This window comes from Colossoma macropomum, unplaced genomic scaffold, assembly GCF_904425465.1.
Source record: "Colossoma macropomum unplaced genomic scaffold, Colossoma_macropomum, whole genome shotgun sequence".
NCBI lineage: Eukaryota > Metazoa > Chordata > Actinopteri > Characiformes > Serrasalmidae > Colossoma > Colossoma macropomum.
The window spans coordinates 15,450,277-15,594,455 of NW_023494792.1; the positions used below are offsets into that span (position 1 = coordinate 15,450,277).

The window sequence follows — 144,179 nt, forward strand, 5'->3', positions numbered from 1 at the left end:
CAATGCAGTCAGGCAGGTAATGTTCTTCTGGCATTCGCCAAACCCAGACTCGTCTATCAAATTACCAAATACAGAAGCATGATTTGTGACTCTACAGAATACGTTTCCACTGCTCCAGAGTCCAGTGGTGGTCCACCACTCCATCCGACCCTTGTTATTGTGCTTGTTGTTGTAAGGCTTGCATGTAGGTACTCGGCCATGGAAACCCATGCCATGAAGCTCCCGACACACAGTTTTTGTGCTGATGATAATGGCAGAGAAGGTTTGGAGGTTTGCAGTTATTGACATAGCAGAGCGTTTGTGACTCAGCGACCCTGCTCTGTAATTTTGCATGGTCTGCAACTTTGTGGCTGAGTTGCTGTCATTCCTAAATGCGTCCACTTGTCAATAATACCACTCACAGCTGATCATGAAATATCTAAGAGGAAAGAAATTTCATGAACTGACTTGTCGCAATGGTAGCATCCAAGAATGACCCATTCTTGCACAAATGTTTGTAAAGGCAGACAGCATGGCTAGGTGCTTGATTTTATACTGTGGCAAATGGACTGAATGAAACAATTCAATGATGAAGAGGTGTGTCCCAATAGTTTCTCCATATAGTGTAGATACACAGGACCTTGTACAGCAAATAGTATAAATTGTAAATATTTATATTTATATAGGAAGTGATGGTGTGCATGAGTAGTTATCAAAACACAAGGAGATGTGATAAGGAGGGTTGCTAGTACAGAGCAGAGCCAGTCAGAAACAGAAAGCTGATGTGGAGACTGTGTGACAGAAGTGAACATATTCACCTTGTGAGTATGTCGTTTAAGTCAAGGATATGTTTGGCATTTGTAATCTCATACTTGTGTCCCACACAGGCAGCAGAGAAAGCCATCTCACGTGACAGGCACAGGAGCCAAAGATAGCACACTAAGTTCTCCATGAAAGCAATACTCTCACCAGTCCACCCAACACACAAGTTACACAACTGATTACATGAGTGATCTTCCTTAGTACCTAAAAACTCTGTGACATAACAATATACACATTCTGGTCCTGGAAGGCCATTGTCCAGCCTAGTTTCCCTGTTCTAACACACCTACTAAACCCAGTGACTGACAGATTTTTTGCACCAATGTTTCAAACCAAGAGCAGAAAAATCACCAAAATGTGCTGGATCTCCAGGGACTGGAACTGAATACCCCTGATGGAGGTGATTCCTTTTCAGAAGGCATATTACTGCAGCCTTATATACTCATACTTAAATGCATGAGCTTTCACTTGGCATCATATCAAGTCAAGTCAAGTCAAATTTATTTGTATAGCGCTTTTTACAACTGATGTTGTCACAAAGCAGCTTCACAGAAATCCATTAAGGACAAAGTTTTAACATGAAATGTAAATCCTCCAGCTGAGCAAGCCAGGGGCAACAGTGGCAAGGAAAAACTCCCTCAGAGCTGAGGAAGAAACCTTGGGAGGAACCAAGGCTCACAAGGGGGGACCCATCCTCCTCTGGTCAAACTACCTACAAAATTATTATACTACTAATAGTAATAGTAGTAGTAGTAGTAATAGTTATAGGAGTAATAGGAGTCCACTTCAGTGTAGGGTGGGCAGCTAGTCCAAGGCAGGTGGCGGTAGCTGGGCAAGTGGCGGTGACTGGGGCGTGAACAACTGGTCTGAAGCGGGTAGCAGGAGAGCTCGACAGACAATCATCCATCAGTGTCCGGCCGGACAGGTAGGCAGTCATTTACTCGGAAAAAAGGTAGGGAGATGGAGTTAGTTTAGTTCTGTATGGGTGTATGTATAATAATATGTAAAACATTTCCAGAGTGTGGCTAATGACTGGCAGATCTGACTATAACAGCTTAACTAAAAGGAGAGAACCAAAAGGACACACAGATACGGGAGCACCCTGAAACAATTTGGCATCCCTCCGCTCCACCGTCCACAAACCTGAGTGATCGCGTGCGAGCGGCGGGACAACAGCACCAGTGTCTCAGTTTACTATAATTCCCTGCGTCCATGGACCCCTGGATCTGCTGCCTTTATCTAAGGGGAAACATTAACTACCAAAAGCTAAACTAAACAAGTGAGTTTTCAGCCTAGATTTGAAGATTGCGACTGAGTCTGAGTCCCGAACATTTTCTGGAAGATCATTCCAGAGTTTGGGGGCTTTATAAGAAAAGACTCTTCCCCCAGATGAAACCTTCTGAATTCTGGGAACTATTAAAAAGCCAGCACTCTGTGATCTGAGTAATCGTGGTGGCTCGTAATGGGAAATAAGGTCTTGCAGGTACTCAGGAGTGAGCCCATGTAGGGCTTTATACGTCAATAAAAGAATTTTGTAATCAATACGGAATTTAACAGGCAGCCAATGAAGTGATGATAGAACTGGACTGATATGATCAAATTTTCTAGTTTTAGTGAGAACCCTGGCTGCAGCATTTTGAACTAGTTGAAGTTTACTTAGATTCCTGCTGGTGCATCCTGATAGTAGTGCATTACAATAGTCTAGCCTTGAAGTAATAAAGGCATGTACTAATGTTTCTGCATCGTGCAGCGATAAGGCATTTCTTATTCTGGCGATATTGCGAAGATGTAAAAAAGCTGTCCTAGTGATACTGCCTATGTGTTGATCGAATGATAAATCTGGATCAAGTATGACACCAAGATTTTTTGCTGCTGAACCTGGTATAACTGGGAAGTCAGCGAGATTTAAAGTTAAATCTGATAATTTAGTTCTTGCCACTTTTGGACCCAGAAGGAGAACCTCTGTTTTGTTACTGTTTAGAAGGAGGAAGTTACGTAACATCCAACCTTTCACATTTTTTACACAGTCCTCTATTTTCTTTAACCTGTATTTGTCATCAGGCTTGGCTGATATGTACAATTGCGTCTCGTCTGCGTAACAGTGAAAGTTAATGCCATGGCTACTTATAACTGTGCCTAACGGTAACATGTATAATGTAAATAATAATGGTCCTAAAATAGAGCCTTGCGGAATTCCAAATCTTACTTGTGAATAATTGGAAGATAAGTCATTTACCTTTACGAACTGATAACGTTCCGTTAAGTAAGATTTTAACCATAATAGGGCGGCCCTGTGATTCCAACCATGTTTTCTAACCTTTCTAAGAGAATATTGTGGTCTATCGTATCGAAAGCTGCGCTGAGGTCAAGTAGCACCAACAGGGATATGTAGCCTTGATCAGAGGGAAGAAGAAGATCATTTGTTATCTTAACTAGAGCTGTCTCAGTGCTGTGATGTGGCCTGAATCCAGATTGGAATTTTTCATGTATGTGGTTCTTATGTAGATATGAACTAAGTTGTTGGGCTACAGCTTTTTCTAAGATCTTAGATATAAATGGTAGGTTAGAAATAGGCCTGTAATTAGACAATACACTAGCATCAAGGTTTGGTTTCTTGATCAGAGGTTTAATAACTGCTAGTTTAAAAGCTTTGGGTACATGGACCAGGCTAAGGGACGAGTTTACTATAGTTAAAAGAGGATAAATGATAACTGGTAGCACTTCTCTGAGTAATTTTGAGGGAATTGCATCAAGTGTGCAGGTTGTGCAATTTGCAGAGTAGACAATCTTCTCTAGTTCTAGCTGTGGGAGTGGGTAGAAAGTTTCAAGCCTTTCTTCTGCAGCTATGTTATGTTATGTTTTATATCAGCCACGTCAGATGACAGCCAAGTTGGATTTAATACTGTGGGTTGAATTTGTTGTCTAATATTTTCGATTTTATTATTAAAAAAGTCCATAAAAACTTCACTGGTGAGAGTCGCCGGAATTTGTGGTTCAATACCTGCCTGATTTTTTTGTAATTCTGGAAATCACACTAAACAGTACTCTAGAATTATATTTAATATTCTCGATCAGCGAGGCCAGATATGCTGAGCGAGCTTTGGTGAGAGCATTTCTATACTCTATAAGGCTGTCCTTCCAGGCCAAGTGGAACACTTCCAGCTTGGTTGATCGCCATTTCCACTCTAGTTTCCGTACTGTTTGTTTTAAGGTACGGGTTTTATCATTGTACCACGGGGCGAGCTTTTTCTGTCTTATCCTTTTGAATTTAAGTTTTGTAGAATAGCGAGGGGACGTACATGTATTATGGCTAAGACGTAGCTCATAAGAAATTAGGTAATGGTCCGAGATTACTGAGGTTTGCGGTAGGATATTAAGTCTGAGTGTCAGAACTAAGTCTAAAGTGTGACTACAGTAGTGTGTAGGCCCTGTTACATTTTGGGTAATACCAACAGAGTCTAGGATTGAAGTAAATGCCTTTTTAGTGGGTCATCTGCCTTCTCAAAATGGATATTAAAATCTCCTACAATCATTACTTTATCATTGCACACAGCTAGGTTTGCAGCGAAATCACTAAATTCTTTTAGAAATTCTGAGTAGGGTCCTGGTGGTCTGTAAATGTTAAATAATGAAAATGCGTTCTTTTTTGTTCATATGACAGTTTTGGCCTGACATCCCCTCGGATGAACTGTGGGGGGATAGTTCAGTCCTTCAACATGAAGCAGCAACTAAAGCTGGACATATAATTTGGAAACAACAATGGTTTTGCAAATGGAATAAAAATATGTGTACATACACATTACACTATGTACACCTCTTTGTAGCATACTTTGTTAACCTCCTTTTACTCTGTTCTTCTATGGTCAGGACCCCCCATAGGACCACCACAGAGTGGGGTGGATTATTCTCATCACTGTGGCGACACTGATGTGGTGGCAGTGTGATAGTGTTTTTAAACACCTCAGTGTCACTGCTGGTCTGAGAGTAGCCCACCAACCAAAAATATCCTAAGCTAACAGTGTCCTGTGACCACTGATGAAAGACTAGAGGATGACCAAGACTACACAAATTGTGCAGCAACAGATGAGCTACTGTTTCTGATTTTACATCTACAAGGTGGACGAACAAGATAGGAGTGTCTAATAGAGTGGACAGTGAGAGGACACAATGTTTAAAAACTCCAGCAGCACTGCTGTGTCTGATCCACTCAGACCAGTGCAACACACACTAACACACCACCACCACATCAGTATCACTGCAGTGCTGAGAATGATCCACCACCCAAATAGTGCTCTGTGGTGGTCTTGTGGGGGTCCTGATCATAGAAGGACAGGGTGAAAGGGGGCTAAAAAAGTGTGCAGAAAATCAGATGGACCACAGTCTGTAATTGTAGAACTACAAAGTGCACTTACATGGTAAGTGGAGCTGATAAAATAGACAATCATTGTAGACACAAGGAGGTGCCCTTATTGAAGCAGATAGTCAGTGAATATTTGTTCATATTAAAAATATATGCTCTAAATATCTCCACTTGTTTTTTTTTTACATGCTTTAAAACTGACTGCTGTTGTTTACACTCTGTAAAAATTTCTTGATGAACAGACCAACAGATATTGTCCAGAATGAAGTGGAATAAAATAATTTTACATTAACTTGGACCCCAAAATCACTGAAATCACTGTTGTACCTTTGAGGGTAAATGCACCTGCACAGTACATTTGTTTCTAACAGTGTAGGTCTTTCATAGGCTATAATAGATCTTTTTATAGTCTGCTGATCTTATTTGTGAGCACAGGCAGAAGAACCATCATCAGCAAGTTTCTCCACAAGAAAGCGGTGCACAAATTAGGTTTTAGAGTCTTTATTGAGAAACTGTGATTTACATGCACAGGCAAGTAGATGAGAGTGAAATGAATGGCATTGGCCAAGGCCACTTCAAGCCAAGTCAAATGTAAATGAATGTAAAGGTCAAGGCCACCGAGTAATGGTGGGGTGAATAATCAGAATATCAGAGACCAGGCTGAGAGAAAAATTACTCAAACAGGTCAGCACTGAAGGCTGTGCAGAAGAACAGAGAACACTGTGGGTGTATACTCAGTGCATAGTGACTGTGCATGTACAGTGGACAACATACACTTGTTTGTATGCATAGCATAGACATACAGCCACAACAGAATGTACAGGACAGAATGCCCTACTTTTGAATGCTGTCCACTAGAGGGAGATAGTGTTCTTGCAAGATATAAAAGCTGCCTTGAAATAATTTCTAGAATTAGAAATGTGGAGCCTGGCAAATCATACTCTATCTCTGACAGATTCAGTGAGACAACATTGATCACACAGTGATGAACTACTTCAATATCTGTCCATACAGTTGGTTACAGTCTAACATCCCTGACCATGTGATCACCTCCCTATTAATCACTGAGCAACTCTTTCACATATCATTAAAACCACCCAAAGTGCCCATATGCCTTTTTTGGTTGTTTTTCTGGTTGTTTTTTATTGTGCCATTAACACAGTTTGTGAGTTTGAAGTTAATGGGCACAAACACCAACAAAGCAGGCAAGATAGTACACAAAAGTGTGTTATCATTGGTTGTGCTACTATAACATTTCCGCCAACCCCAACCCTGCGTCTGTTCACGCATGACCCGATGACATCTTGGGGGATTCTGTGCAACATACACTGTGACAGACATCTACTGATGGATGTTCTCCTATTTCTGTCATTCTACCACACTTACCAGACACAAATACATACATGCACCAACCTACACTCACACGCAAAAAAAAAAAAACAACAAAAAAACATTTGGATGAATTAGCTCTGAACCCAGGACACTGCCCTTCTTACACAGCAGAGGAGCTGTAATGTGTCAGGCTGGCCATCTATAGTTTATAAAGGTTGGAGGTTTTAACCTCAGTTTGTAGAGATTAGAGACTGCCAACCATAAAGGCCTGGTTGTGGCACTCAAGAAGTAATGCCAGCCTTTCGCCCAATGACAGCTGGGATAGGCTCCAGCTCCCCCCTGCGACCCAGAAGGATAAGCGGTTTAGATGATGTGTGTGTGTGTGTGTGCGTGTGTGTGTGTGTGTGTGTGTGTGTGACTTAATACCACTAAAACTACATCTCCCAACAGCCTACACTATAAAGCAAGGGTGCATATTTGGTCTGACAAGTGAGGGGACCAATGTCAGGATGCTAGAGCATACATACAGCAATTCAAACATACAACTGTGTAAGCATGTATGCCTATAGTTACACTTACTATATTGATATCTCGCCCTATATATGTCAGTATTAAAACACAAAAACAAATAATATTATTAATGGAAATTATATATATGCTCAGTGTAGAGAATCAGTTTTGTTACCTATTACAAAGCCTTTTTTTCTTTCCATTCATTCTTTTCATTGGTGAAATTCCCCTTTAAGCTGTTATTAACACTCTACATGACTATGGGCTACGATATGTACATGCCTGTATATATACAATGTTTAAAACACAGAGTGTTAATACACACACTCAGATATGTATGGTTTATAGAGCATCAGAGGAACCTTCAAATAAAGCTGTATATTCTGCCTAACTTTGCTTTTATTCTTATGAATCCATTAACAATTATTTCAAAATGACACTGCGCTGCTGCCAAGGCCATTACTGCGTACGGAAAACAATGTCCAGTTGATAAATGACTTTCTCCTCTAGCCCAAATGCCCAGTTTCAAGAAGTCTATATGGAAGACATTCATTCATTCATTCATACATTCACTCATTCACATGATCATTCATCAGAATCATTGTTTAAAAGTTCACACACTGACCTCCAAATATCCATTTGCTGGGTAATATATCATATAGTCCTCTGTAACTGGTCGCTGACGAGGCCTCATAACACTTCTCACCTTGAACGTACCATTCCGCTTTATGAATAGAATATATATATATAAAGAAATTGTAGTAGGCACTCATTTTTTGTAACAGCACCCTGAACACTCGCGGAAGGATACAACATGGTCCCTCTGAGAAGTAGTGCCGGTCAGTAGAGGGATTTATTTTCGGCCGGCGCCTGTTGGAAGGGCACACGTCCTGTCAGCGCTCATCTGTGACGGTAGGTGAGAAACAGCGACTCTGTACACTTACTTTTAGTTTTAGTTAATACATAAAACATGCCGTCACATTTATCATAGTTTTAATGTAAGAATACTTCAAAAATTCTTGCAGTCTTGCAATTTGAGACAGTAATCAGTGGTGCTTTAGTTTAATCCTATTATGGATTTATATTTTCTGCTGTGCATTTCAGTAGACTGTGGAAATTTAACAGGACTGAACATATTAATAACAGCAGTCTAACACTGCTAGATATTAATGGCATGCCTTGGCTGTATGAATGGTGTGTTCCTGTGATTTATACAAGTGACATTTCTGTTTGTTATGCTGCAGAAATCATTCTGAGACTAATCAGAACTTTTCTGATGCATTGAGGTGAAAACCCTTGTCAGCTGGCATTACTGTGTTTAAACGTTTGTTTTTTTCTTTTTCAAAACACTAAAGAACAGTACGTGCCACTCTTGCCTGTGCTGGGATTTGTGTGTATGTGTGTGAAAGAGTGAGTATATGTGCAGTCATGCATTTAAACACACTCCCTGTCTTTGTTTCACCCAGCTTACATAGCACTGCCACCGGCCTGTAGTTACTTCAGTCACAGGTTATTCAGCTTGCTTCACCAGTGTTCAGAACTGCAGCCTAAAAACTGTATAATCAAACTGTATGGAGATATTTCCAGCCCTCTAGATACTTAGGGGTTTCCCACAGCACCGCCTGTTAGCTTCCCAGCATGCTGCTGTCATAGGGCATTACATAACTGCTCATAATGCACCTGTCTTAAAGGATGTTTACTTTTAACATAGATTTTTTTTTGTACATTTTGTATTTTGTTCATTATATAATGTGTTAAATCTATAATCTAAAGTCTAGTTGGTAGCAGTCTGAATTTAGTTTGAGTTCAAGCCAATTTCAGAGCCTTTCATTATTCTAAAGTTGCAAATTTTTTAGACTAGACACAGCTTTGGGATGGAATAGTGTAGGTCGGGTGGTGGTGACTCTCATGAAGATTTTTCACAGACTTGTTATAAACTTTCCTGGATAGGAAGTAAGCCTAGTCCTGGACTGTACTTTACTTTCAAATGGAGAATCTCCATTCAGAATGCTGTCCAGTCCAGGAGTAGGCTTAAGTACTCCTTATACCTTTAATTCAAGCCAAACTTTGTGTGAGTTGTGTTGTCCATCTGTCACTGTATATTCAGTTAACATCTTATCGTACTAACAATATACACCATGTGGTTTGTTGCAGTTTCATGAATTTGACTGGGCCAGACATTGCCTTTGAAAGATCACTTTAGCAAGAAGTTCTTATGAGGACAAATGATTACTAGTGACTTTAATTCACTGTTTGCAGTCTATTTATAAACATATTTTAGTGAAATGTAAATAAAGAAGTTCTACTTGATACTTTTTTATTCAAGAATAAAATGATCCTTGCATTTGGTGTTCATATTTAGGAGTACTGATCACAGTATTACTCTCTCTCTAATCTCCCAGGACTTTTCCAGCAGACACAGCTCCAATCATGTCGAAGTCTAAGGATATGGGCTCTTCCATCATCCACACCCAGCAGCTCCATGCTGCTATGGCTGACACCTTCCTGGAGCACTTGTGCCTGCTGGACATCGACTCCGAGCCCGCAGTGTCCCGCAACACTGGCATCATCTGCACAATTGGTCAGTGGCCATCTGCAACACCCTCACCATCAATTACTGCTATTACCAGTTTCCTTGTGAATGAATTAGTTATTCTCCATTATGCACACTTTCTAATCTTACCACCTTCTGCTTAATATTGTGTACAACATATCATGCTCACGCCAGACACAATGAATTTAAGTTTGAAGTGTTTGCTTTATATCTTTATTTAGGGCCAGCCTCTCGCTCTGTGGAGAAGCTGAAGGAGATGATCAAGTCCGGCATGAACATTGCACGTCTGAACTTCTCTCACGGAACTCACGAGGTTGGTGCTCTCAGGAATGAGTGCAGGCTCCCTGTGTCGTATTACTAAAACAGTTACTTCAAAATTAAAAAGAACTCTTTCCAGCAGCTGTGGCCCTCCTTGTAGAAATTATAGAGATTCTAAGCTTACCTGGTTCTAAGAGAAGCTCAGAATGATTGCAAGCAAAGTCACTTATTCTGTAACTAAAGGCAGTTCTCCAAAGTCTCTCCTCATGTTTCATATTTACTCCAATTCAAATTTATTTATACACTGATTATTTACAATGTAAGTAAAAGTAGCTTTATAGAAATCCTGATCCAAGTCCTCTGTAGTGGAGCCTCTTTTATTGTGACATTTCTCTTCCACCTCTGAAAATGTCAGCAGCTGTAAGTTGATCTGCTTTCTCACCCTCTGATCTCCGAACTCCGTATAGTGACTTTACTCTCCAGAATAGTACGGAGGACTTGGGCGTCATTCCCGACTTTAGTGTAGACTTCTGACCTCTTGCTTTTAAAAGCTGTGACTTTTGCCGTTTTTGCATTTCATCACTGCATCAACTCTGACATCTTTCCTTCATGTGATACATTTGGTATTTCAGTTCGAGGACTCCTAAAGGTCAAGAGCACTCATTATCTCTTAATAGTGAAGTCACAGCCAGTAGCTCCCAGTTCATTTGGTCATAACTTGTTCATACAGAAAGTCAAAACTGACTTCATTTATGTACTTAACATGTGTCTGCTTTGCTGCTCTAAGTCTAAGCAGCAACCACACTGAATTTTATTCATACAGTGACCCATTTACTTCAAATGATGACATATTGATTCCATGTCTAATGCAATGCATCTGATAAAGAAGAAGAACTGGGTATCTTGTCCTGCTGGCTAAGTGTGGCCACAGTCTCCCAAGTTCCTAAAATGGTAGAAAATGATGTTTTATGTTCTAACATAATGTGTAGTGTGTACTATGACCTACTATAAGCTAGGGATGCACCTTAGCCTTTTTTAACCCAAAGCTCACTCTTTGTGGGGTTAATGAACACATGAAACTATTTCCAGTAGTTTTTATTAACCAAACTTGTAACATAAACAACATTATTTGCTCCTAAATGGGCCAAATTGCCATTTAAATGTTTAAATATTATATATAACAAAGGCGAGACATCAAAAGTAAGAGGCAACTGGCTATTTAGCACAATGAGTCATGCATAATGATGCTGTGGTATTTTGGTAAAGGTGCAGTAGCAGCATTCAGATACAGCACAAGTGCACATGCCTGCTGCATGTTATTTATGTTATAAACAACACAGATCTGCCGAAATAAAAATTGACTGATTTTGTGTTTTGAGTACAAATCTGTCAGTTTCGTCTGGTTCCGATTGTGCACCCCTACTCTAACATATAATGTAGCTACATTTCAGAAACAAAAGGGGTTAAATGAGAAGTAGACAGCCAAACTAAATTTGGGAAACAGACAGCTTTTTATACTGAGAACAAATGGCAGTGAAAGCTGATGGAAAGTGATGGGGCCAGTTTAAGTGCTACAGACAGACTGTCAGCCAGACATAACGAATGTAAAATGAGCTTCATCTGTTTCTTGATTTTCTTGAACTCCACTGAATTAATATGAAGCTAATCAAATTGTGCTAGGCATTGATATGGGCTTTGCACCTCATTTGGAAAACAGAGAGTGATGATAAATCTTTGTAGTGTGGGGGTCAGCTGGCCTGCTAATTATAGCACAGGAAAAATTATCTTTACAGACACACTGTGCTGATATATATATATATATATATATACACACACCCAAAGACCTATGTCTCAACTTCAGCTCGGATATTCTAGTCAGGCCATCCCAAGTCACGTTACACACCACTGTACTCATGGTGTCATTCAAATATGTCTTATTTAAAACTCAGACTTGGTCACTGATGTGTATTTATAGACTGACCGGTAAAAGAAGAAGAGAGCACTGGGCAAATGTGCTTAGCGCAAACATGTATGTAGGTCACATGAGGATAAATTGCTTCTCAAAAAACTTATGGCATCTATCTTGACATGCCAAGATGAAGATGCTACATGGGGATTACTTTAGATTACGTAAAACAGCTATAGCTAGGACTGTTTGACCTTCAATATCAACAATACAAAAAATGCCTCACTTTGGATGAGGCCATCATAGGTCACTGTAGTCTTTATTAAGATATTAAAGCACACTGAATACTGTTCCTGAGATGTGGTTAGTCAGTGCTTAGTGTTTAACTTCAGTGAGACAGATCTTCTTCTCTGTTCTTTAGTACCACGCTGAAACCATCAAGAATGTGCGTGAAGCCACCGAGAGCTTTGGACCTGGGAGCCTTGAATACAGACCTGTGGCCGTTGCACTGGACACCAAAGGTCCTGAGATCAGAACCGGGCTCATCAAGGGCGTGAGTGTTTCTTTTAGCCCTCAGCACCCACCACCAGCCATGGCTACCCCTGGTTTCCTGTCAGCTGTTTGGCTTATAATTATAACTGACACATTGTTGCTTTAATTCTACTTCCTACACTGTTCAAAAGTTTGGAATCAGTGTTTTTAACAATATAAAAGCAATCTGGTTTATAGAAAAATGTATAACATGGATTCAGTATGCTGGTCCAATTTTATAGCTTTCAGATAATTAATAGGAAGCTAGCTTTTTTTTAGAGAACCAAGAGTGGATCTTCTGTGGAAACATGAAAAGAACCCTTTATTCTTAAGAGTTGTATATAATAAATAAAAATCTGCAAAATATCGAATAAATTATCTGAAATTAAATTTTTGAGTCTAGTTCATAAGTTTTACATTTACATTGTAAAAGTTATTATTGAGTATAAAAATTGAATAAAAAAGTGTTTAAGGTAATAAAACAATAAATAAATCGATAAAATGATTACAAAATGTGAACGTTAGTGAGTCTTTCAGTCTAGAGATACCTGTAATGGAGGAGTAGATGCAACAACCATATAATATTGACAGTTTTGTTAATGTTTTCAAACATCTATGCAAATTATGTTCTTTCTTTAGAGTGGCACTGAGGAGGTAAAGCTCAACAAGGGTGAGAAAATCAAGCTGACACTGGATGACAACTTCAAGGACAACTGTGATGAGAAAACCCTGTGGTTGGATTACAAGAACATCACCAAGGTGGTTCAGAAGGGCAGCAAGGTCTATATTGATGATGGCCTCATTTCCCTCAAGGTCCTGGACATTGGTAAGCTTCAGTTGCTGGTTCAGTTCTGAGCAAACTAGCAAAAGAGATGCTAACTGATGTACATCTATAACGTTGTCCTTCAGAAAGACCTTGAAAATAGCTCATAGTAATGAGATTTGGAGATTAGATTAGATTGGGTGGACTTTGTTCCTAGCTTTCCAGGATTTTCTCTTTTCCTCTGTGTTTATTTGTGCAAAATCGAATGCATTCCATGGCTTTGCTCCAGGTGACAACTTCCTGAACTGTGAGATTGAGAATGGTGGCATGTTGGGCAGCAAGAAGGGTGTGAACCTGCCTGGCGCTAACATCGACCTGCCCGCCGTCTCAGAGAAGGACATCCAGGACCTGCAGTTCGGTGTGGAGCAGGGAGTAGACATGGTGTTCGCCTCCTTCATCCGCAAGGCTGCTGATGTGCAAGCTGTCAGGAAAGTGCTGGGAGAGAAGGGCAAGGACATCAAGATCATCAGCAAACTGGAGAACCATGAGGGTGTGCGCAGGTGAGTGTTACCTCCTTGGCATTGTTCCTAGAAGAGGGTTTGTTTAATACATTATGTCTGACAAAATAGATAAATCAACAGTGTGAAGAGGCTAGGTTTTCTTTTGATTCTGTTGTTTTAAGTAGGATCTATTTTTCTCCTTGTTGCCCAGATTTGATGAGATTCTGGAGGCTAGCGATGGTATCATGGTTGCCCGTGGAGACATGGGTATCGAGATCCCCACAGAAAAGGTGTTTCTGGCTCAGAAGATGATGATTGGCCGCTGCAACAGGATTGGCAAACCCATCACTTGTGCCACGCAGGTGAAGAAATACAAATGACACACTTTTTAGTAGAAGTGGAAATAGAAGTGTTTGATTTTTGGACATTTTTTAATTGAAATGTTTGCATATTATGTCCTCTGATTGGCAATTCTCCCTACATGGCAGATGTTGGAGAGCATGATTAAGAAACCACGTCCCACCCGTGCTGAGAGCAGCGATGTGGCCAATGCCATACTGGATGGTGCTGACTGCATCATGCTGAGCGGAGAGACTGCCAAGGGAGAGTACCCTGTGGAATCTGTGAGGACACAGCACCAGGTTAGAATGACTGTGCTCTTTTTTGGAAGTCTGACTGCATCTTGATTAATTTACTAATGCTTCTGGCTCCTAGTGTATAAGAACCTATCTAAAGCTTAGCTTTAGTCTGTAGTTATGAGGAAACATGCCTTTTCAGTTCTCCACCTAGGGGCAGATTTACTAAGAGAAGTAGATCAACGGTCTACTGACACTTTGCATTCATGGGGTGGCCAATTTAGCCGCTTGTGTACTTCCGTGCAACTGAACAGCATCATAATTAACATGACCACGGCAATATAAACCCCTGTTTGACTCACATGCTTTTTGTAAGAAAGCCAGTTTCTGAGAGATGGGAGAAAAGGGAAGTTTATTTTGTCATAATTTTGACTAAGTAAGACAAAATAGGGAAATGAAGTAAAAAAACAAACGCGTCATTACTCGTCGAGAAAGTATTGTTGCACATCACTGAGAAAATAAGACATTATTTGTCTGACACACAAAGCCACAGCACGCATCAATAACAAAGTGATGAGTAACTTTAGAAAAGCAGAGCGAAGAGTTTCACTGTGCTTTTAACCATTGTGTAGAAAAGAAAACTATTTCAAGTCATTCAAGTCAAGTCATTATTTGGGCAAAACCTGCTCTTTGATATTATTTTAAAATATGCCTACAGTTTTAGGAAATATCAGTCTTTGGTTTTAGATTGTTTATCGTATTAATGTAATATGGCATTAGTAAGTCTGCCCTCTAGAGTCCCCAAAATTGTCACTATAGTAGCCTGTACAAAAATGAATTAACATAATCTACAGCTAATAAATGTAAACAATGAAATGAACAAGTGCTGTTGCCAGTTTACAGTGTTTACTAACTGCTCATGTTCATAATCCTTTGTTCTATGTGTGTCTACCTTCCTCTTCTTCTTTCTGTCCATGTCTTGTCCCCTTTTTTTTCGTGTGTTTTGATCTCCTCTGTGGAACATGCACTCAGATTGTCCGTTAGGCAGTGGTGGTACTGATCTCGCATGCTTTTGAGGAGCTGCCACAAAACAGGCCCCACCGCTCCGAGTACTTCACTCACAGCCTGGCACGTTGTCAAAGGTTTTTCATCATTTGATACAACTTCAACAAGTTTAAAGCATGAAGAGAAATGTGATGGTTGCATGTTGCATGCTCTTACTGACAGTGGCCTCAAAAAATATTTGGACACCTTATCTAGTTAGCCAGTGGTAAAGTTTCTTTAGGTTACTTTGTTTAACATGTAAACTGCTTAACAAAATTATATTAATTTCAGAGAAAAACACTTTTAGCATAACATCAAACATCAAAGAATTCCAACCAGACTGCACTAAGGGTAAATTCTGGGGCTGTTTTTCTTACAATGGTGTTGGTTAGCTTGTGTTCATTGATGTGATCGTCAACTCAAAGGCATTTTGGATGCTAGCCTACAGAAATCTGCAAAGGAAGTGCTCAACAGATAACTGAACACACCAGAAGCCTTTTGATAAAATTTAAAATGTTGCAAAAAAAAAAAGGCATTTAAAATAAATGCCACTCGGTTTGACACTTGGTTTCCTCACACAATGAACTTAGTACAGTTTAAAGTATGGCTTAAATGTTCAAATACTTTTACAGGGCCACCGTATGTAAAAGGTCTCATATTAGTGAATATCCATCAGTCCATCAAAAAGTACAGCCATGTTGCACACAGAGAAAGCTGCATTTCTTACTTGAGAAGTCGTCCAGATGAAGGCATAAGTTGAGTAACTGTGTGTGTCAGTTATTCATATGTACAGTATTCTCATCTGCCCTTTCTTCCTTGTTCGTGCGTGTGTGTGTTCAGATTGCTCGTGAGGCTGAGGCAGCCATGTTCCACAGGCAGGTTTTTGAGGAGCTGCGCCGCATCACCCATTTGACCCGTGACCCCTGCGAGTCTGTGGCCATTGGAGCTGTGGAAGCCTCCTTCAAGTGCTGTGCCAGCGCCATCATTGTTCTCACCAAATCTGGCAGGTACGATCAGAAGCACAGTGTACTCATCTGCACACACTAACACATACGTACAGTATAAGTATAATTATACACCCTTCAGGTTTAAATACAAAAACTTTTATGCACAATTTATACACAAGCCTGTATTAGTATGTGCACGTATGTACTTCAGCCAGCATAAGTGTATTATATTCTATTAATAAAAAAGATGATTCATGTATAATGTATTTGACTCTCACATATTTTGTCACATATATTGAACATACTCATATATACTCACAAACATACACGCTCAAAGACACACACGCGTCCTCTGTGTTGTTTCATGCCAGGGTGAGATGTGAAATGTGCTCCCTCATGCCAAACTTGACCTTTGCTGGCCTGAACCCTGACATTTTGCAGTCTAATTTAAACTCTTCATTCAGCTGTTGCGGTGCAGCCGGTACAGTCAGTTACAAACAGTATCGCTACTTCATAAAGGACATTCAAATGCACATTTATCTGTATTACACTAGTGAACGACTTACTAACAAAGCAGTAGAAGAGAAAAGCTTCCTGTGAACATTTTCAGAGGTCTCTTAAGGCCTCAAATTAGAACCATGAAACTTGAAAGGATCCTATATGAAAATAGTGCCCTTGTGCTTTTGAGACTGATCACACTTACCAATCATAAAACATATCAAATATTGGCCTCGACCCACAGTTCCAAAATCAGTGCATTCCTAATGAAAATAAAGTAATTTTGTCATCTTTTATTATTTAAGTTTAGCTTTATAGCTGTTTTTTCCCATTATGTCTAAAGGCTTGTCTTCTGTCCCTCTGTTTAGGTCAGCTCATCTGTTGTCTAAATACAGACCTCGTGCCCCCATCTTGGCCGTGACCCGTAATGGACAGACAGCACGTCAGAGCCATCTGTACCGTGGCATTTTCCCCATCTTCTACAACAAGCCAGCCCATGATGTGTGGGCTGAGGACGTGGACTTGCGTGTCAACTTCGCCATGGACATAGGTAAGGACACAGATATAATGAAGGGTTGGTGAAGGGTTGTCATGCTAGAGCTGTAGGAACAGAATGTTTCATCATCAATGGTGATCTACACTCCTCAACTAGACAATTGCAGACACTTCTTTAATTTGGGTGAAATGGTGTAGGTGTAGCCAGGGAATAATTACCTGTTGGCTCTGGAACTTTAGTCCAGCAGAGCTTGGTGATTTTCCTGCTCAAACGTGTTTGTTAGCAGGTCTAGTTTGTGTGTGAGAGCTTGGAAATCAGCAAACTGTACTGAACTCCGTCCTGCCAGGACTGGATTTGGACATCCCTTCTCTAGACAGTACTTGAACTTGTGTTTCTGTATATTTATCTAGAGGCTTTCGGTTAACACTGTTTATATGTTTCAGTGGTCTGGATACTAACCATCTGTTTTCTGTTTTTCAGGCAAAGCCAGGAAGTTCTTCAAAACTGGTGATGTGGTGATTGTTGTCACTGGCTGGCGCCCTGGCTCCGGCTACACCAACACAATGCGTGTTGTTCTGGTGCCTTGAGCTCCACTTTAAAAACTGCACCTCTCTCCCCAACCCCCATTCCCAGTTCTCCCTTTCCATGTAGATACCATTTCCCTCATCAGCCAATGCATATATTTAAGCAACAAAGAAACCCTTTACATTAGCCTAGTTGTCTGGAGTACATCATAACGCCGTTCACACTGTGACCGTTCTCTACACTCCTCTTTAATTCCTTTCCACCTGGTGAGTCATCCCTCCATATCCAGACCCCTCAGAGCACTACAGTAGAAAGTGGGAGTGCAGTCTTCTACACTGGGTTTTGCATCGCACACTTTTTTGGGAAGCTGTGTTGTGGCTGATAGGAAGTTCCATTATCAAAGAGTTATAATAAAGCTCAGGGTGCCAGCTGTTGTATTGTGGGAGACGGTTGGCTGTAAATCAACACAAAGTCCTGTATTGTGTGGGGTATGGTGAGGGATTTTGAGACTTCAGAAAGCACAGGATACTCCCCTGCCCCCAACACACGCACACACACACACACACACACACACATACACTCCTCCCCTCTAGCACTCTCACACTGGTCCTCTACTCACTGACCACTGGTGTACTGAGACTGATAAGATGCATATCTTGTGAAGAAAGTGCTCTGAAGCTGGATTACCATCCATTAAACTGATGATCACCTGAAATGCGAGTTTCTTTCTTGGCCGCAGTTAAACCTAATATTACTCACTAGGATCAGAATCATAAGATGGGAGCATGTGGCAACACAAGACTCAACTTCTTAGCATGAGTGCTCTTTGATAGGCTAATGTAGGACAAAGATTTGATTCCACACCACAGGGTATCACCATCTAGTGGAGCTTTTGGGAAGCACAGTGTTGACATTCATACCAGCCCAATGTCACTGCTTAAATCTCTGCAGATCATTCCTTGTAGCCTGTATGTTGCAGTTCCTCTTTGTCTGCCTATATCAGTATACAAGCTCAAATGAATCACAGGATTGCAGTCATGCCTATATTTCTGTATATTCTATATCTTTGTCGACAGTAAGATGATTTTACTGATTTTAGCAACAAAATACTTTATTTCGGCTATTTGATACTCTGTGCTTTTACCTCCAGTGTGTCATCATGTTCTTCAAGCCAGAGTTTTAAATGCACAGCAAATCCTCAGCACAAGCATTACCAAACAATTCAATTTTAGTAAGTGTCAAATGATGTAAATGAACACTAGATGGCAGTGTGTAATTAAACACCAGCCACAATGCAGCACTTCAGAATTAAGCAATGAACATATTTTGCTTTTTTTTAGCCCAGTCAGATGCTGATATCCTAAACTACACACTGATAATAAGTTTTCAATACGAGAAATGAAAATGGCAGTAAGAGGTCAAGTGTATTTCCAGTTCTTAACTCATGCATGTGTGTGCTCAAGCAGCCAGTTTCAGATGCAGAATGAGTCAGCACTCTGATTTCCCATTAATATTCACATCACTGGGATGTACTAGGAACATTCAAACTTTTCAAACTTCCAGAGGAACCTCCAATAAATCAATGGTAACAGAATTCTCCAGCGCTTCTTCGTGGGCATCAGGCTACGCACTCAAATAAGAGGCAGAAGAGGAGGAGCCGTGTGCAGTGCAAATGCTCAGAGATTTGAAAATCTTGGTCATAAGAAGGGAAATGTTTGATCATGCCATAATTAGCAGAAATAGCAGTGTGCATATTCACAGACTGCATTGTCAGGATGGCAGGGATCAGCTGGTCAATTTGTATGCAAATAGGGTGAGGCTTAGCCTGGCTAGCACTGTACAGCCCTTCTCCCAGGAAGAGCTATTTTAAGAAAGATTCTCAACAAAAATATAGACACTAAGGTAAAAACACATATATATCTCTTCATTTTGAACAACATATTAACCCAGGTGTCACACTGTATGCAGAATTTAGAATCTGTTTTGGTCTACTACCACCTTTTGGGCTATTTTCAACAGTGATCACTCCTTTCACTCCTTTCCCAGACACGTCCAGATAGAACCCCCCTCCTCACTGTATGACTCTGCTCTGGTGATGCTGTGATTTGGAGTGTAGGCTAAACATTCAAGTGTGTCAGTCAGTGAGCTCAGCGGGGGGGATGGAGAGGGAGACAGAAAGAGAGATTGATCCAGAGCTGTGGCCGCTGTGTCTGGGAAGTGGACGATGCTATCTCTATTCCCTATTGGAGCAACATCAGAAGGAGACAGAGGCTCCAGAACATGCCCTAAAGCCTCAATATAAAGGCCCTATAACTGAATGAGTACACTGAATTGGATTCTCAAGGACGTGACCTTCTGACTCGCTGTATGTATGTAAACGCTTAAAGGAACCAATCATGAAAGTCAACACAGGGTTTAAACACATGCATACACTAATATGAAGGAGAAGGAGAGATAGAGAGAGAGTGACAGAGAAACAGAAAGAAACAGACGGAGATAAAAACAGAAAAACAGAGACAGAGAAATAGACATAGAGACATACAGAGAGAAACAGAGAGACAGATACATGTAGACAGAGAAAAAACGGAGAAACATACAGAGAAACAGAAAGAAATACAGAGAGACAGAGATACATACGGAGAGAAAGATAGAGAGACACATACAGAGACAGAGAGAAACAGACAGAGAGAAAGAGATACGGAGAGAGACACATACAGTTAGACAGAGAGACACAGACAGATACAGATACAAAAAGAGGGAGAGAAACAGATACAGAGAGAGATAAACACATACAGAGAGACAGAGAGAGACACAGAAAGAGACATACAGAGTGATGGACAGAGATACAAAAAGACATAGGGAGAAACAGAGAGAGAGAGACACATACAGAGGGAAAAACAGAGATACAGAGAGACACATACAGAGAGAGAGACAGAGTGAAAGAAACAGAGAGTGGGCTAGAGGTGTGAAACAATGAGTGAGTGAGAGAGAGAGAGAGAGAATAAACAACTGACTAAATAATGGGGACATAAAGTTTTAATTCTTACAGTTTCTCAGTTTTTAAACTATCAGTACAGTTAATTCAAATAAACTTTATTTTGCCTCATGTAATCATGTAGATTTATGTAATTCATCTGTATTTTGATAAACATTTATCATGATGTATTATCATTGTCATTATTATGTGTTGTGTGTAAACTGTAGTTGGCCATGAAAAGCCAGAGAGACACAAACATTTAAAAATGAATTCTGATGCACATGGTCTCTTCCATATGACCTTGTTTAAAGCCAGTCTGGAATAAAACTCTGGAATGTTAATAGGGATGAAAAAAAAAGAAAAAAAAACCCTGTGTGGTTACAGCCATTAAAGCTGCTATTATAGCATTAATAATGCTATCCTTTTTTCATGAGAAATAACAGATGCACATAGTTGTATAATCCCAAAAAATATTGCACAAAATAATGCACATACACACAAATACACTCAGTCTTTCTCAAACACACATACAAAGATGCACATATAATAGTCTATGAAGAGCAGTATTTCAGTTAAACTCTGTACTCTCTAGTACTGACAAATAGGCTCTTTGATGCTGGAACAGTTAAACTATAAATATTCAATATTCCACGTCTCCCCTACATTTGCATTTCCCTTGTAGTTCTCTGGATGGAAATATGGGGACTTGAGGTAGTGTAAAAGGTAATCATAGTATGAATACTACAATGGCATGATGATTTTCAGATGCAAAATGCAGAAGAATCATAAACGCATAAAGCAAAAATGACTGCAAGTTCTCAATGATATACATCTTTCTCACAACACTGGTGGAAATAAACAAGATAAATAAATAAGTACATATATGAATATATAAATACATATATGAATACATAAATCATTTAGCAGAAATAGAACCTTATAACATGAATGGACTGTCCTAGACTGAGATTCCTAAAAGTCTGTTAGGCTCAAGATCAACTGCCCTATTAGATATTCAGATGATGTTTATCCCCAGAATGCTTTTGGAAAGATCAGCATTTGCATGGGTGTTTTCATTGTTGTATATGGGATAGTCAAAGGGAAGGACACTTAGAAAATACTACCCCTTCATTTAATACTGTATCAGTTAGACTTTCCATGTCATTGCAAGGTCTAAGTCAAATGTTAAGACTTTGGCTACAAAGGCTTTCTACCTAATTCCCATTATTTTAGATGTACCTGTGAGGGTCAAAATGATATTTTCTTTACAAACAGATCTGAAATATACCGTTCAATTAGCCAAATCAAAACAAAGCATTGTGTAACCAGACAGTATACCATGTCATGCAAAATGTGGAATATGCATGTGTGCATTTTACAAAATGTGCAAGTCATTTCAATGCCAGAAAAAGAATTTTACAACACAAATTTACAGCTGCAGTTCCAAAAACACAAGCTTTGGCATACCAAATGGGCTCATATCACTGTGTCAGTACGTAATCATTTTTATGGACCAATATCTTTTGTTTGCTAGGAAGAAAGCTGTAATGTACAAACCTGTGCATGTACAAAATCAAGCATACAGTTTTATTGCTTAGGTACCGCACGAGTACACATAGAAAGCACATACAAAATGATTGCCATACATTCTTTATCTTATCTCTTTTGTAGTGGAAGTGAGGGGATCGTTCCCTGGTCTTTCAGGCTCTAAGGCAGTTTTGTTAAAAAAAGGAAAGGCCATAGATACTGAGCAGTGCGCCTTGGTCAACAAGGAAGTATGGTTGGGGGCAAGGTCTAGTAGAATAATCAGTCTGTGTCTGATCATTAAGATGATGAGGGTCGGGTGTGTGCAATTGTATGTATTTGTGTGCAACCTGATAAGTGAGATCTGTACTACATGTTCTTTTACAACAATAGATGTCATGATGAATAGCAAGGAGTATATTTGCATCTTTCCCCAGCATATTTCCCTCCTTTGAAAGGGGCATTTTTTATTGGTACAATAACACCCATAATTTTGTTATTACTGTAATGATTTCCTCTTTTTTTTGGAAACTGCTATTTGTTGCATATCCCTACATAATCTCACTGCCAGACATTAGTATTGCAAAAATTGCTAAAAGAACTTGGAAGACACAGTCAATTTGTATACTTGTACAATCAGTCACTCTCATGCACGCTCGTTCAATCATCAGCCAAATATCTATTCCTTCATTTGGCATTATGAGTTGAAAAGTAGTCATTGCACGGTTATAAATGCAGGTAGACAAAGATCCTCTTCTCAGCCATAAAAGTTATTTTTTGTCCATAGATATCACTAGATGATAAAAATAAACGCAGTCTGTACAGTAGACAAGGGTACAGTCTGGTTTCATAAGTTTGATGGGAGTTTGGGGTGTAAGCTTGGCGTCCCTGGACTGGATCTGTCTCTAGACCCAGGGCCTGGTGAGCCACTAGAAGAACCAGTCTGAAGAACTATAGACGCTTTTGAAGTCTGTCTAGATAGGGCCACATGGCCTGGTATTGAACTGTAAGGTTTGGTAACAGGGGTAGGCGAGGGGGTCTTGGAGAAAACTGACGCTGAAACAAGATGGGACTGATCTGGGACATGGGAGACTTGTCTTACCAGTTTGGGTCTCTCAAGAGGTCGTGGAGAAGGGAGTGAAATGGAGATGGTGCTGACGTCCTGAGAGGGGAGATCAACCAGTGACCCACCCCTCTCTCGCGACTGGGAGGGTGGTGGACAGAGGGTCTGAGGGGACAGGAGAGAGCTTTGAGATCCGGAGGTGCTGGAGGGGTTGCTATGAAGGGGCGTCCTCTTCCTTTGCACCAGTGGACTCTGGGATAATGGGCTCCAGGCTGGTGGGGTACTACACGGGGAGGCACTTCCAGACCTGTACTGGGCGAGTGAAGCCAGGGCAGATGGTTCATGGGACAGCTGAGGGAGATAATCAGGCTGGAGACTGCTCTGAGGGTCCTGAGTCTGGGGTTTTGGGGAAGACTGCTCTAAAAGATTCTTTGAGCAAAGTGGAGAGCCGGTAGATGGCGATGGAGTGGCTGTCCTGACTGGCTTGCTTAACTCCTGACTGCGTTTGATTTGAAGAGGATTAGGCTGAGTGGACTGCAGTTGGGTCAATATAGGACTAATGGAGTGGGCTATCAAAGGGGTGAGGGTAGAAGCAGGGGGAATGCCAAAGTGAGCTGCTTCTCCACCTATTGCCCCCTGCTGGAAGAAGCCAGGCAGTGGAGCAGTGATGTTGGAGAAGGAAGCTGGTGGAAACTGAGGTTGGGTGTGGAGCTGAGACACACTAGAGTCTCTAGAAACACAAGCGGTTAGGGGCCTGTGGGATAAGATGGAGGCATCACTGATGCTGGATGTGGTGGTGGTGATTGTGGTTGTGGTAGAAGACGGCAGGGAGCTGGAAGCAGAAGGTGGAAGAGGTGCTGCAGAACTTTTGGCTCTGAGAGAATCCAGAATAGGGGTTTCCACACCAGAGCCAAGCTGAGAACTAGCTCCAGAAGATGTGCCACCCATTGTGGAAGCACCTGAAGCCATAGTTGGCATGGGGAACCTTTTCAGATGACCTGGTGGGTCTTTGAGTGAACTTAGCAAGGGCACAGGAGGTCGGAAGAGGGTGTGGGGCAGATGTGGGTGGCGAGTAAGGGCGATGGCCACTGAGGTGGTGGCAGCAGCAGCTTGGAGAGGAGCCTGGATGAGAGGAGCCCAGATGACTGGGGTGTGTGAGGAAGGAGGTATATGTGGAGCTGGAGGTGGAGTCTGCATTAGGTGGGCACAGTGAGCCATGTCTCTGTCATGCTGCACGATCTGCTGGATGATCTCGTTCTCCTGGTAGTTCAGCACACCTGAGTTGAGATCCCGCTGCACTTTGTGCTGAAGAACAGAGTTTCTTTTTCCTGTAAGGATAAAACAGCAAAAATTACATTATATTATATTATGGCTCTCAAAGTTAATGCATTATTAATGACACAAATGTTTGAATGCCATTAATACATTTTCCTAGTTTGTCCCTTCAAAACTTTCATAGTAGGCCAGGCTGAAGCCCAGCTGCTCATGTTTGTTTGGTTTTTAGGGGTCCAAGCACCACAGGTGCATGGAGCCCTATTGGAATTTATGTTTTATTTTTTCCCAATATGATAAACAAAAGCAAATAATTAGAAATTATGCACTGGAATGTGCAGAAAATGCCATATTTAAATGTGTTCTCTTTAGAGTATGTGTTAATTTATATTCACTTACAAAATCAACAAAACATGGAGTGTTTACATACGACTGAAGCTATAAAAAATGCACTGCTTTGTAACGGAAAGGGCCAAATTTGAGCAAATAAGACAAATGCAATTAATCACAATTAACTACATAAAATAATATGCTATTTTAATCAGCTACAATATATATTGTACATTACACTGAGAACATATAATATTCATATATTTTCTAACTTGGTCCATGGTCTGCTTCAACTGAATATCAACAAAATGTACTGCTGAAAAGCCTAGTGGAGCAGAGTGAGAAATTTATTTCAAAGTGTGTTGACATTACTAAAAAACTAAAAATATTGCTGCTGCTCCTCGGCCTTGACATTTGCTGAAATTTCAACAGAGACGTCTGACATAATCTTTATAGCAGCTTGAAAAAAGTCTTCCACATGATGCTACCTTGAGATTCCATCTTGGCAGTTTCATGACTACAACAGGAAGATTAAAACACAAAAGCACAAACATGTTTGCTCATGCTCTTCAGTTAACTGATGTTTGCCATCTGCTACGAGATGGTGCATTAATATATTTCAGCTGATCACAAGAGAACAGTGCACTTGAAAATGGAGGCACTATTGAGTTGTATGATTCTGAAGGCACATCCTAATAAAACCCTGGTCTTGGATAAAACTGGGGTGAAAAGAAAGGCAATTCTTATCTCTAATCACTGTTTCTGTTTTTATGTGCTCCAAATGGCATTTTCTATTAATGACAGCTCTCACCAATGCGGTCAAGTCGATCGAGAGCTACGGTCTCAAAGGCGCGCCGCATCATGGGGTACTCTTCCAGCACTTCGTTAAAGTGGTCCACAGACAGGGAGTACAAACGGCAGTACGTCTCTGCCCTCACGCTGGCTGTCCTCCTGCCCCGGGTCAGCAAACAGATCTCTGCACAGGATATTAAACATATGAACATCAGCAGGACCATGTGACATGAGGACACACAATAATAATTCAGTGCTTGATTCAGTGAGCAGCAGAGTGATTGAGAGTGTCCAAATGTGTTCACTGAAAGGCCAAAAAGCAAACTCATAGAAGTGGCTTTTTTCCCTTTTTTTCCTTCCTTTTTTTTAGTAAATCCATAACCGGAGCACTAAAATGTCATTTTCAAAGCTTAGAGTTACTAAAGTATGATCCGCTAAGGCAGGTTACAGAAGAAATCACAGAGTAAAGCTCCAAAAAATCACAGAGTAAAGTTGAGGAGGACTTCTAAATGGTGGCGTGGGAGGGAGCGTGGAGGGAAGCCTCAGCTGCACAACACCCGTCAGCTTCAACACTGTAATTGGGGTCCTCAGTTAACCTTTCTTTCCAAAGGGTGCAGCGGGTGACTTCTTCACCATCTGCGGTGCTCGTCCAAAAGACAAAGGCCTGCAGCCGTGCAACTGCAGCGCGCACATGCATGTTAGGAAAATGAGGCGTTTCTTGAAATGAAAAGCTTGCGGTGGTCAGAGCCACAGGTCTGTGATTGATGTTGCTGATTGGTACAAGCTGTATGTTTATGAATAAAAATACAGTAGGGCAATAAATAAGGTGCCTGTGGGCCTTCAGGGCCCTGGAGCAAGATGGAGTGCGGATGTTTGGATAAGATAGGACAGCAGACATGGCCTAAGGGATTACTCTCTCTCTCCATCCGTCACGGCCAGAGTCATAAACAACAAGCAGCCAAGAACCACTCCACACACCCGCTATCACATACATGGAGGGAGGGAGGAGGGACAGAGAGACGGAGACACAGTGAGAGAGAGAGAGAGAGAGAGACAGCGAGAGAGAGAGAGAGAGAGAGAGAGAGAGAGAGAGAGAGAGGTGGGGGAGAAACAGAAAAGGGGGTACATGAAGAGAGAAACAGAGAGAGATAAAGAGGGAAAACGAGAGAGGGAGAGAGGGAGAGAGGGAGAGAAGGAGAGAGGCAGAGAGAGGGGATAAACAAAAAAGGTAGGAGGGGAGAGAGAGAGAGGAAGATGAATAGAGAAGAGGGAAGAGGGAAGAAGAGAGAGTAAAGAGGATAGACAAAGATAGACAGAGAAAGAGGGAGAGGAGTGTACACAGAGAGACAGAGGGGGAAAGAAAGAGGGGAAGGGAGGGAGGGAGAGGGAGTCAATGAGAGCAAGATGGAAGAGAAAGAGATGAGAGAAACAGTGAGTGAGAAAGAGAAGAAAGAGAGAAACAGATAGAGAGACAAAGAGAGAAAGACAGAGAGAGAGGGGAGGAGCAAGGGGAAGAGATAGAGAAAAAAGAGAAAGAGAAGCTGAGAGAGAGAAGAGGGATAGATACAAGAGAGCGAGAAAAAGAGAGAGAAGATAGAGATGCAGAGACACAGGAGAGAAGGAGAGAGGAGACAGAGATATAGAGACACAGAAGAGAGGGACAGAGAGAGGTAAAAGAGAGATAGTGTTAAAGCCTGAGTGAGCTCTGAACTACACCACTATCCAGACTGCTTTCCCTCTCTCTCTCTCTTTCTCTCTGTCTCTCATACATACACACACACACATGCAGGGTTTATGGGGAGAGAGATTATGAGCGGCTTGTTGAACATGTAATGACCTCAAATGAGTCTGGGCAGAAGGAAGGGGTTTTTGCAAAATATGACTTTTTTTCCTTGAATAAATCTGCAGCTCGCTGATAACGGGGTCTACTTAGCTGTGATCCTGAAACCACAGAGGAGACGGTGACAGAGCTTCACACGGCACAGAATGCTAAAAATGAGCCTACGGTACGTTTTCAGAGCAGGTGGGCTACGATTTGCCAGGAAATATTTGTATGAACATCATCCCCTTGAAATAGAGCAGGTTTCTGTATCTGCTACCTTCACCATCTGCAAGGCCTCCGAATTGTCATTTTTACTGCCAAGCACGGCTGCTTTAAAATCCATTCAACGGCTGACATTTAAAATAACTGATGCTTTTCCACACGTACGCTAAAACCTTTGCAGACATTTTAGCTCAGTTTAAAATAATCATAAGTCTGAGCTGTGACGAAAAGCTGCAATGAACAGCCTGATAACAAGTCTCCACATCAGCTATCCATTATCAGCAATTCATTATTTTCCTTTCTCTTCTCTCTTCATCTATTATTTGAATCGTAAGGCTCCCACTGAGCCGTCGTTGCAAGTCCCACTGATCGACAGTTCAGGAAAATTAATTTCATGAATGGCTAACTGATGTTGGGTGAGGAATTTCCCAAGGCTCTTAAAATGCGCTCGTTCGCTGCCTCTGCTCCCCCCCAAGGACTAGCCGATAACACTGCTGGAACACCACAGTACCGGCCTGCGCACTTAAGCTCATTACAACACTGCAGCTAAAAACCACCTAGCTCACTTAAAGAACAGCTCTGCTCAAAACGTTATACATAATGCATAATATGTTGGATCCTACAGTATTTGACTGGAATGCATCATTAAGTGAGCCTGCAGTTCAGACTTCTCTTTGTGACTAGCTGGGTTTTGATGTGTTTGATGCTAATACCCAGGTGTATGTCTATTGGAGTGAATTGAAAAGATGACACATGACTTCATCCACTTCAGATCTAGTGGGCTTAAACTGCTGTAGACAAGGTGTAGGCCAACAACTTCTTCAACACAGTGAGTCATCACATTGTCAGTGCTCCTGTTGAGTACTCTGTAATTGTTGTCCTTTGTTGTTGTTTGTTAGTTTCACTTCTGTGACCTGCTTATTCCAGTGGTTATTGTGAAATCACTTTTGTGACATGCTTAGAACGACTGCGATTTGGTCACCAGTGATGGAATTACACAGTAGAATACAAAATGGAGCATGTTATAGTAAATAACATCACGGCTGTGATTTGGTTGCAGGCACAAGCAGAAGGTGAGCACCACACATCATCACAGCTGTGATAACACAAGATGTGGTGTGTTTTATTGCTTTTATACAACAGTTCTACAAAATAAAGTAAAAAGTACTGAAAAGAAGCCCTGCACATTCAATCAAATGTGCTTTATTATTGGTAATTATTTCCAGCAAAAACAGTATCAGCCTTTTTCTGTACAGATAGAGCCATAAAACCAGTGCAATTTCAGGTTCAGCTCAGTTCAATTTGCCAGATTAACGTGAATGTTGTTTTGCTCCAGACGGTCTGTAGAGCATCTCACAAACCCACCCCTTTTGCTGATTAGTCACTTTATTTCTAGCTAATTCACATTAATTGTTCCACTGCCACAGCTGCCGAGCAAAAAGCTTGTTTAGGGGCAGCGACAGATTTGGAATTTCATGTAGTCCTGCACTCTTTTCCAGAGTCTGATCAAACAGAGTGTGGGTCAAATATTATCTTAGAAATGTTATCTAATGTATCCATTTTCTGTTTTTGAGAAAAAAAGTAAAAAATGTTACGGTTAGCTACAGCATAAAGAGAGTTGTTACTTAGCAACCAGTGCTCAGTGGAATGAAATACAGTTTTTGTGAAAAAGCACTGCTGTTATTTGTGATGGCAGAACTGTAAACTATTATGTAGTTTGTGATCATTTGTGACAACACATTGCATTATTTTAAATTATATTACTTCAAATGAATGTTTTTAATACTGGCCATGACTTCTGCCCAAAAAAGCAGTCGTAATGACCACTGGTGATGCATTCAAGAGTGATGGAAATTCCAGGTGTAAACAGTTACACATCTCACTGTACTCTTGAGATCAGCTCACTGGAGACGGACCAGGTAGGAACAGGCCTTGCAGTAAAGTGACCACTGTTGTTACTTGGCAACCAAAAATCAAGTGATACAAGTATGTAATGTTGGGCAACAAAACACTATTTATCGTTATCATGATTAAATACATCACAATATGTCACAATATGCTTTTCTGAGTATTTTGCGGTTATCATCAGTACTTAAAAACACTTCACCGACTGCATGTTTGATTACAAAGAAAGCATGATTAGTCCTGTTTAATTGGATTTAGTACAGCTCAGTATGTTACTAGTGAAATGCAAATCACTGTTTTCATAGTTTTTGCTGCATTTTTCAAATAGGGTCCTACTTTATCTGTTACAACTGATTAGACGTCAGAAACAATAAATACTGTGACATATTGTGCATCGTAAAATCTTAAAGTATTGCAATATTACTTTTTTGCCATGTCGCCCACCTCTGCAAATATGGTAGTAAAAAAGTGCAGTTATCAGATATAACAACATGTGTAGAGTGCTTTTCAACCAATCAGACTGTCTGGTCTGAACTAATTGTTGTTTATATGTGAGCTTACGCATTTAAGTAAAACGCTGGAAGCCTCTCCTTTAAAGCCACAGCCTAATGCACCTAATCTTCAGGGTCATAGGTTAAAGGATTTGAGCCCCAGTCCCTTATGAACTTTCAATCACAGCTGAGCTCTAACTGCAGTAGCTACTGACCTCCAAAGTAAGATCCATCTGAAATCTTTGTTTCTTTGCTGCCCTTGGTCAGAACTGTTAGCACCCCATGCTGGATGAAATACATCTTCTTGCCCACAGTGCCTTCTCGAATGATGTAGTCTCCCGGCTGGAAGACCTCAAAGCGTAACTTGGTTAGCATGGAGGTCACAAAGTTGGGATCCGCATTGGCGAACAGGGGCATGGTGGCCACCAGCTTTCGACAGTTAAAACTGATGATCTCCTTTAAGAGGAAGGAAAAAGCAGAAAGACATACATTTTGAGTAGACTGCTAGCATCACTGAGGACTAAAGGTTTAAATCTTGGGCCTCACAATTTGCCTAGGAAAAGATTCAAAGCACCATGAAACACCACGATCTGAATCTATTACATTATTTTGGTATGATTCATAGCTTTTTTAATTCTCTGAATATGCACAGTAGTGGAATAAAGACAATAAAAACAATACACTATGGGCTGAAAACCGATATTATTGAACAACTCTGGTACATGAGATCCGCTCTCAGGTTGAGAGTAAAATGGACAGATTTGTCCAGAAGAAGTGTGTCAATGCATCAGTTTGGCAATATTTTGGTTTTCAACCAAATGAACCCAGAGAAACACTGGATGTTATGCAGAATATAGTTATCATTCTAAATTACTAGTAGTATTAGAAGCTCACCTAATTGGTAAATGTATAGTAATCACATTACCATCAGGGAAAATGCAAGCCATAGAGTAAGGCTCTGTGATGCTCACATGTGGTATTTCATAACTGAATTTGGATCAGGCTGACCTTGTTTATCACAATAATTCTGCAGATGATAAATGTTATTGTACATTACTGTCCAAGCTTAAAATACATTTTTATTTTTATTTATTTTTTGACAACAAAATGGGGGAATAATTCATTTAAAAATCCTCATGATCATTTACCGAATGAATAAATACAAAAGTGAAGCAGATGAATTACCACTTTCAGATCGATGCCTCACAATACACTGATGCAATACTTCTGAGGCCACATATGTACAGTGTGTAATGTGTGAAGACCTCACCTCTCTGAGTGGCTCATTCAGCTCCCCAAGAATGCTCTCCTCATCAAACATCTTGCCCTGGTAACGGTGCTCGTAGTAGTCATGGATCCTTTGGCGCATGTCTGCAGGAAGCTTGTGGAAGGACATGTACTGCTCCACCTGTTTGTACTGTAGGCCAAAGAAAATACTAGTCGTGAGACGACATCTGAATAGGCAAAACAGAATCTTAAACTGCACAGAAGGTGCGAGTTCCACAGCTACACTGTTTACTAATAAATCAACATTGACTAATGCTCTAATACCAAAACAGATTGAGGCGTGTAGGAAGTGAGAGACATGTTTATGTGGCTTTCCCATATTGCTCCTGAAATCAGCGACCCAGTCTCTCTCTCTCTCTCTCTCTCTCTCTCTCTGCCTCTTTGACTTCTAGGAAGGGCATATAGTATTGATAGGGTTTGTTTCACCCACTCTCTCCTCTTGCTGTCTCTTTTGTTATTTTATTCATGTCTCTGTGTAAGGCAGAGCGTTTGCAGCCCTGAAACGTTCAGCCCTCCTCCGTACCTCCTCCTCCTCACTCTGCCCTTCTCTCTGCGCCGTTTCTCTCTCTCTCTAACTTACAAACTTCCCACACAGAACAAACACCTTTTTCCCTATTCTCTCTTTCCTGTCCCTTCTCTCCCTCTCATAATAAGCAACCCCCTCCGACCCTACCCCCCCTCAGTTCCCTCCCTCCTCTGAACTCCTGTCCTGACTGTCGACTGCAGCCTGGCTCCACCGTGCCCTTCACCACATGCTAATGCTCCTGCCATATCAGCTGTGACTGTTTCAGCAGCGCTGTATGCAGCCCTGCCGCCTGCCCACATGTACCACCGCCGATTCTCCAAATGGGCCCGCCATTATCATATTCAAGGACAGGAGACAAAGCCGGCAGGGATGACTCCAGACAACAGGAAATAATGTCAGACAATACAGTTGGGCTCCACTGCGGAGAGCAGAGAGTGGGGGGGAGTGGAGCCACATACAAAACTGTCAGGATAAAGTAGGCTAAGCATGAGTCATGGTGTCAGAAAAAAGAGGAAAAAAATATGAGTGTCATTGGAATTTGTCCTTTTCAGGAAATGAATAATGCTGTTGTCAGCAGGTTACTGGTAATCGCATTGCCATCAAAGAAGGATATCCAATCAAAGTGTGAAAAAGCCTGGCTACAGCAGGTAATGAAATAAATGACTAACTTTGCTAAGCATTAGGCCACTGTTGAAGCCTCACTAACCCCTGCAGCTCTCTCTCACTCTCTGCCTCTCTCTTCCTTTCCCTTGAGCCTTCAGTGCTGGAGAAGAGTGAATTCTGCATTCTGACACCAGAATCAAAGTCATCGGTGTGCGAGCACCGTCTCAGAACAAGAACAAGAACATCCTTCTCCTTCTGCAGGAAACGAAACGTAAAGAAAAAGAAGCCAGTGTCACACGATATTGTGCCACGATACTTCACGAAGCGTGCTTAGAGGACAGCACATCAGGCGAGCTGAAGAATCCACAAGGAAACCGCTGCAGCTCCATCAATAAAACCGTCCTGTATCAACAATGCACGTTGCCATAGCAACTGCAGCAGGGCTGAATTGACTCGAGTCTTTTGACACAGCAGAGGTCAAAGCTCTTGTGTCGCCTTCTCATTAAAAATGGCAACAGTTCAATTAACACTCCAAGTGTACTGGGCATGGAAGACAAAACACTGCGCATTGATCACCATGGAGGTCATCAAACAAATGTGACTATAGGAACCAACATAACTTTAGATTTTAGCTGTTTGCTACACATATTGTTTTATATTATATTTCTGCCTGTGAGCAATTAGACAACTTTGACTTTTATGACAAGTATTGTGTCGCAAATTTCACGATACAGTATGCATTGTGGCTTTTGCACCAAGATCATTTTCGATAGTAAAAAAGAATTGCCAGCTTTAATTTTGCTTTATTTTTTGTACAATTGCCAAAACAAGATGTCTGGTGAAAATCAACACAAGTAACACAAACAAGTCATTCTCACAAATAAATGTGAATGTGAGTGTAAATGGTTTCAAATGATAAATGGGAGTTTTTGTCTTACTTTTGTAGTTGTCTCTTTTAGGAATATCATGGAGTAAAAGAACATAAAAGAACAGTGGAAAGCATTTCAGTTTCTGTCACATCAGAAATGTTTTATATATATATTTTTTATTTTATAGCACGAAATCTAACTTTCTTTTCATAGAGCACACTGCCCCAACCCCTGTATAAATGTACATAAAAGGGGAAACTGCTGATAATTTCTGCATAATTCAAAAGTTGAGATGTAAACAGTCATTCAGAGAGGTCTGATGTGAAACAATGTATTGTAGAGAAACTTCAGCTTCTCATTGCTTTTAGTAGCATCACACTCTTCAGGTTCCTATGTTTGGGTTTGCATCATCACCATGAACAATTCTGCTTGAATAAATTTCTCTAGAACAGAGTATTTCACAATAACCCACTCTAAATGGCTTTATTTACATTTCAGCCATTTAATTATGCAGAAATTTTGAAAGAACTGTGAAATTTCCCTTCAAATATGTGTATCCTAACAGCCCCTATAAAACACATGATCAGTAGCTGTTGCTTGTAATATCTTTTGCTTTGTTCGATTGCATTTTCTTTTAAGATGAATATTATAAACTTCTCGTTTCCTTCACTAACCTTCTCTTGGTATTGCCTTCGTGAGGAGTCCAGTGATTGAATGAGGGCAGTGGCATGACCCACAAACATGGCGTAGCAGGTGGCACCTACGATCATGCTGAGGATGGTCAGCCAAACGTCCGTCATGCCTACGGGTGGGTACATGCCATAGCCAATACACAGCATGTGGCTCATGGCCTTAAACAGAGCATAAGAGTACTGCTGACCCCACGTATCATTCTGCAGAGGAGGAGAGAGAGAGAAAGAGAGAGAGAAAAAGTTACAAGAGAGAGCGGGGGAGTAGAAGAGAGTGAGAGGGGGAGGAGAGAAAAATGCACAGATGAAAGAAGAACACAAATAATTTATGCGCACCATTTTAAATGTGAAAGACAGCGAGTGCAGAAACAAATGCAGGATAAATGAGGAATAGATACCATGGAAAACACAACAGAAAGAAAGAAAGAGAGGGATAGAGACACATAGATAGATAAACAGATAGATAGAGAGAGAGGGAGAGAGAGAGAGTTTGTTCTTTGCTGACAGGACTCTAGAAGAGCAGAAAGGGCAGTAAGAAAGTGAAATATCATGTCTTCACTGACAGCAGAAGGAGGCATTACATGTGCTTCAAGTGATTTTGGGACGGATGATCTCCAGAAAGAAAGGGAAGGAAATGTAAGATTTTGCTTTAGGACTGTTTTCAAGCATTTCGGAAATCAAAACTAGAGGTTGTATTTAACACATTGTTGCTGTCATAAGAAAACCTCACATCTCTTTTGTTACACATTTGTTAGTTCAGACCACGTCCTCAACCTGGTTCTAGAATAAGAAGAGATTGTGGGACTGTAGGAAATGAGAGGACACTGAGAACTTGGCTTGAAGTTCTTTGCTGGCTTCTGCTTAATGGTGGACCCCTCTAGACCCCCTCTGATGAACAGAGACAGGACTAAGAGATGTGAGTGAAAGACAGGGAGGAGATGAAGAGATGGTGGGATGCAAAAACATCATAGGGAGCACATACAGTAGATGTGGACATCTGTAGTAAGTAAAATAGGAGAGAGGGGGAGCTTCAGGTAACCCCATTTTGGGAATGCCAGCTGCCCTTTACCTTGTCTACACATTTCAAAACAAATGTACCAAAAACTTTTCTGAGAAGCAAACCATTTTAAAGTTATATTATCAGACATTTTTTTTTCTTTTATACTGTTACACAAGGTTTTCTTATGACAGTGACAATACTGGAATTCACACAGAACTGGGCAAAAGCCATAGAATTTCCAGTCAAAACAGCCGTTAAGTACCATCAAATAACTTAAGCCATTAAGTTATTCATTTTTCTGGAGATATTGCTGAGGAGATTAGATATTAGATAATCCACTTGCATAAGGAAGTGGAAAGTCAGAGGAAAATAAATGAAAAAACTGAAGTTTGAAAAAAAAAGGATTAAAAGAAAATGGGACTCCTAACAACCGAGCAAGACCTGGTAGACCACCAAAACCGCCACCATTAGATAAACAGAAAGCTTTCATCTTTGTGAGAGAGGAGAAAATCAAGCTCCACTCTTACTACAGATCTGAAAAAATCCACAGGTGTTTCTGTCCATCCTTCCACTGTGAGAAGAAAACTCAACACTATGAGTCCGAAAGGATGCGCAGCTGTTAAGAAGACGTAACAGAGAAAAGGAAATAAACAAAAAAGAAGAAAACAAATATGCTGCTAGTGTTCTCAGAACAGTGGACTGACCACCCCAGAGTCGAGACCTTAACATCTCTAAAAGTGTTTGGGATTATTTGGATTGTGAAAAGCAGAAAATGCAACCAACTTCTAAAACTGAACTTTAAAGTTGTCAAAAAATACCGCTAAGAGTGGACACACTAAATACTGAAAACTATATATTTAGCTGTTCCATATAATTTTCTGGTTTTTCTGCTTTTTCCTGATGCAGAAAAATAATAAATATTCATACCTAATGACATTTTGATCAGAAATTAAACACATAAGGGGGTCTCTGTCTCTGTCTTTGCACAGTGCTTTATTTTAGAAATGTGAGTTTAACATGTATGTGGTACCAGGTTTGAGAGTTTGTTTAGCCTGATGTTCCAAAACGCCTGATTTGAAACAAGAGCTAATGACTAAACTCTTTATAACCTGAAACCAGTGAACTAGGAGTAGTGAAACATCAGATTTTGGAAAAACAAGACATTTTTATCCTAAAGTGTAAGTGTCAGTGCAGCACAGTGATAATATAATCTGATGAGGGTCCACGGCTGCTACTTACCACCATTTTGTTTTTAGAAACCCAGCAGTCGGAAGGAAAATCCTGCAGCATGGGCACGAGGAACTGCAGGCAGCCGTCCCAGTGGCACAGCAACAGCATCATGCCAATCAAGTTGACTATACGCACCATAGCGCTGGCCAGGTCGTAGGTCATGTGGAAAATCTAAGGGAACGGAAGAATGGGATAGAGATTGCGATTGTGACGACAGAACCGCAGTATGCTGCGGGTCACATTTAAGGCTTAATCCAAGCTCTGTTCTGGGCCACGCCGCTCTTAAGCTGGTTTAGGCTAGAGAATGCTCGTGGATGTGACGTGTTACATAATGTACTGTATATCTGTTCTGCTAATGTTACTAATGGTCCGTAGGAGATCAGTGACACAGGAAAAAAGATCGGCTAGATACGTGGCGTTTAATACAATCCACGCAGACAGTGATGTATCGCCCTCTCTCCCTCGCATAGATTTCCTTTACTTCATGAGCTTTTGGGCTGATGAGCCTGATTGATCTGGACAATTAAAATGTCAAAGTGCAGGCGTTTAACAATGGTCAAAGCCAGGGATGGGGGCTGGAAAAGTGAGGCTTGGTTTTGTAAAGCTTTTGTTAAAAGCTGTGTTAAGAGCTTAGTTTTTTTTTTTCAAAGCCTTAACTGTACTTAAGAGATTCACTTTTTTCCCAATTCAGCTCTGTTTATGTAGCACATTAAACAACAGTCATTGTCATGAAGCAGCTTTACAAATGCCTGTGTCCAAGGCCTTGTTGTATAAAGGAGCATATATTTGCATTAAAAGACCTTAAGTTCTGTCTAACACATTTTCTTAATTTTTCAGTAAGCTTGTCACATACCTTAAGCGTGCACTTGCTTTAACCCTTTTTCACAATAGCCAGAAAAGACATTTTCTGTCTGCATTTTTTTCTCTTCAGTAACACTGGTGGAATATATTTGTATGATGGAAATCTCTATGATTTACAAAACTGGGAGCAAACTGGGTTTTTGTTTTCATAGCTGAGCAAACAAGTCAACACTTATGACAGTGCTTTAATTGTGTTTAAATGCTATTTTTTGTTATGGCAGTTGTACATGATTGTTTGATATGAAAAATCTGCAATTTCACCCTTCATTGCTCACTAGTAGCTCAACACAGTCATAATGTTTCACACACTGAGAACCTACAGATTATAGACAAAACAGATATAATTTGATTGATTTAATTTCATTAAAAATATCCATGTCGTCTTTCTTTCTGCCAGTCAAATGGCCACTAGGGGGCCTGCCGACAGAGGCTAGTAAACTCTTAAAATAAACTATACAAGTGCCTTCAGTCGGATTTTTCAAAGTATGATCGGATGATGATGATGTTCGCATTGTAAATGAAACAAGTGAAGAGAAAACATTGCACAAATTATAAGTTCTTTAGTCTTTTTTGTTAATATTGCTTAACTGCAATAATTAGCACATAAAAACATAGCCTGAAAACAAGCCATCTCCACACCAGCAATCAAACTATGTATTTAACAGTGACAATGATCAGAGAAATCTGCAGTATAACCTAATGAAAACATTTAAGATAATTTATGCAACATTTTCATTTCAATTCCCTACACTGTCAGAAATAAAGGTTCTGTGCGGGTACATTTTTTGTTCATCAAGGTACAAACAATGTAAATGTTCCTCAAAGGTACAACAGTGGTTTTAAGGTCTGATTGTGTACCTTAAATAAGTTTTACAAGTAATACAATGGATTATGGTACAGGTATGTTCCCTGACTAAAGGTACTGAGATGTACCCTGAGGGTACCACCCCAGTGACAAAAGGGGTACTGCCCCAGTGACCATTTCATACCTTTTTTTCTGAGAGTGTACGTGAAGGAAATCTAACCCTTCAGGAAATAACTAAACTTGTTTTATTTAACCAGGCACAGACTTACAGTGGCAAAGAAAAACACATTGTGAGGAACCAAGACTCTTGGATTGGATCCACTAAATTTTCTTCTTTCTTGTTAGCGTCATTATTATAATAAAAGGTTGAGTTTGTTCTAGCAGTATTCAAACTTGCGTTAGCAGGTAGTAGCAGTACCTACCTCTTCCCACTGATGTATGTATCTGATGAGGCGGGACAGTCGCAGCAGTCTGAGCAGACTGAGGATTTTGGTAAAGCGGACGATCCTCAGAGCTCTGGCCGTCTTGTAGAAGTCTGAGTCGATCCGTGTCTCAACAATAAGGAAGATATAATCCACAGGGATGGAGGAGATGAAGTCCACAGCAAACCAGCTCCGCAGGTACCTCACCTTTATCAGCTGAGGGTCCAGAATAATCTCTGTACTGTCCTCCTTCACAATACCAGTCCGGAAGTTCAGGACCAGGTCCACTAGGAAGAAGGTGTCAGAGACCACGTTAAAGACGATCCAGGCTGGAGTGTGCTCGTCCTTGAAGAAGGTGATGCCCACTGGGATGATGATCAGATTTCCCACCATCAAGAGCAGCATTATCAGGTCCCAGTAGAACCTGGACAAGACAAAGACAGCAACTGTGAAAATGCATCAAAATAAGGCGATGCTTTAAGGGAGCAGGTTTAGAACTCCACTGGGACAAAACGACCCACATTGCCAGACAGAAAATGTTAATTGGTGTTTTCTTTCATATACTATTGTTTTATAAACCATCTTAAAGGATCCAAGTCATGGAGATCTGAAATTTCTTTGCTTTTTTGAAATAAAAGAGTTTGATGTAGTATGTAAACATTCTTAAAGATACAAAGCACATCAAACGCTCCCCATATAGTTTACTGTCTAATGTTTTTTGGTATATATCATGATATTATGTATTTCTTTTTCAAATATAACCATTATGGATGCTTAAGTAAACCTTTTTGGTAGATTAATGCTCTGATTATTTTTGAAGTCAGTTTGACCCCATTCAATGTTTAACATCTCTAAATAAATGATTAGCAATTTTATTTTCCCAATAAACTAAGTACTTGTTGACACATAACCTTGAGTAGCAATTTTAATAATAATCATTTCCTGAAGGCTTAAATTGCTGCAGTCAAATTGACCCCATGGATAAAGATATTAGTGTATTTGAATATAACAGGAGGGTTAACAATGGCGTATTATTCTGGATGTCCCTTGTCCTTTAATAAGAACCATATTTAACAACTGAAGTAAATATAAAATATTTTTATTGGGTGAAAAAGTAAAAACAGAAATTAGCAATATATAGACAGACGTTAATATTGCTTTCTAATGAGATACAGGTGAGTGTATGAAAAGCCCACAGAAGCTTCTCTGAGGCCAGCAGAAACAGTCCTGAACGTTGTTTTGCGTTCGGAAGTCATTTGTCTCTGTCTCTTAGACTCGAGCTTTAATCTACAAGCATCAGATGCTGTTGGAATTTAGTAAATATTACAAGCCCTCCGGTTTGTATCCTGAGACTGCGACATTGCCTGAAGCAGCTGGCTGAGCGAGGGGCGCCACAGGCAGCGTACACAGAAAGCCAGCTAGTCTCCATGCTAGGCTAATGGCTAACAGCTAACCCCAAGAGACTGGCTTTTTACTTCCACTCTCTTTCCTCTCCGTCAACTCATCATCTCGTTACAGTCTGATGTCTGCTCCTTTGACAATAAACTGGACTAACTTACCTCAGGCTGCAACTTACTACACGAGAGGTGAGGAAATCAGCGTGTTTAGTACTGGTTGTATGTTGTGTTATCTGCATTTAACTTGATTTGCATACTGGTATAATGGTAATGACAAAACTAATATCCTTAAAAAGAATTTCAATCTGTATATCGTCCACTACTAATTGAAGCTAAGCTGCAAATACAGCCCATTTTCAACTCAAGTGTTTTTGTGATATTATGGAAATGAATGCATTTACATCTGCCTACAGCAGTTTAGCCCCGCACATTCACGGTTTTTAAACAACGCACAATACAGATCAGCCAATCAGAACAGACGTCATTTACATACATCCGTATAAAAGGCTGCACAGTAACAACAGAAGACTGTTTAATTCAAAGACATAAAGGCAGGATTAAAATCGTCATGTAAAAATGAATTATGATTTTTTTTGGAACATAAACCCACTCAAATGTCATAAGTAGACCCCAGAGGAAGAATAAAACACAAGACAAATGTAGGATATGGGAGTTTTAAAGTGATTTTGGAAGCTCATTACTTACATATAACTGGCCCAAAAGGAGAAAAGTAGGTGAGAAAGTAATGATTAAAATATTACAATCATGTTTAAAAATGCTGAGCATTAACCGGTCTCTAAACCGCTCTAGGAGACCAGACACTGCCTGAAGATGGAAGTTGGCAGCTTGGCCTTGTCATTATTCCGCTATCGTTTGCACTAAATTCTCCCCTCAGTAACTGAATGTACAGGGCATATGTAAATTAAAGACATTTAAGCCGACCAGGAGACCTCAGGCAAGCCTGCCGTTTCATCATTAAAAGATCTGCTGCTGGGTGAAACATTTACAAGAAAGACAGTGTAATTGCTGTTCCCCAGCATTAATTACCTCACTGGCCTTGACAGGCCTCCAAGATTTTAAGCTCTTTGGTTTCCTCAGCTCATGAGTCACACAAAGTGATAAACATCCTGATACTTTGACATTTCATGTCTCTATTTCCCTCCCTTTTGCTCAGTGGCCTCTAATGCACCCTTAGTAGTTAGAAGGTAACCATAACATAGCTTAGAAAAAGAGTGGAGTGCAAATTCATTTTGGTATGTACACAGTGTTGAAGTCCTTAATTACCCTTGCTCACTTCTATCTTGAGAGCACCCGCCGGTTTTCTTTTCGACTCATATGTGTGAATAGTAAATTCTAGTCCAGCGCTCTGCTGTAATTAAGCAGGCATCGATCACACGCAGGGTTAGATATGCTCTATAGACCAGTATGGATTGCAGTGAGAGAAAGCAATGCGCAGCATTTTGAAACAATCCGGTGGGGATTATCAATCCATCCCAATCAAAAATGTAAAAATCCTATTAGAGGTTTAACTCGGATAAATGCTTAATAAAAATGACACCACGCACGCAACCCCTGAAACATTCTACAGGCACCTGCTATTTGCAAGAAAAGGCTAGTGCAAAGAGTGAACGTTCAAAAATATCTGGTCAAATCTGCTTTTCCTCCACAGGGATCTACAAAACTGTAATCACACTGGAAATATTAGTTAACAGTAATGTTCAGCTGGTGCGGGCAATCTTCACATATGCATCCATCAGGACAACCAACTGTTATTTACCATACTTTAAATACTCTAAAGTACTAATGCTAATGCATGCTCTCTGTGCTCCATTAAATAATACCACACCACTTTTTCGACCATTTGGCTCTGCCAGAGCTGCGTTCTTTCCAGCACTGCTTGAATTGAGCTTTGGAGGAGATTACCCAAGAACAAACCATCTATACAAAGTGTCAGTAAAGCTGTCAGCTTATTCTCAGTTTTCAGATTATAAAGGATTTGCCATTGACATTTGCCCTCTGGCAGATGCTACAGTGGTCAGAACAGTCCGTAGAAAGAGAACAAGTGAAACAGTAATTGTGCAGAAACGTTTTACCGGAAAAATTGCACATTAATATGTCATTTTTAGTAAGCATGACCAAACATTCTGCTTTGTGCAAACAGGTGGACAGACAATGAAACTCTCTTTTTCAAGCCAGCGCTTTATGAACAATATCATTCAGTCCTCAAACCTGTAACCTAAAGAGAAATCTATGTTTCTGTATGACCATATGGGGATCAAAGAGAATTATACTTCATGCATTCAGTTATAATATATTCAGTATAATCTAATCACAGTCAATCACACCAATTTTCTTTTGAATAGTTTGTCTTTTTTAACTGCGTATTTATATGTGTAAATATAGTTGTTTGACCATAGCTGCATGTTTTTATTTGACTTTTTATCTCTTTTGTTTTGATATGTCTTTTTGTGCATAGAGCTCCATGAGACCATCTGTGGTCTGCATCATATAACTATCTAAAAATCTCTTCATTATGCTTATATAGACAATACTACACCGACAGTTACCATATACAGCAGTCTACTGTTAACACCACACATCCCAGCTTTTCAATACAAGCTATAAACTTGACAAAGGAGGTACAACCATTTCTTTATGAGAAGCACTACATCATGTCATGAGAAAACCCGCAGGAGAATGAAGTTACTACAGCTATGAGCTTATGGAAAGTGTCACATATCTCGTTACTCTATACTCTGCAGTCACTATAAAAGGAATGATCAAAAATATCCAATCACATTACAGCATGTAAACCTTCTGCAAAGTGATATACTGTCAGTAATCTGAGGACTTCAGCAGCATCACCACATCTCACTATGAAAACTATGCAAACCTGTCACCACGTCTGTCAACTACAATTGACATTAGAATGAATTTCAGTGCCTGACCTTTACAGTCACATAAAACTCAATCAAATAAATGTTAAAACACTGCTGATTCTGCTGATTTGAAAATATATAGAGAAATTTAACACAACCGTAGAAACGTAAGTCTACTACCTGCACTCAGGTCCTCATAAAGTACATGAATAGTGCTGTCGGAGTACGTAAATGTCTCTTTTTAGCAGTCATACTAGTCTTGAATTCAGTGACATCCAGAAGACTTACTGAACTGCTCCAACTATCCAAACTGGAGTATATCTTCACTGTCATGCAAAAACCTTATCTGTGTTTTTTTGTTGTTTTTACTGTTTTGCATTAATCTGTATGATTCCACTGACCACTGATTACTATATGTAATAACAATGATAGCTTTACTGTAAGCTGCTGCTAACCATTAACCACACTTTAAATTGATGTATTAGAAAAGATCATTTTTAATTTGCAGTCTTTTGGTCAGATCTGGAAGAAGAGTGTGACATTAGTAGGTCAAATTTTGAACCTGTTGTTACCGATAACTTTGGTTGTCTTTGTTGTCCTCTAGAAGAACTGCATTTTATTAGAAGAAATTGTCAGTATTGAAATCATATTGTTGCTTGTCTAAAAAAATAATAAACAAAACAACAACAAAAACTCCACTTTTTCCAACTTCATTTGAACACAGTTCAAATATAGTCCTATACACGTTCAGTTCAAACTGTCCTATACATGCTGTCAAATTTCATGAATAATGGACCAATAGAAATGCTCCAAATTACTTGGAATGAAATTTAACACAAACCTGCATTAAAATAAGTTAACTTACATTCTCTTGTAAAGTTACAAATTTGGAGATACATGTTTTCTTTTGGAAAACAATGATATTTAAAACAGTTTTCAGGGCTTCTTTGCTTAATTATTTTCTTTACTTTGCAAAACTGAAAAACACTCGAGGTCATGTGTTATTGCAAACAACATGACAGCTGTGATGATCTTCAGCACTATGACCAAATCGTAGGCATGACATACTCCCTGTTGTGCTCTACTGCTTCCACACAAAAGCTTTCTTCTAACAATCCAGTTAATAAATGGCTACATAAAATCACTGTAGCTGTTTTCAGTGCCATTGTTGTTGTGAATTTGGTCACTCTGATTGGCAGCGATTAAGACATTTCTATTCTCTGTATTATGGTCCAACCTAGATAATGGTTGGCTGATAATATTGGCCAATATTGAGGTCCTACAGATTCATTGGTATCGGCAAAAATCCTGCTAATAAAACACTGATATGTAGAAGTCTGTTTCATACTGTAACTGGGGCTAAACAATTTGGAGAAAATATCAAATTGTGATTTTTTTCTAATAATGTTTCTGCATTTTAAATTGTGATTATTTTTATTATCCATATCTAATATCCTGACCTCTTTTTTGTCCTAGAACACCAGCATATCCATTTTTTCTGGATTGAGGCTGGAATGCCAGACTGCCAGTTAGACGTGGATACATTGTTAACACAGTACAGGAATGCTTGATTGCTTCTCATTGGTCTAACTCATCTACAGACGGCTCATGAGCTCTGTGTCATTGAGTAATTTCCCCTATTTTTAATTTATTAAGGCAGCGTTGTGGATAATGTAGGGTATTATTAAAAATCAATATAAAAAGGATTAATCTTTCAGCCCTAACTGTAATGAAGGAACACCTCTGATGTGAAAAAAAGCATTCACGTCTGAGAATCTTCAATCAGTTTTGCTTATGGATATCATATAGTAACATAAAAAACTTTTGACAAAGATTGATAAAAAAAAGAGGTAATTAACAGACAGACAAAGTATCAGAGAGCTCCGCACCTTGCACTACAACGACTCACGACTGCACTACTACTTTGAGTGACTACTACTTTGCTGACTGGAATATATATAATTTTATATTTTCCTCTGTATCAGTGCAAAGGAATATAAAAAATGATTGTTTATTGGACATTTTATCTCAATATCTGTGGTCACAAAATTTTTTTATTGTCCAGGACCCTGTTGTAAGTAGGCACACTGCACTTTATCGATATGCTAATGATTTTTCAAACTGCATAAATTGTGATTTTTGATTCATACTCATAGTCACTGTCATAACAAAACCTTGTATTTCTGAAAGGGTAACTTTTTATAAGAAGAAAAAAAATCTTCTTAACTTCACTGTAAGTTTAATGCTTGACTTCAATGCAAGTTAAAGTATCAAGATTTCATTTCAATTAATTTTGGACCATTTCTATCATCCATTCACTATGAAAACCTTTAACTCAACCTAAAAGGCAACTGCTCTGGTGCACAACATTAAAACTCGAAAAAACAAACTTACATGATTTTGATATAGCAGCGACAATGTAAAACTAAAGATGCAACCCTAAAATATAGCCCACTGGAGAAGATCCCCTGCTGTTGTAAAGTTTTCAGGAAGGATTCAATTAACAAAATAATAGTAGTATGGGCCAAACAACGGCATTCTGCTGCTACCACACATAGTGATGTAATCTCTCACAATTGTACAGTCTTACAGCCGGACATCTGCATTAAGAATGTCAAATAAGGCTGCCTGAAAAAGAGAAAAAACAAAACTGGTATAAACTCTAGAACATGAACACAGCTCAGGCAAACTAAAGCCTTTGCGATAATCAGCTTTCTATTGTTCATCTGCCAAAAATGCACTCTCATTCTCCATCTCTATTTGTTACTGCTGAGCATTTTATGGGTCCTAATTGTCTTTGCCAATCCCCATTCCAGCACTTCTGATGAGCTCTCTCAGGAAAGTGTGTCATCTCTGGTTGCCAGCACCAGTCGTCATCTCTGTCACCCAGATGTTTAGTGCGCAGCTGGAATCAAACAGCCTGTACATGCAGCCTAAATTTATGTGGCACATACTGCAGCCTCTTTGCCCTGCCAACACTCTATGCCTGCTACAGGTAATGAAATCAGTAAATGGAGGTCTCTGCAAAAGCGCATCTATCCTGCTCAACGTGGTGGAGAGGGAAAGGTCAGAGAGCATGAGAAAGACAGAGAATGGGGACAGGAAATGTAAATCAGTGAAAATGCAGGGCAACTCTACCAACTAAATTCTAAACCTGAAAAGGACAGGCATCTCAATTTTAGAAATGCAATATGAGGATATTTTATTGTTGTCGTAATAAACAGTAGCTTTTCTGAGCATATACTGTCAGTTCTTGCAGAACTCTGCCCAGCTGCATGTCTCATTATAAGGACAGCATAATTAGTCCTGTTTAATTGGATTTAGTGCAGCACAGTATATGAGATGCTGAATAAAAACATTAAACCCAGAGTTTTTGATGCAGGTTTTAAATGTGGGACTACTGTGATACATATCATGTACTGTGAAAATGTCTTTAAAGGGGAATTCAACTGATTTTCCAAAAATTCTGCATAGTTAAATGGTTAAGATGTAAACAAAGCAATTCAGGGTGGTTTGATGTGAAAGGCTCAGTTCTAGAGAAACTTACAGAGTCAGAACTGTTCACAGTGTTGGTGATAGGAACCAGACGTCTGAAGAGTTTTATGTCTCTAAAAGCTCCCCCACAAAAAAGTTACATGAAATGGTCATGAATGCAGTGCCTGATGCCTGAGACATTGTTTTACGATAGTTCTGAGGTAAAGTTTTTGCTCAAAACTTATTTTTAACATCCATTCATAGTGGAGAGGTACATGCGGGGTGTTGTAGGGGAAAACAGTACCCAGAGTTATTTTTTTAGATTTTGCCACTAATTTACCATCATCAACATTACATATAAAACTCAGAAGACACGTGTAGGTTCAGTGGTCATTTTGGATAGTACATAAAATGGCTACAGTGGTGTTGTAGACACTGAGACCCCTGATTCCTATCACCACCACTGTAAAGAAATTTGTCAGCAAGTTTCTCTACAATGATCCACTTAACATCAAACCACTGAATGACTTTGTTTACATCTCAACCATTGAATTATGTAGAAATTTTGTGTATCATGATATTATACTTTTGCCATAATATCCATTTCTACACTGACCTGATACACTGGTTTGGTATCAGAACTGATACTAACCTCATTAAATGTTTTTTTTTAATCAGATATCAGTCAGATGTGACCGATCCGCATTCAATATGGTTTATCACTTATGGTAATTGTAAAATAGTAACAGACTGTTTTTACTGTTTTATATAGTCTTCTCTGTGATACCTTGTCTTCTATCATTTTTTTACATTTATTTATTCTGCTACCACAAAACATAAGCGCCCTAACAGAGCATGGGTATCTGAACTAAATATTGACCTATATTCTGAGATCAGATATTGTAATCAATACTGGAAGTGGAAAAAGTTGGATTGATGCATCCCTACTCGATGTGCATTTGTCTGCACTAACTATCTGAGTAGTAATTTCTTTTCTTGTTCATCAAGTTCTAAACACAACAGTTTGGAAGAAAAGTCCCTATTACACACAGCATTAAGAGCGAAAATTACATGGCAGAAAAATAGCTGATGTTCTCTCAATATTGGTGCATCAATTACACACAGTTTATTAGCGCAGCGTAAATGAAACTCCACTGTTACCGTCAGCATAATCCCGAATCGTGTGCTTAAAGTGATATCCAAACAAACAATGAAGCGATCACCCATAAACAGTGCATTAATAACAGCATCAGAAGTTGTTTGGCCTATTTTAGGCCCTCCATCATAACCGTGCCAAGGCCATGTGGTCCATTTCAATCACCCCGCTGTTACTATTGCCCCTTCTATCCCTCTCTCCTTGTCCACACCAGGAGAGATCCATTAAATAAATTGTGTTGTTATAATCTCCTCTGATGTTGGCTCCTAATAATGCCCGTGGTTATGTTAACCCATTTTGATTACCCCATTTCCAGGCTCCATAACCCATGAGAAGCACTGCTAGCCTGCTAGTCTGTTTGAAGCAATAGAGAATAATAACACATGAGTGTGAATGGAAGAAACAAGAGACTTCCTTGATCTCTGCTGCAATTGAGGCTGATTGATACCTGGTAGTGCTGGGCTTATTCAAAGTGCCTTTTCTCACCAAGCTACCTTCCTTGTCCCATAATAGCCACTCTACTGTCAATAGATCATTTAGAAGATTTTCAAAGCTCCTTCTATATATATATATATATATATATACACACACATTATGTATTCAGGTTCTAAAGGGTTAGAAGAAATGAATGATCGAATTTCGAATGATCGATAAAGCATCCCAACAAATGAATAATCTTATTTATAAGATAAAGACAAAGAACAAGATAAAATAAGGAAAAAACAACACAAAAGACATCAGATGTCAAATCCATTTTGTAGACTTTTGTATTGTGTACAGGTGATACTGTAAAACTTTTAGGAGTGCACAGATGTCCTTAGGCCTATATTTTTAATAAGTTAATACGGCAAAACTTTATAAAACTGAATGGAAGATGTGTTAATGCCCAAGTTTTTAATAAGCTAATTTATAAAGCAAAAATCCCTTAGGACTGAAAGGAAGATGTGTTTAAGCTCATACTTTTAAATGAGCTGATTTATACAACAAAGCCTGATGGAAGAAGCGTTTAGTGTTTTAATTAGCTAAATTAAACCGAACTAATTACTGAACGGTAGATGTTTAAGCCTATGCTTTTTAATTAAATCTAAACAGCAAATCGTCATAGAACAGAATTGCAAGTGTGTTTAGGTCTATGTTTTATTAAACTAGTTAAAACAGATTTGAATGGTAGATGTCTTTAGGCCTATGTTTTTTTAATAAATTGATTTATACAGCAAAACCCCATATAACTGAATGGTAGATGTGTATTTATGTGTCTTTTTAATTAGCTGACGTAATATAGCAAAACTTCATAGAACAGAATGGAAGGTGTGTTTATGCCTATATCTGTAAATTAGCTTATTTGTATAATAAAAGGCCCTTAGAATTGAATGGAAGAATGTTTTGGCCTATATTTTTTATTAGCCGACTTTATATAGCAAACCTTCATATGACATAATGGAAGGTGAGTTTGGGCCTATATTTTGAATTAGCTTATCTGTACAGTAAAAGCCTCTTAGAACTGAATGGTAGAAGTGTTCAGGCCTATGTTTTTTAATTAGCCGACTTTATATAGCAAACCCCCATAGAAAAGAATGGAAGGTGTGTTTAGGCCTATATTTTTAAATTAGCTTCTCTGTACAATAAAAGCTGCTTAGAACTGAATGGAAGATGTATTTAGTCCAATGGTTTAATTAGCTGATTTTATATAGCAAACCCCCTAGAATAGAATGGAAAGTGTGTTTAGATCTATATTTTGAATTAGCTTATTTCTACAGTAAAGCCCATTAAAACTGAAAGGAAGATGTGGAGAACTATATTTTTAAAATAGCATATCTGTACTTTTAAAGCCCCTAAAACTGAATGGTAGATGTCTTTAGGCCTACGCTGTTTAATAAGCTGATTTTATATAGCAGACCTCCATAGAAGAGAATGGAAATTGTGTTTAGGCTTATGTTTTAAATAAGCTTATCTGTGCAGTAAAAGCAACCTAGAACTGAATGGAAGATGTGGATACCTATATTTTTAAATAAAAACCCACATTGATCTGAATGGTAGTCTTTAGGCCTATAGACTTTTGATTAGCTGGTTTAGTATATCATATACCCATCGAACAGAATAGAAAGTGTGTTTTGGACTATATTTTTAAATTAGCTGATCCAGCACAGTAAAAGCCCTTAGACCTGAGTGGAAGATGTACTGCCAACAGAGTGGCCCCTGCTCAGCTCAGCCTACTGGCTCACAGAAAAAGACAGAGAATGACCTGAAGTCACTGTAGGGGTGGATGATCCAGAAGCCGGCCGATTTGACCCTCTCCTGCTCCCTCTCCACGGCCTTCTCGCTGCCGAACATGCGCAGGGAGAACTTGTTGACCCCGGGCTGAAGCATGGCACCCAGTTGCCTGTGCATGAAGCCGGCCTGGTACAGTCTCTCCTCATCCATCTGCTCGCCACTCTCCAACTTCACCAGGCTGGGTGTCCTCTCCCTCTCCCTCTCCTCCACCACCACCTCCTCATCGTCCCTCTCTCTCTTCCTCCTCTCTCTCTCCCTCCTCTCCACCTCCTGCTCCTCCTCGTCCTCCTCCTCAGGGCTGGCCTCCTCCTCAGCTATTAGGCGCCTCTGCTCGGCCGCATCTCCCTCTGGTGTGCTGCTGCTGCCCCTGAACCTCCGGCAGTCTCCGTTGGCCCTGCTGAACGCTCTGCTGCCCACGTCCGTCTCCACCTCGCCTCCTCCACCACCACCTCCACCTCCTCCACCACCTCCGCGTTCACCTCCTGCTCTCTCTCTCTCTCCGCTGCTCCCAGTCGGGGAGGCGGAGGGCAACAGCTGCTTCATCCTCACGCTCTTCCTGCGCGCGTCCTGCTCGCCCTCCTCCTCCGCCGCGTCCCCGTGGCTATACAGGCGCTTGCGCATGGACGAGTGCAGCCGGTCCATGTCGAATGGAACGCAAGGAAACGGAGGCTGAATGGAAAAGAGCAGAGAAAGCGAGAAACAACTTCTTTACGGTCTTTTCAAGCCTCAGATCACACAGGCAGAGGAAGCTGGAGAGCAGCGCGTGCCGTCCATCCCGCCACTGGAAGAGAGGGAGAGAGACAGAGGGAGAGAGAGGGAGAGAGAGAGAGAGGGAGAGCGAGCAAGCAGAACAACGAATAGAGGAGCCACGCGAGCGGGCAGCGTCGAGAGGATGCTGGAGAACGGATGGATGGACGGTTACGGCAAACGACGTGACGACGCGACGCACGAAGAGCAGAAACCTCAGAGCAGACCTGAAAGACGAAACGAAACCAGAGCTCCAAAAATAAACGGGGATCAGGGCGAAGCCAGCCAGCCAGCCAGCCAGCCACACGCAGCACTTAATCCAGCAGCGTCCCGCAGCTTCTGTGGCGAAGTGAATGAGTGAATGGAGAGGAGGGAGACGGAGCGCGCGCGCGGTGGCACAGCAAATAAGCTCGAAGCACCTAAACCAACGCGGGCGGAGGGGAGAGGAGGGGATGGAGGGGGTGGGGGTGGGAGGGAGGGATGTTGCAAAAACGACACGGGCTCGCGTCTGGGCTGTTGATGCTGCTGATGTGTGCAGGGGATGGATATTTTACACAGGAACACACTCCAGCATGGCGATAACATGATGGAGAGCACAGCTAGAGACGCTCATCAGGTGACCCCAGCGCGTTTTTAGGGGAAAAAAGCGCTCGTTCATCTGTGACTGACACGAGCAGTAGTGTCCTTGAATACGATGCGTATTAATTATGCAGTGCGGAGGGTCATGATGTGGTCAGATCATGAGGGAACCACACAATGTGGTGGTGCAGATGGCAGTTGTGGTATGTAACCTATGGATGCTGATGTACACACTTAAAAAAAAGATGGTTCTTTAAGGATTAGTAAAGGCAAGAACCATCAGTTCTCTATATCACCAAAAAAGGTCCATCTACTGTTACAAGACTGGCATCGTAAAAACAGCAGATCCCTTTATGTTGCTAGAGAACCATTTTCAAAAAGGTTCTATATAGAACCATATACAACGCATTCTCCGTCAATCTGAGGAACAATTTCACCATGCAAAGCACCGTTTAGGCATGAAATGGCTCTATATAGAACTCATGAAACATCATTTCTTTTACTAAAGAATCCTTGAGGAACCCTCTTTTTCAAGTGTGTAATGACTAAGAGGATAACCAGTCTATTTAGCACCTCTCATTTTGAGCCCAAAAACTCAAGGTGCTTTACATACAAATGAAATGAATAATAAAATAAAATAAAATAAAATGCAAAGAATAAACACACAGCAAAACACAAAACAATACCACAGTCATAAACAGTAAGAACAACAGAGAAGACAAAAAAATCATTAATGATAACACAAACTCCATAATAAAAGTAAACTCCAAAGTAATATAAAACAAATAATAGAAGAATTGAGGCAAATAGTTTGTTTATTGATTCTGAATAAGCCAGGTGGAAATAGTAAGTCTTCAGTCTATATTTGCAGGTAATTTCCAATTAGAGACAGTGTTTAACATCTAAATATTATGTCTATTGACTGTGGTGTCAGGAAGAGAAGAGAATGACTGAATAAATAAAAATAAGAATTATAAAATGATCCAAATTTTCAATATCAGGATTGTTTTGTTGCCACACAGCAACGATGTTTGGATTTGGTGTAGCTCTGTGTGTGTATAGATCCACCTGAAACAATGTAGTGCAAAACAAGACAAGAGGGGCAGTGCAGGTGGACATTAGAAATATCACACGTCTTACGCAATGCGTCCCATCTCGACTGTGATATTCTGCAATCACAGTGTCTAAACAAGCAAAGACAAAGTTATGGGTTTCATTTCTCTGCTGTAATTAGTGACCTCATACCATTAATGTTGACAAAAGTGGTGGGTTTTAGTAAATGTTGATGTAATGCCTCATAAACAAACTGCTCCCTCTGATCTGGTCATCATTAGTATAAGATTATATAATGCAGTTGTGTTGTGACCTCACATACTGGAAAACAATTTCACAAGTCAGATGTTGAGGTCATGGTATCAAGTGCTTTAACAAGGCTGCTGGGATCTGGATGATAGACACCGAAAGAAGGATGCCAGCGTAATCTGCACTAGAACAGATAAAGCCTCTGGCCTTTAGAGCACAGTGTGCATATGAGTCAGAAGTACCGCCTGTCCAGTAATTCTCCATTCCTGTGCAGAGTGGGAGAAAAATGGCTGTAGGTGTCTTCTTGGAGGATCTTCTTTGCTTTTATGTGTGCAACAGTGTGTGCTGTTGGTGGATGAGAGAAATAATTGTGTATCATGCCTCTACATATAGACTTTCACTTTTCTCTCCTGATGTAAACATGTTTGATGTCATCAAAGTGCTGAAAAGCTGAACTTCATCCAACCAGTCATTAATATTATGCTATTCTGAAACCTCATCAAGTAACCATTAGTACTGGCAGTCTTCATACAAACACAAATCACGTATTTTCATTAAAAGAAGTAATAACATAAACAGCTAAACTGAAAAGATATTTGAATATTAATGATATATTGCAGGCTCTGCAGCTCATTTTGGTGCAACAGCAGTTAAGCCTTTTGAGCATGTTCACTGCTGGCCGGCAACGCCCCCTTCTGGCATGCTGATATAACTGCCAGTGGAGTTTCACTGACTGTGCTACATTATCCAACCATTACACATCTGTCAACACAAACATCTGGGCCTACACTGCACTAAACTAATTCATGATATTGTAAGTGTACATGTGGATTAGCATGTCGCTAAAGCAAAGGCAGGCCTGTGCTATGAGTGTGTTGCGTTCTTGGGTGGACATCTTTCAAGCAGTCAATCAAAACGAGTGAGGGTTGCAAACAACAATAAGAAGAAAAGAACAACACAGACAGTCTGATCACTTTGGAATTTTTAATCCTTAAAAATTATATGGATGTGTTTTATGATCGTCCACTTTTGATTTTTTTTCTCTGCACAGTTGGACCTCTGCACTGGCAGGGAGCTCATGCAGATGGAGTGGTTCAGCGTGTGGCTGGACATCGTCAGGTGTCATTTATGTTTTGAACAGTGCACTTCGCTATTCATGACTAACCTATAATATTAAAGCTTCAAGAAGCAAACAAAAGCCAATAGTAAAAAATGCTTATTCTACTATATATGAACAAATATTGCATAGGATAAAAGCCATGCTGTATAGTATGCATACGTAAAAAGCTGAGTCACAGATAGATAAGGTTTAGAGTTAGAAAATGACATTACTGATCCGTAATTACTTCTGAACACTCAAGTGCATCAGAATGACTAACATTCAGATAACTTAGACATCTCCAGTTACATGATACATACAGAAATAAATTAGTAAATAAATAAAATGTACAACATATGTACAAATGAAACATAGCAGGACATTGAAAAGCCCTTATCTTTTATTGAAGCCTGTAACATAAATAAACGAAAATGACTGAAAAAAAGAAAAATAAAATCATACACCACCTTTACTAAATGGTATGCAGTGACAAGCTAAACTGTACAAAAACTGTCATACCAGAAACATAGTGGTAGATTTGCGTACACTGCAAAGTTTTACTTGAAATATAAATATTATCTACATGAAGTCACTCTGAAATACAAAAACCAAATCCCAGTATCTGTATCAAACAGCAGGTTAATATCTTGCATGCACTACAGGTCTCTATTTGTTGACATGGTAAAGAAAAGTCAGTATGAATAAAAGATAAATAGAAAGCAACACAATCATGCAATAAAATGTTTGTAATATTATACGCCATTAACAATCATGTTTCATTCTCAGCAGACATCCTCTTCACATCACATTCATAAGGCATGCCTTGAGTGGTCGTATGTATTTTGTCTCACCGATACTTCTTTCTTAGTCCTGATATGCTTCCCTAAACAATGAACTCCTTCATGTTACGTTCATATGGTCATGATATGAATGTCTTCATCTGAAAAAACAAACAGAAATGGAAATTGGACAAAACAAATAGAAACACAAAGGGAAGGGGGTAGGATCAGCACTTGTCTCAGTAGCCACTAATTTAAGTACTACCATCAATACTGTTTATCATGTTTATTAATAAGATTCAGAGGTACAGTTTTACTTACTTTAGTAGCAGACAGCTCAGTTTGTATTCCTTTGACGTAGGTTTTTGTCTTTGTGGTTGTTAGTCGAATTCGTTTTCCTGGGAGACAACGTCATAATTACATTCAACAGGTCAAACAAAACCTCAGAGCTATTTTTAGAAGGCAGTGACTGATTGGTAGGTCAAGACTGGCCTTGTCTGAAAGCATTTTGAGAACTCTGAAGGGTATCAATTTTAACAGGCTCACTCAGTGTAAAACAATCACAGTGTTGTATTTCTACAGACAAATGGTATAAACGACAAAATATTTCACAAAAATATGTACAATATATCATATTAAGGTCTGAACAGTAAGTGTAATAAATACACAATAAAGTGGAACTGAGTAGATGTGTTTTTTTAGGTTTAAATTTATGGAAAATACTGCTTTTGCTCATGTGAACTACAAACTCTCTTTTCACTGTGTCATTTGGAGCATTTGAGCTGAATAAAACCAGTTAAACTGTTTGTTACTACAAGTATTTTTAAGGTTGAACTGACCATTTTTGCAGTGTAAGTTTTAGACTGTAATCCTACAAATTACTCCTATAAGTCCCTGCAGCACATCATGCCTGTCTCCCTGAATTACCTGCTGCTACACATTGTTTCTAAATCATAACTCCAATGACACATTGATTCGATACAGCTGACATAGAGGACCATGATTAGTTGGATCAGGTGTGTTAGATTTGTGCTGCATTGCTGGGGTGAGGTACATCTCCAGCAGTAAAGCTCCTGACTGTCTTAACATAACCAGGCCCTTAACGGTAATCAGAAAGGAGACAGATTGGCTGATACTTACATTGGGCCAGCTGGTTCATCATCTTGAGCAGATTGGGAAGTAAAACATTGAGCATGTTAGTTTGGCACCTTTAGCAATCTCAACTCACCTTACATTCAAAGGCAATTACACTATGTTCTGAAGGCACACAACATGGCAGACACATTCTGATGCAGTGCATTCTATCATGCATAACTTCAATCCATGTATCTACAACATGGTTACACAGTGGGCTAGAAGTTAGGAAAACCAAAATGTCATGTTGCTATTAAAAGACAAAACACAAATGCTGGTTTCTGTAGTCATTCAAAAGATGCCATTCAAGGAATGACAGTAATGACAGGGTTGCAGTATCAGTTGCATCATTGATACTGTCATTTTCTCTGGCTCTCTTTCAGAAAATGCACTTTATTGTACTGAAATCAACTGACAATGATAATGAAATTAGAGCTTAGAGTAATTTACAAATTTCATGCTCATGAGAACAGAAATAAAATATCTGGACAATGTAAAGACAAAAAAGACAAATTCTGTATAACATCAGTTTAAACTCAAATTACTAACAAAGAGTGAAGCATTCTATTTCAATCAAAGAAAAAAGGATGAATCCAACATAAATTATTGGATTCAAGCCATGAGAAAGAGAGCATATAATGCAGATCGTCATATGGGTGAATGTAGTGGAAAATGTTTAGACGGACAGCAAATTCAGACTTAAGGATCATGCAGGTTCTCTCACTTACCACCCAGTGTTTAAGGTCATGCAAATCAGGGAGAGAGAGGTGCGTTATAATATCAAATAATGTTAAGATCACCTAATCCAACATCTGAGGAGATTTTAAAGGCTACCACCTTAAGCAACAATTCATTGTTTTATACGAGAAAGGAGATTCTCAGCCACTAGATGGCAGTGTTCAATAGGGCATATATTTACCAAACCCATTACTATTAGCACCCCTGTTTATACTTGTAAAATTTCAGAAAGAGTGATATTAAGTTTATCTACTCCAAAAACAGTATCCAGACACAAGCAAAACTCATTCTAGATTCACATGAACTACAGGTGCTATATGGCCTAGATATGATTTCATAAGAGCTGGTCCTGTATTTATAAAGTTTCTCAGAGTAGGAGTGCTGATTGAGGATCAGAGCCCTCTCTTACTTATTGTGACCTTACTGCCAGGAACAGAACCTTGCCCTACTTCATTGAGACACTTTATTAATACAGGCCCAGTATAGGTGAAAACAAAATACCTTGGGACTAGACCTCAGCAGACATCAATAATTTAATGACCACAAGCTATCCATACACTCTGGAATCATATTTCTCCTGAATATCGGATTATGGCCAGATGACCGAGCTCACATAGGCTGTTCTACTGGACCGTGTGTTTGTGTGTGTGTATGTGTCTTTGTCTTTGTGTGTGTTTGGGCTGGATTTCCTCAGACTGAATTATTAAGTGTGTGAAAATGTCAGTATCAGATAACAGTCAGACTGCTCCAAAGAGCTTGCTCTGAGAGGCTGTAGGGGAAAAACAATGATGTTATAAAGTGACCATCACACGTCTGTGAGATGCATCTCAAGAATGTCACTTGATTAATTAAATGTCAAGGATAAAGCATTCCACTGCAGTACTGTTCAACAGACCACAATTCATTTATTTAATATCCAGTCAAAATGGCCGTTAGATCCAAGTTATTCAATTTTCAGAGCAAACGAAAAAAAAACCAAACATATTTGATAGAAAATTACACAGAAGCCACAATAAATAAATATAAATGTTTCAATATTTATTCTTCCATATTTTTCCATATTTAACTTTACTACACTCCCATTCTTTTCAGGAGACTTTCAGTCTTCCCAATCTGAAAAAGAAGAGACTTTACCCTTTTCTTATGCACATCTGATCTCCTCAGAGCTATTTCCTGAAAAATTAATAACTTGTACTTAATGGCCGTTTTGACTAGAAATTAAATAAATAAAGGGTGGTCTCTACTAGCACTTTTAAAGTACATTTCAGATTCAGTAAAACCTTTATGTTAACCTACCTGTTATTTTTTTTTCTAACCTAAACCCCTATCCACATAAGAGAATCACAAAAATACGGAAAAACTGCCTCATGACTGTAGGCCAGCTTTCAAATAGTAACTCACCGTCAGGCACCTCATCAGGCTTCTTGCGTTTCTCATAGACAACAATGATCAGGACCAAAACAAGGATTTCAGCTAGGACCCCCAACAAGGGCCAGAGGGGGGCCAGGTGGCTCCGGACACGCAGCACTGAGGTCATGGTGGAGTTTCCAACAATGTTGTTGGCATTGCACTCATATTCCCCAGGGTCAGAATTGATGTCCAGATTGATGATGGACAGCTCTGTGTAGTTGTCCTTGTTGCTGATGAAAAAGCGGCCAGAGGAGTTGTCAATTTCCTGCAAGTCGATTTAAATACGGAAAGGGGATTGAAGAATACGAGGGTAAGAGGAGAGCAAGTGTACAGCATTAAGTTTAATTGCTATAATTGAATAGAAGTGAGAATCATGGTCACTGATTCAGGATGAAGCTTTGTGTAATGAAATCAGATGTTCTACAAGCACTCTATGATGTTCTTACCTTCCTCTTAGTTATTCATTTATTTATTTATTTTCACTATTTATTTATCATATTTTTATGTCAAATGTACGTTTGAAATTTGTCAAAACAGGGTCCTTCAATTTTCATAATAAAAGGAAACGCCTGACAGTTTTAGTCGAAAAACATTGTTTGAGTGGACTTTTGATGTGAAATGTGATGGAATAGAGGCACAAAAATTACCTTCTACAGGGTGCAGAACAGCATGAGGTTATTGTCTGAACTATGAATAAGTATTCTAACATATTCACTAATACTACCGCTATTGACCCATTACTTTGACAGCTAGTATTCTGGTTAGACTAGCTTCAGTTAACTGTTTTCACCTGAGAGGGAAGAGGCTGAAGAGTACGTACTCAACTGCAGTGGAAAGCAATGATGTAGACATACACCAATACATTCAAAGGAGTGCAGAGCAGTGTTCCAGGGGAGTAATAAGATGACATGTTTTCTGTTATTTTATCAGGTTTTATCATATGATGTAAATTGCAGCATAGCTGTTAAAGAGTATTGTGTCACTGCAATAACATTGGACAACTTCTTTAGGACAATGTTTCCGAACTCCAACCCTGCCAAACCCCCACCCTGTACTGCGTAGTCTTGTTTTTCCCCTGCTCGGACACACCTGATTCAGCTCAAGAATGGGGTAATAATTAGCTAATGATATCACTCACGGGTGCTGAGAGTCGGAAACACTGCTTCAAGGCACAGTTTTCAGTTCACAGATTTGTTCAGAGAAATCAAACGGCCATGTTAGCTTTAAATTTCTGTAATACCGCAAGGCAAGTAAGTGAAACGTACGAAGGAGGCACCGTTGTCTAATTTGCGCCAGGTCCAGATAGGGTGAGGGTAGCCCACGGACTTGCAGTAAAGGACAGCACGTTCTCCCTCATTCTTATTCTCACTGCGCTTGTGTCCTGTGATGTCTGGAGCAGCTGAAGGAGAAAAGCAAAAGGACATAAAGACATTGTCGACAGCAACACAGCTCTTTTTTCACGAAATCTATTAAGCACCTTTTTTTCTTGCAGAGAATGACACTTTATGTGTCCAAGTGTGAAACAGTGTTACTTATTTTAATATTGCTATCCAGGGTATTTGCATTATGAGCAAACTGCACAGAATAAAGATGATTTGGCTCAAATTATGTGTTATTTTCCTCAGTGTTTTAATTAACCCAACACAATGATTACACATAAAATTATTAACCTCTCAAAGGAAAACATTTGAATGTAAGGCACTTGAAAGATTATAGATATTAAAGATATCTAATAAGACAGCAATCAATTTCCAAAGCTCTTTGCTGCAGAGATAGGAAATGCTGTTTTCTCTCATGAAATAATAGAACAAAGCTTTAAAGGCTTAGGAGGTCTATTAATAACCAGAATCTGAATGTAGATTAGTCTAGCAGCTCAAGACATTCAGCTGAACACAATGAGCCATCAAAAGAGCATGAGACCAGGTTTGTGGGAAACGCATGAAACAGAATATGAAAGAGTAAAATGTTGATGATTTACTGGCATTGTCGGAATTGGGGTCTGCATTTGGTTTGCAACAACGTAAAAAATACAGTACTGCGCCGAACTTAGACCACCCTTCATTTATTTAATTTACAGTCAAACCAGACATCAAGTATAAGTTATTATTTTTTTCAGCACCAGGGTAGAAAAGTAGAAAAGATATTTAACAGATTATTAACAGAATATTCAGAAGCATCAAGCAATAAATACAATATTTTTTTCAGTATTTATTGTGTCCACACTTTGCCTTTATTTCTGCTTCCATTCTTTTTCTGCAGGGGTAATCCAAGACATTTAGTGATGTTGAGGTCTGGACTCTGAGGTGGTCAGTCCATTGTTCTGAGAACACCAGCAGCTTCTTTGTTTGGTATAAAAAAAAAATCCCTTTTTTTGTCTATTTTCGTTTCTCAGTAACAGCTTCTTAACAGCTACACATCCTTTCAGACTTAGTGTTGAGTGGTCTTCTCACAGTGGAAGGATGGACAGAAACACCTGTGGATTTTTCAGATCTGAAGCAAAAGTAGAGCTTGATTTTCTGCATCTCTCAGAGATAAAAGCTTGGTGACAGTGAGAGTTTTGGTGGTCTACCAGGTCTTGCATGGCTGTTAGGGGTTCCATTTTCTCTACATCACATGACCCCCTATTTTTCCCTTACCTTCCTCTTCCTTGTGCAAGTGGATTATGTTATATTTAATCTGCTCAGAAAGATCTTCTGAAAAATGAATAACTTGTACTTAATGGCCATTTTGACTGGAAAATGAATAAATGAAGGGTGATTTGTGACTTTTGCACAGTATTGTGTCCAACAGTTGTATTTTGCTTACATAAGAAGACACCAACTGTTTACATAAGAACCAAAATGAAATAAAACATTTTAAAGAGAAGACATTTTAGGTACAATAAGCACCATTTTACCACCATGGTATACTGCATAGTGGTATACTACAAAAAAATTTGTAATGCCATCCATATGAGGGAGGGATAGAAAGAAAGAGGGTGGGGGTGTAGGAAGTGTAATCCTCAACCCCTCAGACAGGCCACCATCTGGTACTGCAGATCACAGTGTGAAGAGTGGGGAAAGAGAGCCAGGTGAGCAGGTTCTGCTAGAACTCCACACACCTTTATTTGCGGCCTCTCCATTTCTATCTTACTGCTCACACTTTTCATATCTCACCTCTCACACTTCTCATAAGGTCTCTCTTTTAAGAACATGTGCTCTGTTGCATGACAGTAGCTGATGCGAAAGAGGATTTTCACATTTTATACTATTTCATTCTTCTTATCTGCACATTTTACTAAGGCATCATATTCACGAAAGGCTTAAATTTACTCTGCCAATGGCAAAGGATCCAGTAAATGTGGCCTTCCAGCCAAACGGAGCATGCTGTCACACTGATACTGAGCGTCATGTCGTCATGCCCTTTCTCAGATTCCAAGCTTCGCATCTCTGACTCAGCAAGTGCTGCAGAGCAAAATGCAGCCTAGCACCTCAAACACAGCTACACACTGACTCTAATCATTAGTCTTGCAGCATCTGAAGCACAGACAGAGAGAGACAGAGAGAGTACTAAAAGTAGTAAAGGCGCCTGCACAGACATTTTGGCCTCCATCTTATTGCAGAGTTTCATGCCTCTGGAGGAGTATAACTGTGTGATATAAAATCTGTACCAGCACATCACTGTAGTGACACACTGAGACACTGCATAGATAAAAAAAGATTACATCCATGATGAAACTCTATTCCATGAAATACTGGCCACTTTGGGTGCTTCACTCATAGTATCCAACGAGTAATGTATGTCATTTACTATGTCATTCAGATTGTTTTGAATCTTACAATAAAATAAAATAAATAAACAGTGATACTTGCCGTCTGTGTAAAATGTAGTTATCGTTATAAATTATTGAGTAATATTAGAAGCTAGCCCAAATGGTAAATATAAGGGAATTATATTACCATCAGTGAAAACGCAAGCTATAGTGTAAGGTTGTGTTAAGCTCACATGTAGTACTTTGTAACTAAATTTGGATTATCATGATATCGTTTATCAAGATAATTCTTTAATTTAATAATTGTTTACCTAACCTTACATTACTGTCCAGGTTTATCATCCAAGTGGAGTTGTCTGAATGTCTAAATTAAATAGTAATAAAAAAACCTGAGATAGTAACCACTGCATTCAGTATAATTTACTTGAAAAGAATCACCTAAAACTGACTGCTACTCCTAATCCTAGCCATAGATTAGGCGCCAGTTTGAGCTCACCAAATGTAGCCCACCCAGTGTCTGTCAGGAAACGACAAATGTTGCTCATTTACATACGATGACACAGAATGGCCCACCGAAAAATAAACCTTTGCAAATGTGTGAAGGACTGGGAAAGATTTACGTCATTACTAGCGGTGTCAAAGCTAAGGCATTATTAACCCATTAATACAAATTATTAATGCCACTATTTTTTTTTTAAACATCGTTAACACATTTTCCTATTTGATCCTTGGAACCACCTGTAGTTCCAGTCTAAACAGCCTAAGTCCATCAGCTCGCAAACTGTAACTTGGTATTGACCTCATGGCTGTGGTCGTCTTGTTCAAAAACAGCTTTTAAATGCAGAGTTTTATTGATGGCTCTCTTGATTAAAAAGTTATTTCCAGCTACTACCATGGTGAATCTGTTTAGCACCAAAGTATGTGACGTCCGAAGTATCATTTAAATGCTGATGCTGCAATGTTAACAATATTTCACTGTAATGTTTGCACTTTGTCAGAATATTACTGAATTATTGAAAGTAAAAACATTCTCATGAAGCTATAATAAAACGTGCTTGTTTTTAAAAAAACTCTTTAGAGTCAAATTTGGGCAAACAAGACAAATCTGCTTAATCCCAATTAACTACACAAAATAATATGATTAATCATCTGTAATTATTTTATGATATGATTGTTTGACAGGCCTAATTGTTACACACCTGAAAGAATAAACAACATGAGCCTTAGATCTTTTAAGATTTTTTTAAGATCTTTTAAGAGATAAATAAAGAGATAACCTTACATTTCACCTCAATGGTGGCATTAGCTGGAGGTGCCATGTCAAATGTATAGACGCACATGTACTCCCCTGCATCCTCTGCCCTTGGCTTCATGATCCTGTGGGGGGGGGCAGAAAAAAAGGATGCTAACATTTGTCCTTCACTGTCATCTGCAGTTGAGACATGGAGAGGGGTGTGTGATGTTGCTTAGCAACCCCTTGCCATAAAATCTTTAGTGCAGCTTAATAATTCCACTTGTATACCATTGATTACCAATCAGACAGGTGCATATAGGCTTTAATATTATTAATATTAATGAAAGTTGATTGCGCCTTGGCTCCTGATATGCTTCCTGCAAGTCCAGGGGCGCATGTGCCAAATGCTGTGCTGTTTCTTCTTTAGCATGGAGAGAGAAGCATTTGAACTGCTTTAAGATATTAATTTAAAACACATTCACATGTAACTGAATTGCTGAAACTGGGGTTAGCCCAGTTAAGAATCATTCTTAAATAGTCAGGAAAACTATGCTTAACTTTCCTTTTAACTAGATGAATTAGATGATTCGTTCACTCCCTTGGGAAGGGTTTAGGTGGGTAGAGATAATGTATCTTTGCTTATAACTTCACATTACAGATCATTTCTCCACTGGACTATGCCACATGGACCTTCCTAAGCAATGACCTGTATGAAAACATGAGAACCAGTCAGCTGTGTCTGGTCATCTGGGATTGAAAGCTAACATGACTCCTATAATTTTTAAATGGAAAAAGCCCCCCTTAGACATCCATGCCATATGAGAGTTATTAGTGTTTAGGTACTGTTTAACTACACGGCAGCACTACTGCACTTGTTATTTTACATAATCTTAAACAGGCTCAGTGTGATGCAGGAGGCTCTTTTTTGTCTTCTGTTATTTTTGTCAGCTGCCTGAAGCCTTTTCATCCTCCAGTGCAAACTCCCCTTAATGCTTTATTTAGTCCTCCAGACTGTTTCCTAAATAGAAACAAAGACCTGCTATCAGTGCCATGTGCTTTGATTATTTTGTCATGTACGTGTACTAAAGTAAATCTAAATCCTGCTGCGAATGGTGACACCAGAATTCTAGAGAAATAAACAACCAGAGCCTTCTTTAATGAAGGCGGACACAGAGACACTATGAGGTGAATCACTGCTCAGTGGGTTTAATCGTTGGCTTAGCCCACACTAATGTGTTTCCAGTCCTAGCGTCATGATCTGTGAGGCAGAGATCACTAGGACAGGTTAAATGTAAGCAGAACGTGTGCCTGTGTGTATCTGGTCAGTCTGATTCAATTAGGAGTCAGGTCGCAGGATTAACAACATGGGGAGGGACTAAAGGAGGCCATGGATTCGACTCACGCAGATGAGCAGCAATAGATTCTCATGCTGCTTGTGTCAAGTTTAATATTGAAGAAACAGTGTGCCAAATCAAGTCCTGGAGCAATAATGGTCATTATACACTACGTTTTAAATCTTCTGAAAAGTTCTTTTGGAACCCGAAGAGCCTATTATAAAACAGAGTGGCCATATCTTTATTTTGCAAGGTCTAAGAATTGAGTTCATACTGACTAAATTTTGTGCAACAAACTGATTCATGCAGGAATTCATACTGTCAACAGGACAATTACAGTTGCACAAAGCAAACATACTACAGAGATGAAATGTGCTGTCAGAATTTAAAATAAATCTCAATACCTAAACACAAGCACACATGGCCCTTACTTGTACTCAGTAGTCCTCAGGTCAGTCCGCGTGGCCAAGATCTCCTCTCCATTCTTTGTCCAGTAGCTCTCACGGTGGTTGTACTGGGCGGTAGTCAGGTTACACTGCAGCGTGACTTGTGGGAGATAGGTATCCGTGGGTAGGGTGATGTGGTCTGATGCATTGATTGATGGCTCTGAAAACACAGACACTTGATCAATACGAGGCAGGAGACTACGCTACATGGCCTCAACTGCTGAAAACGGAAGTATGTAGCACAAAACTGTCAAGTCAGTGAAGTTCTGCTGTATAAAATGGTTTTATTACAACTATAATGTATAAATGTACTTACTGCAGACATACATGTACTTCCTGCAACAATTATTTACAAGAATGTATGTGTATATTAAATTATTGGCACCAATGCTAAAATTAGGCCGTATATACAGCATATGGAGCATATACAGCACACTGTACTGTACCATATCAAATCATTGTATAGTGACTAGGACGTTCACTTTCAGAAGGATTAGATGTAAAGGTGTACTGGAAGGGACAACTTTTGTTTTAAGTATGGTAGTTTTATAATGTTGAATGTTCTAATAAACTCAAAATGTAAACTTTAACATATTAACATATGGTAAATTTCCAGCCACTCCTTATTTAATCAAAAAATTGATCAAAACAAAACACCACTCTATCATATTGGATTGAATAATGAATTTTGTGAATTATTACGCTCCTAGTAAAAAGTTGTTTGTTATTTATCAGCTTAATCTTGCACAGAAAATTCGAAAGATCTGATGATCTATGATTACTACTGATTTACAGAAATGCAAATGTGTTCTTTTATGTCAGCTGTTCTTCTTCTCAAAAACTCAAAAAATCCAAAATTGTCACACATGCATATATAGTATTTTCGATTTAATTACATGACAAATACAGTTATAGTTATTTACACCCCTATATTTAGCACTTTGTGCTATATTTAGTACTTTGTCACTTTCCCAAGATAACAGCATTGAGTCTCCTCCTCTGGGTGAGGTAAGACAACACATATACAGGGATCCGAGACCTTTCCTCCTCAATAAATAATCTCTTCAGATCCTCCACAATCTTTGGTTGTCTGGAATCTCTTCTTCAGCTCAGCCCACAGCTTTTCTTTGAGGTTTTGGTCAATAGATTGGGAAGGCCATAAGAAAAAGCTTGATTCTGTGGTCAGTAAACCCATTTTTGCCTGATTCTGGAGGCATTCTTTTGATCATTGTCGTGCTGGAGAATCTAATGAACACCAACCTCTCATCTTGAGGCAGGGACAGCTAGATATGTAAAATCACCTGATATTTAAGTCCATGATGCCATTTATACTAACAAGATTAATATGGCCTTAGGAATTAAAACAGCTTTACACCATCTCAGGTTCACCACCACACCTTCTAGTGTTTGTGGCCAAAAAGCCATAAGTTTGGCTTAAATGACTATGAAATCTGGCTGCAACATTACAGTGACTGTAGATTGTAAACTGCAGACACTTATGTTTGTTGGCATAAACGTGGTGTCTAATTTGAAGACTTGGTGACCCCAGCATGCACCCCAGCTGTGCCTCTCTAATCATGCTTCTGACTGTGCATGAACACATTTGGCATAATATATTTGGGATCTCCCTTCAAGTAACTTCATAAGTTGGGCATTTTTAGGTGTTAGGCAATTTTTATAGTCATTGCTTCATTTATTTAAATCAATAACCACTGGTATTACTTCATTTATGTATTCTCTGATCTTTTCCATGTTGATGGATGATGTGGGCGTAAGGTGTATCACAATATATGCATTCCCTGGTGAAAAATAACAGAGCTCCTAAAGACTGAGCTGTGCCATTAATTATGGCATATGTTTTTGAACTATTTTTAAGCCTGTGTCATTGTTCTTTCATTTCCAGTGCAAAATCAAGCAGTTAAACAACAAAGATTTTGTTTTTTGCAAATTTTTACCAAGGACGTCAATAATTCTAGTGTGTATGTGTGTGTGCGTGTCCGTGTGTCTATACAGGTGACCTTTAAAAGAAGGCCGCAAACCTCAAAGCTATCTAAGACCTCAATGTCAATGTGTTTATGTTTCACAATGTCTGGCTTATCTCATTGAATTCAGTCACTGCTAGCAGGTTATGAAAGACTAACAGCACTGTGGTGGTCTTAAAAACACACCAAAATCGATACAACTATAATGGGCTCTGAAGGTTTTCAGGGCGAGTAAGGATGCATTTCTGATGCCATTTTCATTTCAGAACAAATGTCTGTGCACAGCTGAACACACTGAATGAAGCTAGGCTAAAAGCATGACTGAATGATGATGGGAACTCCTTCTAAAGCTTTCCATTATTATAAGAAAGGCGAACTTAGTATCCACTGGGCAACAGCACATTCCCTACTGTGAACAAAACTGAAATGCAGCTGAGCTTGCATATTTTCATTAATTCTCTAAAAAATTATGTAAAAAGTCACTCAAACCTGTGTCTCTTCAACGCGACAATAATGTGAAAATTATATTTTTTTTGGGAAAAAAGTTAAAAATAAAAAAATTACTGCTTTTTATCTATTTTGTCCAACAACTATATAATTATATATCGTCATTGTCTGAAGAAAACCTTCTCTCCCCCAAAAAAGTTTTTAAATAGTGTGATGTAATAAAAAATTACAAGGTTTTGGACACACAGCAACAATATATAACTTCTTAAGTAACTTCTTTCTTACAAAGTTGATCACTTGATACAAATGTTCCAAAGCTAACAGTTATACAGCCTTGTACTGTACCTTAAAATTTAGGAAAAAAGAGAACTCTTTAAAAGGAATAAACACAGGACTGGGAACTATCTGAGATGCTGAGGCTTGCTATTTCAATACGGCTTGCTAGTGAGCTTTTTCACTACAGCAGAACACAAACTAGGCAGGATTTTGCTACATATTCTCAATAAGCTCAAAATCTAGCAGGAAAGGTCACAGATACGATTCTTGGTTTTGAATGTTTCTGTCTCAAGTGGTGTGGGATGCAAGAGGTCTGCTATTCAGCTTGTCTAGGGATATTATCCAGACATTTACTCCATTGAAAGGAGGACACAAGGGCAGGACAGGTGTCTTGGTCTTGGTCAATAACACCAACCGGGCAGTACACTATACTACACAAGGATTCTCAAGCTGGGGGTGCATGGCTTGTGTTACCACTGGAAACACTATACTTAATGGACTCACTCTGCAACACAGTAACAGTTGCCTGGGCTCGTATCCAGGTAGTTGATGGATTCTGGTGAAGATCATTGCGATGTGGGTCGTTACTGGCTCTGCACTCATAAATCCCAGAATCCTCTGTGATGACATGCATGACTGCAAGAACGCTAACAGCATTGGTTCCGTATGCGGTGCTGATGGAGACGCGGCGCTCACGTGCACCATCCCAGAGCTGAAGGAAGCCATCAACCTTGTTTATTTCTGCATACCACCACTGGACCTCAGGGGTGGGGCTTCCAACAACGTCACAGTACAGCTCAAACGTGTCACCGGACAGTTTAGTCTCAGACAGAGGAGACTTCACAAAGCCCGCTGAAGAAGGGCAGGGTAGCATGCAAGAGAAGACGAAAGAATATGCAAGGAAAGGATATAAAAGACAACATAAAGAAATGGAAAAGGGAGGGGAAAAGGCAGTGGTTTCAAAAGAAAAGAAAGAAAAAAATACCGTTTAAAAACTAAAATAAGACAATAAATAAGACAGAGCACAACAGAAAAATGGAAAGACAGTTTTGAAAAAGAAATCAGCCCTTAAAATTCACAAATGAATTCCACAAATGAAGCACAATGACCTTGAACAGTGCTTCTGTATCCACAATGCTTTGATGTTGCATATTTCATTGAGATTTCTCACTATTCTTGTGTGGGTGTGCTCTGAAAGACAAACTCCGTTTCCATAGAAGCATGCTACAGCAACTGAGCAGGTAGGTACCCATGTCATTGGGGGAGGGATGAGAGCCACACAGTCTCCACACACATCTGCCTCCCCCACATTAACTAAATTCAATATACCATACTGAGACTGAGTACTGTTACTGCAGCAAGCATAAATGAGCATTTAACCACCACGGTACAAAAGACAAAGAAGTTCTTAATTCTTATTTTCCATCCGAGAACCAAGTAGCCTTTATTAATGTATTAGTAAAGAGAAACCAGGAAGTTGTCCTTTGGCACGCACTGAGGGACTGTTGTTAACGTTGAATATCCTCAGAGGACATGTATACTGTGGCTTCGAAGAAAACGAAGGCAACAGCTCACCTAAAGTGCTAGATGCATGACAATTTTTTTCCCAATAGAAGTTCCAATAGAAGTTGCAATCCCATTACAGTAGCATTACATTGCAATCCCATTACAGTAAACTGCACTGCAAACCACAACAATTACTTTTCAAAACCAGTGTTGTTCTGTACTGCAGATCCAACGTGCAAAAGCACCCAGGATCAAGAGCCTGTAATTACTACACTACACAGAGATGTTTTTGAATCTGAAGGCACATTTAAAGAAGAACACACAGAATCAATCGTTTAATGAGAGTGTACGTCTTTGATCATAAGGCGTCATTACTTTTAACACTATAAGCCAATCAAAGAACAACACTGTCACACTTCGGTCACTTCTGACATTGTTTAGCTGTTGAATAGAAATCATTTGGCAAGGCATAAACATGGTTTTTCTACCATGTGTAGATACAGTAGTTTATGACAAGTCAAAGCAAAGATGCCTTTAAGAACAAACTAAAATCAGAGGCTTTGTCATAGGCTGACATGTACATCATTGCCAAATTATTGGAATAATTGGAATATTATCAGACAGCTTACTAAGGACAGTCAACACAAAGTATAGGCAGATTTTTTCTTTGCTTTTGTACAATTAGTGACAAAGCTGTAAGCTGTGTTTTTAAATGACCTGCTTTATAAACCTGTCCAGTAATGCGTAATATCTGTTTTCTTAAACACTGAAGGGAAATACAGAACCAAATGAATAATTGCACTTCTAATACTAGGGGTGAGGGGAAAAAAAAATCAAGACAGTGTGACATCTGGATATTTGTAGTTTAAAATAGCATCGATACACAAAGGCCTGGGATTCATTACTAACGTTTTCAACATGCATTAAGCCCACTGTTAAACAAAAAGATTACCAAGATGATCATTTGCAGTCCAAAACACTATATAATTAAATCTCAATGTGTCATGAAGCAATCAGCATTTTACAAGTAAATACCATGACAGCACTGTACCCTGACAACATCATGATGTCATGAGGCCAGTAGCAATTCCTACCCTTTTAAAATGTACCAGAGGGCATAAGAAATCCAACACTATATCTGACCTCTACACCTATATTAATTAAGAAGGTAATTAACAAAACCATCTCTGGGAAATGACTTAAAAGCATATTTGTTCAGTCTATTAAAAACCTGTTTGAAATTTACGAACATAATGTTCTAATTCAGTTCTGAAGTCGTGCTACGCTCTTAAAAATCAAAGGTGCCAAAAAGGGTTCTTTGGAGTAATGAACCAGAACAACCACTTCCTTAGAGACTCTTTCAGTTTAGGTTTCTTTAATCCTTTTATACATGAGATGTGCAAGTGTGAGGAAACTTTTTAAACCTCCACATAATGTAAAGGCACATCCAAGCTAAGAAGCATTCAGGTGCCTTTGTTAATAAAGGGTGTAGGCACATATGAAGAGCTAGTGGACTCAGCTAATGTATATGTGGGCAGGATTTGCATGTTGTAGTAGGCCTAATGCATACACGCCTTAGGAGAAACAGAATGCAGAAACTCTGTTGCCTTCAAGGCAGCAATGAGCCTCGCTCAGAGGCTGAAATGGGTCAGTAGATTTGTGCACACTTGTGTGCGAGAGGATGGAAGAAAGAGTTGCAAGAGATGGTGTCTGGAAAAATCTATTCAAATGCTGCAACCTGATCTCACAGACAAAACTGTAGGATGACTCCATTAGGGTTTTCTTCCTCCTCGAATTTGGTCAACGAAAGCGCTATGTATACTAAGCCACCTTCTTGGCCTAACTTTAACCACTCATGTCAAATGTGCTGCACAGCCTGACTGATGCAGGCTACTGCAGAGCATTCACGGCCATATTCTTGGGGGGGGCCAGTGGAAGTTGCTTTTGCTGATCTGAGATCAGCCTACCAGCATTCTTTCCATGATCAAGGCTAGAACTGGAGTAGGTGGAGCTGCTCCCAGATCTGTGAAATGGGGCGACTCGAGCACATTCCTCAGGTCCACCAAGAAGCCTCGGCTAGGTTCATTTGCTCGGTGAGAACGCGTTCTGTGCCTCAATGTCCTGGTAGACACGGCTGCTCCACTATGAGGACTTGAGCAGGACCACCAGAAGGACATTACCGCCATGCATCCCACTGCTGCATTGCCTCTATAAATAGAAACATGCAGCAGAATGAAGTGGGGCTATTTTCGGTGCTGCAGAGGACAGGAAAACACGCGGTTATCTCGGTCTACCATCATTTTCTCAACGTTTAGTGCAGGGCTTAGTGCATTAACATCAGCCAAAGGCGATAATGTGGGCTTCATCTGAGGCGTAAGACAGCCAAACAGGCATACTGAGGGATATACAGCCTAACCTGTTTGTGGCAGGTAGCTACATGTCGTAAAAAGCTCGTTTAAATCTTAATTTACCGTTAGTTTGAATTAATGATGTGACAGTTGGTCGGTAGGTGAGTATAACCGCTGTACTGAGCAAGAAAAAACAAGAATGTTAATTACGGTAGCTAAACCCCCTCCTTTAGCCACCTTCTCTCGTCTTTACTCGGCGCCGTTAGCAGGTGTTACACCTCAGAGGAAAGCCGTTTGAGTTTAAACCTGTTTAAACTGAGCTCAAACCACCGCAGGCTCCACACACAGGGAGCCGAATGAACGAATGTGATAAGCCCGGCAACGGCAGCAGCAGCGGGCTGATTTCACACCTTACCGTTCTGTGCAGACACCGAGTGCAGCACCAGCACTCCCAGCAGCACCAGCAGCAGCACTGGATTTCCTGGACTCGACATTTTCTCCCCTTCTCTCTCTCTGTCGGCAGGTAACGCTGAGCCGCCTCTCTCTCTCTCCTCCTCCTCCTCTCTCTCTCTCTCTCCTTCTCTCTCTTTCTGAGGGAGAAGGCGGGCGCCGGGCGGGTTCCTCTGCTCTTCTGAGCTAAAGCACTAAAGTACTAAACGCCTCGTCTGGCTGGTGCTGCAGCGGGTCTCGAGGAGAAGCTGAGCGACAGCGCGCGCTGAGCGGGATCAGCTGACCACCGGTACATATACACACACACAGACAGAGTCGGTGTGGAAGCGATAGGGGCAGTGGAGGAGGCGATGGAAGTGAAGTGATCTTCACTAAATCCCGCGATACTTTCTTGTTCTGGACTGGATGCGTCCTTCGAGCTCTGCCAGGGAAATAAATTAGTAATGTTTAAAAGCCACAACTTACCCGTTCTAACCCTCATACTAAACACGTTCAGGGAAATGAAATTAAATCTCTCTCTCACATACACACACACACACACACACACACGCACACACACACACGCACACATACATACATAATGTATTTGTGTGTGTGTGTGTGTGTGAGTGAGTGAGTGAGTGAGTGAGTGTGAGTGTACTTATACGTGTGTATACTCCTGTGGGAAAAATAGCAAAACATTAAGTTTTTAATATTCTTAACAACAAATCATTAAACAAAGAGACAAGGTAACGTAATATGGAATATTTTTCCTTTTGATTTCTTTAAATGTTGAAGTCTTGTGAATAAACCTGCAGACAGATTTTTACACTCAGCACATACAAACGTATTGGGACACACCTCCTAATTACTGAGTTCAGAGTTTTCAGCCACATCCATTGCTACTCAGTTAGCAACTTTGTCTGACTCACTTGTGGGCCAGATCCTTGGTTTGTTCTGGGCCGGTATACAGCTGGTTCCTCAGCCCAGATCTGGCCCACACGCTGTAAAAGGAGTAGCACTAAAGGATATGGCTCAAATCTGGTCCCAATCTACCCCAACTACATTGTTGGTTCGCAAAATTCATGCCAGAATTGTCCCACAAATGTAGACACGAGGCAAAACAGTATGAAGCTATCCAGGATCTGGCCCTATTCTGGCCCATATACCTAACATTTACCCAGTAGTCAACCAACACTCACATAGAAAAGTCATAATCGGCCCAAAACTGTCTGCTATCTGGGTGACAGGTGAATAAAATTAAGCACATAGCCTTGCAGTCTCGATAGACAAACACTGGCAGTAGAATTGGTCATACTGATGAGCTCAGTAACTTTAAATATGGCACTGTCATAGGATGCCACCTTTGCCACACGTCAGTTTGTGAAATTTCTGTCCTGCTAGATCTGCCCCTGTCAACGGTAAATGCTTTTATTGTGAAATTGAAACATCTAGGAACAACAACAGCTCAGCTACAAAGTAGCAGACTATGCAAACTCACAGAGCGGGGCTGTCGAGTGCTGAAGTGCACAGTGCATATCCTCTGTTAATTCACTCACTAAAGAGTTCCAGATTTCCTCTGGAAGCAAAGAACTATACATTATATCCTATACTGCCCCTCTCCCCCTTGTCTAAGAGTTGCGACCACACTGCTTACCACTCCCAGACTGCATTCAAGCAAGGAGAGCTCAAGGACTTCTTTCTTAAAAGTTTATGCTGCCACCTGTTGAACAGTGAGCAGAACCTGCAGATGGACAAAATGTGCAATGAACAGGGACACAATTAAGCAGTTATGATTGTTGCAAATAACCTAAATTTATTCGGATCCATATCAGCATTTTAAATCACGCTGTAAACCGGATTGAAATTGTGGTGGATTTTTTTCTTCTAGAGTTTTCGGGGTAATGGCATGTTAGGCTGCAATGATGCATACAGTAAATGGGTCTGGTCTGTCTAGTACTTAGTTTGCTTTCTTCATAACAGATTGTGTGCAGAGATCACCCAAATGCGGATCCTGACTGCCAGTAATTTGGATGGACATTTAGAGCCAGCCTTCATATGGAGGAAAAGCCAACACACCTACATTTAATATCCCAGCAAAAAAGCACAAGTCTTTAAGTAGTCCACAATATAACGCCTTAGTAAGTTTTATGTTTTTTCCTGTCTCCTTTGTGACTTTCAGATTTTTTTCAGTATGTCGGCACATGATGACCAGTCCTAAAAAGGGGTCAAGCATTTGCATGTTCATGAGTTAGACGTACAGAGTAAAAAGCCAGAATTAAAAAACATTCACCCGTGGCTGTGATAAAAAAAGCACGTAAAAGTTACAACGGTGTTACTCTTCTCTTCATCTTTTGCTAATTGAAATAGCATGAAATAATTTACATATAAAAAGGCTGTTTATTGATATCCAGTAGTCTACTAAGCGGAGTCATAGACACTGTCACTAGTGATACACCTTCAGTTAGTAGCACTTAAAAGTATAGTATAGATACTATACTATAGATAGTATACTTAAAAGTATAGAAAATACCAGATTCTTTACTCTTAGGTCACTTAATGTCCTTACACTTAATAATATCATAGTATGATAATGAGGGGAAATAAAACAGGTCCATTTGTTTCTATGCTGTTCTCTTATGAAGCAGCAAACTTTGTTTTTTCAGCTGCGCTGCAGCACTTGTGCCAAGAATCTAGCTCTGTACACTGGGGAATTTCATCTTCCCCAGAGCCATTTTCTCCCATCCAGACGGCACACGAACCACACTTGGTTTTTTACCATAGAGGGGCTTGTAAAGAGAGTGGAAACCTCACCGTCTTTCTTCAGAACTGCTACACTCTGAAAAATAAAGGCACTAATTGGAACCATTTTTTTTAATAACCACTTTTGGTTCCCTGAAGAACATTTAATGGGTAGCTGTTCAGTTTTTGGTTCCACAGAGAACTCTTGGTGGTTCTTTACAAAACTATTTCAAAAGGGTTCTTTGAAGAAGCTGTCCTTAAAAGCTGATCCTTAAAAGATTTCCCAGTTTCAGATGGCTCTTCAATAAGTTAAAACCCAAATGTAAAGGACGAAACACAGGAATAAACAAAGCCCAAATTCCAACAATGTATTTTACTTTAAAACTCATAGGCATAAAAAGAAATCAAGTTCAAATGTTAGCTACCTAGCTACTGTAGTAGTTACCATCACAATGTTATTAGCTGGCTTGGCAGCTAACTAGCCAGGTAACAGTAATATTTCTAGCATTGATTTGTAATTTAGTTAGAGCTGGTTAGCTCCAGATATTTACTTTTCTAAGACAATTAAGAATCTGCATGGTGCTAGCAATTTATAATAGGTCATGATGATCATGTTTGTAAAGATGAATGACAGTCTATAAAACTTTATGGGGTTTTTATCACACAAGCTTCACTAACAGTCTTTGTAAGCAGGAATGATACAATCAGTGCAACTTGTGCACATCAGGTGAAGTATGAAGATAACAGGATGAATGAAACTACAGTGGGCCGAAGGACGATCTCAGTGTATTTCAGATAAGAATTACTGAAAGAGGAAGAGAGAGATTTTAGACCTGTACACGCAAGCCATGAACAATTTAAGCAGCTTTATTTTGTGTGGGACAGTGATAGAGTTTCATGAATTCTAAAAAAAGGGATTAGGTGTACAATAGGCCTGAACAAACTTGTAAGCGAAAGGTGGGGTACTTATCTGTGCAACACAAAATCCTGAACACGGTGTCCTTTAAAAAGTTGGCATGAATGAGTGCGTTCAAGTATTGGGAAAGAAATTCAATATGCATTATATATTTATTAGTTCTACCCACTGTTTCCTCTAAGAAAAAAAGTAGTGCCACATTAAACTTCATGTACACTCTCAGAAAAAAAGGTATGAAACTGTCACTGGGGTGGTACCCTCAAGGGTACATCTCAGTACCTTTAGTCAGGGAACATAACAGTACCATAATCCATTGAAATGACATTTTTTTTAAGTTGTATTGACTCCACACACCCCGTCTCGTCTCTAGGCTTTTTATTTTATTGCTCTGTTTTACAACATTAGGTTATGAAAATATATAAATACATACTTTTCAACTGGTAAAAATGATTTAAGGTCCACATTTGGACCTTAACCCCACTGTTGTACCTTTGAGAGTGTATTTACATTGCCTGTATCTTAATGAACGAGAAATGTACCTGCACAGTACCTTTATTTCTACCAGTGTATTTACACACTTTATAGCATATTTACAGTCTTATGAGTGAGAAAACTATCCAAGTATCATTCTAAGTCAGTACTACTTATTTCAAAGCTTGTGTCTTGCTGTGTAATGTTGGCTGGATGTCAAACATGGCTCAAACATTTGTGGTTTTCAATGACTTTATTAGTAATCAACATCTAATTCCCCACTCCAGCCTCAGAAAAACAGGAAAGAGACATCTCAATGTGTAATTGCATGCACCACAGTCACCACTTTATGCTGTTCTCAATGCATTTTCAATGAATGACAGAGTGAAGACCGTTAAAGCTGAGGTAGCCCACTCCTCTCACTATGATTCAAAGAGAATCAAGGTGTACAATTCCTATTGTCTTTTATATTATCCAGCACAGCAGGTTCAGAGCTGAACGTTTGTCCAGATGAGAGAATCGTACCAAGAACATCACCTATGGTGAGATGACCTGTCTTCCGGGCTTGAATGAGCAATAGTTATAAGCTCTTTAATGAAGTTATAGGTAAACGTCTTATCATTTTGCTTAACTACAAAGAGGAATAAGCAGCAGAAACAAATCTCAAAATGTTCTGACCACTGATTCCTTGGACAGCATAAGCAGCCTGTACCATGCTATTCACAAAAACATTCAGCCTTTGGACTAGAGGATTGTATTTTCTTGAGCAATGTCTCAGTGTCTTCACTGAAGCTTGATCCCCACCTAATACAAAATACATGCATGTCTGATGTATAAATAATAATCATACCCCACTTTGTAGAATCTATAGCACCATCAAACTATTCACTATGTAGGTGATTGACACAGTTCTAGCCAAGATACAGTTATTATAGATACTAATACACTGTATGTCCAAAAGTGTGTAGACACATGCTCCTCCTGCATTTCTTCTGAAGTCAAGAATGTTAATATTGAGTTTGTCCCCTCTTTACTGCAGTAACAGTCTCTACTCTTCTGAAGGCTTTACACTAGATGTTGGAACATTGCTGTGAGGATTTGATTGCTTTCAGCCAAAAGAGCATTAGTGAGATCAGCTACTGATGTTGGATGATTTGTTCAGGATCACCATGCCACTCCAACTCATCCCAAAGGTTTTCGATGGTGCTCCATCTCCCCAGGGAATGCACAACCATAGAGATTAAACAAGCTGTACGTGCACTGTACCTGCTGGACCTGCCTGTGTCAGCAATTAGTGCACCTTAAAGTAGCTAAATTCACTAAACAGAAGGGGTGTCTGGATACTTTTGGACATACAGTTCACATGTGTAGTTTACCACAGTATTGCACTTTCTGTTCTCTATTTTAAGCATTTAAAGAAAAACATGAATGTACGATGCATGAATGTACGATTACTTGCTCATTCAGCTCAATGAGGTACAATAATGTGAAAAGTTACATGATACACTGCAAAAACTGTATCTTAACAAGAGAATTAATGTGTAAATATACAATATTCCACATTTTGATGTGGTTGTATGAATATAATAAGATTATTCAACTTATTTCTAGATGTTTTTTACTCATTTAAAGTAATTTTGCTGAGTAAAATTATCTCACTATATCGGCAGATAATTTTGCTTGTTTCAAGCAAATTTCTTGAAACAAGCAAAATTATCTGCCAATATAGGGAGATAATTTTACTTTATAAACACACAGAAATGTCTAGAAATAAGTTAAATAATATTATTATAAGCTTACAGCAATTTCATCATGAAGAATATTAAATATATCCACATACATTTAAGATCACTTCACTTGCCTAGATATCATTTTTTTCAGTGTAGGCTAATAAGGACTTATTAGGCTAATTTCACACCTAAAATTAAGAAAATGGAAAAGAAAACTTTTGTATACTTCGGAAATGGCTAAGATAACTGAATAATGTGTATACAGGATCATTGTTTCAAAAATAAAAGATCTTGTTTACAAAAGAAAAGCAGAAAATCAAATATTACTCCCGTTTGATTTTCTTTTGAAACATTAATCTACAACAGAGAAACCTCAACAAGAAAAAAGTTAGCAAAAAAATAATGAACACGGCTCCCAGCAGTGTGAATATAACATCCACAGAGTGGTAGGCCATCCAGGACATCCTGAAGGACTGTGTGCGCAAGTGAGGAGCGCCTCCATGCCTCATAACATACTCAATCCAGAAGACTGCTTGATCCAGAGGTTTCATGGGCTGGTCTCGATGCAACCTAGACAGTCTCTGCATGTTCTCTCTGTAAGATGGATTATACAGCACCTCCTTCAGTGCCTGCAAAAACACAGTTCTGTCTAACTTGGAAAAATCCACAATTACAGCTGTTCCCTTTTTCCACATCCTGGAGAGATTATCAGGCTGATCAAAAGCTAAAGGTAGGCCTAGAAGGGGCACCCCATGGTAAATAGCTTCCTGAACACCATTGGTCCCTCCATGGGCTACAAACACCTTAGTCTTGGGATGTCCAAGAAGGTCGTTCTGTGGCATCCATTTCACAAGCAACGTGTTGTTGCCAAGGGTAGCAGGCTGAGGTCCAGTGTACCTCCAAATGACTTTTTGAGGCAGTTGGGCAAAGGCGGCCGCTATCTCTTCAGCCACATCACTTAACAACTGTCCGAAAATGGTTCCTAAAGACATGACAATGACGCCATGTTCCCCTGAGCTCTGGACAAATTCTTCTAGGTCACTAGGAAGTGGTTTAGAGGGTTTGCATTGGAAGCCTCCCATGTAGACCACGTTTGGCATTGTAGGTCGTGGAAACTCAAATGTGAAGTCATTTCTCATGAGCCAGATGTCTGCATCCTGAAAGAGGGAGAAGTAATCAAGATCAGGCCCAAAGTACTTCTGACAGAAGGCTTTGTAAGGTTGGCCAAAGTATTTTGACTGCTGATAGAGAGTCACAGCATATGTCAGCACATTCTTGATTCTCTGGATAAAAGTCATCTTGTCTGTTAGCTGTGCTCCAGGAACGGGAATATAAGATAGAGGGGAGGGGGCGATGTCAAAGTGACCCTCTCCATGGATAGTCCAACGGACATTGAAAACAAGTGGGAGGCTAAGACGGTGTGCCAGTAGCACGCCACCTCCAAAAGCAGGGTCAGTCAAAACCAGATCGTATTTAGCATCCTGAAAAGAGTTCATCAGGGCCTCATTTTCAAACATCAGACCCGTCATATTGCAGATCTCTTCATGGTACTCAGAGATCTTCTGCAGGACCTCTTCTCCAAGCATGATTTCGTTCCAAAAGTATCTTCCTTCTTTTTGAATTTGCAACAAACGTACTGCAAAGTTGCTGAAGAAATGATCAGTAAAATTGCTCATTTCAAAAGTGATGGAAGTGTAGTAGGGAGACTCCTCTTTGATATGCAGGCTATTTGACCCTCTGAGTACAGTTATATTGTGGCCTTTTGAATGTAGCTCTGCAATGAGAACTTCCATATTAATCCAATGGCTTCCATCAACTGGGAATACCAAAATGTTACCACAGTAAGCCCCATATGGGATGGATAAGAGGCACAACAGGGTGAGAAGTCCTGAGTGATGCATCTTCTTTCAACCTTCAATAAGATAGAATAAAAGAACTTGTTATAGGTAATGATTTAAAAAAAAGTAAACAATTTAACATACAACCGCTTTTCTAAAAAAGTTGGGACGCTGTGCAAAATGTAAATAAAAACAAAATGCAATGATGTGCAAGTCATTTAAACCCTATAATTAATTGAAAATAGTACAAAGACAACTTATCAAATTTTTAACAAATTAATGTCAAAAATATATATACCCATTTTGAATTTGATGCCAACAACACGTTCCAAAAAAGTTGGGACGGGGGCAACAGGCTGGTAAAGTTGTGTAATGCTAAAAAACACACCTAAATAGTACTCTAAGATGATTATTATGTCTAAAAACACCACAGTCAGCAAATGGTGAACAAAAAGTGTCCAAAAGCTTTTCTGTATCCAGGCAAAATCTGAAGTGTGCAAGCACAGGACACTGCGCAGGGCTGTAATTCCAGAAGTATGCAGGGACTTAGCAGAAGTATTAGCAGCTGTTCTCAATGACAGATCATGTGCCATTAATACTTATGTTATAATTAACTTATGTTAAAATCCATTGTAAAATTATGACGATGTGTACTGTAATAAGTGATTGTGCTCAGTAAAACCTGCCGATTTCTGTTGTTTTTATAAGCTATCTTGGTATGTGCAATAAAATAATAATTGAAACTTATAATAGTTGCACTGAAGTAAATTTCTGTAGCTTGCAGGATGTTCATCCTCTAAAATACTAGGTTTTGGTGTCAGAGGGGTGACTGGCTGTGAAACTTGGAAAAGAGTCACAGTGTCTTAAATTTTGTAGTAAATCAGCAGGAGGATAGCTTGGACTAGCGCTGAGCAAAGTGTGTGAAAGAGTAGCATGAGAAAGAGTAGAGAAAAAGTAGAGAAAGAGCAGGGAATTACAGACGAATCGTAATAAAGCACAATCACAGTGTATGTAGCAGCTGCACATGTAATAAATTTAGGGCCAGTTTCCCAGACCCAGATTAAGGCTAATCCTAGACTCAAAGAATTTCCAATGGTGATTCAACATTGGCACTTCACTTTAGTCCAAGACTAGACCTAATCCCTGTCTGGGAAACCAGCCCTTAGTCTCTGTGAACAGAGGAAGAGAGACTGTTATATTTATATAGAGATTTTAGTTTTATTTAAAACTTTGATATAGAGACATTGTTACAGAGAGTCTGTATCAGTAAGACTCCAAACTGTTGAAGCTTTGTTTAGGAGCTACTATACGTATTAGATACATATAAGATATATATTAGATAAATATTAGATACATCAACTAGATTTATAATGATTTCACTTGCAAATATATTGTTTTTTTGCAGTACATGCTTATTGGGAGCCATAACGTTGAAAATTGCCTTCACGTGGTTCTGTTTGATAAAGACACTCTAATGGAATAGATGAACAAATACTTCATTAAAAAGCACTGAGTAAACCAAAAAAAGAGGGAAAAAACATTTATTAAAACCAACAACAATTGAAATAGGTTTGGACTTTTTTAACCATCTACTGCATCCATTATGAGAGCAGTTTTAAAAAATATATATGTTTGATTCTCTTTTCTTTCTTGTTGAGGCAACATTGTGTGACAATGGGCAGACATGATAGGGAGCTGTGTTCTCTGTTTCTGTTACTGATGTTTAATATTTATGCATGAGAATTCTGCACACTAGTATATAAAATATCTCAGGGTTGATCATTCTCCCTCTCAAGCTCCTACTAGCTTTGTCAAAGAATGTCATGGCATAGGCTTGTATATAAATGAAGTTTATTAACATCATCTAAATTCTGACCAACAAACAAAGGTAGTTATTTTAAGTAGGACACATCTAGACCATGTTAGGCTGCACTAAACACAAAACTTGAAATGAGATGTAGATAAACAGTATCTAATGCATTTACAACTGTAGAATAGTACATCATTCATGTTTTATTTTCTTTCTAAATAAAACATGATGCCAAAAATATCTGCTCACATAAACAGTAATAAACAGAATAATGATCATGGCTCCCAGCAGTGTGAGTATAACATCCACAGAGTGGTAGACCACCCACGACATCCTGAAAGACTGTGTGCGCAAGTGAGGAGCGCCTCCATGCCTCATAACATACTCAATCCAGAAGACTGCTCGATCCAGAGGTTTCATGGGCTGGTCTCGATGCAACCTAGACAGTCTCTGTATGTTCTCTCTGTAAGATGGATTATACAGCACCTCCTTCAGTGCCTGCAAAAACACAGTTCTGTCCAAAGTGGCAATGTCCACAAGTTTTGCAGCTCCCTTTTTCCACATCCTGGAGAGATTATCAGGCTGATCGAAAAGCAGAGGTAGGCCTAGAAGGGGCACCCCATGGTAAATAGCCTCCTGAACACCATTGGTCCCTCCATGCGCTACAAACACCCTAGTCTTGGGATGACCAAGGAAGTCATTCTGTGGCATCCAGTCCACAAGCAACGTGTTGTTGCCAAGGGTAGCAGGTCGAGGTCCAGTGTACCTCCAAATGACTTTTTGAGGCAGTTGGGCAAAGGCGGCCGCTATCTCTTCAGTGATATCTTGTGGAAGTTGACTGATGATAGTCCCTAAAGACATGATGATGACACCATGCTCACCAGAACTTAGAACAAACTTTTCTAGATTATCAGGAAGTGGTTTAGAAGGTTTGCATTGGAAGCCACCCATGTAGACCACGTTTGGCATTGTGGGTCTTGGAAACTCGAAAGTGAAGTCATTTCTCATGAGCCAGATGTCTGCATCCTGAAAGAGGGAGAAGTAATCAAGATCAGGCCCAAAGTACTTCTGACAGAAGGCTTTGTAGTGAGGACCTGTGATCACTGCCGCCTGGAAGAGGGTAAAAATATAACACAAAACATTCTGAACCCTTTGAGAGAATGTCATTTTATCTGTTAGCTCTGCTCCAGGGACAGGTACGTAAGAGAGAGGAGAGGGTGCTATTGCAAAGTGGCCTTCTCCATGGACCGTCCACCGAACATTGAAAATCAGAGGAATATTAAAGCGGTATGCTAAAATTGCACCACCTCCAACAGCAGGATCTGCTAGGATTACATCATACTTGGCATCCTGGATTGATTTCATCATGCCTTCATCCTCAAATATTTTTGTCATTATCTTTATCATATCTTCATGCAGGTCACTGAATTTGTAGATGATTTCTAACTCAAGAAGAAACTGAGTCCAAAAAGAGCTCCCCTCTCTCCGGATCTCCAACATCCGTCCGACAAATGAACTAAAGAATTTCTCATCAAACCCGCCTTCATTTGGAATAGTGATTGAAGTGTAGTAGGGAGACTCCTCCTTAATATACCAGCTGTTAGAAGCTCGTATCACAGTCAGATCATGGCCTCTTGAGTGGAGTTTCTCAATGATGACTTTCATATTTACCCAGTGGCTTCCATCCAGAGGAAACACCAATACCTTTCCCCCTTGTACTCCTGACAATGCAAATAAGAGTGCCCATAATGTGACTAGTACTGATTGAGGCATCTTCATTCACAGCACTGTGAAGAGAAAATAACTCTGTTTTATGATTACATTATACAATTTAATGAAATACTTCAGACATTATGAATTAATGACCTTCCTCTCTAAAAACATGCTGAATTTTCTCTAACATGTGGCCATGAACTGTTATGATTTGACTAAATAGTCAAGTAGGCGAAATGCAGAACCTGGAGCCTACAGTTGTCTGCAAAAGTCTGGGCACCCCTGGTCAAATTGCATGCTTTCTTGATGATTCTGTAAGTAAAAGTAAGTTAACACATCCTCTGCAGGAAACAAACTTAAATATGGCATTTTTCTGTAAATTTTACCGCACAATTTCTATTTATTTGCCGAGTTCAACATATTGGAAAAAATAAAACACACACATACACACACATTGTCCATATGGGTCCTGACCACTGAAGAACAGGGTAAAAGGGGGCTAACAAAGTATGCAGATAAACAGATGGACTACAGTCTGTAATTGTAGAACTACAAAGTGCACCTATATAGTAAGTGCAGCTGATAAAATGGACAATGAGCGTAGAAACAAGGAGGAGCGAATCAAACCCAGGCAAAAATAAAACATAAAACATAAAATGTGTAATAACTTTTGCAAAGGCCACATTGTATGTTTTGTTTTTTTTTTTCTTATGTCTTAAATTCAGCAAATAAATAGTAACTGTGTGTTAAAATGTGCAGCTGGGTGTTCTCTGTAGAGGATGTGTTAACTTATTTACATTTATTTAGGTTATTTACACTTATTTAAACATCATTTGACCAGGGCACCCAAACTTTTGCATTCGACTGCAGATAAGGCCATTCAACAATTAACACTATCATTTTTAACAGTCAGTCTGTTCGATGCGAAAATTATTTTGGCAGAGTGCACTTTTTTGTAAATAATGAGGACAAAAATTAATTGAACCTTTACACAGTAATTACTTCTTACCCACTGCTATAATGCTCTACAACGAGTCTCCTTACTGCAGAGATGGTACTGATCTCCTGCTATCTGAACTGTGATGAACCACATCACTGTATCTCCTCTCCGATTAATACACACTGTGCAATATATCATAACTACTACTGTAATGACACTTTCAACACGCACTTTACACTGTAATATTGAAGCAACTCCGAGTTAGTTATGTCTATACTCATTGTGCTTTTAGTTTACCTCATACCACTTAGTGCCTGCTATCATGTAAATACAACAAATCTGTCTCATATGCCATGTAAATATGCAAATAGGTATACTTTTATTTTATTTCTCTTGTACTTTAACTTATGTCTAGGTTTATTTCTATGTTTTATTTTCTGCATAGAAAATAAAACATAGAAAGATCATAAATGTGCTACTGGTAGTGAAATTATATGTGTTGCTACCGAAACACTGCAATTTCCCTTTGGGATCAATAAAGTTCTTTCTTTCTTTCTTTTCTTTTTTCCTTTCTTTTCTTTTTCTTTCTTTCTTTTTCCTTTCTTTCTTTCTTTCTTTCTTTCTAGCTGTCTAGCTATCTAGCTAAAACAGTAATTAATTAATGCTTTTAGAAAACATCCTGTCAAAGCACTTTAGCACTAAGAAAGATTTTATGAATGAGTAAGAAAAACATCTTACCTCTCATCTACACAGGTAATCCTCAAAAGATTTATGTGACGTGCTGGTACATGTGCGTGTATGAGATTTTGTTATGTCAAAGTAGTGCAAAAAGTACATCTGGAAAAGATTTTGGGATTATATAATTTGGTAGGAATGCCAAAAAAGTTGAGCACAATGAGTCAGTCAGTCCTAAAAGGCAAGTATTTCATAAATGTAATAATTAAAAATAGTCAATGATATTTATTTGTTGGATCTTGCATTGATGTCCGTTTTCATGCAATTCTTTGGACACTTAGCAATTTCCTATTTTATTTAGCCAAACACCGTTTAATTAATTGCTATAACTATAATAATATGATATATCCTTCAGAGTTTAAGGGTTTCTTATCCAACAAATAACTCATAGTCAAGTTCAAAATGGGGTTGGTGAAGTTAAGCCTGTGGCCTGTCAAAATTAAGTAATAAAATGTGCCGAGACCCTAAAGCTAGAGTTTCTGGAAACGTGGATTAGAAACTGGATTACTGTGTTGAAACCGTGGAAGACTTTACATAACTTGCAGAAGAGACACAATTTAGCATATATACAAGTAATTATACTTACCTAACTTTAGCAAATTCCACTGGCCGTCCAGAATTTCAGCCTCAAGTGTCAGGAGAGAAAGTCTTCCGTGGACTGGATGCAGTCTGCAAACAGCCGTGTAATCAGTGCATGTAGGTGAAGAGTCCTTCTGAATGTATGAGCAGAGTGAGGTCAGGGGGTTCTTTGAACTGGGTCCACTACATAGCTCTACTTGCAGAATGTCCAAAGGTCAATTTCTGAAGTACCTGTATACATATTCTGACACGTACATGCGTTAAAAGCTTTACAACTATTCAGGTAATGCTGAAAAGACCGCAAGTGCCAACATGTATTTACTTGTAAAAGAGCATGTCTACCTTTTCATTACAAACAGCCAACCACTTTTATCAATATCTGACAAGGCTGCCATTAAAAGTACAGCACATACGTCCTTTAAAACAAGTAAACTTTGATCATAAATGTGCTACTGGTAGCAGCAATAGGACTGACCTACCTGGCCTCTGGTGTTGTCTGAGTCAGACTTTCAAAAATAGTGAGGTAGAATTACTCCTCAGCTCTCTCACCCACTTTCAGCCACATGCCAGGGAGGTTATGAAAGGAAATGCTCTCAGGGATATTGTGTAACACAATATATGAATGGAGGGAAACCAAATCTGGGATTGAAGTTGTTCTACAGGATGTAGAACAATTGCCTTCTGTGCACAGCGTGTCCAATAACATGTCTCTGAATTCTTTTAAAGCACATAAAGATCCAGTATGGACCACAGACCACTGCTTATTTTTATTTATTATTTATTATATAAATTATTATTCAATGACAAGTTAGCCAACATCATAGTGATGACAAATTAACAGAGACAGATTTTTTGACTTAGCAAACTGCAAAAAAACACCTGGCCATTATGTTCCTGCCTTTCTGAGGACACTATGAAAGCTCTTGCTTTGTTTTGTTGGGATTAATTGGCAGGCTAGTTCATAGCTACTCCTAAACATGAAAAACAAGACTAAATCTAGAGTACAAGCCAATCCCAGCGCTGGAGGCAGAGTTAACCCCTCTCCTGACTGACTGCACCATCTGGAACAGAACTCTACAGTGTAAGTTTAATTAGGTAATCCACATATGTATAGTGTGAGATACCATGAGAGATATGTACAGTGAGGTATGTACTCTGAGAAATACAGTGACATGTACATCAAGAAATATGTACAGCGTGGGATACAGTGAGATAGAGATATGTAGTAGTACAATGAGAAATGTACAGTGAGAAACAGTGATGTACACAGTGTGAGAGTGTGTGTGTGTGTGTGTGTGATAGAGAGATTTCTGAGTCAAGCTCTTGTGGTAACTGTAAATACAGAGAGGAAAAGATATATACCCTTTTCTAAGTAAACATCTCAACATTTTGTTTCATAGTTTTTCTTTGATTTTGCTTTTCTTAGTCAAATTTAACAGTTGTTGCCAAGCAGGCATTTTTTGATTCTGAAAAAAAAATAGACATCAAGTTCGTGCTTCTTTTTCCCAGCAGTACCTGCTATAATTTATAAGAGTAAACATGGCAACATGCAGAGAAGACTACGATACATTACGAGACTAAATGAAACATTAAATGTAATGTTTTAAACTGGTCTAATCAAAGCAGAGGCCTGATCTCCAATAAACTACTGTAGAAGAACCTGCAGAAAACATTGCTGACAAAATCTACATGGAGAACAGGCCAAACATTTCTCCACAGTGGTACTGTGGTATTTCTTCTCAGAAGTGAAGAACGGAGACACTGCCTAACAGCTAGTGCCTGGTGTAGAAATGCACACAGTCCGCCCTCTTGTGGCAGACAAGAGATACAGGCAGGATGTGCTAGTAACTTTATTTACAAACGGTTAAACATACTTGACACCCTTCCAGAGTCCCCATGTACATATATACACATACACATACACACACACACACACACACACACACACCTATTAGATGTACGTACTTCCGCATGCATGCACGCACACACACGCGCACACAATTTTAAGGGGTTAAAGTTTCTTTTAGAGGTCATTCTAAAAACTTCAGTGATGCTTCAAAAAAAACAAACATTACAAATAGCCCTCGTAAAATTAATTTATTCATAAACTTGATGCAAGTTTACAAATTTTACTGTACATGGTCAAAATTCTCTTGCAATGGGAAAAACAACCTGAAAGCATGCCTAGAGTACGTATGATAACTAGTCCACCATGAGATGGCACCAGAAAAGAACACCGTGATCGGTCAATCTGAGGTCGGTCTTCCAAAGGAAAAAAAGAACAAGAGAAAGCCATCGCTGTCCAGTCATACGTGGTAGCACAATGGAGAATATGTTACCGACAGCAGTCCAGTTGGACAACAAACCAGCTTTATTAACTTTAAGAGGTGCAGGTGTGTCGAATTCCCAGATGAACTAAAAACCAAAGCAAGTAGGTCTGAAAATAGAGCAGCATCAATGTCAGAGATAACAGTACTCAGCTGTGCTGCTCTTAGAGAACATGAGTCAGAGAAGTGCTGGAAAGGAATGACAAGATCCTCTTTACAGCGCAAACAACCAACATACGCTTGAAAGCAATCCAACACACAATGCTTAACATTTCTATATGGAAACTTACATCTAGGTGATGGACTTATAGATTTGCAAGCCAGTGTTAGGATATGGCTTTCCGGTAATCATGATTGGCTCAGAGTCTGGACACAACTCCCACCCTTTGCAGTGATCTAGGAGGCACACTCTTAAAATTTTGTGCAAAAAGAGCCAAACGATCAAGAAAGATTTCTTACATCCAGGGCCATTTCTTAAGACTGTGTATTACATACATATCACCAAGCCATCAGACATGTTGAACTTCATGGGAATGAGAGAAGAACAGATGTCTATACTGAAGACCTGATTGCTGACGCTGTCTCACTCCACTTTAAATGAACCTGTACTAGGACCTGAAAACGTACTGAAGAGTGTGCTAAACTCTTCATTTAAAAACAAACACAGCACTGACAGAGAGAGCGCCATATTTCTTCATTAGTGTGGGCTGACAGATAATGCATGGGGATAAAATGTGGCAATGCAATGGTTTTCTGTCCTGAGTTACCACTTCGAATTGTGAGATGCCCTCAAAAAAGACTAGCTTGTTTGCAGTCAGCACTGAAAGTACAAGGATTTTATGGTGTGCAAAGAAACACTGATCCAACCAGTTGCAGCACACAGCACGACACGAGTTTTACCCACTGTAACAATGTCAGTCTAACAGACTTCTTGGAAGCTTCTTGGAAGATATTAAAAAAGTTAAAGTAGCAGTACTAAAAAAAAAAAAGAAATATTCCTCCTTGTCAATGTTCATTTTACCTTAAGCGTCTACGCTAGCTAATGGATCCTGAATGTGATTTTCTCTCACTCAACCGAAAAATACTAATATGGAATCATTAATTTGCTGATAACTTAAGGTTCACTGGTGAATCTGTATCAGCGGCTATTAAATGAAGTACAAGTGAATGTCCACCATTAAAATGAGTAAAGGAAGAATAATAATATCTTGACACCTTCAGAAACATGAGTACATGGTTCAAAACCCCTGAATAAATACAGTTTTCGGTGCTCGCCCCCCCCATCTCCATTTTGCACAAGTTTAAAACATCCAATTAAACACAGAGGTCTTAAACCCTCAGCTGAAAACTCTATGACTGACTGAGTACTGTGGCACAACCCAAGGCTGAAAATAAAAACCTACTTCACATAAACGGCACAATAAAGATGACTTGCACCTCAAATCCATTTACAAGTTTACAAGCAGACCTCTGTCCAACTACAGAACAATGACACATTCTCTTCTTTAGCCCGTTCCAATCAAGGCCTGCGTTTGACCGTTATTGGCCAAATTAGCCACAGGCTACAAAGCAAGACAGGAAAGCGAGTGGTATTCATCCACAGTTAATATTTGTGAACTGAATCTAGACACAGCCGCCACACACTCTCCCTTATCTTGACTTTAATCATTAGAATTAGGGCTGCTTGAGAAGCATGAGCATATAACTCTGGCAAATAATGATTCTTTAACAATATCGGCATTATATGTACCAGTACATGTTAACATAGAATGCAGAAGGTAAAGAAGAGATCAGTGCCAGCAGATACAAGAGAAGTGGCACATCTTCATATTGTCTCTTATTGCATCCATTCCTGTTTGAATTTCAGTAACTTCTGCCAAAAGTCTGGAGTCATGGTCATAAGAACATCCATTAAAGGCAGAAAAAGGGGATAAAAAAAATCCAGAAACTTCTTTTTATCTCCATTCAGGTATTAATCCGACAGAGCCGTACCTGTCGCTCCAGACAGTAAAACCAGACTGAGTCTGGTGGCATCTAAAATCATTCTGTGCAAGACCCCCATTAGTACCACGGCTCTGTGTCTCTCACACATCCCTCTTTTTCCCTGCAGCGAACTGGAGAAAATAAGAAATGAGAGCAGGAGAGAGTGATTACAAGAGAGACAGCAAGTAATGGGGAAAGACAGAAACAGAGAGAGGTCAAGTGCACACACACATGCCCACATACACACACACACACACACACACACACACACACACACGCACGCACACAACTTCCACAGAGACCAGTGGGACCTCACACTCCAGGTGAAGAGAAAGATTTGAGGGGAATAATATTACAAAAATAAAAAAGCAAATGGTTGATCAGAAATCCCATATTCCCAGTGTGCAGGAACAACGGCCACCTTCTTAACCATCTTCTTTAGGGGGTGTGTACCAGCCTGTAGGGCAAAAAAACAGGGATACAAAATCACCTTTTAATAATGGGATGAGGTGAGTGTCAATCCATATCCAAAACAAATAGAGGAAAGAGTCCTTTGTGAAGGTGTGGACATGTTCTTTACCATTCTTTTCGTGGATCTGGACCAAAGACTTGTATGACTGTTGTGCTCTGGCAAGATTATACTGGTTCTATCAAAGAAAAAAAAAATATCAGCGTTGCAGCACAAAATCATGTTAGATTTAAGCGTTCAAGAAAGGACAAAGACACTTGGTACAAACCTTATTAGCTCCAAACTGTACTCTAGCTTTCCCTTTAACTAGAGTGGCATTGATCTGCATGATGACAGACTCTATGGAATAGGCACTGCTCCAGCCCTGAGGGTGCATCGAAGATGGTGTGTTTAAGATTTACAGGTTGTACTTTACAATAAGTCTACCCTTACAAAGGTTTTATGGTTAAAAAGTAGCTTATACATGGCTATTAATTAGGTCATGAACACCTTAAATCATTAATAAACAGTTCATGATTAAAAAGCAAAAAAGAGCAAGTGTCCCGTTATATCTAATAAATATGATTATCTGAATAAGCTGACCACCAACCATTAGCCAAATAACAGATCACCGGTGCCCTTTTCAATTATGTGTAGCTGTTTAGTAAGAACCATTAATAAACCACTCTCAAGCAATTCATAAACTCTTTTACAAAGGTGGTCTTATTTTAAAGGGCTAATGATTTTTATATGTCATAATAGGAGATGTGATCTGAAGACAAATTACCAGTAAAATTCTCACCTGTTTTGTTAGTAGCTCCATACACAGGGCTCCTCCTCCAAGAACATATCTAGAAGAAACATACACAGTTAGACTAAAAAGAAAAAGGTGATCCATGAAATATGTTACCTAAAATCTGCCCCTTGAAAACCACTCAGAAGACATTTTTAACCAAACATGTCCCTGCAGTTAAAAAAATCCATGCAGCATAGCATTGCCATTTCTGGCATCACTGATTTTTTTCCCCTCTATGAACTGAACATTATCAGCTCCCTTTATACACTTTAGGCAGACAGCTCTAGGTGCTAAATATGATTTATGATTATTAAGGCAAAACACTGTGAAGTGCAAGTATTTTCTACTCCCCTGAAAAGATGTTTTAAAGGTTCTTTGGCAAAAGTAATGAAAAGAAGCAAAGTGACCAAAATAATAAGAGTCCAAGCAACAAATTTAGGAAAGAATTCATACGACTCCAAACACATTAGCAAGAAAACATTCCTGTACTGACCCTCCAGAAAGAACAGGAGACACTACCCGTACAAAGGGAGGATCAAAAGGAAAGTTATCCTGCAAAGGAAAAAAAGAAGATGCAAATTCCTTAGCTGTTTTACATGAGCGAAAAAGACAAAATGATTTAGAGGGGGTGAAAAAAAAAAAAAAAAAAACAACTCACTTTATAAGAGAAATTGAGAAGAATGTAGTCCACCCCTTCTTTCTCCTTCAAAACCTGTAAGTCACTATGCAGTGGACTATCTGGATCTACCCTGTAACACAACCAGAGACATAAAGTTTATTATTATTATTATTTTTTTAACAGTTTAGTGAACGCTTTAGCATTCAAGCTGTCAAATCAGACCACTAAGTAAACAAAGAAAGACTGTACTTACGTCCTCAACTTCACATGCCACTCATATAGACTGTCATTTACTAGCTCCACTGAATAGATACCTAAAAAAAAAATAAAAAAACAAAAACACAGTGTCACTGATGCAGTATTCTTGTGAAGCGCTAAAAACTACTTGAGTGCTAAAAATGAAGAATTGAGTGGGTCAGAAACCAGATCCATGAAGTGCTTCACTACTTTGCATTCTGCATAAAGGAAACCGTAAGTATTCAAAAATCTTAAATCAACCTCCCACCCAAACACATTTAACATGCATCAGGAGCCTCTTGTCAAACTTATGTGAACACAAAAAGGACACATAAATCATATCATATGCTCTGCCAACAACACTTCCCTCACCTCTTCTGTGGAGGCACAACAGTTTGGGGTTTTCACCACAACATAATTTACCAAGACTTCCAAGACCATTTGATAATGAGGCCACTAGAGTTGTCCTTGAACAATATCAAAACACATAGACAAAAAAGGAAAGCATACCTAATTTGATAGTTATGTTGCATAGCCATAGAGCAGCGGTGTCCAATGTTATCTGCAAAGGGCTGGTGTGGCTGCAGATTTTCATTCCACACATGCAGGAGCACACTTTCTACTTTTTTAATCAGTTGGTTTCCTGCATCGCTGGAATGAAAACTTGCAGCCACAACAGCCCTTTGCAGATTAGACTGGACTTCAAGTAATTCATACAGACATCAAAAGTACATGCACACTGACCTGTCTTATAACTCTGTGACCTATAGATCTCCCTGAGTTCCTTCATGAGACGGTCTGAGGCTTGAACAGAGCCTGAGACTGCACCCTAAAGAACAAGAAACACAGACCTTTGAGGAAAAGTACTTCTAAAACAACCAAACACCTTGATTTTAGCAGAACAATGCAGTGACCCAGCTGATAAATATATTTTGCAGCAGTATGCCTTCTACATCAAAATCAAGCACTGTTATAAAAATGTATGTCCTGTGCAAATTCTTTTTTTTAACATTTCCACTGACTAAAAAGTGGTTCTGCAGTAGCACAGATATTTGTGTGGGTTTATACTGAACCAGAATCAAATTTATTGCATAAGTACACTCTAGTTCAACTTACTTAAGTAAAAAACATTTCTCAGGACTGTACCTTGTAATCATAACAGATACAGAATACGGAAATAAAGTGAATTCCAATCGTAATAGCCTGAGTGAACGAATGAAATAAATAAATAAACAAATAATTCAAAGACATGTTTGGTTAACGGTGCAGGGGACAAACAAACAAAAAAGATCCCATAGTAGTACAAAAATTACCTTACCAAATTGACACTTACGTTCAAGTGGTCCTGCCTCTGGTTCTTGCGAATTTTCTCCAAGATGGCAAGGTTTTCCTTCTCTATCCCATCATCCTCTGATTTCTTGCCATCTACAGGTTCCTCCTCTTTCATCTCATAGTGGTCTAGATCTTCAATGTCCTGCTAACACAGAGAGACCAAGAAATGTGTTAAAAAAAACAGTCATATAGAGCATTCACAGGACCAAATACAAAGGACAAGTGGTCAAAAATGTAAAATACTTGAAAAACAATAAAAACCTCTGCCATTTCTTCCTCCTCCTCTTCTTCAGATGTTACTTCATCTGTTGTTACATGCTAGGAGCAACAGCAAAAAAAGAAAGAATGAAAATGCAATAAAAATGTGGCTTTCCAGAACCTAACACACAGACAAAAAACAAAAAAAGAAGAGTAAATTAGTGCCTAGGTTTATCTGGCCAACCTTTCTGTCATGAGTGATGGGTCCAGCAGGAAGAGGCTGGTCCAGCATCTCCACATCAGGGTGCTGGGGCAGGTTATAGAGTCGACACAGATCGCAGATTAACCTTTTCAGCTGCTGGAGGAGCTGAGGGAGAAAAACGAATACACCATTTCTACTACTAATCCTCCAAATACTAAATGTTTCTACTGTCAGCTGGCAACTATCACAGACAGAATCAAGAGCAGATCAAGAGGGACGAACCCATGAGGTCACAGTGTGGGTAGTGACACCCAAAGGACACACAACAACCCTACAATGAGAAGGAAACCTGTCTCAAATGCTTACTTACCAATGTACTGCCTTTGCGGACATCCTCCAGCCGCTCTAAAACTTCAGTCAGACTTGGATCATCTGATTCCACAAACCATATAGGTGGAGTTGAAGGATAAGACTCCTATAAGCAAGACGAGTTGTGGAAAATTAGAACAAAAAGGGGCTGAAGTAGAACAGTCTGTGCCCTCCGCAGTGGTTAAAATGAAAGAAGTAGAGCTTGAAGCCAGGTAAGCTGCATTTCAGAACAGGCTGTTTAGTACAGACTAGAGAGGTAATGACGTGTTTGCTCTTCCTGCTAAGTGAACACCCACCAAACCCCACTGCTCCCCTCCCTACATTGTTTTCCCACTTCACTGCGAACTGCAAACCATAAGTAGGACGATCATGTTTAGAAACATCCACAGTTAATAGTCAACACAGCAGTCCACAAATCAATAGTTATGGTATCCTTCTCAACAACCGGACTATTTTTAATAGATCCAAAACTGTCCATGTAAATTCTACCATCATTAGTTAATCACGAATCACTGATGTTATACACATTATGTGAAATATATTTTAAAATCTAGACACCTTACTTTAGTGTTTCTTTAGGGTGCAAGTTAATTAGCAAGTGTAACTTTCTACAAACTGTAGCTACGTTACGCTCACCAACAGTACACCGATGCGCAAACCTGGCTAGCTAGCTAGCTAACAGTGTAACAACTCCGCGACTGAGCAGTTCATGTGTTTTGCACTACTAACAACCAGCCCAAGAACACTGTTAGCCGCCTGTGAGCAAGAAATTGTCTTAGTCACTAGATCACGCACCAAATGTAACAACTTCACGTCACTGGTGTTAACTAACATTAAGCTACCTAATTAACGTTAGCTTAGCTAGCTAGCAGGCAGAACTTAGCTAGCACTGTTAAACAGGCTGACAGGCCACAGTGAAACCGATCTCTCCTTTTTTATCTGCGATTTTGGTTTTATGTTACTTGTTGTACATTTTAAATGGGGAATTCAGAAGTCAGAACATTCTAGCTCAAATATGAAATCACAGTTGTCCTATATGAGTGTGTAGCTAGGTTAGACAGTTTGCTTACTGCTTTATTAACGTTAATTCTTCGTAAAAAACCAAAACGTAGACTGGAAAACAGACGTCAGTCATCTAGTTAACTAGCTCGCTGAGCGCGGTTAGCTGGCTCGCTAACGTGTCACATTCCAGCACAGATTAACCACAACATTACCAAAGACTACCAAACGCCGGTCAGCCTGCTACACGTCCACCATTAGCCTTAGCTAGCTGACCACCAGCTGGCCAGGTACAGCACTCACTCACACTGTTTGGCTGCGACAACTTATTGTGTTGTTTGCTACAGCCAAAACCTACGTTAAGGCTATGATGTTATGTTACTGCTGCGTTAATAATCATAACAAAGGAAGCGATACCGCGCATTCGGAAACAAGCCTGTGGCTTTGCACACTTTATGGGTGAAGGTATGAAAGTTAGCCAACAAACTAAGCTAGCTAACCAGTGGCGATCAACTAAGCTTCGTGGTAACTCAGCTAGCGTTAGCTAACTACTTGTGAGAACTTGTTTAACTTAGCTAAATTAGCGCAATGGCTGTGATTAGTATGCCAATTTTGAGGATAACATGAATGTATACGTCAAGCTAGTGATCTCTTTTTCATCTGGACTGGCCTACAGACTTCTTATCAACACGACAACAAACAGTGTACGTGACATTATTATTTCGACGCTTGTTTTAGCATGCCAGCTAGCTAACTGCTGCTCGATTGCTGAGCAGCTAGCTTAGCTAAGCTAACGTTACGTCTTCCTACGTCTCCCCTTACCGTAATGTTGCAGTGAATGATCAGTAGCTTTTCCCCAGTCACATTGAATTGGCAGCTAAGTTCATCAGGTTTCCAGTCGATAATTCTGAAACGTTCGTGGTTTGGGTCAAAAATTGACTCCAAGAACTTTAATTCGGCCTTCAGCCCCGAAACCGACATCTTCCACTCATCTCCAGCCAGGCCGCGGGGGGAGGGGGCAGCTGCTAACCTAGCTGGCTGGCTAACGACTGCGACCGCGCAGTTCAGTGCCTGTATGTTTTTACAGCGCCGGCCGGGACTGGGTAACAAAAGATGGGGTGGAGAGAGAGCGAGAGAGGAGCGAGGAGGAGAGCGAGCGAGCGAGGGAGGGAGGGAGGGAGGGAGGGAGGGGGGGGCAGGAATAAGCGCAGACTTCTTCTTCTGTTGGGTGGTCGGATGGTACTGAGTACAGTCGAGCTCTGTAAACTGTGAGGGAGACCACTGAGAGTCTGACTGCCCCTCTCCCTTTGTGGAGGTTTACTGAAATGACGTACTGTAACTGCACTAGAGATGACACGGATCCCATACCGGGTATCAGCAAACCAGGCTGGATCTGATATCAAAGGAGAAAAAAAGAATGAATGTGATTCAATCCTGTAACAAATCTGTCCTGAAAGAGCACTCAGTCACACTGTGTGATGTTCTGGTGCGTATTTCCTCCTGTGGGGCAGTAGAGTGATTGAGAAGTTTCAGTATGATGGTCTACTTCTGAGTGATCATCTTAGGTGAAGTACTTTAGTTAAAAACAGGTCGTTAGTAGTTTAGTAGTTTTTAGAGAGAAAAAAAGAGATCACATCAGCTTATACTTAAAGCTTCTGTATCAGTTGGGAATGGAACGGTGGTGTCATGTCAACTCTAAACTGTTTAGTGTATGTTGCTCCAGCTTGCCAACTGATTCAAAGCAGGGGGACAACATGCAGGCCCGAATGCGTTCCCTCTTTTCCTTAGGTAAAGCTCACTGCCTGCCCAGTTTGCAAATCAGCAGTTGTCACCCACTGAATACATACAAGCTGCAATTTTGTGGTTGCAGGTCTGGATATGATTATCATTTGTATTAAGCAATTTATGAATGGAAACACAAATTATTAATTGTATGTGTGTGTTTTCTGTTATCACATTTTTTTGGAGGAGACTTTCTTTCCCTCATTATTTCCTGATTTGTGGTGTAGATATAGAGAACTGGATGGCTTTCACTTTTGGTCTTGCTATGAGTGAATATGTTAAAAATGGTCATAGATCTGTATATAAAGAGTTTCATTCCAAAATGCTGTATATCCATGTGAGAGGATATAACACATTTTTGAAAAGAATAACAGCTGGTTTAAAATGGAAAACACATTTTTATTTTTCTAATAAAGGTGGTATTAATCATAATATAGCACTGACATTTCTTGCATGTGTAAAGCTCACACTCCACAACTGTTATCATGAAATAAAATTCTTAAAAGAGGTCTATAATGCATTTTGGAACAACACCATTCATATGTAGTGTGTATAATTACTGGAAGTGTGTAGACTAGTCTGAACCCATACTCAAGTAAAAGTGTTTGACTTAACGTAAAAGTACCTTTCCTGAAGTAGCAGACCAAAAACTACTTAAGCACTGAGCCACAAGAAAAGAAATAAACATGCAAACAATGAATAAGTAACTAAATTTTAAAGACTAAAACTGGTACAGTTCTCAAAAATATACTCAAGTAAAAGTATTATGATTTGAAAAAGTTCAAATCCATCAAAAGCGTACTTGAGTACATGCAACTGAGTAAATGTAAGTAGTTACAGCCCATTTCTGATGTTTCCCACCACATTTGCAAATAAAACAATGCTGTTTTGGTATTCTGGGAAGTGCATAAGGAAGCACGCTAGAGGGCACTGCTATCTTGAGGCTGAGACAAGGAAGAATTGTCTAATTTGTGGTATAGACATGTCTTCAGGTTGCAAAAGGATTTAGTGTGACAGTGTCCCTGAGAGTGCTGTCTTCCTCATCAGAGGTCTCCTCAGCTGAGCAGCAGGCAGCAGTGCTCTGTACTAGGCTGCACATGGAGACTGGACTGAAGATGAAGTTAATTCTGTTCTTGCTTCTTATCATCCTCCAGGTTGAGCCCCTAAACAGCACAGTCAAGCAGATCCAGCAGTGTGGAGTTCACTGTTCTAAGGTATGTTTATACCACTGTGTGGGCAGTAAATTAGGCTGAACAAGTTTGTGGAGACCTCATAGTGTTGTGTAGGACATTAACCATTCACTAAACTATTCAGGTTTTTAATATTATTTTTTTAGATTATTAGATTTAGATTTTTAGATTATTTTTAAGATTATTTTATGATTGTAATAATTAGTCCATTAAAGATCAAATTAGCATTTCATACTTGATGCAATAGCCATTTCTTTATATTGAAAGAAAAAGTGTTTATTTTATTAATAATAATAACAAAACATGTAACCACCAAAATAGACTATATTTGTGTTTTTTATGCTCTCTGTTATTTATCATGGGTCAGTCTTGGTGGTATTGTGGTATTTCTTGAATGGGGCTTTAAGCTTCATTCACTTTTTTAAACTAGTGAGTACTGTCATTGGTATTTAGGGTCAGTGCCAGGTCTGTGCCTGTTTCATAGTGAAAAGTAAATTGAAAGACATATCTTGATCACATGACAGAATGTTGTGCAATGAATCTTGTTCAGCTTATTTAAGTTGAGGTCATTAGAAGTGCATGGTTGTATTTCAAACTGTAAACAGTTGAAGTGAAGACAGAGTTGACTTTGAAGTATCCAGACAGAAAGCATAACAGTAGTCATTTGACAGTAGTTTAGAGTTATTTTCCGTTTTGCACAACCAGGAACTACAGTCTCCACATAATCAAATGTGGGAAACCCCTGTCATTATCCTACCGTAGATTACATTTCCTTCTGACAAATTAATTATCAACACTCTGGGCTACGTGTTGATTCAGTGAAATGCTCTATGTGGCCGAATTCTGCTAGTATTTGTAGCTTTTAATGTTAAATCTCCTTTTCATTTTTTTCTAACAGGGGCTACACTGTAAATCCAGGCATCACTGTGAGTAGATGAGTCTTACGCTATCAATTGTCTTTATTTTTTTTTTTTGAAGATATACATATCCCACTCAGACATCCCCTTTCCCCACACCACATACTACACACATAGTAAACAATATATTAATAGAATTCTCTTTCATTTAATTACATTTATGTATCAAAATTTATGTTAATTGAATTTTACCTGAGCATTGTCTAATGTCTCTTTATCCCTCAGAATGAAACAGACTGTTTTTATTACTGTGCTTTATATGTTAAAACTTATATTCAATTTTAGTGGCTTGAAACCTACAAGAAACTAAATTGCAACTCATTTAAAACGCAGAGTTGCAACCATCTCAACTTTGTGAAACAACTTCAATGAAACAGCCAATGAAAATTCATATAACACATCACGTGATCACGTTAAACAACATACTTTCAAGCCATTCATTTCACCGGATCAATGATAAAAAATAATAATACAGAAACAGGTTTATTGGGCAGTTGGAGAGGAGAATCCCCCTCCTGACTGACTCAAGGGTGGTAGTTTTCAATTTTGTCCATTTCCAGAGCCGTGACAACAAACAGGAGCTTCTCAAAGCTAACGTTTCTGTAACTAGCTGCGTTAACTAGCTAGCTAACGCTAACAGCTGTTTAAATGGCTGCTTGTGCCACCAATTACTTTTTTAGCCTGCTTTTATCTTCATTAATGTAGCTATTTACTTTCTTGTCTTTTGATGGCCCCTAATTTTATACAGAGCACATTTTTTTTTAGATCCAAAGGATGAAAATGATAACAGAAGGGAGACTGAGACCCACTCTGAGATGAACTGTTTGTGCTTTTGGAACAGGATGAGCTAGTCATCAAGTCTGTAACCTCAATGGCTCATTTTTAAAGACGTAACACGCGCACAACAGATACAAAAACGCAAATATATTGTGAAGTAGATAGATAAAAAATGACAGATATATTTAGAAAAAATGTCAGTGAAAGCTGGAAAAATATGAAGATGATAAAAATGCCAGAAAATGCTAAAAGATGATAAAACTTATATTAACGTAAATTATATCTTGTAGATGACTTTAGTGAGAACTATGGTGAATCACAAATATGAGCTGCTAATTTGGCTATCTAGTGGAATATTGGCATGTGAAGCATGTAACCTTGTTATTGAATTGCATTATCTAACTGTCTGGTTGTATGGTAATTATGTTGGAGGCAACTTTAGAGAGGAGAAATTGTGTAGCCAAATTCCCAATCTTCAAAATAAAAGGTTGCTTTTTTGTTGTGTGCCTGTTTGGCCATTAATACATCACTAAATATTGTGCCAAAAGTGAAAATACTCAGGGAACAGAAAGGTAAGTGAACAGAAAGGTAATTCACATTCAGTGTTGTCTGACATGCCAAACAAAACTATTCACAGGGTAAACAGAAAGTTTCATCACGTGAAGCCAGCCTAAGACTGATGCATGTAAATGAGCTCTGTTCCTGATATGCTGCCCTGTATTGTACCTCATTCAAAAAGCAGTCCAGGCTAAAACAGTCCCTAATACCTTCAGCATTAATGAGCAGAGCTAAATTTCTGTAGGAAATTCTGAATTGGTGTTTGACTGGTATGTGAATGCATTAATTTTGTGACAACACAAACACAATGAATTCAAAGTAGGTCATTTTTGCAGCATAGTTTCTATAAATGGAATGAGGAGTGAATGGTGTGTTTAGAAAGTTTACTAAGTTTTACCTGTTCAATGTCCATGATATAGGCCCTTTAATACAACTTGTACAATATTCTGTTTCTATCTCCAGTGTCACTGTCTCGCTGCAAAAATCAGCAAGACCTGAACAATGCCACTACCATTGATGATGTCAATCTGTCTGTTGTTATGAAATGTGAAGAAGAAAAATGTTCACTCAACCTCAACATTGTCATAATGATGACACTTTACGGTATGTTTGAAACAGTATTCGTAAGAGCTGCACTCATTTGTACACATTTAAGTATATAGTATCAAGTATATAGTGCTTTCTGTAGTTGAAAGGACATACAAGAATAAATGCTGATAAAAATAAATATAAATTCTAAAAGTAACTTACAGTGAATTAAAAAAGATGAAAGCACTTAAAAACATGAAAAATGAAGAAGTGAAAAAGAAAAAAGTGCTGCGTGGGGTCATGAAAAATATATTCCTTGGGCCTGGATGATGCAGATTCAAAGAACGAGTTTCACACCAGGGATTGCAAAAGTAAAATATCCGTGTTCATTTCCAAAATTATAAACAATAACTCCCAGAGCAAAAATAATCCCAGATGCTCCATCTTTTGAGGAGGTATAAATAGCCTTTATTAACACATAGCAAACTGAAAAGAAAGTTCCGGCACACTGTGGCCTGTGCAGGTCTTCATCTTGGTACACATTTTGTCACAGTGGCTTCTCATACTTCTTCAAAGATGGAGTGCCTGAGGGCTATTGTTAGTATTTTTTAGGATGCACATTGATAATTTTACATTTACACCTCTATGTACGAAACATTTGCTTTGCACTTAAAAACATTTTCTCAATACTGTGGAGAGGAAAATTTGTATAGCAAAATGGTCAATCTTAAAAATACAAGTTTTTTTGTGCGCGCTTGTGTGGCCAACTCTGAGAATATTAAGTGAGCCATCACTGGATAATCTGTAGCAAGTGATTGAATAGATTAAATAGTTTGAGCAACGTTGCAACTATGAGGATGTTTTTGAACAAGCACATGGCAAGAACTGTTGTAAAATATTTTTACAACAGCATTAATTTGAGCATTGTTTCTAGGCTTGTATAAAGAACCCACATTGATAGTTCTTGTCACCAGTGACGGGGCAGAAGTTAATATTTATTTTTCTTTCTGGCATGTGAATGTGGTTGCTGAGGGAATCTTCCAGCAGCTTCTCAATAAGAGGTAGCGTTTGCTCAAAGAGGAAGTAGATCTAGCACATCTTTTTCCAATCAATATTGGTCATCATTAGTAGCACAATATATTTTAACACATAAATCATGCTGACAGGCCACAGCACTGCAGAGTTTGAACATTTTCCCACATTAAACACAACCAGTTCAACTTATCTGCTAATTAGCAATAAGTTTGTGAGTTGCACAGCTGCAGAGCTGTGGCCTGGGAGGAACCCAGTTTGACACCCCTGCTCTTCAACATGGTTCTTATCATATACAACCATAAAGAGGTGGACATTTATTCTTCCTGATGTTTGAAAACATTTGTATGTGTTTTTTTTTTAAGTAAATGCAACTTTATGATGTTCAGATGGTGTCCGTGGTGTTGTAATGTGTGTGCACTCTGCTGGGATGTTGGAACGCTGCCAGATTGTAACCTTTCCTCACAAGGCCAGAAAACATGTCGCTGAGAAAAAGGTACAGATTTCCTTTTATCTGAACATCAAATGCACCAGCATTCCTGTAAAAATAATTTGAGTTTGCTCAACTAACCAAAATACCAAAAAATATTGCCATTTAGATCAGTTTTATGTTTTTTTACTTCATTTGAACAAAGCAGCTGTCCTTTACTTTTTGTGAACATTTCACAATGAATGGATCAAAGTAAATTGGTTTTGTCAATTGCTTTTTCAGGGTCCTTTTTGTAATTCAGCTACTGCAACAGAAATTGATTTCGACAACAATGACTTGACTCATCTCAGTTGCTTTAAGCTTTATTAGTTTATAGGTCTATGTTTACATATTTCTCAAATTTCAAATAAAGTATAGACTATTAAGAGGCAATCTTTTAAACTCAGTAAACTGAATTAAAACTGTTGTGTATTGTATCTCTTAGGTTGAGGTTCAGTATGACTGTTTTTCAGTCAGGCCCGAACAAGATGTGTTTGTGACTCTGAAAACTGCCCCAAATTTCTGCAATAATGTTTGGACACAAAAATACTCCATTCCAGGTATGTTGGTTGATGTAATTTTCTGGGGGGTTGTGTTTGTGATCTGACATGATATTCAGTGCAGATATATAAAACAGAAACTTGCCATTAAATGTGTTGTATTTTCTTTCTTGTGTCAGAATGTGCTCATGAAGACTTCAGGAGAAAAGTTACGGAGTGCATCAGTGAGTTCCTCTCAGCCATGGTGCTTATGTACAGTAGCATATTAATGAGAGCTATTAATCATTTTACCTACTGTATTAGGGACATGCAGTATAACGTACTCAATTCTTATTCAAATTATTTTTAATTTGAATAAGTAATGTGGCCTAAAATTATACCAATTATATGAACTACAGAAATACAGCACCATGCAAAAGCACATTATTCAACACTGTTTATTTTGGCAGTTAGTGTGCTTTGTATTTTTAATGTATCTTAGGAATGAATTGAAATAAACATAAATACAGTAGTTGATGTAAGCTAGTTTGAAGAACAAACATTGGTTCCAAATTTCTTCCCAAAGCCCCCAGCCATTGCATAGATTTCTTAAATTCCACCAGCAGTGCACCAGATTTAACATAATGACATATTGATTGAGCCACGCTAGGTATTGGGTGATGCTGCTATGATTAAAAGGTTTGGAAATAAACCCTTGGTTATTGTATTAATATTATTTGTATTTATTGCAATATTACTGTTTTTCTGAGCAAATACATGCTTATTGACTAGATAAAAAGATTTTAAGTCTAATTGTCTCAGGTGCTATAACTTTTGTACAGTTCAGTACAACTAATGTCATGTCTTAATATATGCTATTGTAGCTGGAGAGCTGACGTACACAGTGGACGCTGCCAGGAGAGAAATTACAGTGATGGTGCTGGAGGCCCCTAAGGACACAGACTACAACCTTAGACTCTGTCTCAAAGGCCATACTTGCATAGGAACAGGACCACACAGACTGGTGAGGACTATTCACTCTTAAATGTTATGTCTTGTACAACATTGCTTATATGAGTTTCCTTTTTTTAATGCAAAGGAGAAAATGTAGCACGTAGAACCTCTGAACACTATTTACCGATGCGTGTGATGTCATCATTACAAGGAAGAATTCAGACATTTACTAAAAATAGAAAATGACTTCTTGCTTCTAATTAGTATAAGAGGCACACTAGCTTTGAGCCCAGCATCACTACTATTTCACACTGGCTGTGAGCCAGACTTTCTCACAAGCACATTAACTTACAAACCTGTGGTTTTGCATGTGTGCGTGTGTGTGTGTGTGTGTCTTTCTGTTTCCTGCAGATCAAAAGACAAGATCTGAATAGAAATGAGTCATTTCTGTACTCCAAGGCTCTTCCTTGTTTGTGCATTGAGGTACCATTCCTGACTTGTCTTAACACATCAAGCATATCTTTGTCCCGACACGTTGTGTCACACTGATTTGTTACAGGGCTGGCCTGCATCTGCAAATGCACACAGAACTCAAGTTTGTCCATTTAAAAATAGTAAGTGTACTTACTACTAGTAGTAAGGGAGTTTTTACAACCTTTTACTTGTCTGGATACTATTTTATTTTAAAACATTCAAATTGTGCCCTGCTTATTTTCATTCATAAGAAATGTATATGCCCTTTTCCCTCTTTCAGACATGCAGGAGTTGTGGTCAGGGGTGACCTATGACCACTACACACAGGCTCTGTCTTGGAAACCCATGTGTCCTGTCAAGGCAGTCATCTCGCTGTGTCATGCTGTTGGACCAAAGATGTGCCTTGACATTGGAAACATGTCTCTGTCTTCTGAAAGGAACAACGTAAGCTCATTCTTATTCTACAACTTTTTACTATTTATTTAACTAATTTGTTTGTCTGAGACATTGGTCTTTAATAAGCATTAAAGCCAGAGCAGTACATTAGGTATAGATAGCCCAAAAAACTCATTCTCATCAGTTGTTCCTTTGCCCAGACATGAAAAAAGGCAAACTTATCGTATGAATGAATGCCGGTGAATGATCTGCTTTCTAAATGTTGGTTGCTAGGGGGTACTTGTTGTAAATATTGCATGTTTTGACTTCAGGTGATATTTACAACAGTGGATCCACACCCACTGCTTTGCATGAAGGTAATTTTTGCAGATTGGTTCTGTTTTGCATGATGTTCTCTTTTTTTATCGCAAAGCAAACTAAATGTGATGACATCATAGATATGAAATGACTTTGCTGAGCTCGCATAACAAGGGCAACCTATTATCTTGTTGAGTGATGCAAATGTGCGCTGTTTCAGTTCACCACTGAGGCAGACTTTTGGATAGAGTGCCCATTCAGTTCTGAACGTTTCCCAGGTAATTTCACTTATTGCTACACTAAATAATAGCATGCATGTTAAATTATTGACCTTTTGACTGAACAATTTGCACTACTTATATGGTGTCTGTCCATATTTGTCTAGTGTGGGACCTGAAAGTGGCTTCTAAAGCTGATCAGCACTGGGTTGAGATAACGTCATGGGTTCCAGCCAGGTTTTCAGTGGGTCTGTGCAAGATATCCAGCTCCACTACTTGCGAACCAGCTGAAGAAAACCCATTTTTAATAGTCTCTGTGGTATGAAATTATCAACAGTTTTATTCACATAGTTACATGCCTTTAGGAACACCATAGTTAATATACGAGATATTTTGAATGCCTTTTTGAAAGTGTTGTATTTGGATGGGGTCCCATGGGAGAGCTCCTTTTAAGTACAGTGCCATATTGTACTCAGAAAAGACATCATTCATGCGCTAACTTAAGTAATGACAAGAGAAAACAAAAAGTCTTTTGGAATGAAGGCCTCACAGATTCCTTAGTACAGAAAGGGGGGAGGGGTATTTGTTTTTGAAGGTGCCTTGATATGCCACAATTTCTTTTTGAAGGACAAAACAAAGCCTGCAGTTGTCAACTTGTCGACGAGTATGTGCAACTCAAGTATTTGTGTTCAGGTATGGCATTCAGAGCATGTAAAAGGAAATAAGGGAGAAAGTATGTCATTAGCTCTTTTCCTAATTCTCCACATGCATGTACGTGACTGACAGAGGCATTTTCGCAGTGTGAATGTGAATAAAGGTCTGTTGTAATAGACTGATATGCAGCATGCATATATTTTTTTTTTTTAAGGTGAGGAGAATAGATGTACTGTTGGCCATACAGGAACAGCGATGCAACCTCCAGTGCTGTGAGTAGGCTACATTGAGTGTGTGCACATGCTTAAACAGGGATCCTGCTTGACCATGTCAGTACTAGCTCAAGTCTCAAGTTTATGTCAGTTCTAGTTCAAGCCAAGTATGAGGAGTCTTACAATTACATTAGATGTTGACGCCGTTGCGTATACCAGCTGTTCTAACTCTTTACTATTATTATTTACAATGTTATAAACAGGACATAACTTGTGGGGGCCCTAAGTGACATCCTATTTGGATGGGCCCTAGACACAACCCACCCATCCAAATCACATTTTTTTGTGTGCAGGAATAGAACAAGAATTAATATTTAATTTCGATAAAGAAACAATGCAAGAAAATCTCTCGTCTTACAACTCTTTCTGACTGATAATATTAAATAAACTTTTACAAATGTATACTTGGGGCCCCCTGGTGGCCCTAAAAGTGACTGCTTATACTACTTACAGCAGGCATGTCAAACTGGGAAACTTCTGGGCCAGAGTGCTGCAGAGATTAGTGTTTACCCTCATCTAACACTCTGAATTCAGTTTATGAAGGCTTTGAGTATTATCTGATGAGTTGAATCAGGTGTGTTTAATGAGGTAGTGTGTAGAAGTCTGCAGTGTTTTGGCTCACAAGGACTAGAGCCTGACACATGTGACTTATAGCATAGGTTTTACAATTTCAATACTTTATCAAAAAAACAAGCATTCAGAATGGCGTATTAAAATTCAAAACTGCATAAATTACATACCTCTCATCTCTTACTTACTTAATCTGTGATCAGCTTTTTATTGATCAAATAAAACAAATGTGAAACTTTGAAACAGTAACTTTAAAGAGTAAAGTTAAAGTTTAAAGATAACGCTTAGTATAGATTTTGCACATATTGTAATTGTGCTTTTATGACATATTGATGTTGATGTTTCAGTTTGCAGTGTTCAAAATAGAGACATGCTGTATAAGAATTTACAGATTTTATAAGAAGGATTTCACGTTTCTGTATTGTTTATAGCTCACTCACACTGTTTTAAAAGATCACTATTAGGCAAAGGACATGCTGCTTTACTATCTCTGGAATAAAGTTTCTATTTTTCTGAGTTGAACAAATCTGTGTAGTATATTATTAGATCTCTGTCAAATCAAGACATGTTAAACACAAATGCCAGAAATCATATAAAATTTTGACCTGAGAACTGAAAATTGTATTGAACTTGGAAATATGTGTATGGTAATATGCAGTAAATATGTGTAATGTTGCGCTCCTGATAACGAGCATGGCAGGATCATGATACAATACAATCTTTCTCAATGCAGCTGACCAGCGGTTTGATCAGTGGAGTTACAGTGAGACTCTTGAGAAATACGCACTGCCACTCATTGTCTGTGTGATAGCATTGATGATGGCTGCTTTGGTCGGGAATGTGACATTGAAAGGTAAAATAAATTGATTTCTGTGTTGTTACTGAGCGTCACAAGCAGATTCATGGTGTTTCAGTATGTTGAATGATCATTAAACTATTATTTTATAAACTAGTGAATCAATAACTAGTTTCTCAAGTCATCCAAGTGGTCAGAGTGCTCCACATAGAGCAGGGTGTTAGACTCCAGTCCTGTCAGGTCACAATACTTTAGATTCTACCTTATTTAATACAACTAATTCAACTCATCAGCTACAACAGCCTTCATAAGTTAAATTCATAGTTTTAGAAGGGAGAAAAAATGAATCTCTGCAGACCTGTGACCCCCCAGGACCTGAGTCTGACACCTCTGCTTGCCATATAAAGCACTATTGATGGTAAAAATGAAATCAGATATGCGAAACTGACCCATGGAAAAGTAGAGCAACAAGAATGGGAGCATTTATATGAAATGACATGATATAGTTTTTATTGTATTAGTTTGTTGGTAGACTGGTGGAATTTTAGAATGGCACAGTAGTTGCCCTGTAATCTAATCATATGCCGTGCAGATTTAATTTGATGCAGGCTGCGGCTTTAGCAAAATGTTATTTGTCACTGGTGTTTGTGTTCTTTAGTCTGTGGTTGGGGGCAAAGAAAGCAGAAACCAGGCAAAATCCCTACATGCAGGGCTGCAGCAGGTAAGAAAAATGGCCTTTAATTTATTCTGATTTTTAAGATTGGTAGAGGAAAGGAAACAGTAGAGAGGGAAATATTTTTAGAATCTTTAATGTGAACATGTGCCACCTAAGCCTTTCTTCCTTCCTGTGTCAGAAACAGAGACCCTGATCCACACAGTGAGCGAGGACATGGATACAGGGCTGCGTGTGGCCTAAGGCTATGGGTGATCATTGTTTGGCTGCAATACGAGACTGTAAGTGGAGCCGCCAACAGAAGTAGTTTTGGCGCCTTGATCATCTTGGTCTGAATTTCGCAGGTTATATGTTTTTCACAGTTATGCTTTTAAATGTACATTACTCACAAATGTGTTTCTGAATATGATTACATATTCTGTACATGGTTTTATGTGGTATGTCTATACCAGCTTTTTTATTTTTGGTCATTGGGTGTAAAAGCTGATTGTCTCTCTGTCTCTCTCTTTCTTGCTCATTCTCTCTCTCTCTCATTAGTAATAGATTACAATTGTTAGTTCATGTCAAGTCAAGTGGTCTTTATTGTCATTCCTCAGTGTAACTTGTGTACATTGGAATGAAATGTTGTTCTTCAGGCCCCATGGTGAAACACATAACAACATCACATTACACAGAACTACATAAAGTGCAGATGCACACACATATATATACACACACATACAGTGCCTTGCAGAAGTATTCAACCCCCTTAATCATCTGGATTGCAAATGACACTTCAATGTTTTGTTCTATTATATTTTATTTTAAAAGACTTACTCTGAAAATTAAGTAACTTCAAGTTGTATCAGTTTTATTAGAAACCTATTCTGTGACAAAAATTATTAACTGAAAAATGGTGTTTGCATAAGTATTTTACCCCTGTGCTGTGAAAGCTCCTAGTTCACACAAGTACCCTTGGTCAGACTGTGAATCTCAAGGAAAGCTGTAAAAAATGAAGACTAAAGAGCATTTTAAGGAAATTAGAGATAGTTATGAACATGCACAAAAAAAAAATAAAAAGGCTACAAAATAAAATCCAAGTGTTTGGATATCCTAGTGAGTGCTTTTGGATCAATTGTGTGGAAATGCAAGCTGCATCATACCACCTGTCAAAACTCAGCATCAGAGCAAGAAGGCGACTAGAGAGTCCAACAATTACTTCGAAGAAGCTACAGAGTTTAGTGGCTGATGCTGGAGTGAAGGTGCAGCAGTCAACAATATCAAGAGCTCTGCATACAACTGACCTGTATGGGGGGGTGGCTAGAGAGAAGCCATTACTGAAGAAAAACAACATAGCATATGTATACTTAGACGCGAGATAAGATTTTGTGGTCAGATGAGACAAAAAGGTGAAAGTTCTACAATGTCCAAGTCAAAGTACAGATCTCAGTCTAATCAAGAATTTGTGGTCAAAATCTGTGGTCAAAATCTCTCCCAGTGTGCAAAGCTGGAAGAAACTCAGAATTAAAGATGTTATTCCAGCAGAAGGTGGTTCTACCAAGTACTAACCTGAAGGGGTTGAATACTTCTCCAAGCAGCATTTTTTATTTTTAGATCTGCTGACAAATAATGAATTTTGACTCAAAAATTTACTTTGAGAACATTGGTTTTGAATAAAAATACTGTCTGGAACAATTTGCGTGTCATTTGTAATCCAGATAAATCTGACTTTTAAGGGGGTTGGATACTTCTGCAATGCTGTATATAGATGAGCATCAAACTAGTGCAAACATTGTCATCTATAAACTGTACAGAAAGATTGAAGTTGTTAAAACCAGAACTGTTTATAGGCTCATATAATGTAGACTACTGTTTGACATTATTGAACTTGTACATTAAATGGCTCTTTTTCTATCTGCATGTGCAGCAGGTGTAATAAACTGTGTTCTCACCATCTCTTTGCTCCACTTCCACAAACTGCTGCAGTGCACATACTGCAGAGGGCAGTGTTTTACAGTTTACTTTGTACCTGCTGTAAGAACTGATCCTCTACTGTCTGTAGTGTATGAGTAAGAGTGTATTAGTGTCAGAGTGTGTCCCTTGTAATCACTACAACTAGATCACAAATGGGTGGTCGCAAGAACTGGGTCAGAAATGGTCAACTAACAGACATTATAGGTTGTGAGAGCTGGAGTATTTATTCACTACTCCATGAACTATCCTGTGTATGTTCTGTAAAAAATTGACTTATCCATGCTCCGCCCATAAATGTTCTATTGTAACAACTGTTCCCAGGTTGAAAACACCTGACAAGATGTTGCCAAAAAATCCCTTTCAACATAATGAGAAACTGGGAATTTTTTTTGCTAAATTACCTGTGTGAAAGGTCACTCTGTTAGGATAGATTGGGTGTACTTTTTGGTCGTATAATCAGGCTAACATTATCATGGTGGGAAATTTCTTTGTAATTTTCAACCTAACTAATTACAACATTATATATATATATATATATATATATATATATATATATACAAAATGTTGTAACTAGTTAGGTTGAAAATTACAAAGAAATTTCCCACCATGATAATAACTTGCATTTTCCATATTTATATGTGAAGTAAAAAGCACATGTTCACGAGTAAACATATTACATATTTTCATGTGATCTCAAGTACATCTGTTATATGTTTTGCATGATTACATCTGATAACATGTAGAAATCTTTTTCAACGTTACACCATAAATTACACGTGAAAAGTGTAAATGGATGAATCCAGATGTGAGAAAATCATAAATGAAAAATCAAAATTTGCTTTAATGTGTAAAGTCAACAAGTAGAAAAAGTGTGAAAAATAACATGTTAAGTGTCTAAAAAAACAGCTGGTTATTGACAAGATGAAGTCATGTGATTTTTATGTAAAGGAAATTAGTTACAACAGCAGTCTAGCTCGTTAGTATAGCATTAAAAACTGGAAGCTTAATGTTATGTAGCAAATCTAAACCCCCACCTGACAGGAAGGGGCCAATTGACTGACAGTGCACACCAGCCAATCTCAGACCATTGTTTTTGTGTAGGCGCAGATGATTGTCAAAGCAGTGCTATACTGTTGTTGGAGCTGAGTGCTTCCTTCTCGCTCAGTCCCAACTGTGGAGGTCTGTGGCATCTCTGCATGAAATGTATGTACTTTCACAGCTCTTGAGTGGCGCAACTGTCCTGTCATCAGGAGGTCATGAGTTCAAATCCCAGTCCAAAAGAGGGAATCATTCAGCCCACATCCTCTCAGGCAGGGAACACTGTGTGAGAGGGAGCCCTAACCTGTGGGTGGAAATTAGCAATGACCAAATTTAGGCATTTAGGGATATGGGGAAACTGAGTAAAGTGTAAACAATTTTAGCTTATGAGGAGGCAACCACAGTCATTGTTTTTTTGAATAAGCTCATCTTAAATTGTAGTTTTTACCTAACTGAGATAAGCACAAAAAATAATATTAAATAATAATAAATGTGTTAGGAGAACTTTTAACTAAACTAAGAAGTTTCAGTTAGGGGACTCAAGTACTTTCAAGTTGATACAACTGAAAAAAGTTGTCTTTTTAATTTTAAGTTGATCTGACTTTTAATTTTTTAGAGTGTACAACAAAAACAGACCTGCATAGAACAAAGTGGTGTATGTGACGGTCAGCAAACAAGCAAGATGTCTTGTTTATATGCTACTAACTGCTTTAAACAAAAGTTTTAGACATGCCATCGCTTTTTTATTAAATCCAGTGCCTACATGTTATTCTGCAAGGCTCATTTTTGTCACAGTGTACTAGTATTCAACCTGATGTTGAAAAAGCTTATTAAATGCGGTTCATGGAAATGCACACTGTAGCGCACAATCAAAGAGTAACTTACATTTCAACAATTGTGGCCTTCATAGTGTAAAGGCCTGTCCCAGAGGGGTGCTAAGCCCTGTGGTCCCCCCCTATATACAAAGGTATTACAAGGATAATGCAGCTTATTGAAAAATTAATTCAATGAACAAATTCATATCGTCTCTGAATGTTTACACTCTTGTTTGTTAGGCAACTGTAAACAAACCCATCCACTCTGATTGGCGCTAGCCTCTATCTTAAGTAGTTCTAGGTAAGAGCCTGCTGGCAACAGTTGCTTCCAAATAATGCAGCTGTGAATGGAGCATGGACAGGTCAGTTGTCAATGTGTTGCCAACTATAATTGTAATATTAACAGTTTCCAGCGAATTACTGAACTTAGCTGCCTCTGCTAAACATCTCAGCTCGCATTAGTGTAGCATACATTAATGAATTCCAGAGTGTGCAGTACAGGGTTGGGGTTTGAGGAGGGTTTGATTGAAAAAAGCTCTGCACTTTGCTGATGAAAACATTCCTAAAGGATGGAATAAAGCCTACACAATGGAACCCAACCAGAAATGCTGGGCAGATGCAAAAGGCAGTGAGGTGAGTGAGTGCAGACATGTTTTATGCATGTTCAAAGTTCCATTCTGCTTAGAGTGGTAAAGAGAAGGTGTATATAACATTATATAACCTGGCTAGAGGTGCTGACACGTCAACATTTTTTGCAAACATTTGTTCTAACTGTAAGTTCGCAGAGTACGATAGAAGGTTCATTAGGTTCATGAAGCATAGCCAACAGTGTGTGTGTGTGTAGGTGTGTGAGAGAGAGGGCTAGCACAATGTTTTGGGGAGTGGTAAACACTGTGAAAGTGAGCCATGAGAAAGTAATTGCCCCAGTGATCTCATTGTCTTCAGGGCTCAGCTGTGAGGGAGACTTTCTCTTCTGATAGTTTCCATCAGAGGTCAGTAGAACAGCTTTAAATTATACTCAGGAAAAAGTGTTGTTGTTTCAGTGAAGTAATCTCTGCGTTCAGGGCCGCTCCCTATTAGTGAAATGTTGCACCATGTAGTATACATTCTTTTTGTGATGCTGTTTAAATACTTATCAATAAATCTTGCAGATGTTCTATGGTTGTTCCCCAGTCAGTGTACTAACAAACACTGTATTGCAGTGGTCACCGACCCTGGTCCTAGAGATCTACCTTCCCGCAGAGTGTGGTTTCAACCTCAATCTTAACTTCCTCAGAAGTCCTTAATTGCCTGGATCAGATACATTAATGTTAGGTTGGGGGTAGAAGTAAAGTAGAAGTAAAAGTAAGCTAGCAAAAACAACTTGAGTAGGACTAGAAAAGTATTAGTCCAAAAACCCAAGAGCTGCAGGGGAACTTCCTAGCATATCCAGCATATATAAGCATAGTAACTGAAGTCTGTTAGGGGTAATTCATCCTTTTTTGGTCTGAAACAAAATGAAACAAAACCTGGACTGTTTGCTTAAATTAAACTTTAAACAAACAGTCCAGGTGCTGAAACAACAGAACAGAATTAAATAAAACCCTAAATATTAACAGTGCAATGATTATAATACAGTATTGAGGGGGAAAAAAGGAAAATGATTGTTGGAAACAGTGTGTTGAACTTTAGAAACTGTGTTGCCTTAGAGTGTGATTTGCCATCTTTTGTGGAAACCGCTGTCAATGATAAAACATAATAAAGGACAGACTTCATGCTGAAATAACTGGGCTTTCTCTGAAGTTGCTAATAAATTGTAGGGGTAGCAATTTGTTGGGCTTATTTTGTTTTCAAACATCAAACTTAACCATAACCTTGGTACTGAAAATCGTATCAAACCTGAAAATATGTGTATCGTTACAGCCCTACTTAAAAGGAATTAGGAACTGAACTATTAATTTCAATTTAATTCAACTAGGAACCAGCAAAAGTGGAACTGAGGAGGAAATAGACTCCTTTCATCACACATATACTCAAGTGGAAGTAAAAGTATCTTCATTTGAAAATACTCAGAGAAGTACAAATACACCAAACACGTAAATGTAACTTGTTGTTAGCCTCCTTTCTATGCGTCTGCTCTTACCTCCCTACATACACTCTACTGCCTTTCCTGTGCCTCCTTCACAGTGGGCAGTGGAGTGTCCTGTGATTTGATACAATTTAACCCAAGCAAAGAATATACTTTCTAACCATAATAGTGCCTTCTGTGGAGGTCAACTGGCACTAGCTGCCCCTTCTGAAATGAGTAACATATACGAGCTGCAGACACATTGACCGCACAACTGGTGGCAAAGTGCACCACTGATTTTCCCATCTGCTGCTAGAGTGTGCTTTAACCTCCAGGGTGGACAGGCCAGAGGTCAGTTAAGTTGATGTGTGAAAGGACATATTCATTCATGGTCAGCGGAACATTGGCATCTCAGTTGCTGAATCCCATTCAAAGGTCTTGCCATTAAAAAATAACTGTCCTGGACCTCTTCTGACACATTTGAAAATAATAGTTATGATTCTGGTTCTTTTTAGGGTACAACTTTTTCATTCCTAAAAAGAGAAAAATAGTAACAAAAAAAACAGAATAAAGACAGATTTGATGATATACAAGTAGTGAATACTTGATAAAAATCGAATAAATATATGTGATTACATTAAAGGGGAATTCTACCATTTTTTTAAAATTTCTGAATAATTCAGTCTATTAGATGTAAACAAAGTCATTCAGAATGTCTTAATATGAAATGCTCCTTTCCAGAGAAACACACTGATTCTTTACATTTTCTTTACATTGGCGCTGATAGGATTCAAAGGCTGAGAAGCCTACAGTGCATGTAGAACCATTTTATTTACTACCCAGAACCACCAATGGTAAATAATGGTGAAATAGTGGCCTGACAAAATAAGTTTTCTTTTCTTTTCCAGTTTCTCTAGAACAGAGCATTTCATAACAAAACACTCTGAATGACTTTGTTTGCATCTTAATCATGTATACATAATTTAATTATGCAGAAACCTTTGAAAAAATGGTAGAATTCCCCTTTAGCATCTCTACATATATCTTATAAGAACTTCTGGGAAATCTATTTCATTTTAAACTGAACGCAGAAACTAAAGTGGACATAGACATGAGTCTTAATAATGGGACAACTTTTTTTTCTAAAAATGTGTGCACAAATAAATAAATCTGAAAGAGTAAATCAGATTCATCTGAATCCAGTCAGTGCTGTTCATGACATTAAACAGATTGTTAATAGCATTAGCAAAGTCATCATACAGTACCTTGCTTAACACTCACTATGATCAGATTTCATCAAATTAACTATTTGCCTACTGCTCAATCTGTGACATAACCTCCAACAATCTTATCTACCCCCCCCCCAATCCAGTACATGTACGCTATATACAAACCCACACTTCCATTTCATAACAGTTTCAGAACAGTGCAGTAAAATGTGTTGTGACACATGTTTGTCAGTGCATGTGATTTACCCACCGGAAATAATTGTTCTAAGAAATGGTGTCTCCAAAATGAATTTCCTAGAAAGTGAGTCAGTACTCCCAGTAGAGCCTGCAGTTGCTAATGGATGGTGGTCCCTAGGGGGTTGAGAGTGATGCTTCAAATCACTAAGCATCATACTGGAAGTGTTGAGATAATTGGCTTCTGCTTTGGCTAATAATTAATAATGTACCTTCACAGAAAAGTTCATGTCCATGCAGAAACAGCAATTACCAAGTGCATTTTATTCAGATAGAAGGCATTAACATTTAAAACAATTGAGAGAGCAACATTATTATGTCTTCATAAAGTATTGTATTCCAATCTTATTTCTACCTCAATTGCCAAATATTTAGAACACAGCATAAGCTTGCACTGCCCCCCTCCTTAAACAGTCCTGCATAAACAGATGAGTAAATGATAGCAGTGATGAATGAGCCATTTGGAAATAGATGTATAGCACAGACTCCACCCCCAACACCCCACCCACCCCCACCCCCGCCCCAATATTCAAACTCACTTTTCAGATATTCATGATTCCTTCTCATCATTGTCTGGTTGTTCAAATTGGGGAGGGGCCAGTGTCTCATTTCTAAACAAAGAGGACAATAGAGTAGACACCTGTTAGCAGCCGCTGGCAAAGAAAGGAGAAAGGAGAAACTTACCACCTAAACAGCAGTCATGCTTCTGCTTCAAGGAGGCGTTCTTATCTTAGTGGCTTTCAGCACTGTACAGACTATGTTGATTACACAATATAAAGTGTATTTGTAGCAAATCTGATTCGTCTTTGCTTCCCTATGTCTGTGATTGGGTTATACTTCTGGTCTGTCAAAGTTGAATGGGTTTATTGGAGAGGATGAGGGGACACGCCCATGTCTAGTGACCCCTTCGCTCCTTTTGCGGGAGGAGGCTGTAGGCTCCCTTGGGACTGTTCAGTGAGAGGCCTCACCAGATGGTCTCTGGTGTAGTGCCCTCCCCAACCCTACCCCCAACACCCAATCATGTCCCAACCACCCAAAAACATCCTCCTCATCTCCGCTCAGTTAAACTTCTCTGAATAAGCTTGAACACAAACCACGGTTTGGCCACTGTATCTGTGTTTCAGACTCCATACTCCTTGCTTCATACCAAGAGTGCTCCAAACAACTGCCAGTTACATGGAAAATTATGCAAATCCTGATATAGATAGGCAGCAAAAAGGGTAAAAAGAGATGAAATCTACCGAGCAATGAATAACACTGTATGCTCGTGTACACAAATATATGCAGTTTATTTACTTATTGTACCAGGGCAAAGGCAACCTGATGGGATAAGTAGTGAAGAACAGGGGGATCGAGCAACCGCACTCACTCTTACAGCTTAATTATCTCACTACAGAGGACAGTGAGGTCTCCAGATACTCTACCACCTAACACATAAACGCACACATACAGGATGTTTAAAGGTAGGATCAGCAATTTTAAGCCAGAACACTTTTTGCAATATTTAGCTAAATTCTCCTTACATTTTAGGCAGGTGCTAATAAAATACATGCTCAGAAGAGGAAACTCCAGTCTCTGTGGCTGCACCATGCTCTTTGGGGAGAAAAACAATTTATGTGGACCATTAACAACCACTCAATAAATCTGCAGAAAGAGATGTCACATTACAGCCAGCTATATTTTAGCTTTAGTGTTAAGTATCTACCTACAAACCTGACTTGTGATAATACAGCTGGTTAGTTTTTGAAGAAATAGCAGGGGAAATAATATCGATATTGCTAATCCTGCCACTACCTACAATATCTTCAGTATACTTAAAATGATGAAAGACCTAAACAAAATCGAACTACCACAGAGTACCCTGTTCCCTTTCGAAGAATTTTCAGAGCCTGATGAAATGAGTTTAAGTACAAATCACATGTCTTCTTCCATCTTCAGTTGTTGCGTACACCAAGCTGCAGCAGCCACATATGTAGAGGGCTTATTTGTAGAGGGCTCCATTGTGTACACTGCCTTTTTATATGGCGGGGTTTATATACATGTTGCTGCTCCAGAGCAAATCCAAAATAAATGGGTTCCTATGGGGAGTTTGTGCAAAATCATGGTTTGTAAATGTTTAATTATTTTTGTTTAGAAGTGCAGGAATTTTCTGAACAACAAGAAAATTTCAACAAGAATAACATTCAAAATTTCAACACTGCTGTTATATTTTTGATCACTTTTAAACTCCAGTTACAGGACTTTATAATGGGCCTCATGTACATGAGTCAGTAAGTGCAAACAGCTACACTCAGCCAATGAGCTGATCAGCTGTCCAACCAGTCAGCACTTAGCATTAATGCTTACCAATCAGCACTCGGTAGCAGTAATGTTAACCAGTCAGCGATGAGTAGCAGTAATGTTAACAAATCTGCTACTCATATGCTCAGTAGCAGTAATGCCAACCAGTCAGCACTAAGTAGCAGTAATGCCAACCAATCAGCACTCTGCAGCAGTAATGCCATTCAATCAGCACTCAGTAGCAGTAATGCCAACCAGTCAGCACTTAGCATTAATACTAACCAATCAGCACTCGGTAGCAGTAATGTTAACCAGTCAGCACTAAGTAGCAGTAATGCCAACCAATCAGCACTCTGCAGCAGTAATGCCAACCAATCAGCACTCTGCAGCAGTAATGCCAACCAGTCAGCACTAAGTAGCAGTAATGCCAACCAATCAGCACTCTGCAGTAGTAATGCCAACCAATCAGCACTCTGCAGCAGTTCAGTAGCAGTATTGCCAACCAATCAGCACTCAGTAGCAATAATATTAACAAATCAGCACTCAGTAGCAGTAATACCATTCAATCAGCACTCAGTAGCAGTAAAGCCAACCAGTCAGCACTCTGCAGTAATAATGTTAACAAATCAGCACTCAGTAGCAATAATGTTAACAAATCAGCACTCAGTAGCAATAATGTTAACAAATCAGCACTCAGTAGTAGTAATGCCAACCAGTCAGCACTCTGCAGTAATAATGTTAACAAATCAGCACTCAGTAGCAATAATGTTAACAAATCAGCACTCAGTAGCAATAATATTAACAAATCAGCACTCAGTAGCAGTAATACCATTCAATCAGCACTCAGTAGCAGTAAAGCCAACCAGTCAGCACTCTGCAGTAATAATGTTAACAAATCAGCACTCTGCAGTAATAATGTTAACAAATCAGCACTCGGTAGCAATAATGTTAACAAATCAGCACTCAGTAGCAATAATGTTAACAAATCAGCACTCAGTAGTAGTAATGCCAACCAGTCAGCACTCTGCAGCAGTAATGCCAACCAATGAGCACTCAGTTGCAGTAATGCCAACCAATCAGCACTCTGTAGCAGTAATGCTAGCGTCCCATATATGTAAATACCTGTACATATGCAGGTCTGAGGAGACATATAATAATTATTATATACAGAATATTATAGAATGATATTTGTAAAAATGAACATTTATACAGCTGTGCAAATAAGCATTATGTTACAGAAGGAGTTCTGTTGTAAAACAAGGGTGGTTTGTTGGTTTCAGCAGAGCTGCCACTGCTGGTTTTACACATTTCAGTCTAAACTATGTGGCTGATGTATCTAAGATAGTTGATGTAGTTGGCCATGAAAGTGTCTATGAACTATGTAATCTAGCTTAAGCTTTATTGACATAGCTAAAACTACCTGGATATGGTATCCTACCTGAAGCTGAGAAAATAGACTCTGATCATCAAGGGACTGAGTGCAGCAAGGAGGGGGATGCATGGAGGATGTCTGGATCCTAGAAGCATGTTTTGGTGTTTTAGCTGCATCATATTTTTATTTCTAGTATAATGACAGATGCCTTGAAGGAGTGAGGTTGATCTAGAACACAGATTACATGCATAAAAACCTGTTTGGACTACTCAGACACACCTCTTCATATTAAACTGCATGAAATAAAAAAAACAGAAGAACTTCTCCAGAAAGGTGTGGTGTCTTTTTCTTGAGAACCCCGTTTTCCTGAGTATCTACTGTATTTCTATTTTTTCCAGAACTGGGGAAACTGATAACATGGGAAAATATTGTACATCATGAAGAATTCTACTACATGGTGCCAAGAGTAAATGTTTACTTCAGACAGCAAAGAAGAAGTTAATGTCAAAGCAAACAGATTTTTTCTGTTCCCTGGTGTGCTGAACTTTCACACATCTATTTCCAATTCTCTAAATGTATGACACACTCTCTCCCTCTCTCTGTGTCTCTGTGTCTGTATCTTTGTATGACGCTACATAAACCAAGTAATAGGAGAGGGGAAGTGTAGCATGCATGGAAGCAGGATTTGGAAAGCTACTTGTCATGGATTACAACTACAGATGAAAAATGACTTTAGTTTCTAATGGTCACTACAATTACAATTGTGAGAATAATGCATAATGCCAGAGCACACATAACGTTTTTGAACAAAAGATTAAAACAACTAAGGATAGAGATGGAAAAAGTTTGTGTACTTCTGGGATAAAGACTTCTTGAAAACAGAGCACTTCAAGTCAAGTGCTCCAGTGGGTTTAGGTGTGGATTTATCCTGCTCTATCATATACAAATACGTGGTTCATCTCATTCTATCATAGGAAAATGACTGAACAATAGGGGTCCTCATGGGAGGTGAACACAGAGGAAATCACTGTTATATCAAAATAAATCTGTTCGGTGGACTCACAAGACAAAAGTTGACTTTTCGAACACTAAAACCTCATCCCAGCTGTGAAGCATGCAGGTGGGAGTGCAAAGGTTTGGAGCTATTTTACTGCATCAGGGCCTAAACAGCTTACAGGCATTAAGGGGCCAACAAACTCTAAGTTACACCACATGGCCAAAAGTATGTGGACACCTGACCATCAGACCTATATGAGCTTGTTGGACGTCCCATTTCAAACCGTGGTTATTAATATAGAGTTACCTCCTCCCTTGCTGCTATAACTGCCTCCACGCTTTTAGGAAGGCTTTACACAAAATTTTGGAGTATGTCTGTGGGAATTTACACCCATTCAGTCAGTCTAAAAGGGCTTGGCTCAGGCTTGTGTGCAGCTGCTCAGGCATGGAAACCCATTTCATGAAGCTCACAACACACAGTTCTTGTACTGATGTTGAACTCTGTAAGTGATACAACAGAGAATATGCATTTTTTACGCTCTACACACTTCAGCAGTCAGCAGCCCTGCTGCCTGAGTCTGTGTGGTCTACTGCTGTGTGGATGAGCTGTTGTTGCTTCTAGGTGCTTCCATTTCACAATATTAGCACTTACAGTTGACTCAGGTAGGTCTAGCAGGGCAGAAATTTCATGAACTGGCTGGCAAAGGTGGTATCCTATGACAATAGTGTGTTTGAAGTCAGTGAGCTCTTCAGTATGACCTGTTCTACTGCCAATGTTTGTCTATGGAGATTGCATTTGCTTGATTCTATACATCTGTTACCAGTGGGTGTCATTTGGAGGCGTGTCCAGATACTTTTGGCCACATAGTGTACAATCAGGAAATTCTACAGCAAAATTTCAGATTGTCTTTGATCTAAAACTAAAACAAGTAATGCAGCATGGCAATGATCCAGAAGACAGAAGAAAATCAATAATGGACTGTCTGAAACAGAAGATATTCTGTATTTTAGAGCGGTCAAGTCAGAGTACTCAGTCTCATGCTGTGGCGTAATCAGAAGCAGTCCATTCCAGCAAGACATCTTAAAGATATGCATGAACCAAGACTGATTTGTATAGAGAAACAGACCAAAATAGCTGCTAAGTTCTGCAGAGGACTGATCAGCAACTTCAGAAAACATTTGCTTGAAGCTGCTGTCAAGAAAGGAGGTTCCATTAGTAACTAAATATAAGGCTTCACAAACCTTTCTTCATCAGTGATCTCATTTGATCCGTATGACTTTGTTATGATTGGTGGATGAAGATCAGACCACATTTGGCAGAAATCCAGATAATTCCAAAACTTTTTTTCTCGTTAGTGTATCATGTTTTAATATGGATTTGAAAAAAGATGCTTTTGTCTGCTTGGTACGCTGCTGCCAAACAGGGTCATCGTCATCAGACCAGATGTGAAATACAACATGTCGAGATGAGAAGAAGGCGCTGTCTCCTTGACGACGTCCACACATAAGACAGTAAACAAAAACATATGCACTTTCAATCACATGTATGTGCCATGAGCTCATTCAGTCATCTCTGTAGTGCTATTGTATCCCCGTCTTTTTCCCATGGGAACAGCATTTTGAAGGAGATTATATTACTTCTGTTTGATGATGTTTCAGGTGAACTATAACTATAGTCTCTCTTTCTCCTCAGACACTTTGTCCCAGAAGTTAATAATACACCTATCCAGTGTGAACTGGGTGCCAATGCAGTCTGCAATGTGATATCCAGTTTTCAGTTCATCAAACTAGGACTTCACTGAAATAAGGTTGAAGGAATATACCAGTGTTTTTAATACGTAGCATGTAGTTGCTCTCTGAAAAACAATAGATGCGACAAATAGAGATGAGGTTAAAAAAGGATTTCATTAACCTCAAACCGTAAGCTTATAAATTCCTATTCAATCTTCATCTTCTGTGACTAAATATCTTTTTTATAAAGTGTCTGCAGATGGCCTCCACTCTATTAGCACACAGGCTCTGAGCCAGCACTGCAGCCCAGCTGTTCCTGACTCACTGCTGTCTGCCTTTCAGGGAAATTTTACCCCTTACATTGCCTCCCAAGATGTGTTTGGACAGACTGAATCTGTGTGTAGATGTCTTAGGAGGCCTGCCTAGTGTCCAGTGCCTGTGATAAGTCACATCTGCAGCATCTGGCAGCGGGTGGGCAGCCTTATCATGCTGACTCCCTACATGGTCAGCTGGTGCTGCTGACCACAAGGCTCCATGTGCTGCTTGTGCTTTAGGCAGAGCGAGGGGAAACATGCCCTTTTTTAGGGTTGAAGAGGGCTGTACACGTGGCCTCAGACATGGGCTAAATGTCACAGAAGCTGCTGGGAAGAGTTGGCTCGTCTAAGAGAGCGTACAGGTCTGGTGACTAAGCGTGCTGGAACGTTAGACAGGATAAAAGAGGATTGGAAAAGAGAAAGGAGAGCAGAGAAGCTTGCTGCCTTGACATGCTCATTTTTGGCTGTGAGGATATTTTAACATTCTTCAGCTATTGCTGAAACTTGTACAGTGTATATACACTCACTGACTGCTTTATTAGCTACCTTTTATCTACACTCATTGTCCACTTACACACACTGACCACTTTATTAGCTACCTTTTATCTACACGTATTGTTCACTTATACACTCACTGACAGCTTTATTTGCTGCCTTTTATCTACACTCATTGTCCACTTCATCAAGTCCACTTACCATATATGTGCACTGTGAAGTTTTGCAATTCCAGATAGTGGTCCATCTGTTTCACTGCATAATCTGTTAGCCCACTTTTACCCTGTTCATCTGTGGTCAGGACCCCACAGGACCACCACAGAGATGGTATTATATGGGTGGTGAATCATTCTCAGCACTGCAGTGACACTGACTGGAGTTTTTAAACAGCTTAATGTCACTGCTGGACTGAGAATAATCTACCAACAAAAACATTCAGCCAACAGCGTCCTGTGTCCAGAAACTGACCACTACTGACTAACACCAACTCTGCAGCAACAGAGGAGCTGTAATCTCTAACTTTAGACTATCTCTTTAGACTAGTGACTATGGTTTTTGCACCACTGAACTCTCAGATGTACAGCTGTGTTTGTAATATGGGGTTTATGCACTACAACTTTACCTTAATATCCCTCTCTATGTAGCTGATTGTAGTGGAGCTACTGTTCTTGCTGACATAGTCTGACCACATCCTGCATTGGCATACTCACATCATCTGAGCAACATTTGCTCTTCTGTTTTTCCTTACATATTACACTAATGAACAGTCATTGAACGTGTGCTTTTGGCCACAGTTTCCATCCCTTTGACTGATGTCTTCCCCATAGACCTAAATGACATGGTATAATTTGTCAGGAGTATAACTAGGACATCTGGGGCCCAAAAGAATATTGTTCTGGGCCCCCTTAGCACTGTCGTATGTAAACGTTTGAACACTTCCAGGCAAACTGTGTGTTTTGTTGATTTTCTAATTGAAAATAAGTTTTCACCATTTTCTGCAAATGCACAATATCTATTTCTTCATAAAAATAAAGTTGAAAATGCACCATAACCTTTGCTCAGGCCTCATTTTATGTTTTATTTCTTCCCCAACATGTTAAATTCAGCAAATAAACAGTAACTGTGCATTAAAAGGTGCAGTAGTGTGTTTTCTGTAGAGGATGTGTTAACTTGTTTTCACATAGAAAATCATCAAAACATGTAATTTGACCAGGGGTGGCCAAACTTTTTCTTAGAACTGTATAAACAGTAGTACTGTGCAAAAGTCTTAGGCCACTTAAGAAACAACATTACACAAAGCCATGTGTTTGGGCAGGTAATTAGGTTAATTTCAGTTTAAGGTTTATTTATACAGCAGCTTTACAGAAAATCCAGGTCTAAGCACCAAAAGAGCAAGCCAAGAGTGGCAAGAAAAAACTCTTTAAGAGCAAGATAACAATGAAAAACCAATAATAAAACAAGAGCGAATTAAAGAATAAAGATTTGACAATGGATATGCAGTAACGAATATGGAATGAAGAAAAGAAATGAACCTGTCATTGGAGAGAAGTTTATTTGTGAAGTTTTTATTTGCTCAGAAAAACCCTGAGTGTCTCTCAGAGAGTTAGCTTGATTAGTTGCCCATATCTGCAGCCCTCCTCGAGAATGCCCAGTAAGATAAATCAGATGTGCTGGTGGAGGAAGTGAACAGATCCATGCAATGGCTGGGCTCCACTAAGGAAAAGAGGAGCCAAGTGTGCATTCTGACATCCAGCTCATAAGATATTGATAACGTTTTGGAAACTAAAAAGTTTGGTTTTCTAGTTTGGTCTTGTTGATCTCTTTTCTCAAGCACGCCTGATTCATCTCATCAGTATGATTAATAGCTTTGGTAGGTATGTTGGAGCAGAGAAAAGGCTCTGGACACCGGCCATCCACTGACTTTGACTTTTGAATAAAATCCTTTTGCTTTGATTATACTTTGATCTTATACTTTAAGTATGTTTTTAAAAATTTGAATAAATAATTGAACATTCAATTTTGTCACTACCAATTCAATAATAATGCCTTCAAAACATTAGCAAATGTTTCAGTAGTGACTGTTTCAGTAGTGACCATTTTTGCTAAATTTGAGCAGAACTAAAAACTGCTAGCTAGCACATGACCAGCAAACACACTGACTAGCAAACACAGTTTTGCACAGTTGTAGGCATGTAAAATCATAACATTTTTAATTAAATTACAAAAAAGTTTACTTATTTGCAGAAAATATGTATTTCAGTAGTGACCATTCTTTTTTTTTTAGATCTGGGGACACATTTACATCAGAACAATAGAATCTAACTGCTCACTATATGGCCATGAGGGGCAGGGATACAGTCTTAATTCCTGCTCTTAGATGCTGGGGCATGGCTAAAATAAAGAAAACATCGAACAGTATTTTTCATTAAAAAATTAAACTTATGATAAGTCTAAACACACACACACACACACACACACACACACACACACATACATATTCAGTATGGTTCAGTAATTAAAAAAGAGGTAGATGATATTTCTTTTTATGTAAAAGTTGTGCTCTTCTTGCACGTTGTGTGACACTGTGAACATAATTATACATTTTTAGATATTTAGATGTGAAGCACCTCAGAGACCTGGCACATATATCACACAGGTGCTGATTTCAACATGAATCTTTATGTCATCCTAAGATTTGATTTAAAAGAATGTTTTCTACCCTACAGGGAAACCACCAGCAATGCCTCCAATATTTGTATGAAAGAGGCATTCCTCTCAGCAGTAATGTGGGAAGAGCTCGGGCCATCCATCAGGAATTCCAGCTGAGCACTGCCAGCTGTTGCCATGGAGACCCTGGCAAGTGTGCTAGTGCATGTCCTCTTTTTTTTAAGTGAGTTCTGAGGAGGCAGTGCCTCCAGAGAGCCAATCGGTGTCTAACTCTGTGAGTTAATGTTCCTTAAAAACTCCTGAATTAATCAGGTTGCACAACACTTTCTCAGACTACTTAGTGGACCACAGTATGTCCACTAAGGCACCACATCACCAGCAAAAGGAAAGCCACCTTTTCCAGTCATCAGTGATAGAATATTGTAGCACTGTGGGTCGCTGAGGGTTGAGTGATGGCATAAATGAAGAAAAAGAGCTCTGAGAACAAGTTAACGTGCATAGGCAGACATCAATAGAGCCACAGACATGCACAGATAATGTCAGAGGATCCGAGTAAAGCCCCTCTCCCCCACTGTGTGTCTGTTTTGAAGTCAGAGAACACTGTGTACTGGAATGGTATACTGGCATTAGAACAGACAGGCTGCTGTCATTGATGTAGTGTGACATTCACAGCATTTAAATCTAGAAGCAGGCTGCAGTTTTATCACTCTAGTGAAGATTAAACACAGTAAACGTGTCCTATTATTCAATAACTCTGCAATTTATGTTGAAATCCAGCCAAACAAACAACATCAAACAATAGAAACCATCCTTCTTGAATGCCACCACAATCCTTTTACCATTTCAACAAAAGCAGTTCACTCAGCACATGATTAACAGGTTCCATGTTCACTCAGCAGACAATACGTCCTCAATGGAAATTGTTTTCTACATCAACAAATAAAATCTCCTTTGTGCACAATCATTCATGCATGTTGTTTTTTTTTTTGGTGAAATCTATGCTGAGGAACCCATTGTGGCCCTCAGTTCTGCTTTCTGTAATCACATCTGGGCCACTGGAGGCTCAGGCCTGTCAGTCATCTCCTTTACATTTACAACTGTCATGCTGCTTGTCAATCAAATGTCAGGTAGCTTTTATCAGGCTCCATGTCTCGCTTTAGTTGTTCATAGGCATGAACATGAGCTCAGGGTTAGATGACGCAACAGTATTTTTTTATTTAAACACAACAGAAGAAGATGCCAATAACTGTAATTTGCTTTAATTTTATTCTTTCTCAGATTATGCACAGCTAGATAGCATCATATTGTTGTATGGATGTGTTGAAGTTTCAGTACAGGGCGCAGTGAAATCTGCCTGTATATCTGGTTACGCTCTTGAAAAAATAAAGGGCTGTTTGGAGTGATGCTATAGAAGTGATGCCATAAAGAATCTTTCAGTGTATGGTTCATTAAAGTTCTTGAATGATCTACAGCACTCCCTGTGATCAAAGCACAGTCGAGATGTTATTTGTGGTAACACACTGCCTCCCATGTTCTATTGCTTAATTTTTTTCCAATCATGTAAAAGCATTTTTGAATGCCAATTTCTCAAAAGAGCTTTTTCATAATAATTTGAGATTTCTGGATGGTGTAAATTCTAACAGGCTAATTCAGGAGATGAGGGCGAAAAATATTTCAGCTATGGTGAATATGGAGTGTACACCAGTTAAAGAGTTAACTGTTCTACACTCCACATTCTCCATAACTGAAATATATTTTGCCCTCATTGCCTGAATGCCAGAATAAATGCAATAAAATGTGAATGTACACTAGCTAACATACCATAGAGAATCCCAAAGGGTCTCTAGCATTACTGTCAATTAGCATTTGCTAGTAGTGGTAATTGGATAACAAAAGGCTATTTACAAAGTAAATGGTATATGTTGATTTTATGCTTAATATTGGTGTAAACAAAATGAAAAGAAAAACACTCTTTAAACTCTTTGCTGCTGAGCAGTTGACAATGACACATTTAATAGATCTAAAATATTTTATTAATTAAACAGTTAAAATATACAATTTATGTAATGAAAAGTGATTTAGTTGTCAACAGACAGGTTTGGATGGCCTCTTGACCAAAAAAAACCAAAACAAAACAACAACAAAAAAAAACGTGAGAGGTAAAACCACATTATGCCATTATTAAATGACACATTTGAGACTATCCCTGTGTTTGAATCTGAAGTACATTAAATTAATTTGATAGACTCAATAATAGAGATTTGTCATCTCTCTTTAAGATTGCCAAACAAGGTCTGCTTGACATGTATACTAATGCCAGCTGGTTCTTCTAAAAGCTTGAGACTCTCATTGTGGTTATGAGCAACTGGTTGTCCTCTGGGGAGCCATTTACCAGCTGCATATGAATCACTGTTTGTTTCTCTGCCAACCACGCCCTGTGTGAATATGATATGTTAGAAAGAATTGACTGATATTCCTTGATGTATTTTGAGGCTAGATTCAAGCTGCATCCAGAAGAGCCCATATTTCTGGAGTAGGCTTCACTAGGCCTATGTTACACTGCAGTGTTAATGTCTTTAGTTACCTTTGATTATGTGTGTTGGGCAGATAGCATGGAGGTGAAGACAGTGAAGTTCAGTAAGTATTGAGAGAACATAACAGAATAGTTGCACACCAGGGTTTGATGAATTAGCTGATAGCACTGAAATTCTGCCAGAGCTGCAGTGCTGCTTCACAAATCAAGTTGTCAGGTTCAGTGCGTTTTCTACTGTATGGGATGGAAAATAATCCCACACACACAATGGTGCACATATGCAATCTTGAAAATTCCATATTAAAATGAACATTTGTCAGAGTCACCATTCACTGAACATATGGATACAAAGGGGCTTTAAAACACAATAGGAAAGTTCGTTTTTCCTCCAAGACAGATAAACAAGCCAACACTAATCTGTCATGACCAGTGTGTGCCTGTGGTTTTGTAAATTTTCAGGACACATATGTCCTACTTTTATATATATATATATATATATATATATATATATATATATATATATAACAGAAAAAAACTCCCTCTTGACTCCTCACCTGTTTACTTACCAGTCTAGAAGAAATGTTGCAGGTTCAGCATCAAACATCATCTCTTTGCTTTGCTTTGTTTTGCTTGCTCATAGAATGGGATGCTCTAGAGCAGCTACACATGAGCCTAAGGTCACCATGCCTAATGCCAAGACTCAGCTAAAGGGGTATAAAGCCCTCCAGCATCGGGCTGTACAACAGTGGAACTCCATTCTCTGGACTGATGCAGCTCCATCCAAGACCTTTGAGATGAGCTTAGAGTGTCATTTGCAATCCGGAACTCATCACACATCAGTAGCTCACCTTGCTAATGCTCCTGTGTCTGAATGCAACCAAATCCTCACAGCAACATCAACATCTAAAGCCTTCCCAGAAGTGTAAAGGCTGTTACTGCGGCAAAAGGGGGACAAACTCCCTCTTAAATAGGAATTCTGTTGATTTTTTAAAAATTCTGCATAATTAAATGTTTACGATGTGAACAAAGTAATTCAGAGTGGTGTGATGTGAAATGTACTGTTCTAGAGAAATCGAGTCAGAATTGATCACAGCGATGGCCACCAGATGTGTGAAGCATTTAAGCTGCTTCACAAAAAAGTTAAAGTCAAAATTACACAACACTGTTGTGAATATGTTTCCTGACCCCTGGGACTTATTTCACAATTTGAGAAAAAAGTTTTGGCCTAAAACATATATTTTTTTTTAAATCCATTCACATCGGAGAGGTACCACATCTCTTGTAAGGCAAAATAGTGCCCATAAATTGCCATTATCAACATAACATATAAAAGAAGAAGTCATTATAAATATCGCTGTTGTCGCAAGAAAACCTCATATCTCTAAAATGATAACTTTACCGGAGAAGGAAAAAACCTACATTACTTTTAATGTAACTCAATGGAACCAGACTGTTTTCCAAGTCCTTTTAGGTAATTTCTTTTAGTCCATTCATCATGAAATTCACACACAATATAAAGGGTAACAGGTATTTTAAAATTGTCAAAAACTGAAAAACGTCAAAAATGGAGACACAAGGTTTTCTTCCAACAAGAGCAATATTAAACAAAATGGTTATATTCATAGGTTTAGCCCTACATGACTGAGCCTTCCCTCCATTGAAAAACAGACTACATCGCTCTTCTTGACTGCTCTCTGAATGGTGATTAAAAAGTGCAAAATGGAGAACAAGCTGTCTCTAATGGTCAGTTTAGAGATCACATTTTGCGTATAATGTTGGAGAACTCCTTCTTTCATTTTATGACGGGTAGATCATTTATGAGGAACATGTCATGTTTATTATTTAAACATTCAGCAGTACCAAATGACATCCATAACCTATAGCTAGCTAGCTAACTGCTGGACCATGTTTCTGAAACTGAAGTCACATTAGCTCCCTTTATCAATCAGGATGGTCATATTTGCAGATATGGTGGAGAAATTTCCTGTGTCACTCATTGTGCACCACACCTGTAAAATACAATAGTGGGGAACTCCTGTGAGTCTTGATGTTAGGAAAGTGGCTGATGTATTGCCGCCGCTATGGTGCTCAGTTATCTATGACTCTCATAAATGAAGCTGATCGCTAGGATCCAGCAACAGGTGGCTAATGCAAGTAGAAAGCAGCATCTGGCTTCAACGATATTAACGATATACGTTAACATATTTAGAAAAGCTCAAATAACCTTCTAGCTGGGAGTTTTGTCTGGGACCCTGAGCAGTAGGAGATCAGTCACTGTATGAGATGGAGAGCAAGGCGAAGAGCTGATGTATACATATGGACATGTCCGATTGGTAGATCTGGCAGATCTGACGTCACATGCGCCAAATCTAGCCCCGCCCAATCCAAACTAAACACAAGAAAACTTCAGAAAAAGTAATTTCGAAAATCTCTCAACAGAACAGCATTCTTTCTCGGCTTACTGTAAAATCATCACAAGAACAATATACAATTATATAAAATCAATAAAATGAGTAGACAGGGGCTGTAAACTTTGTTTTTGCTGACTATCTAGGCTATATTGATTTGCAATGTATACAGTACACAATAAAAAGTGCAGACAGAATCATGGGTGCAGCTCCTCTTTTGTCCAGCAGGGGACCTGTGTCTGTCTCCTCGTTGCTGCGTTCAGAGCGTGTCTGGTGTGGAGGGAAGGCGTGTCTGAAAGGGTCAGGGAGTTCGTTTGGTAATGGGGAATGCAGCTCCTGCAGCACCGCCCAGACGCTCCGTTAACTCACTCCACAGCACACATACACACACTGTCTGCTCCTCCACAGAGCCTGAAGGACAGCGGAAAAAGAGAGACAGGATTTCATTATTAAACCAAAACTTCAGGCTGTAATGTGTCACCAATTTAAAACATGTCACTTTAGATGGAAAGGGCTAATTTGGTGATTTTTTCCCCCCTGATTGATTAGTCCTGTATTACAAAAAATATCATTATAGCCAAAATATGGACAGGAAAAATCCCACACCCACCTTTACATGAATAGTGTTGCTGAATGCGTTAACCCAACACGAACCAAGCAATGGCACTAACATACGAAGCCTGCTTATTATAGCAGTCATTTGAGGTGTATCTGCTGCCAACTGTGGAGCGTGTGAGAGTGAGAGTGTAGTAGAGAGCGTGACTGCATCTGAAAAGCGTGTGGAGGGAGGAGGCAGCCGGAGCGAGTGTGTTCCTTTAAGACGGAGTGCTGCAGTACGGCACTCAGGTTAACTGAGGACATGCTGGCACTGGATCAGCGCGAGATGAGAGAGGGAAGTGAGAGACGACGAGAGAGAGAGAGAGAGAGAGAGAGAGAATGTTGCACCCCCTCATTTTAAGACACTCCAGTAAAACCACATAAATGCTGAGAGAGGAGGAGGAAAGTGAAGACTGGGATTCTCCATTAGTCAGCTGCTTCACACACCAAACACACTCCAGCTGCACATCTAACACAGCTTATTATAAACCCTTCACAAAGCGAGCTGCTCAGAACTGCTGTTACAGTGACACTGATACTTAGTCTGCTGTAGAAGTCCTCATCGTCATCATCATCATCATCATCGTCATCTTGTTCTGCTTCTTCAGTCTTCTCTTATTTCTTCTTCTTCATCAAAGACGTGTTCTTCATCATGAACGTCTTGTTCATCAATGTTCTTAATCATCAGCAGTCTTCATCATAACGTTTTTCTTCTTTTTCTTCTTCTCATTCTTCTTCATTGTCATCAAAGTCTTCCTCGTCTTCTTTTTCTACTTCAGTCTTCTCTTTGTTCTTCAGTCTTCATTCTTCTTCTTCTTCATAATTAGTCTTCATTCTTCTTCGTCTTCTCCCTCTTCTTCTCATTCTTCATTGTCATCAAAGTCTTACTCATCTTTTTCTCTTTGTTCTTCTTCATCATTAGTCTTTTTTCTTCTTGTTTTTCTTCTTTTCTTTTTCAACATCATTGTAGTCTTCTTTTTCTTCTTCTTTTATTCATGTTCTCCTTCATTGCCTCCGACACTCTGGCATGCTTTTATTTAGGCTTTACTCTCAGAGAGCTGGCAGTGCGCTGTGCTCCTGAGTGTGGAGTCATTCAGTGACATTCAGCCCTGTCATCTCCACATATCACAGCCTGTACACTGTGACTCTTCTTCTCCTGTGATAGATATGAACACATGAATATTACTTGTATTGGCCAGTCTGTCATTCAAATAAGACATTTATTTTATAATTTTATTTAATATATAGTGATATTCGATGACACAGCACCCTTTTCATACTGCTAAGTAACTACTTCGTCCAAAGTTTGGAGAAGCATCAAGCAAACAAAAGTGACAGTATATAACATAGTGAGACATCTCGGCTATTCTCACTCACTACACTACACCGTAGTAAATGTTTGATATACTACAGGAGTAAATAAACCAGCTCCTCATTCTCAAACAGCATAGTGTGATAAATGTCATTGCAGTCTATTTTTAAATATTTTCCAAAACTGTGCTGATCAAAAATATAGCCCCCATTCAGGAATTTTAAATACCTGTGTTCATCAGGAATTCTGCTAATATCCTTCACAATATATGAGCTTTTCTTTGTAATTTAATCTGGTTTACAAAACAAACAAAGAACAAGACAAGCAAGAAACTGTGCACAAAAGAGAAATAATTTAGGCTGTTGTTCATTGTCTCTTCTCATCAAATGTGTTTTAACTCTGTGAATGCCCTTTGTCTGGTATCATATTTCCTCTGTGAAGCAAACCATTAATTTGAAGTTCATGCTTTGTGAATATTTGCATGGGAACTACATTGTTAAAACCTTTTGTTTAATGCTGGATGTGCTTTGCTGTCCTTGTTATTCCATGTTGTTCAGATGAAGGATGGGGGAAGTGAAATCCTGATCCTGTTATTCCACTCTGGCATGCCCCCTGTGTGTGCCATGGCTCTGGATTCCTCAGGCATTATGTCATGGTGTTAACATGAATAACAGGGATTGGCCAGTGTTGCTCCCAACAGCGTTTTGGGTTTTGTAGCGCATACCAACTGATTCCAAGCACTGCTATCAAACCAAAAAGAAATTACAAAGGTCAGATAGAGAAAATAGACTGAGCTTTGTTTTCTCTATAATGCAAGTTATTTAGTCCACTAGTTTTCCTACCTGAACACCTCTAACACATACGCGCACAAACACACAGAGATCTCTTCCCTTAACATTGACCAAGTCCAAGTCACTTTAATGTATGATAATATAAATGAGATTTAAATCAATGTAATTCGACAATATCTGTTAGTCCTTTCATTGTGAAATGTGTAAATGATGTAAAGGTCAGTGGTTATTTTCAACTAAAAATAATAAAAACAAAAAGCAATAGAAACAGTGTAGTATAGTATAGTAGCAAGAGTATAGTACTGTACTGTACTGTACAGTACAAACATTTTAGATGTGTTAAAGAATTATAATTAAAAAGTAATTTAGCTGGGCATAAAGCATGTATATGTTCAGAAAAACACTTCTATTAGAACAGACACAAAGAACCTTTGTACAGTAAGTAGTGATTTTATGTATGTAGGTGTTTTTATTTAACCATTTCCAAACCTCTCCTCATAGCAGCCCAGTATGATTTTTAGTTATCATCCACCACCAAGTTTGGCTAATCAGTACTTCATTAAATTAAATGTATGCTGATGATGGAATTTAAAGCAGCACTACAGAAGTTTTTTTTGTTTTTTTTTTTGTTGAAAGAAGTAGCTTTACTGAGTCAGGAGAAAAAAATCAACACATTAAAATATGGTGTGTGTATAGTGTTTTCATAAGAGCTTCGTATTAACTAAATATGCAGAAACTCAAAAGATGGTCTGACGATGTTTGGGTCTCAAATTCAAAGTTAACTTAATACTGATGAAGATATGATGATGATAGTAGATAATTCACTTACATCCTCGGAAGACAGGTCCCTCACCAAGTTTTGACAGAGTTCTCATTCAGTGCTCTTCATCCACTTGTTTGGGTCCAAAGCACAACCCATGTTACATGTTGCATGCAGTTAAACAATTACACCATAAAGTTCTCCACTTTACATAGTGCAGCTTTATCAAATTTATATGATGGTGCTGCATCCGACTAGGAAAAATCTGTATTCTGTCCTTATTGTGTGTAACTTAACACAACTTGACAGATAGCTAAACAGCTGGGATTGAATAAAGAGCCGGACCAAAGGCGTGTGTGTCTTCAGTGTTTACTTTATCCAGATTCCCAAATCTTTTTTGTGAAACTGCAAACAAACATTACATATCTTCAGTTTTGGAAGACATCAGTATGCTTACAAAATAGGCCACTGAGATATTTGTAAAGAAACATGCTTTGTATCCACACAGTATGTGATATAGAAAGACATCTAACATTACTAACAGCATTTACTACTAACAGCTCAAGAAAATGTATATAATATTCTACTCATCAGTATCTTAAAACATAATGCACAAAGTTTTACTCACAAACAGTGATGTCTAAGGCACAAAACGTGAGGATGGACAGAGATGAAGTTACACCTGCTTCATCACACAAACAGCTCAAATCCAAGATGGCTGCACTGCACTGACCTCTAACCCTCATCATGTGACTTAACTAGCAAATCAGAATTAAGGAACACTTTTGCCTAACCTTAGCAGTGCGATATATTTACCGTAAAATAGAATAGTCAATGTATAAAAGAACAGTCACGACACTCCCCGTCTGGTATTGTAAAATACCACTATACACTGTCAATCATTATTCTCCTGTCTACGATGGTGACATGAGATAAATGACTTGGGAAATTGGTCTGAGGAAAGTCTTTGCAGTTCCACCCTTAGTGACTCTCAGCTCCACCTTCCTGACTTTCCCGTCACTGCCAGGATAAACCTTTGTCACACAAGCCATAGGCCATTCTTTCCTTTTAACTTGCATGTCAACATGCAGTTCATCAGAACTAAGTCTCCCTCTTTGACATTGGACCTTTCAGTCTGCCATTTTCTGCAGCTTTGTAGAGTCCTTATGTATTCGTGCCTCCAGCGCTCCCAGAAAATATTTGCAAGATGTTGTACTTACTTCCATTTTTGCCGGAAGAGGTCCTTGGTGTCCAATGTTCCTGGCACAGGAAGAAGAGGGCCGACCTTTTGTGTTAGCAACATGGCTGGGGTCAAGAGAGCAGGTGAATCAGGATCACTAGAAATGGGAGCCAAAGGTCTTGCATTCACTATTGCAGAGACCTCTGCCATAAATGTAGACAACACTTCGTGAGTGAGCCGTAACTGGAGAGTATACAAGAGCATAGAGTCCAGTATGCGTCGACAGATGCCAATCATCCTCTCCGAAGCCCCACCCATATGGGAGGCATGGGGAGGATTGAAAATCCAGTGACAACCTTCTTCGCTAAGGTAGGTTTTTATACTTGTTTCTTCCAGGACCATGAGCAGTTCTTTACAAGCACCCACAAAATTGGAGTCACAATCAGAGCGTATTTGTCTTACAGGGCCTCTAAGGGCAAAGAAGCGTCGAAGTACGTTAATAAAGCTAGATGTGTCCATGGATTCAATCAGCTCAATATGGACAGCATGGACACACAGACATGTGAAGATGACTGCTCATCGTTTGTTACTTGCATGGCCTCCCTGAGGGCGCTGCGAGATGACTGTCCAGGGTCCAAACACATCTAGCCCAATGTAGGTAAAAGGAGGATCTGTTTTGAGGTGGTCTTCAGGGAGATCATCCATTTTTTGTTCTATGGTTTTGCCTCTGAGCCTCTGACACTGAACACACTGGTGGATGACTCTATTAACGCACCTTTTTGCACCAACGATCCAAAATCCTGCACTTCTTATGGCTCCTTCTACAAAAAGACGGCCTTGGTGCTTGGTCCGCTCATGAAAGTGGTTCACAAGTAGAGAAGCGATGTGGCTTTTGCCAGGGATGATGATTGGATGTTTCTCTTCAAAGTGTACCTGAGCATTATTCAGTCTTCCTCCAATCCTCAGAAGACCTTCATTATCAATGATTGGATTTAATTTCCTCAAAGTATTGCTCTTGGAAATTTCTTTTCCTGCCTTCAAAAGTGCTAACTTGCCTGAATAGACTTCTTGCTGTACAGATCCAAAGATAGCAATTTTTGCTTGAGACAGTTCTTCAGTTCTTCTGCGAGGCCTTGAACAAATAATGCCACCCACTGCAGGTGCTCTGCTCTGCATTGGATTTTTGAGAGTGAATGACATGGATAAGACAGGCAATGGCACACAAGAGGGACTTCCAGCTGGAAAAGTGTTGGAAGCGGTGAGATCCAAGTTTGTCATGAGTGATATGGACTGCTACACTGGTGCAGTTTGACTGGATTTCAAAGTCAGAGTCTGGGTTGATGAGCTCGTAAGATTTCTCTTCAGTGGAGAACCCATCAGGATCAGAGAGAAAGGTAGGTCCAGATAGCCAGACAGAGATATGAAAAGCTGAAGCAGTTACAGAATGCGTAGCAACACCTGCGGGATTCAAACTTGAAGGTATGTAATGCCACTGTTCTGGCCTGGTAGACCTTCGGATTCTTTGCACTCTATTACTGACATAGATGTAGAAGCGTCTTGTTTGGTTGCAGATGTATCCTAGAACCACCTTGCTGTCGGTGTACAACTCAATCGAGTCTGGTTTGACATCTACTCTGCAATAAGCTCTGCCAGTTCAGCAGCTAAAACAGCAGCCCCTAGCTCCAAACAGGGAATTGTATGTGCAGAGGTAGGTGCCAGTTTTGCCTTCCAAAGAATGAACCCAGTCTTGCATGCTCCACTGGCATGTCACCTTCAGATAAGCCACCGCTGCAATCGCCACAGGGGGCGCATCTGAGAACACATGGATCTCTTTTCTTTGGGCCTTGGAGAGTGAAAGGTTCACATAAGTTCTAGGCACTTCCAAATGTGTCAGATGCTGTAATGAGCTCTTCCATGCTTCCCACTCAGCCTTTTTCTCTAATGGTCGTGGAGCGTCCCAATCCACAGACTCAGAAGTTAGTTGGCGCAGCAGAAACTTTCCCTGAATTGTAACTGTGGCCAAAACTCCACTACGTGTGAAGGGCTTTTCATCTGTAGTAATACAGAATACAAAGGCATCACATGAGCTGCATGACGGAGTCCATAGATTGCTACAGCAGGTGAAGGACTATTACCGAACAAGTGGACTGTCATTCTGTACTCAGCTACCTCTTTTGTCATGTCGTTCTCTCTGAACCACAGAAATCGTAAACAATTGCGATGGTCTTGTCTCACTACAAAACTGTGGAACATTTGTTCAATATCGGCAGTTATAGCAACTGCCTCCTGACGGAAGCGTAGCAAGACCCCCAACAAGGTGTTGTTCAAATCAGGACCTGACAGGAGTAGCTGGTTTAAGGACACACCTTTGTCCTGTGCGTTTGAGTCAAAAACGACTCTGATTTGGCCTGGTTTATGAGTATGGTAAACACCAAAAAGAGGCAGATACCAGACGACTTCTCCATCTTTGAGAGCTGGTGCCAACTCTGCATGACCAAGGTCCAAGATTCTCTGTATAAAGCCCACAAAATGTTCTTTCATCTGTGGTTTCTTTTCTTCTCCAGTGTCTTACAAAGTGAACGCAACCATTTCATGGCTAGATCTCTGTTGTTATGAAGATGCGGAATGGAAGTGGTGCCACCCAACTATTAGATTTATCAATGAACATTTCCTTGTCCATAATTTCCTTGAACAGTCTGTCCTCAATGGATGGTGCAATCTTTTCATCATCTTTTGTCTTTTCAAACACTGTGCTTCCTAACATGCTTTTTGTTGCATTTGAAGTGACATGAGCAGTAAGGCTGGAAGGAGATGTTTGCTGCACCTTAACACTGAGCTTCTCTTTGACATGAATGAGGTTAGGGCATGGAAAGCACATACTCAGACATCCATTTGACAGGATCTTAGTATGAAACGTGTTCACAACAGCTGGTCTGTGTGCAGAACCCAGGCAGACATCCCCAACTATAACCCAGCCCAGGTCTAGTCGCTGGGCATAAGCTAAGTTACTGGGACCATTGAGCTGCTCCCTAACCTTGTGTAACTGAAGAGTGTCTCTTCCAAGAAGTAGAAGTATCTGGGCATGAGGGTCTATGCTAGGAATCTCATGTGCTATGGGTTTCAAGTGTTCAAAGTGCCATGCAGCTTCAGGAGTTGGAATTTCAGAACGATCATCAGGCATGTGATCACATTCAATAAGTGTAGGTAGTGACACACTTACTACGCCATCTAGGACTCAATCTGGAATCCAACTGCTCTTCTCCCTGAAGTTTCAGAAGTACCAGCACAGGTACGTAGTGTGTAAGGAGTGTTGGTGCCTTCAATGTTAAACACATCAAAAAAACACAGACTTGGCTAAAGATCTTTTACTTTTGGCGTACATCTTCACCGTGATCTTTGGGCAGTTCTGAGGGTATACATTAACCAGGCAGATTTTAGAGCATGATTTGGGGCTTGGACCGGTACCACAGACTTCTGTATATTTTGACGTGACATCCACAGACTGGACTCTTTCCTCCTCCCCTCCATGCTTTGGCAAGGCTTCCTGGTTCCACAGAGCTGGTCCTGGGTGAAGGGCTAAAATGTGTTTCTCACTGTTGCATTTGCTGCACTTGATAGGATCTTTACAGTCCTTTGCAATGTGAGTTGTGGAGGAACAGCACCTGTAGCAGACTCCTTGTTCCTTGAGATAGCTTTCTCTCCTCTAGTGGTTTTGCTCGGAAACCTCTACAACGTCTCAAAGGGTGAGCCTTTTTATGCAGTGGGCACTGTTTCTCAACATCGGTCAGCTTTTTAGTAGATGTGCTTGTTACAGACACGTCATCCATTTGTGCCATCTCTGTTTTATGAGTGGCGATAGAAAACTGACAAAAGACAAGGCCCTGCAAAGTCATGTCTGACCTTGTTTGTAATGCACCAGAAGAAAGGTTGGATCACTTGGATCAATTTCTTGAATCAGCTTCGCAACAGACAAATTTTGTGAAGACGGAAAATGGGGGGATTGTGACTCTATGTAGTCTATGAGACCCATAAGCAATACATTTTTCCTGCAGATTGTGAGGTAACTTTTCAACAATTGGATTAACACCTCTTGATGTGTCCAAGTATGAAAGTCCCATCAAGTAGCCTTCCGATTTTGCAGACTCCAGCTCAATCAATGAATCTCCAAGCTCTCTAAGCTTTAGGGGATCTTTGTTGTTGAGTTTAGGGAAGCTTACTATTTTGTCAAGAGGGGCCTTTTCAACAACTTCAGGAGATCCATAGGTCTCTTCTAATCTCTCCCAAGCCTTCTTGAGTCCAATATCAGGATACCTGATGTGCACAGCTCGGATTCTCTTCACGTACTCAGCTGACTGACGCCCAAGCCACTTCATCCAAAGATCTAATTCCTCACTTGAAGAGAGGTTCAGTCCTGCCTTGGCATTCAAGAATGAAGTCTTCCAAGCCCAATAATTTTCTGGGCGATTGTCGAACCTGAGGAGCCCAGAACTTAACAGCTTGCGACAGACAAGGAATTTGGCAATGTCACTTACGGAGGTGTCTCCACGTGAGGGAGGATGTGTTTGAGAAGCTGTATAAGCTTGTGCAGAAGGATGATGATCTGTGGGATCATGTTTTCAAGTTTGCTGATATTTTTCCTTTTTCACATCTTTGGGCTTTGATGTAACATAGTGATCTGACCTTTCACCATAAAAGGAGAGACTGGGCAAACATGGTTCAGAGCCTTCCTGGACTTGATAAGCCTCACCTTCCTGTTTGACACAACTTTGGTGAGGAAGGGGTGAAGGTGGTAGAAGCTGGTGTACTTGGGTTTGAAAATGCTGTTCTATGTAATTGTTGGTGTGCTCTTTTGAATCTACTGCAGGTAAACTGCTTGAAATGTTCTTCTGACTTACATCAAAGGTGAGCTCTGCAGCCTCTTCAAATACTCTTGCTTCAGCCAGAGCAGCAGCGGCTTCTTTTTCTTGTTCTAAAGCCATCAAGGAGCTCTCCATACGAACCTTTTCTAGTCTAACAGCAGTTTCTTTGTCAATGAAACTGGCTAGTGCACGTGCTGCCTCTGCTCTTGCTCGAGCTTGAGCAGCAGCCATACTAGCCGCTGATCTTTTTGATGCCAAAGATGAACTAGAGGTGACTGACCTCGTCTCATTAGTTTGCTGTGCCTCTGTTTTGTTCGCTCCCTCCATAACTATCAATTTCTACAAGCATACAAGGTTGATGTAGGGGAGAACAACCGGCATAGCTGAAGGCTTCACCACTGTTCCTGTGTTAGGTGCCCACTGTGCAGTGTTTTTTCATTATTCTGTCCTTATTGCGTGTAACTTAACACAACTTGACAGATAGCTAAACAGCTGGGATTGAATAAAGAGCTGGACCAAAGGCGTTTCAGTGTCTTCAGTGTTTACTTTATCCAGATTCCCAAATCTTTTTTGTGAAACTGCAAACAAACATTACATATCTTCAGTTTCGGAAGACATCAGTATGCTTACAAAATAGACCACTGAGATATTTGTAAAGCAACATGCTTTGTATCCTCACAGTATGTGATATAGAAAGACATCTAACATTACTAACAGCTCAAGAAAATGTATATAATATTCTACTCATCAGTATCTTAAAACATAATGCACAAAGTTTTACTCACAAACAGTGATGTCTAAGGCACAAAACATGAGGATGGACAGGGATGAAGTTACACCTGCTTCATCACACAAACAGCTTGAATCCAAGATGGCTGCACTGCACTGACCTCTAACCCTCATCATGTGACTTAACTAGCAAATTAGAATTAAGGAACACTTTTGCCTAACCTTAGCAGCGCCATCTAGAGGCCGTAAAATAGAATAGTCAGTGTATAAAAGAACAGTCACAACAATCTGGAATCTAGCTCATAAGATATCTTCAATTAGTACTATATTTTTAAATTAAAAATATTGTGTTATTCTTTATGTGTTTGTTTTTGTTTGCATTTATTCTAAGCAAAAACACTTATTGCCAAGATAAATTGTTGTAAATAATGTGCAATAAGACCATTGCACTTGTATGCGTGTGTGTTTGTGTGTGTGTGTGAATCTATATGTATATGTACATGCATGTCAGCAAGTCTGTCCTGATATTATAGTAGCGTTGCGGTGCAAAAACTCCTCGTTACAAAGACGAATATGATCAGATAAGTCATCCTTCACCATATTCTTTAAAATGTGAATGACTACATGTGTGGCATACACCATGAGAATGGTACTGGCCTGAATGCTTGACCCCTACAGTGAGGGTGTACAGTGGTTCTGTTATGCTGTGGAGGGCATTTTACTGGCATGGTTTGGGTCTACTTGTTCACTTGGAACACATTGACAGGGAACGAGGAGGCACTGAATAGTTTTATTAGCATGAAAAAGATTTAAATCATTTGCTATGGCCTTTGCAGTCATGAGATCCCAACCTAATTGAATCTATGAGAGATTTTGTGCCTACATTTTAGACAATGCTCTGCACCAGCATCATCAAAACACCAACCGAGGGAATATCCTTTGGAAGAACAGTGTTTCATCCCTCCAGTATGGTTCCAGAGACTTTCAGAATCTGTGCCAAAGTGCATGGAAACTCTTCTGGTGTAATATATATTACAGAGATGATATATTTACCAAAGAAGCTAGTATGTCACTTCCCATGGGCCACATTGCTGAGGCTGGGAGGTGACTGAGTTCTTTGTGCAACTGAGCTCGCTAAAATCATTGGCTTAATATGATAAAGCTTCACAAGCTGTCCTGCTACAGATCTGTAAAACTGATCCACTTTCAAAAGGCGTGAAGGAGGCGACTGCTGCTTGAGTTCTCTATCAGCCTCTCTTCTCATCTTTCCTCTGTGGAGCAGATCAAACAGACACTGACTGCAGCATCTTAATGCTACATTTGTTTAAGGCAAACACATTTCCTATTACCCCAGAGAACTCCTTTAAATAAAGCTTTTTTGTGAAAGAAGACAAGGCATTGCTAGCAAGAACAGTTTGCACATTGTTTAGCAGAGTACTTGTGAACAACACACAGCTTGTCCAAGGCTGCTCACAGCTCAGAAGAAGTTGATGGATGAGGGTTTTGTTTCTAAACTTGACAGGATCTGTCGGGTTTAAATCGCCTCTTGTTGCTTGGTGGAACTTGCCAGACTTGCTGGCTCCAAAGAGGTGGCTTTGCGCCTGGCTCCCTCTATACCTTTAGGACTTAAGAAAAAACACTGCATGAAGTGGAAATTTAAAAATGTACCCCGACACCCACCATGTAAGAAGTGAAGTCATTGCTGCTGCCTCAGAGCAACCTTTGTTTGGATTGCATCTGGAAAGGGGAAAGCATTTCTGGAAACTTGCCTGAACCCTGTTACTGCTCCACTTATGGGAACCAGCAGATCTCACCATAAAATCCCTTACATTCTCATTTAGTTTACATAACATTTATATGGATGGTGATTCTGCCACCCTGCGTGTTTATATAACAAGACTCAACATGACCAAAATCATAAATTTAGTAACATGCACTCTTAGTACAAGTTGGTAAAGGAGCATCAACCATCTACATGCAAATTAGGGACAAATTATATTTTTATGAGTCTAGTTGCTTATGATCCTCATTCTCTCCCCAAGTGTCCCAGTCTTACTCCACCACTCCCTCCTCCCTCTTTCTCTCAGTCTTCTTTTATTCATTCCTCTCGCACTCACTGTGGTTGCTTGGCTGGGTGAGAAAATCTCTGAGCTGTTTGTTGAGGGGCCCTCTGTGCTCAGGAACAAAAGGCCTCCTCTCTCAGGGAGGCAGAATGCTGAGCTTCCGGCATGAGATCATTGTGTTGGAGTGCAGACGAAGGGATGTCATTGGGGGCATGAACTACAGATTTTGCTGGTGGTCTGGGATAGCAGGAAGTAGAGTAGAACAGTAGTGTATACATTTGTTTGTGCATGGCATGTGTATATTGTGTGTGGAAGGCTGGCTCGGGGTTGTTGTGTGCCACAGCTACACCCCCTTTCAGTGAGACCTAAATAACAGGCCACTGTTCTCAGAAAATGGGCTGCTCTTCATAAAGGGTTTGATTAGGCAACCTCTTAAAGACACAGGATGGTTACTGCCTCCTCAGAGATCTTCTGGATATTCATCAGTGAACCAACTTTTTGACATAGGTGTCGTAATAAAACCTTATATCTCTGAAATGGTAACTTGATTGAAGAAGGATCAAGCCAGCTTTTGCTCTACACTTTTTTCACCATGCTGCAGTTTTTGAACTAGAACAATAAAGCTATAATCATGAAACTGGATCGTAAAAAAATGGTGTGCTTGTGCTTTTGGGATCGATCACACATACCATTTTCTTACATCATTCATTCGAACGCTATTTTTTCTCCATAGTGAATGAAAGGCGAAATGTTGAGAAAATTCAAATCTTCCACAAATTATGTCACAAAGGACGTCTCTCACACTGCCCCTCATAGACATTACGTAAAGACTCACACACATACTAGCACACACATATACACTGCAAAAATGGTAGCTTAATAAGAGAAATGATCTTAAATCTAGTCTACATATTTCTCACTTTGAGGTTGTTGTATGAATACACACACACACACACACACACACACACACACACACACATCATCTAAACCACTTATCCTTCTGGGTTGTGGTGGGGTGCTGGAGCCTATCCCAGCTGTCATTGAGCGGAAGGCAGGATACATCCTTGACAGGTCTATTGTATGAATATTATAAGATTATTCAACTTATCTCTAGATGTTGTCTACTTGTTTAAAGTAATTTTATTGAGAAGAATTATCTCACAATATTGGCAGATAATTTTGCTTGCACATTTCTTAAAATAAGCAAAATTATCTGTTAATGTAGTGAGATAATTTTACTCAATAAAAATACTCAAAACACAAATAACATGACAAAATGATTACAGCACTTGCCAAGATATTATTTTTTGCAATGCACACACACACCTTAGCAACCACCTGGGATACCATAGCAATGGTCTAGCAACACCAAAGCAACCATGTGGGATTCCACACCAATGGCTTTGTCAAGCCAACTTAAAGTTCTTTCACAAACTTTCCGCTCTTAGTTCTAATTCTACAATATTAAGATCAGCTGGTGCTTTGTGTTGTTGAAGTTGAAGGTGATCACCATGTACAAAATTTTCACAGATCTCTCAACAGAAATCTCCCAACAGCATTCTTTCTCTCCCAGTTCATTGTCAATACATCACAAAATCTAGTGATAACAGTCAGAAGAAAATCATGAAAATGTATAGAGAGGGGCTTTAAGACGATGATGTGTTATTGTGTCTTGTATTGTTATTTACTGTATCATTACAGCAATTGTTTACAGTGTATGCTGAATGTACATGGTTGTGTAACTGCAATACTCAGTATAGCAGATGTAAGCCTGGCATACAGGCTCGAATGCCTGAAACTGGTGTCATTGGATCTCTGCTCTTGTCTCAGGGATACAGATGAATGAATGGGAGTGCAGACGGGTGAGGGAGTTTAGGGCAGTCTATCACTGTCACTTGCTGCCTGGTGGTGCCAGGCTGAGTCAGACAAATCCATTCTCTTTCTCTCTTTCTCTCTCTCTCTCTCTCTCTGCACACTCAGAGCTACTGAAGATCTGGCACAAAGATCACCACTGCTCCACTGTCTTTTCAGTGTACAGTACTGCATAACAAAGGAGCAGAGCTTTAGAGTCATATTGGACTAATTAACAAAACTAGTGAGTTTGATTCTTATTTCCTACTGTAAGAGACTTCGGTCTGTCTGGTCAGTCTATAAAAGACATAGCTTGTATGCATTTTCTACTCATTTTTTTAATTGATTATGTAATAGATGTCAACCCAATATCAAATACGTACATTTGGAGTGATGTCATAATCTTTATCCCACTTATTCTTAAAGCATATTACCCACAGCTTTAAATATTTCAGTATGTATCATGAAACTGCCATGTAAGGTATGTGAAGTGAGGAATTAAAGGCTGGGCTCACAAACAAGCCTTTACACTCAAAAAAAAAGAAAATATTTTTGTCAGAATATTATGAGATTATTTAACTTATTTCTAGGCATTCTTACTTCTATAAAGTGAACTTATCAAGTGTAACTATTTTACTGCAAGAGCTGTAACTGTACTAATAATTTTATGTCCTTCAAACATTGTTTCTTGAAAAGTTATCATTTTACCCAGATTTTACATAAAGTAAAAATAAAGGTTAATATATTGTATTAAATTATAATAAAATAAAATAAATAAAGGTTAATATATTGTATTAAATTATTACAACTCTGACATAATGATCAATTCAGGGTATGTTGCCTACATTTAAATACATTTAAGATGGTTTCACTTTTGCCAAGATATCTTTATTGTAG

General features: G+C 39.3%; 7 protein-coding genes across 13 annotated transcripts; 2 read left to right on the forward strand and 5 right to left on the reverse strand.

Moving 5' to 3' along the window:
• Positions 1-7,805: 7,805 nt before the first annotated feature.
• On the forward strand, positions 7,806-18,315 carry pkmb (pyruvate kinase M1/2b). Of its 2 annotated transcripts, none has more exons than XM_036576189.1 (11): positions 7,806-7,915; positions 9,406-9,584; positions 9,779-9,870; positions 12,143-12,274; positions 12,892-13,078; positions 13,305-13,575; positions 13,727-13,877; positions 14,004-14,156; positions 15,975-16,141; positions 16,948-17,129; positions 17,556-18,315. In XM_036576189.1, exons 2-11 carry the CDS (start codon positions 9,434-9,436, stop codon positions 17,660-17,662), a joined length of 1,593 nt encoding a protein of 530 aa, XP_036432082.1. In that variant the 5' UTR covers positions 7,806-7,915; positions 9,406-9,433; the 3' UTR covers positions 17,663-18,315. The 2 variants fall into 2 exon arrangements, with proteins under 2 accessions (XP_036432082.1, XP_036432083.1); XM_036576190.1 differs by having other exon boundaries at positions 7,894-7,919.
• A 4,532-nt stretch (positions 18,316-22,847) lies between these two features.
• Positions 22,848-50,109, reverse strand: hcn4l (hyperpolarization activated cyclic nucleotide-gated potassium channel 4l). Its single transcript, XM_036575469.1, has 8 exons — positions 49,439-50,109; positions 38,291-38,714; positions 36,212-36,373; positions 33,958-34,176; positions 31,269-31,415; positions 30,214-30,454; positions 25,578-25,742; positions 22,848-24,492 (listed from the first exon to the last, which is right to left on the reverse strand). Exons 1-8 carry the CDS (start codon positions 50,107-50,109, stop codon positions 22,949-22,951), a joined length of 3,573 nt encoding a protein of 1,190 aa, XP_036431362.1. The 3' UTR covers positions 22,848-22,948.
• A 2,955-nt stretch (positions 50,110-53,064) lies between these two features.
• On the reverse strand, positions 53,065-71,331 carry nptna (neuroplastin a). Of its 2 annotated transcripts, XM_036576192.1 has the most exons (9): positions 70,995-71,331; positions 67,230-67,577; positions 64,006-64,180; positions 62,289-62,383; positions 58,521-58,654; positions 57,247-57,520; positions 55,114-55,135; positions 54,295-54,371; positions 53,065-54,134 (listed from the first exon to the last, which is right to left on the reverse strand). In XM_036576192.1, exons 1-8 carry the CDS (start codon positions 71,071-71,073, stop codon positions 54,311-54,313), a joined length of 1,188 nt encoding a protein of 395 aa, XP_036432085.1. In that variant the 5' UTR covers positions 71,074-71,331; the 3' UTR covers positions 53,065-54,134; positions 54,295-54,310. The 2 variants fall into 2 exon arrangements, with proteins under 2 accessions (XP_036432085.1, XP_036432086.1); XM_036576193.1 differs by lacking the exon at positions 67,230-67,577.
• A 5,519-nt stretch (positions 71,332-76,850) lies between these two features.
• LOC118811755 (UDP-glucuronosyltransferase 2B1-like) lies at positions 76,851-84,601 on the reverse strand. Its single transcript, XM_036576197.1, has 2 exons — positions 84,490-84,601; positions 76,851-78,779 (listed from the first exon to the last, which is right to left on the reverse strand). The coding sequence occupies exon 2, from the start codon at positions 78,766-78,768 to the stop codon at positions 77,191-77,193; it is 1,578 nt and encodes a 525-aa protein (XP_036432090.1). The 5' UTR covers positions 78,769-78,779; positions 84,490-84,601; the 3' UTR covers positions 76,851-77,190.
• On the reverse strand, positions 79,899-84,572 carry ugt5a1 (UDP glucuronosyltransferase 5 family, polypeptide A1). Of its 2 annotated transcripts, XM_036576196.1 has the most exons (3): positions 84,490-84,572; positions 83,907-84,005; positions 79,899-82,302 (listed from the first exon to the last, which is right to left on the reverse strand). In XM_036576196.1, exon 3 carries the CDS (start codon positions 82,292-82,294, stop codon positions 80,708-80,710), a length of 1,587 nt encoding a protein of 528 aa, XP_036432089.1. In that variant the 5' UTR covers positions 82,295-82,302; positions 83,907-84,005; positions 84,490-84,572; the 3' UTR covers positions 79,899-80,707. The 2 variants fall into 2 exon arrangements, with proteins under 2 accessions (XP_036432089.1, XP_036432088.1); XM_036576195.1 differs by lacking the exon at positions 83,907-84,005 and having other exon boundaries at positions 79,903-82,302.
• A 1,716-nt stretch (positions 84,602-86,317) lies between the features above and the next one.
• ube2q2 (ubiquitin-conjugating enzyme E2Q family member 2) lies at positions 86,318-95,086 on the reverse strand. 4 transcript variants are annotated; one of them, XM_036576201.1, is made up of 13 exons: positions 94,815-95,086; positions 92,995-93,099; positions 92,667-92,789; positions 92,486-92,542; positions 92,226-92,366; positions 91,637-91,721; positions 90,909-90,969; positions 90,695-90,785; positions 90,530-90,588; positions 90,043-90,091; positions 89,530-89,625; positions 89,373-89,439; positions 86,318-89,249 (listed from the first exon to the last, which is right to left on the reverse strand). In XM_036576201.1, exons 1-13 carry the CDS (start codon positions 94,971-94,973, stop codon positions 89,218-89,220), a joined length of 1,125 nt encoding a protein of 374 aa, XP_036432094.1. In that variant the 5' UTR covers positions 94,974-95,086; the 3' UTR covers positions 86,318-89,217. The 4 variants fall into 4 exon arrangements, with proteins under 4 accessions (XP_036432094.1, XP_036432092.1, XP_036432093.1 ...); XM_036576199.1 differs by having other exon boundaries at positions 92,211-92,366; XM_036576200.1 differs by having other exon boundaries at positions 92,226-92,369.
• A 1,724-nt stretch (positions 95,087-96,810) lies between these two features.
• On the forward strand, positions 96,811-108,933 carry il17rel (interleukin 17 receptor E-like). Its single transcript, XM_036576194.1, has 18 exons — positions 96,811-96,988; positions 97,863-97,890; positions 99,679-99,819; positions 101,166-101,272; positions 101,691-101,805; positions 101,925-101,969; positions 102,609-102,748; positions 103,090-103,161; positions 103,238-103,292; positions 103,433-103,596; positions 103,860-103,904; positions 104,066-104,123; positions 104,231-104,382; positions 104,691-104,756; positions 104,932-104,989; positions 106,293-106,412; positions 107,014-107,076; positions 107,210-108,933. Exons 1-18 carry the CDS (start codon positions 96,872-96,874, stop codon positions 107,269-107,271), a joined length of 1,608 nt encoding a protein of 535 aa, XP_036432087.1. The 5' UTR covers positions 96,811-96,871; the 3' UTR covers positions 107,272-108,933.
• Positions 108,934-144,179: the final 35,246 nt, after the last annotated feature.

What these genes read in the sequence shown, in the direction of transcription:
- ugt5a1 (XM_036576196.1), bottom strand. Translation starts at nt 82,294, where the DNA reads ATGAAGATGCCTCAATCAGTACTAGTCACATTATGGGCACTCTTATTT.
- hcn4l (XM_036575469.1), bottom strand. Translation starts at nt 50,109, where the DNA reads ATGGACCGGCTGCACTCGTCCATGCGCAAGCGCCTGTATAGCCACGGG. An exon ending in TTTCTAAAAACAAAATGGTG is followed by an intron (nt 34,177 to 36,211) that starts GTAAGTAGCAGC and finishes CCTCCTCTGCAG; the next exon opens with AATGATACGTGGGGTCAGCA. An exon ending in CGATCGACTTGACCGCATTG is followed by an intron (nt 24,493 to 25,577) that starts GTGAGAGCTGTC and finishes TTATCCTTACAG; the next exon opens with GAAAAAGAAACTCTGTTCTT.
- LOC118811755 (XM_036576197.1), bottom strand. Translation starts at nt 78,768, where the DNA reads ATGCATCACTCAGGACTTCTCACCCTGTTGTGCCTCTTATCCATCCCA.
- ube2q2 (XM_036576198.1), bottom strand. Translation starts at nt 94,973, where the DNA reads ATGTCGGTTTCGGGGCTGAAGGCCGAATTAAAGTTCTTGGAGTCAATT. An exon ending in GTCACAGAGTTATAAGACAG is followed by an intron (nt 90,970 to 91,636) that starts GTCAGTGTGCAT and finishes TTTTTTTTTTAG; the next exon opens with GTATCTATTCAGTGGAGCTA. An exon ending in TACAGTTTGGAGCTAATAAG is followed by an intron (nt 89,440 to 89,529) that starts GTTTGTACCAAG and finishes TTTCTTTGATAG; the next exon opens with AACCAGTATAATCTTGCCAG.
- pkmb (XM_036576189.1), top strand. Translation starts at nt 9,434, where the DNA reads ATGTCGAAGTCTAAGGATATGGGCTCTTCCATCATCCACACCCAGCAG. An exon ending in CTGTGAGGACACAGCACCAG is followed by an intron (nt 14,157 to 15,974) that starts GTTAGAATGACT and finishes GTGTGTGTTCAG; the next exon opens with ATTGCTCGTGAGGCTGAGGC. An exon ending in CAACTTCGCCATGGACATAG is followed by an intron (nt 17,130 to 17,555) that starts GTAAGGACACAG and finishes TCTGTTTTTCAG; the next exon opens with GCAAAGCCAGGAAGTTCTTC.
- nptna (XM_036576192.1), bottom strand. Translation starts at nt 71,073, where the DNA reads ATGTCGAGTCCAGGAAATCCAGTGCTGCTGCTGGTGCTGCTGGGAGTG. An exon ending in TAGACAACGGTGCCTCCTTC is followed by an intron (nt 57,521 to 58,520) that starts GTACGTTTCACT and finishes ATCGACTTGCAG; the next exon opens with GAAATTGACAACTCCTCTGG. An exon ending in GCCTGATGAGGTGCCTGACG is followed by an intron (nt 55,136 to 57,246) that starts GTGAGTTACTAT and finishes AATCTGCTCAAG; the next exon opens with ATGATGAACCAGCTGGCCCA.
- il17rel (XM_036576194.1), top strand. Translation starts at nt 96,872, where the DNA reads ATGGAGACTGGACTGAAGATGAAGTTAATTCTGTTCTTGCTTCTTATC. An exon ending in GTGGAGTTCACTGTTCTAAG is followed by an intron (nt 96,989 to 97,862) that starts GTATGTTTATAC and finishes TTTTTCTAACAG; the next exon opens with GGGCTACACTGTAAATCCAG. An exon ending in GCGATGCAACCTCCAGTGCT is followed by an intron (nt 104,990 to 106,292) that starts GTGAGTAGGCTA and finishes TTCTCAATGCAG; the next exon opens with CTGACCAGCGGTTTGATCAG.